The sequence below is a fragment of the Pipistrellus kuhlii genome, unplaced genomic scaffold (genome assembly GCF_014108245.1).
Source record: "Pipistrellus kuhlii isolate mPipKuh1 unplaced genomic scaffold, mPipKuh1.p scaffold_m20_p_81, whole genome shotgun sequence".
In the NCBI taxonomy this organism is placed as follows: Eukaryota; Metazoa; Chordata; class Mammalia; order Chiroptera; family Vespertilionidae; genus Pipistrellus; species Pipistrellus kuhlii.
The window spans coordinates 14855-153344 of NW_023425586.1; the positions used below are offsets into that span (position 1 = coordinate 14855).

The 138490-nt window shown below is 49.4% G+C and overlaps 6 protein-coding genes and 1 pseudogene across 24 annotated transcripts in view; 5 read left to right on the top strand and 2 right to left on the bottom strand.

Moving 5' to 3' along the window:
* Positions 1-6095, top strand: part of XRCC6 (X-ray repair cross complementing 6) — a 20819-nt gene extending 14724 nt beyond the window's left edge. For both annotated transcript variants that reach the window (XM_036425476.2, XM_045577069.1), the window contains exons 9-13: positions 90-251; positions 2556-2685; positions 2882-2982; positions 4280-4393; positions 5708-6095. In XM_036425476.2, coding sequence (XP_036281369.1) covers positions 90-251; positions 2556-2685; positions 2882-2982; positions 4280-4393; positions 5708-5904 — 704 coding nt within the window. In that variant the 3' untranslated portion in view covers positions 5905-6095. The remainder of the gene's footprint in view (positions 1-89; positions 252-2555; positions 2686-2881; positions 2983-4279; positions 4394-5707) is intronic.
* A 2216-nt stretch (positions 6096-8311) lies between these two features.
* On the bottom strand, positions 8312-13402 carry SNU13 (small nuclear ribonucleoprotein 13). Its single transcript, XM_036425480.2, has 3 exons — positions 13259-13402; positions 10347-10467; positions 8312-9548 (listed from the first exon to the last, which is right to left on the bottom strand). Exons 1-3 carry the CDS (start codon positions 13259-13261, stop codon positions 9286-9288), a joined length of 387 nt encoding a protein of 128 aa, XP_036281373.1. The 5' UTR covers positions 13262-13402; the 3' UTR covers positions 8312-9285.
* A 2915-nt stretch (positions 13403-16317) lies between these two features.
* On the top strand, positions 16318-22861 carry LOC118712059. The gene is made up of 2 exons (XM_045577039.1): positions 16318-16335; positions 17987-22861. The coding sequence occupies exons 1-2, from the start codon at positions 16318-16320 to the stop codon at positions 22163-22165; spliced, it is 4197 nt and encodes a 1398-aa protein (XP_045432995.1). The 3' UTR covers positions 22166-22861.
* A 2729-nt stretch (positions 22862-25590) lies between these two features.
* MEI1 (meiotic double-stranded break formation protein 1) lies at positions 25591-77047 on the top strand. The gene is made up of 31 exons (XM_036425474.2): positions 25591-25752; positions 29118-29241; positions 30021-30071; positions 31888-31961; positions 33118-33223; positions 33731-33934; positions 34854-34984; positions 36176-36290; positions 37124-37240; positions 38224-38323; positions 38417-38551; positions 41443-41557; positions 44203-44294; positions 45079-45220; positions 47561-47672; positions 49278-49338; positions 51263-51360; positions 51879-52047; positions 52423-52570; positions 55361-55636; positions 62560-62725; positions 63852-63956; positions 65186-65296; positions 65598-65758; positions 67885-67966; positions 68166-68341; positions 73556-73637; positions 74088-74194; positions 75144-75275; positions 75482-75594; positions 76598-77047. Exons 1-31 carry the CDS (start codon positions 25615-25617, stop codon positions 76641-76643), a joined length of 3789 nt encoding a protein of 1262 aa, XP_036281367.1. The 5' UTR covers positions 25591-25614; the 3' UTR covers positions 76644-77047.
* Positions 77048-77844: 797 nt separating this feature from the next.
* CCDC134 (coiled-coil domain containing 134) lies at positions 77845-88941 on the top strand. 9 transcript variants are annotated; one of them, XR_004985955.2, is made up of 8 exons: positions 77848-78062; positions 79459-79578; positions 80602-80723; positions 80925-81009; positions 83312-83493; positions 83775-83846; positions 86114-86221; positions 86564-86701. XR_004985955.2 is itself a non-coding variant. In XM_045577060.1 (8 exons), the coding sequence occupies exons 3-8, from the start codon at positions 79476-79478 to the stop codon at positions 86687-86689; spliced, it is 690 nt and encodes a 229-aa protein (XP_045433016.1). In that variant the 5' UTR covers positions 77849-78063; positions 78301-78392; positions 79466-79475; the 3' UTR covers positions 86690-88941. The 9 variants fall into 9 exon arrangements, 6 of the variants coding, with proteins under 6 accessions (XP_036281371.1, XP_045433016.1, XP_045433018.1 ...); XM_045577060.1 differs by lacking the exon at positions 86114-86221 and adding an exon at positions 78301-78392 and having other exon boundaries at positions 77849-78063; positions 79466-79578; positions 86564-88941; XR_006740754.1 differs by lacking the exon at positions 86114-86221 and adding an exon at positions 87829-88941 and having other exon boundaries at positions 77850-78062; positions 86564-86773.
* Positions 88942-92633: 3692 nt separating this feature from the next.
* Positions 92634-138490, top strand: part of SREBF2 (sterol regulatory element binding transcription factor 2) — a 62782-nt gene continuing 16925 nt past the window's right edge. For 4 of the 10 annotated variants that reach the window (XR_006740753.1, XR_006740752.1, XR_006740751.1 and 1 more), the window contains exons 1-17: positions 92634-92867; positions 115451-115882; positions 116943-117124; positions 117781-117927; positions 119324-119545; positions 120729-120843; positions 121000-121199; positions 122634-122826; positions 123554-123735; positions 125372-125645; positions 127009-127178; positions 131279-131447; positions 132753-132870; positions 133615-133724; positions 136625-136757; positions 137266-137434; positions 138358-138490. The exon at positions 138358-138490 is cut by the window's right edge and continues 53 nt beyond it. Coding sequence is in view for 7 of the 10 variants with exons in the window: in XM_045577047.1 (XP_045433003.1) it covers positions 92780-92867; positions 115451-115882; positions 116943-117124; positions 117781-117927; positions 119324-119545; positions 120729-120843; positions 121000-121199; positions 122634-122826; positions 123554-123735; positions 125372-125645; positions 127009-127178; positions 131279-131447; positions 132753-132870; positions 133615-133724; positions 136625-136757; positions 137266-137434; positions 138358-138490 (3037 nt within the window). In the remaining 3 variants the exon portion in view is untranslated. Of the gene's footprint in view, positions 92868-109448; positions 109455-115450; positions 115883-116942; positions 117125-117780; positions 117928-119323; positions 119546-120728; positions 120844-120999; positions 121200-122633; positions 122827-123553; positions 123736-125371; positions 125646-127008; positions 127179-131278; positions 131448-132752; positions 132871-133614; positions 133725-136624; positions 136758-137265; positions 137435-138357 lie in introns of those variants that run through there. The other 6 variants (XM_045577048.1, XM_045577049.1, XM_045577050.1 and 3 more) reach the window with 6 other exon arrangements.
* On the bottom strand, positions 109071-109406 carry LOC118712051 (annotated as a pseudogene).

Here is a 138490-nt window from a genome sequence, read left to right on the forward strand (position 1 = left end):
GATCCATCACCCCTTACCTACTGAAGGATCATAAACCCTTTGAAGACCGTGGAAGGAAAATTGCCCCTAAAGGGATGTTTGTTTTGCAGGGAGCTCAACCCTGTTCAGTGCTCTGCTCACCAAGTGCCTGGAGAAGGAAGTCGTGGCGGTGTGCAGGTACACCCCCCGCCAGAACATCCCCCCTTACTTTGTGGCCTTGATGCCGCAGGAAGAGGAGCTGGATGACCAGAAAATTCAAGTGACTCCCCCAGGTACGTGGCAGGGAGATTTTCCGGGCTTCCGAACCTTGCCAGGCATTGGAATCCCTCACGGATTCGAGGTACCAGACTCGCCAGGAATGGGCCCTGGGAAGTGTGTGTTTTAAGGTTTCACAGGTGAGCCTGGTGTGTAGCACAGAAAGCAAATGTGGTTGTACAGTGCACAGCACGTACTGGCAAGCAAGGCGGCCTGCAGCCGGCATTGAGGGCCGAATGCACGGAGACTGTTTGCAGGCTGCTGATGCAAGTCCTTGGGGTTTGACTGTTGGCACCATATTCTTTTTTTTTTTTTTTAAACATATTTTATTGATTTTTTACAGAGAGGAAGAGAGAGGGATAGAGAGCTAGAAACACTGATGAGAGAATCATCAATCAGCTGCCTCTTGCGCATTTCCCACCGGGGATGTGCCCACAACCAAGGTACATGCCCTTGACCGGAATCGAACCTGGGACCTTTCAATCCACTGAGCCAAACCGGTTTTGGCTGCTGGCACCATTCTTTACCAAAAGCCATTGCTTGGCATCCGTGTAAAGCGGGCGTCTTCAAACTACGGCCCGCGGGCCACATGCGGCCCGCAGAGGAGTCTGATCCGGCCCGCCAGGTTTTTTGGGCAGTGAGCGCAGCCGAGGTGTTACAGTAGGAATTAGTAGTTCATACAGTCCGGCCCTCCAGCTCTCTGAGGGACCGTGATCTGGCTCCCACTTTAAAAAGTTTGAGGACCCCTGGTAAGGTTTAGTGTCCGGTTTGTCTCCTGTAAACACCAAGGCAGTGAGGTCTAGTGCAAGGACCATGAGTTCTGAAGTCAGACTTGACTTGATCTTATGCTATGTGCCTGAAAGTTTACTTGCTTTTGTTGTAGGCCCCACTCTGCCACTTGTTAGCTGGCCAGATTGGGCAAGTAATGTCACATTTCTGCTTATACTCCTTATCTGCAGAGATGAGACTTCTGGAACACCGTTCTCTCAAGGTTGTCTCACATTTGAAATAAGTTAATAAACATACAAGCGCCTAGTGCAGAGTAGCCTAGAGATGGTCTTCCTTCAACCATGCTAATAAATACCAACTTTATGCATAAACTAACTGAACATATTATATTTCTAACCCTGATCATCACAATGCTCAGAAATAGCTTTGTATGCCAGTTATTAAGCTTCTCTCTCTGCTCCAAATTCACCATTTATTGTTCTGAGGCTAAGAATCTCCAAACACAATTTTTCTTTTTTTCTTTTTTATATTTTTATTGATTTCAGAGAGGAAGAGAGAGGGAGAGAAAGAGAGAGAAACATACATGGTGAGAGAAAATCGGCTGTCTCCTGCACGCCCCTACTGGGTAGCAAGCCCACAACCTGTCATGTGTCCTGACCAGGAATCAAACTGTGACCTCTTGGTTTATGGGTTGATGCATAACCACTGAACTACACTGGCCAGGCAACCTTATTCCTCCTTTTCCAGCTGGCTGTGGGTGAGGCTTTGTCGAGAGCAGGAGCTAAAAGGAGATAACAGGGCAGACAAGAGTGAGGAGACTTGCTCCTCCCTCTTGCCCAGTGCTGTTGGCATTGCCTGCAAGGGCACTTCCCAGAGCAGCAGCTTGGTTCCAGTCTCAGATTTTTCAGTCTTTCTAGAACCAGCCAGTGACTGGAACAAGATCAGCCTGATTGCCCTCGCCTCTTCCCTTTCAGTATGTGATGGAGGGTGAGGAAATAAAGAAGGGCTCAGCTGAAACCGGTTTGGCTCAGTGGATAGATCCTAGGTCTGCAGACTGAAAGATCCCAGGTTCGATTCCGGTCAAGGGCATGTACCTTGGTTGTGGGCACATCCCTGGTGGGGGGTGTGCAGGAGGCAGCTGGTCGATGTTTCTCATCAATGTTTCTAGCTCTCTATCCTGCTCCCTTCCTCTCTGTAAAAAATCAATAAAATATATATTAAAGGGGCTCAAAGGAAGGCCTGATGGAGCTGGGACTTAGTCCTTAGGGAGCGGGCACTGACCAGCTGGCTCTAGGGCAGTGGTTCTCAACCTTCCTAATGCCGTGACCCTTTAATACATTCCTCATGTTGTGGTGACTCCAAACCGTAACATTATTTTCGCTGCTACTTCATAACTAATTTTGCTACTGTTCTGAATTGTAATGTAAATATCTGTGTTTTCTGATGGTCTTAGGCGACCCACAGGTTGAGAACCACTGCTGTAGTGCCTAAGACCATCGGAAAACACAGATATTGGGAGCTGAGAGACAAATGACAACTCAATCACTGAAACCTTCTGTCAGTCAGCTCTGAGAAATCTCTCTCTTCTCCAGGCTTCCATCTTGTCTTCTTGCCTTATGCTGACGATAAACGGAAGGTGCCCTTCCCTGAACAAGCCAAGGCAAACCCGGAGCAGATAGACAAGATGAAGGCTATTGTGCAGAAGCTCCGCTTCAAATACAGGTGAGCAGCGGGTCCTCGCTGGCTGGCTTCCGGAGCTGGCTCCTGAGCTGACAGTCCCCTTTAAAAAATCCTCTCCTGAGGCTGTTTTCTCAGCTGACCTGGGACCTGCACTGAGTTGGGTTCATTTAATTTCATTATTTTTTTAAATGTCTACGTTTTAAACATGTACTTGTTCCCGTTATGATTATTTTAACAGAAGTGACAGCTTTGAGAACCCAGTGCTGCAGCAGCACTTCAGGAACCTGGAGGCCTTGGCTTTGGACTTGACGGAGCCCGAACAAGCAGAAGATCTGACGTGTAAGGAGGTCACGACTGAGGGAGGATTCTTGTCGTGGGAAGCTTTCTCTTTGGTCTCGCTCTGGACAGCAATGTGGGTGGATTTCCTAGCACCCTCTTGAGAGGTAACCTCACTGTCCAGCCCATCTCTGTCTGATGGTCTAGACTAGCTCAGATGGTGCTGTGAGAGGAGTGGAAAGTGCCAGGCTTCTGAGACCTGCCTCTGGACTAGGCCATCCCTTGACTACCTGATAAAAACACACACAAACTATACCATTTATTGAGTGCTTACCGTGTGCCAGGTACTGTCCTATGTGCTCACTCATTCAATCCTCATAGCGGTGAGGTAGGCACTGTTATTTGCCTTGGATGATGCTCCGGGCACCCCAACCACTCCCCGTCTGCCTCCACACCTCACTCCGTTATTGGGTCTTGTCAGTTCTATCCCTTTTCATGTTTATGGTCCAGTCTCAGGCCCTGCCCCACCCCTGCACACACTGCTTCAGCCTTCCGTCTTACCTGCCTTCAGTTCACACTCCACACACTGTCAGGTGATCTTTCTAAAAAGCAGATCTGAGCCTGTTGCCCCCTGCTCAGAGCTCTCCAGTGCTCCCCGCTGTTCTTGAGAGTTTTAGTTCCTGGGCAGGCTTTTGAGGTTTCTCTTACCTCACTATGCCTGCTTTTCCAGCCTCCCTGCTGGTCCTGCCCTCCTCATAGCCTATCTTCAATCTGTGTATTACCTGCTGCTTCTTACCCCACTGCCTTTTGCTGCTTGGAATAGTGGGTCTGCCTGAGGAGGAACAATCAGCTTTCCCGAAAGCCTTTCTAGACCCCCGCCCCCCCAACTCAAGGTTCCAGTGCGCCCTGTACAGGCTCTCCATGGCATTGCCCAGCTGTGTGGCACCTGTTTTTACCACCTCCTTATCCTGGCTCAGCTGTAAGCCTGCTGAGAGCCTAGACTTGTAGACTTGTTTGAATCCCCAGAATCCAGCCCAGGAGCTCTGCCACTCCCCAGCTGTTTGACCTCAGGCCAGTCATTTAACCTCTCTGTTTCCCTCCTCTGTAAAACAGGTAGACAAACTTACCTGGTCCACAGGTTAACAAAGCTTAGAAGGGAGCCCGGCTATAGTACGTGCTCATTGAATGCAGTGGTTAGAGGCGCTCGGTAAATGTCAGACAGAATTTGTGGAATGTTCTCATGGCCAGGGCAGCTGCCCCCTGGACCCTTCCTCCCCCGACCTCCCCAACCCCATCACGTGCTTCCCAGAAGCCAGCGTCTGACTCGCCGGGCCACCTTTCCTCCGCTTTGGTTTCCTAGTGCCGAAGGCGGAAGCGATGGACGAAAGGCTGGGCTCCCTCGTGGATGAGTTTAAGGAGCTTGTCTACCCACCAGACTACAACCCCGAGGGGAAAGTTCCCAAGCGGAAACAAGGTGAGAACTGGGTGACCGGTTTGGCTCAGTGGATAGAGCGTCAGCCTGTGGACTGAAGGGTTCCAGGTTCGATTCCGGTCAAGGGCATGTACGTTGGTTGCGGGCACATCCCCAGTAGGGAGTGTGCAGGAGGCAGCTGATGGATGTTTCTCTCTCATCGATGTTTCTAACTATCCTCTCTGTAAAAACAAAACAAAACAAAAAAACAATATATTAAAAAAAAAATTCAATGAGGGAGCCCAGCCAGTGTAAGTGGTTGAGCATCGTCCTGTGAACCAGTAGGTCATGGTTTGATTCTTGGTCAGGGAACATGCTCGGGTTGTGGGCTCTGTCCCCATTAGAGGGCATGAAGGAAGCAGCTGGTCAATGATTCTCTCTCATCATTGATGATGCTCTCCTACCATCTCCCAAATCAATAAAAATATATTTTAAAAAATCAGTGGGGGGAAAATATAAAATAAATATATAAAAAGTAAAAAACAAAAAAGGCTATAGAGTGCTTCACTGGATAGATGTGCTAGTTTACTCAGCCAGCCCTTTACTGATGGATGTGGTGCAGTGAACATGGACCGCCATCGTGTACGTGTGTGAGCAGATCTGTAGGATAAATTCTTTCCTCTGTATTGCTGGTTCAGGGTGTAAACATTTCAAATATTGATAAGAATTGCCAATTTGCCTCTGAAAAGTGATAGTTTATATTCTGTCCAAGAAGAAATGGGTGTGTTTCCCTACACTCTCACCAATCCTGGACTTTATATACTATTTTTTAAAAATTTCACACAAAAATAAGAGGGGAAATTATATCTAGTTTTGATGTGCAGTTCTCCCATTAGGAGTGAAATGTAGTTTTCTTGGATTTTTTAGGGTAGGTGTGGCAGTGGTGCTTCATAGTGCCGTGGGAATACAGCTCTTCCTGTTCCATGGGAATATGCACTAGTGATTTGTGTACTCGTTTATCCCGCTCAGCCTGCACATTCTTCTCACCTAGCACGGTCCCTTGGTACTTACTTTATGCTCTGGAAAGGCTTTTGGAAGGAGAGGGAAGGAATGAATGACTGCTCATTTAGAGTGAGACTAGTTTTGGGTAAACTGATGGCACTCAGAGAACTCTTAACACCCTCCTAGGTTGATAGTCTTTATTTTATGCATAAACGAAGCTGCCTTGTCAAGACACTATCTCCCCAGTGTTCTAAGTGGGCATCATGGCTTATGGAAAATGCCTGCCTGCAGTCCAGATCATGTGAGGGTCCTGTGTGTGTGGTTGGGATGCCACGGGTAGCATTCCCAATCACCCCCTCCTGACCTTTCCCCCAGGTGATGAAGGTGCTGGAAGCAAAAGGCCCAAGATGGAGCTATCGGAAGAAGAACTGAAGGCCCATGCCAGCAAGGGCACGCTGGGTAAGCTCACGGTGCCCGTGCTGAAGGAAGCCTGCAGGGTGTACGGGCTGAAGGGCGGGCTGAGGAAGCAGGAGCTGCTGGATGCGCTCGCCAAGCACTTTCAGAAGGACTGACCCTCCATCCGCCACCCTTCACCCTGTGCCAGGCTGCCTGCCAGAAGCCAGAACTTGACATTTATGGGACTTTCTGTTGCTAAGGAGGCAAAGTAGTCCTCCTACTTGCTGTGCCTTATTCTGTCTGAATAGAGCCCTAATTTTGTACTGTTTTTTAGTGTGAAAAAAACGTGTGTCTCGGCATCCAAAGATCACTTGCTATTACAATAGCTATTAGTTAATTTTCTCACAGCGTCACAATGGGAACAAAGTGAACACCAGTGAAGGTAGGGACACTGTGATGATTGAGGACAGATGAAGGTTTCAGGAATGACAAGCCCCAGCAAGAACCTGTCCTCGTCTCTTTTCCTTAATTGTGTTATACTAGGACCTAAAGGCCAGATTTCAGAAGCAATAAGAATGGAACGTTTCGATACTGTTACCCTTTGCTTCCTGGATAAATGGCACTCCCCCAGCTCCCATGCTGTATTCCTTTTAATGTGACATTCACGTATATGAACATAGTTTTTGTTGCTCCAAGAATTTGGGTTCCAGTGTAAGTAAATCAGTTCTTATTTTTCAGGGGAGCTGTAGTAAGGTTAAGATGAGAGTATTAGGAGGGGAAAGGTAGAGGGTGTCTTTCTTTCCCTCCCTCACCCCGAATCCCTCCTCCATCCATCCTGCTTTCTATTGCTTTTGAAAGATTAGCTTGAGAGAAGGAAGAAAAACATCTGGAAGAATTTATCCTCTGATGATGGTTTGAGATTCAGTTTGTAGGGCCTGTGTCTTTCATGATTAGAATGAGCCTCGGTGAGTGTAGGAGGGGTCAGATTACTCTCGAGGTTTTGGGTTTTACGTTTTTTGCTCTGAGCTTTATAACATCAATTTGGGATTTAAGGTCATGGGAATGTATGTTTAGTCTTTAGCCATACTACAAATGAATCATCTTTTTCACAAGGTCCTCATTGTAAATGTAAAAAGACTCCTTAATCATAGGTCCTCTTCAGAAATTGGTTTTAGGAAACTTATTCTAAAACAGAATTCCTGACCAGTGTTCATCAGGGCCCCCAAGACCTAGGGAAAGCCATTGGATCCTCTCTCCAGAATAAAATAAACGGTAGAGGCAAAAATGTTCACCTGCTTCCTAGGGGGCTGGATGGGAAGGACAAAAGTCCTTGCTTTCTGTCTGGGCGTTAGGAACTGTTCGCTGTGCACACGGAGCTGCTGCAGGTGCTAAGTTCTGGCTCTGCTGAGGGCAGTAACCAGAAGACAATCTGCTAGTAGTTAAGGACAAATTAAACAGAAGGTGACAGTGCTGAGGAAAGGCCTAAAGAAGTGACATTTGAATGACCAGCACGAGAAGAAAGCCATCAGTGCTGCAAAGGAGCACCAAGTAGAAAGAATTTGAGGAGGCGGCTAGGGAGTGCTCCAGAAATCAAACATGAAGCACTGAGCAGGCAGAACTGGGTGAGGCAGACACAGAGGCCATTAGGAGCAGGAAGGAGCCACGGCTCTTTCAGGTGACCACACATTGACACCCGCCCTTTGAAGGCCTACAGGGAGCTGATACAATGGAGACCAGGCACCAGGAATGAAGATCCCAGGAGCCCCTGCCCCACCCACTTCTTAGGGCTCTAATGGGTAAGCCTTAGTTCCTTGCAGGTGGAGGTTGGATTTCTTAGTTCCCTTTGCCCCCAAATTATTTCAGTCCTTTAGAGTATGACTTTAAAGACACATGACAAAAAAGTATAAGAAAGCAACTAGCTCAAACTTCACCATCCACAAACAGGAAAGTGCTGGGGGCAGTGTGTATATAAACACAAGCAGGCTGGGGAGGAGGGGGAGGGACTGGCCAGCAGGCACACAACAGGTGGTTTCCAGGTTTGCCAGGTATGCCGCTTACTGGAGTGGGTACACTGCCCATGCTGGCCAAGAGGAAACCAAATACAATCTCATTACTCTGACCATTACAGGACTGTTATTTGTACTTTGTAAGAAAATGTCTCAAGCTGAGGTGGCAGGCTCTCAGGACACTTCCCCTCTGAGCAGGCGCCGTGGCAGTGATTTCAGTCACCAATCCCAATCCCCCCTCTCAAGAGCTAGTAGGAGCCCTAATTTTGCAAAAGTGATTCTCAGCCGAGAGTGACTGCCACCAGGGAACATTTGGCAGTGTCTGGAGGGAGGGATTGATTACCATTGACATGTAGTGGGTAAAGGCCAGGGATGCTGCTAAAAATCCTACAACTTACAGGCAGCCTCTATCACAAGGATTATCCAGCACCAAATTTTGAACTACCAGAAATCAGCTGGTAGGTAGTGATGGCTTTTGCCCAGCTTCTTGGTGGGAAGTTTGAGCAGCTAAAACCATACTAATAATCCTAAGCAGTTCTTCATTCAAGCTGGATACCTACCAAGAATGACACTTTCCTTTAAGTTGTATGAATATATTTCTTTACTAGGACTCTCATAAGAATGACATTAGCATTGTCCTTCGGATGTGGTCAGGAACACAGTACTTTGACCCGCATCGTGGCAGGACAGGAAATGGGTAAAGGCTGACACAAGTGTCCACTGAAGAGATCGATTCACCAGAAAGGATGTTTCCTTGGACTCCATCACTTGTTGTGGCTTCCAGGTCTCCACGGCTTGCCCAGAATCCTCCATTCCAGCACCAGTTGACTCTACTTTGTCTTGCCTCTCCAGACTCCTTTCTAGGTCAGCTGCTCCATGTCTCACTAGCCCAGGCCAGTTTTGGAATCCTGCAGCACACAGCTCTTTGGTATGCTGCTGGCCTGCCACCCTCAGGGGCACAATTGGGAGGTTGTTTTTTTGGGGGGAAGGAAATGGACATATATTACCAAAAGCAAAACTGTAGGGGTACATTAACAAATGACACTTGGGCATACAACTAACAACCTCACAAGATACATGCTTCTTCCCCAAACGATGCATAATCCCTTACAGAGCAAAGGAGCCCCTAGATCATGATGGAATGATTCTGTATGCCAGGCACCAGGGAGACCAAGTGGGTGGTGTCTACTTCACCATGCCCTGTACACAAAAGGGAGTTAGCGCCTCAAAGCTGGAACCAGATCTCTACCCTGGCTCTTTCCTGCCTTTGAATGGTGGCACCACTCTGCTTCCACCTGTTCTGGGCTTAGTTCAATTTTCAAAAGGGAGGAAAGATGGGGAAGGAAAAGTAGAAGTGGAGGTTTAGGGCAGGGGTGGGTGGGTATGGGGATGATAATCTATAAGACAAAACAAAAATAATCCAAAAATATAAAAAGATTTACTACAATAATATTTTAAACAATAGAAGGTAGCTGGAATCCTACATGGCACACAGACAATAGGACACACAACCCGAGGGGAGGAGCAAGAGAGGGTGGCAGAGGCCGTGGGTTAGACGAGGAGCCTTTCAATGGACTGCTGAATGGACTGGATCTGCTGCTTCAGCTGGGAGCCCTCTTTGATGGTGACGGAGCAGGCGATGACAGGCCTGGAGACCCCGCAGGCCCGGCCCAGAGCCTGCTTGGAGCGCACAAACACGTAGGGCACGTTCTTGTCCTCGCACAGCAGCGGAAGGTGCAGGATGATCTCCAGGGGCTCTGCGTCCGCCGCCATCACAATGAACTCCGAGATGCCTCTGTTCAGGGTTTTGGTGGCTGTGGAGAGAGGACACGAGGCCAGAGGTGATGTGGGCTTTGGGCGGAAGCCACAACAAAGCAATCTCCAAGGGAAAGAAACACAGATGCAAGAAAACTGGGCAGAACTCTCACGCATAAGCAAGTCTCTGTCCTGTCTATAGTGGCCTTGGTAAGTGATAAGGGATTGAACTGCCAATTGGTTATCCTCAATGCCTTCCTCAAACCCATCAGTTCTGTCACAGCACATCCTGAATCAGTCCACTGCTTTCCTGTCCTCTGGACCACGTGTCCACGTCACCTCCATCTCCTGCCTGGTTGGCTGGAACAGCTTTCACACAAGCCCGCCAGCATGAAGCAGAGTATGCAGCACATCTCAAACTCTGTGATCTGACAGTTTTACCATCTCAGCCTGCCACCATCAGTACTTCTGGCAAGCTCACATGCAACTCACCCAGGAAGCACATCACCAACGGCACCGTTCACATGCTTATTCCTGGTTGTGTATCTCTGTGGCCCAATGCTAGCACGCGGACCACACTGCATTAATGAAGACAAGGCTCTAGGCCACACCACCCAAATTCAAATTCTGGCTCTCATTTCTCAGAAGAAGGTAAATGTGACAAAACATTAACAACCGCTGGGTCTAAAAACAATTCTAAGTCCATTAACCTTTAGTGTCTAATGTAAAAGCGCTGTTCTCAGGTCCTCCCACTGGTCCCAATAGGAGTACCCGCCCTCTTTCCATACTGGAAACGTAGACCAGGACTCCTGACAGAGACAGGTGCCTTCAACACCTCCCGGAACACTCTGCCTCACCCTCATTGGCTCCTTTCCGAAGCTGCTTGTAGTTACAGGACTGCTGGACGAGGTCCAATAGCTTTTTGGTGAGGTGGGCATCGGCGAGAGGGTAGGCCTTCGGATTTACATCAGCCTCGGTCTATGGGGTGAAATCAAAGCATCAGTGAAATGAACCTGAAGTTGTTCCAGACAAGTCACAAAATAACTGACAACAGACACAAAGGTCAGCTTCCACGCTTCCTTACCCCAAACACACTTAATAAATGACACTAGTGCCACACTCCCAACTTAGAAAAACCGAATTAGGATTTAAACAAAAAGTTAACAATTACATAATCCAAAAATGTATACTAAAGGTCACACTTTTTTTTTTTTAAAGTAGAGAAATCCACTTTTAAAAATATATTTTATTGATTTTTTACAGAGAGGAAGATAGAGGGATAGAGAGTTAGAAACATCGATGAGATAATCATCGATCAGCTGCCTCTTGCACACTGGGGATGTGCCCGCAACCAAGGTATATGCCCTTGACAGGAATCGAACCTGGTACCTTTCAGTCCGCAGACCGACACTATCCACTTAGCCAAACCGGTTTTGGCAAGGTCAAATACTTTTAAACTTGCCTCTCTTTAGCTTAATGCTCGGTAATACACAGCAAATAGATTATAAATGGGCTCCCATGGCTCAGTTTCACTGAGTCACATGGGGTAATGTTGAAATTTAGATTTTTGCACTCCATACTATATTAAGTTTTCTGAATCTAAATTAAGGTATAATTGCCCACCCAGTGTGGCTCATTGGATTAAGTGTCATCTCATGCATGCAGAAGTCACTGGTCTGATTCCCAGGTTGAAGGCTTGATCCCTAATAGGGGTGTGCAGAAGGCAGCAGATGGATGATTTTCTCATCACGGATGTTTCCACTGCCCTCTCCCTTCCTCTCTGAAATCAATAAAAAATATATTTTAAAAAAGACTTTGATTCTAATACTAGATACTTAATATTAAGCAATTATTAATTTTTGAAGTGTTACAGTGGCACTGCCATTGTTAAATCTTTCTTTTGTAGATATACACTGTAATACAAATGGGTAAAATGATAGATGCTTGGAACATGCTTCAAAATAACCCCTCCAGGGAACCACCTTGGGTGGGTTCTAACCTACTCCATTCCTCTCACCTCATTCCCACCTGACCAGTTTAACCATTTCCATTGATTTCTCATTTGTTTTCTGTGATTCTCTTTATAAATATATTTACATTATAGATATAATCCAAATGCAGTGCCACATCACTGTCTCAGGCATCCAGCTGCCTGCCATTGGCAGTCTGGTCCAACCCTGGGTCTGGGGACTGAACCTGGCGGTGCCCTCTGGGTGATGGCCTGGTGGGAACACTCACAGCTGCATGTCTTGGTGATCTTTTGATGACCCACCCCTGGAAGGAGCAGGAAGTGATATCAAGGGCCAGATTTTACTAGACCCCCTAGTCCTTAACACATGACCCCTGGGTGATGAGCAATTAGGTGAGGGCTGAAAGCCTTACCTGAAGAAGTGGGTAAGAAAGTCCTAATTATCTGTCTGCTCTTCCCCATACAATTTAAAATTAGCTTTTCAAGGTCCACAAAAAAGCCTGCTGGGACAATCTACTATGTTTGGAGTGATACATCTTTTTTCTTTTGGTGCCTACCTGAGAAAGGATATTTGTCAAAACCTAATTCTCAACAACAAGCATCACCTCTAAACAATAAAGGACCCAAAACATTTTAATTCCAATCTCTCCTCAAACTTACTTTTTAAAATGTCAGGTATTTCCATTGTGATTTCCAACAATCCATTTCTGGAAGTATTCTCAACTCTCAACAAACACCAACGGCAAAAAAGGGGAGCCTGACCACCTATCTATCTAAGAGAAATCATCTTATCTGTCAACAATAACAGCTCAGCTCACCGTTAAAACCAATCTACCTTGTTATCAATAGCAACAGAAATTTCTTAGTGTACTTATACATTTCTCCAAAAAAATAAATAAATAATCCTCACCGGAGCACATGCTTAGAGAGAGGAAAGGGGGTAGAGACACCGATGGGTTGTTTTCTGTCCGTGCACCGACAGGGGGTCGAACCCGAAACCTTTCGGTGCACAGGACGACGCTCAACCAACTGGGCCACTCAGGCCGGACACCGTCTTTTCATTTTTTAAAGGACTAGCTACACAAGTGATGGGATCAGACTACTAGCTGGCTTCTACCCCTAGCTCCACCAGTTTGGCCTCCTGTACACCAGCCAGCCCCAAACCGGAACGCACGTGTGCCTCCGGGACCTCTGACTTGGGCGACCACAGCTTTACTGACTGTTCCCCCAGCCAGGCCCGGGAACCCTCCCCATTCCCCGCCCCGAACGCCACAGGCCCCCTAGGTCCCGGCACGTGGAACTCCGGGGAGCCCGGGGCGCAGACCCTCCCTGGAACATCAGCCCTGGGGGGTGGGGGGAGGGGATCTGAATCCAGGGAGCCCACACCGTCCTCCCTAGAGACCTCTAATCGCCCCAATAAAAACGATGGCGCCAAGTGTTCTCATCCAACTTTCCGCTCTCCCACGTGGGCTGGTCCCTTTCTCCCCGGTCGGACCGTGCCCGCTCCGCTCACCAGAGGCCCGGGCGGCGCGCACACGGCTGCACCCCGATCACAACAGTCGGGGCTCCAGGCTTTCGGGGCTCTGACCTCGGCAGGGCTGTAGGGACCGCACGGCGGCCCGGGTTCAGACTCGGGGCCGGGCGGCCAGGCTGCGCCCCTACCAGCCTCCCGGTCCCTCCCGGCCGGGCGGCCGAAGCCCCGCACGTTCCCAGCCCCGCACGTTCTCAGCCCCGCAGGGTGGTGAGGGAGCCGAGCCCCGGGCCGCGGCCTCCCGGCCCTCCTCCCGCGCACGCACTCACCATGGCTGCGGGCCCGCGCTCCCCTCTTCCTAAGACGCGCAGTCGACGTGCGTCAGAGACGGGGCGCTCCGCTCCGCCGCAAAGCCCCACGGAAGTAGGGGAAATGGCCGCGCGGGCGGCAGGAAGCGGAAGTGATGTCACTGATGTGGGCGGGCCTCGCCCGTTAAAGAGCCAGGGAAAAAGGGTGCGTGGAATGGCCTCAGTCCTGGGCTTGGGGTCTCTTTATTGTGTTTTTTGGGTTGTTGTTGTTTTGTTTTTTTTTAACCATCATTTTACATTACAGGGAAAACCAAGTTAAACCTTAAAAAAAAGGTACAGCAAAACAAAGAGTTTCAATGGTGACATTATTCCATTGCCGGCTTATGTTTCAGCACATTCTTGTGTTTAAAATCACCTTTTTGCCTCATCACTGGAGAAGGAAAGGTACGGGGATAATAATGATCCTATATGTTTTCCTTCATATTCAGATATCCGTGTTAAGATTTCTGAAAGGGCGTGGAATCCACCAGAAATTGAATCAATTGAGTAGGGAATTCGGGAAGGAGCAGGTTTGGGGGTGGGGGTTGAGATTCTGTCAGGTTGAGTTTGGAGATGTCCTGGGACAGCCATTTTCTTCTGCCCAGCATCCTGTTCTTTTCTCTATGCTTCTCCGACTCTCCATTACTTATGGCTAGACTCATGCCTCCCCACTTCCAGTAGGTCCTGTCTGATTCTTATGGCCCTTACTCATCTCTCTCCAACACAATGTCAGGCATATCTTAGGACCAATAAGGACTAGTTCCAGTTAATTCCTTTGGAAACCTAGAAGTAGAGGACTGGCAGGACCCTTAGGAACCATACAGCCCAGCCCCTTCATTTTACAGACACTGAGGCCCAGAGAGGGGGTGCTGCTTACCCACCATCACAGAGCGAGGCAGTGGCAGGGCCAGCACTGGACCCTGGCATATTTAGCTATTAACCTGCGTTAGTTTCACTAAATCTAATTGCCCTGCTTGAGACGAGTTGTGGCATTGGACAACAGATGGGTTTGAACGAGCTCCAGGACTGAGCAATATTACAACAAAAATCTCTCCAGCTAACTTCACCTCATGCAAATCATAAATGACTTGTCTCCAGAATAAGAAATGTCTATTGATGGCTCTTCTTTACCAGCAGAACCTGTGATGTGGACTCTGCTCTTCACCTCTCTTGGGTCCTGTTTCTTGTTATTATATTAATTGGAGCTATCACCCACCACTGCTGGGGGAATGAAACCTTGTTATTCCAGTTTAATAGATGTGTTCTTATCATTTTCCTTTTTATGTCTTTTATAACAATTTCTACTTGTTATTTGGCCTACCTGATATCTTGGGTCATCATATTCCAGATCTGATAGGGACTTGATGTTTTCATGACCAAGAATAATGAGATCGTACATTTTACCTAATTAATCCCAACTATATGATTACTCAATTTCCATGTTCTCTCAGAACTAGCCCACCCTTTTGTATCTTGCTGTTTCCCACACCAGTAAGTTAATAAATGTTGACATATGATTAGGATCAACTTGCCTTAGGGGAATTTGTCTGTTACCACACTTTTGTCCTTAAAAACCTAAGTCCTTGCCATGGCTTATTAGACCCCTCTTCAGTACTCTGCCTCATCTGCATGATATAGCCCCACCCACCTTCATTTTTTTCCTTTATTTTTAAACAATATTTTAAAATTGATTTCAGAGTGGGAAGGAGAGGGAGAGAGAGAGAGAGATAGAGATAGAAACACCAATGAGAGAGAATCATTAATCAGTTGCCTCCTACATGCCCCTCACTGGGGATTGAGCCTGCAACCTGGGCATGTGCCCCGACCAGAAATTGAACAGTGACACCCTGGTTCATAGGTTGATGCTCACTACTGTGCCTCACCTTCATTTTCTACCCTGAGCACAACCCATATCTCCAAGCCCTCTCATCACCCTCTGTTGGGAGTGATGTGCTCCACAGTTCTGAGTAGCTAAGTCCTATTCACCATCTCTTCTTTGTGCTTCACGTCTAGAGCCCTGGAAGGGAGAGTCCATTTGGCCAAAGTTGGGTCACTCCTCCACTCCTTGGCTGTCTTAGCTCTGTGAGAGAGTGCCAGTATAAACTGGGGTGACATCAGCCAGGATACGGTGAGTGGCATATTTGGTTTGTAAAATAGAGAAACTCTTCCCAGATGGTTTGGTAAATAGATGATATCGCTCTCCCCAAGACCCCACAGGCCACTTACAACCCAGGTGTTAAAGAGTTAAGGCCTGGCCTGTTTTGATTGATATCCCTGTCTGCTCTGTTATTTAATATTTTGAATATAATTTTTAGGTGAGAGACAGTAGCATTTATTCACGATAGTACAATATTTATTCTCCCATCAACACTGATCTTGAGATGGGAAAGGTAACTTTGGGTAGTGAAACAAAAATATGTATGTTGAATTCAGTGTTCATTAAGTGTTTGATATCGGATAGACATGGACAAATGTATAAAAGTGTCTAACAGGAAGAAAGAAATAAGCAGACTATAGGTTACATCACCCATTATCCATCATCCTTGGGGGAATTTATCTCCTCACTTCAAAGGACAAGTTCTTCTTCCTCTTCATTCCTGTGGGCAGTTCCCCCATGTTGCCCTTACCTGCACTGAACTCAGTCATGTTGGGCAGCTCGGGTGCCAGGCTCAGCAGCTGGAGCTGAGGCTGGAGCTGACCTGGAGCATCAGGCTCCTTTGTGAGGTGTCCTCAGTGACAGAGGTGCTGTGAGGCAGGGGTCACCCCGCCCCACCCTGGCTGGGATAGCCATACCAGTCCCGCCCTTCAGCTCCCTAATGCCACCTGCCTGACCTAAGCCTTTTCATGTTGTTGCCACTGCTGGGCACCTGTGCGGTGGTGGGGTCAGTCCAGGGCCCCGAGGGAGAGCCAGGGAGGGGCCTGCTCTCCGAGGACCAGAGCCGCAGGGACCCTCGGTGATGCGGCAACCTGCTTGCCCTCTGCCTCTTTGTGATCTAGCAGGTCCGGCACCATTGGCACCAGATCATCAGGACCCCCCCAGCATGAGGAATGTCATCAAGGTGAGGGGCCCCACATCCCTTCTTCCCTCAGCACCATGACTGTTTCAGTCCTTTGTCACCAAGACCCTGTCCTATGGCTTGTGTACAGAGACGGATCACGCTGGCGAACTGGGCCTGGTCAGGGAGCACGTCATCCTGCCACAACCCAGTGAGCTTCCTGGGCTCCTCTCTTCCTCACGCCACATAGTCAGTCCATCCACAGGTCCCACGGGCTCTGCTGCACCCCACATCTCAGATCTGATCACTTCCCCACCACTTCTCTCAGCCACAGGCAGTGCTCCACACAGCCAGCAGAATAGGATGAACTTCTTTCTCTTCTTCAAGAACAATAAATCTAAGGAAAATGAGCACTATAAGTGTATGTAGGTCAATGGGTGTTCACAAACTGAACACATCCATGTGCAGCACCGAGGTTAAGAAATGGCCCTAATGGGTTTGGCTCTGTGGATAGAGCATCAGCCTGTGGACCCAAGGGACCTAGGTTCGATTCCAGTCAAGGGCATGTGCCTTGGTTGCAAGCACATGCCCAGCAGGGAGTGGGCAGGCTGCAGCTGATCGATGTTTCTCTCTCATCGATGTTTCTAGCTCTCTACCTCTCTCTCTTTCTCTCAGTAAAAAATCAACTATATATATATATTAAAGAAATGGACCACTACCAGTAGCCCAGAAGCTTGCAGTCACAAGTGTGCTTATTTCAAATAGCACAGACTGTTAAGGAATCGTACAATAAGTTCTCTTTGGCACCCTGTTTATGCCTAACATTATGCTTAGGTGCCAGAACGAACTTTTTGCAAACAGATCATAGCACTTTGCCGCTCAAAACCCAGTAATGGCTCTTAAGGGTACACTCCCCATCAAAAGCAGGATAAAATCCAAACTCCTCACCCCAACTCTGAGGGCAGCATGATCTGTCCCTCCATTTCCCTCTGACACCATCTCCCAGCCTTGTCCTCGTTACTCATCCCATTCTGGCCACAGGGCTTCCTTGCTGTTCTTGTGTCCATGACCTTGTTCTGTCTTCAGGGCCTTGGCACTAGTATCGCCTGTGCCTGCGATGCTTTTTCTTCAGATGCTACTTGTGTGCTTCTCACTTCACTTAGGTCTCTAGTCAAAGGCCGCCACCTCTGAGAGATCTTCTGTGACCATCTCCCTCTAATGGAGCTAACCCGACTCCCTTGATGCTTTGTTTCCATCAGGACACTTTTCTGTAGCTAACATCACGCCGTACACTTGGCTATTGTCTCTCCATGGCTAGAGGACAGCTCCCAGCGGGGACTTTGCTTCGTTCATGCGGGTACCCCCACCATCTATTCTAGAAGACTGCCTGGCCTTGAGTAAAAGTAATAAAGGGGCCGAAACCGGTTTGGCTCAATGGATGGAGCATCAGCCTGAGGACTGAAAGGTCCCGGGTTCGATTCCGGTCAAGGGCATGTACCTTGGTTGCCGGCACATCCCCAGTGGGGGGTGTGCAAGAGGCAGCTGATCGATGTCTCTCTCTCATCGATGTTTCTAACTCTATCTCTCTTCCTCTCTGTAAAAAATCAATAAAATATTTTTTTAAAAAAGTAATAAAGGGGATTACAATTCTGATCTGTGAGGATTAGACGTGACAATGTGTGCAAGCATTTTGCTTCTCTGTTCTCGCCTACAGGTACCCCCACAGAAGTGGACAGTGCCCTCCATGAGACATGACACTTGTTTTGGGCCGACCCCTAACTTATTCTTCAGTTCTGGCAAGTTCAGGGCCCTGGATGCTCATGTGCAACAATGGGCACAAAAGAAGAGGTGGCAATACTGGAGGAGCCTCCGGGAACCAGGGGCTCAATACCTGCTCTCTTGGCAGCACCCATGTTGGGATTCTCATGCCCCTTCTGAGACCAACTTTTGTAACACCTGTTTTTCAAGCACCCGTATGCTCCCTCAGGACAGTTCTTGGGGATTGTGGCAGGTACCCTGGTGTCTCAGTGATGAGCACCCTCACCTGATTCGCAAGCCACCGCTCCCTGACCTGGACATGTATCATCAGAGGATGGAGCAACCGCTGGTCCACCCCCAGAAAGAGTTAGTGCCATTGGAGCCTATTGTCACCACGGGGTCCCATCCCACCACCATGACTTTAACCTCTGCTCTCCCACCCCTCCCTTCGTCTCAGAGGCTGCAGTTCTGCTCTGGAGAATTCCTGCCTTTTCCTTTCAACCAACAAGTGGGACTTCCCACCTGGAAGTCCTTGGACTGCCCACAAGAGTCCTGGACACCAGGGAGTGAAAACCCAATACTAAGCAGAGCAGATAATAGAGAGACCCAGGCTCCAGAGTGGGCAAAGCAGAGAGAGAGCAGCCTGGAGGATGCCTGGGAAATGGAGGTATCAACAAACTTTGGGCTGAAGAACAATGCAGAGACTAAGGTCCTGGAGGGGAAAGGCCAGAGACTACTGACAAGTGGAACTGGTGGAGAGAACCTGACAGCAGGGTGGGAGCACTGGGACCTCATGAGAGTTGAGAATAGAGCCCAAACGCAGGAACCAGGGAAGGCGAGAGGTGAGATTCTTCCTGAAACCCAAGCACATAAAGTAGAGAACCAGGAAGAGTCAAGATATAAAATTGACGCGGAGACCCAGACCCAGGGATTGGGGAAGCAGGACCAGACTGGAAGTGAGAACCATGACGAGTCCCAGGTGCCACAGAGGGGAACACAAGACCAGATTGGAGGTGATACTGGTGCAGTAATTCAGGCAGAAGGGAGGAGAAACAAGAACCATGTTGGAGTTGAGAATGTTGTGCAAACCCAAACATGTGGGAGGGAGAACCTGGGAGAAGCAAAACAAGAGGATGGTGTAGAGATCCAGGCACTGGGGTGGGGAGAGCAGGAATGTGATGAAAGTGGGAATGTTATAGAAATCCAGACACCAGTGTGGGGAAAGCAGGATCAGGGTCAAAGTGAGAAAGCGAGGGGAGAGATCCAGAAACAACTTAGACATGAATTGCAAGTGGGGGGCAGTGGGCAAGGCCTGAGAAGAGGCGAGGTTGCTGGGGAAACCCAGCCATCTAAAAAGAAGAAGGTCAGGGAGATAAGAGGGGAGGATTGGATCATGATCCAGGTAGTGTGGTGGGAAGACCAGATACCAGTGGCAAGTGAGATTGACAGAGAATTTGAGACACCATATTGGGAGAATCGGGGCCAGATTGGAGCTGAACGTAGGACAGAAATGCAGGCACCAAAGAAGGGAGACCAGAGAAAGGATAGAGAGGAAGATGGCATAAATACCCCAGCGCCTGAGGTAGAGAATCAGGGACAGATACGAGATGAAACTCATGTAGACATCCATCCACCCGTCGGGAGGAACCGAGAGCAATTTGGAGATGAGACTAGTATAGACATTCAGTTGCCAGAGATGGAAAACATGAGAGGGAATAAAGGTGAAGATAACAAAGAGACCCAGGAACTCGGGGAAGAAAACCAAGGTCAGTTTTGCAATGAAATTAATGGAAAATGTCACACACCAAAATGGAAGAATCAGGAACACATTAAAACCAAGGATGCTGCAAATGCCCAGGCATCTGATGCACAGAACTGGGGAGAATTAACAAATAACATTGATGGGGAAACTCATTCAGCAGAATGGAGGAAAGAGGAGCAATCTGGAGGTGAGAATGGCATGGAAACTCAAACCCCAGAGAAGAGAAACCAAAGGGAACCTGGATGTGCAGAGACCCAGGGACCGGAAACAGAGAACTTGGAACAGTTAGGTCATGAAATTGGAGAGAACCCGTCATCAGGCAGGAGGAACTGGGAGCAGAGTGGAGGAAAGAACGATGCAAACAATCAGACATTGGAGAAAAGAAACCAGAGAGAGGTTGCAAGCGAAGATGGTAGGAAGATCCAGAGACTTCGAGGCATGAACCAGAGATGGTTAAAAAGTAAAGCCAGTGGAAAGACCTGTACATCAGAGTGCAAAAACTTGGAGCAGATTGGAGAGGAGAATGGTGCAGAAATGCAAATACAAGGAAAGAGAAGCCCTGGAGGGACCACAGGTGGTGATGGTAGAGGGACCCAGACACAGTCAGGAAGCCACATTGATGGGACGATCCAGACACCAGGGGAAGAGAAACTGAAAAAGGGTGGAGATGAGGATGCTGCGGAAATCTGGGATGCAGGGAGCCAGAGAAAGGGCAGAGCTGAGGATGCTGGAGAACCCAGAGTTCCAAGGGGAGTGATCCAGGACCAGGTCAGAGAACGGGATGCTGCCAAAGGCAATCTCCGAGTTGACTGTTACGGGGACGAGGGGCTCCCAGTCCTCACTGGCTCTGGGTATGGGGCCCTGGACCAGGAGCAAATAGTGGCCTCTGCTACCTGTCCTGAGATGATGTCTCTACCACACCAGGCTGAACTCTTCTTGCTCTCCAGTGGGGAGGGAAAGCATTTGGCCAGCCAGAACATGGACCCTGCCAGGATGCACAGAGTGGGCATCAGTCCAGCCCCCCTGCAGGCCCCTGCCAAACCCCCGAGAAGCCGGCAAAGGGACAAAAGAGTGGATGTGAGTCTGGCGTGGCAGCTCCAGAACCCACAGTCTCTGCCTGTTTCGCTGAACCTGCCTTCTTCCTGCCCCCCTGACTCCTGTGGCCAAGCCCCCCAAGACGCCACAGCTCTGGTGGGCGTTCCTACTGCCCTCACCGTCCTGCCCAAGGGGCCAGTCCTCACGAAGAGCCAGGAACTGCTCCTGGAGGCCCTCCTGCTGCGGAGGATCGAACACCTGAAGTGGGGCTTCCCCCAGCGGGTCCTGGAGTCCTATTTGCTCTTTAACTTGACAGATCCCTGTCCACTGCCCCTTCCTGGGGTGCAGCTCCCTGGACTGCACACGGCCTGGGAGCTCCAACAGCAGCAGGAAAGGCTTTGTGAGGCTCCGGGCTCCAGGCCAGGCCTTAGGTTCCCTGAGCAGTCCCAGAGGGTCCAGCCCCCAGCAAGAAAAAGCTCAAAGCCTTCTCCACAGGCCAGAGCTCTGGAGAGCTGTGAGCCCCCGGGATCAGAGCCCAAGGGCATTGCCATCCATCTCGCCAAGCCTTGGAGCGTCAGTCCACCAGAGGGCTCTCGAGAAAGACAGGCTGTCCGGGAGGAGGCTCCTCCTAGGGCCGAGCTTCCTGCTCCCAGGAGCCCTAGGCCCGCAGCAGACCAGCCTGGGAGCGGGACCAGCCAGGAAAGCGTTGGAGGTCCTTCCAGTGAGAATAGCAGGAACAGGAAAACGCTCGGGCCAGGAGTCTCCCGGATGCCAGAGAGGGCTCCCAGCAGAGTGAGAACCTCATGCTCCAGGGCAGGCCGTGAGCACTGGGGGAAGCAGAGCACGTGCCAGGAGGCCTCCCAGCACCCCAGACTCCAGTGTCAGCCGCCCACACCCCCGAGGGGAGAAAGCCTGGAGGGCACAGGGCCCGAGCCGCAGTCTTCCCCCTGCTCCAAAGACACCTCCAGCCTCCCCTCTGCCACCAGGAGCCTGAGCATAAACTGTCTCAGTGAGACACCATGGGCCCCACACCTGGCCAAGCCCCAGCTCTCAGCCCCCAACCTGAACCGGAGGGGTGCTGATCCTGCCCCGCTTCCCAAAGTGGGGGACCCCCATGGGAGGGAGAACAGCCTCGGGGGCCACGCTTCTCCAAAGACGGACCTTCAGTCCCCAGGTCGCTGCTGTGCTGGCGCCGCTCTTCCCAAGACAGAAAGCCTCCAGGGTCAAGGGGAACCTGGAAACCCTAACAGGGCGCTACGGAACCCAGCAGCCTCCAAAAAGCTTGACTTCGTAAGGCATGTGCGGTGTTTTCTTTCCCTGCATCGTTTTAGAAAATAGGCTGCAGGCCCAGCGCCCTCAGAACACATCGGAGAAGGCACAAGAGCAGCCTGTTTGCCCCAGAGCCTCTAATAAAATTGGTAACTGGGAACCTGTCGGGCTCCGATTTTGTGGGCACCTGTTTTCCAAGTGCCCGCTTTTGGGGTTTGGGATACTTGGTGGGTGGGGTGCAAGCCACTTCTACTCTGTGGTTTTGAAGGTTAGGGGAATGTGGGTCAGCCCCTTGTCATCTCCCAACCGTTCCCCTCCCCAGCTCCGCACAGTAGGGTTTCCTGAGGTTTCTGCCATGGCTGTCTTGCCCTATTCCACGCAATTGTGGTCGAGATAAAATGCTCAGACAGCCTCAGCTGCTTGCGGGGAGGGTTAGTGCTCTGCAGTGGAGAGGATTAGTCATGTCCTTTTGGTCCCAAGGAAGGGGGCTGATCCCTGGGCATCTCCCGGCTGGGATTCTGCTGCCTGGGAGCGGACTCCTCAGAAAAACCATCCCCACCGCTCCAGTTCTTAAACACTGCCGACCATAATTACTCGTTGCGTTGCCTGGCCCACCTGTGGGACATCCTGGAGCTATTTGTTTTCATCAAGAGCAAAACTTCTGGCCGAAATCGGTTTGGCTCAGTGGATAGAGCGTTGGCTTGAGGACTCAAGGGTCCCAGGTTCGATTCCAGTCAAGGGCATGTACCTTGGTTTCGGGCATATACCCAGTGGGGGTGGGGTGTAAGAGGCAGCTGATTGATGATTCTCTCTCATAAATGTTTCTAACTCTCTATCCCTCTCTCTTCCTCTCTGTAAAAAATCAATTAAAAAATATATTTAAAAAAGAGTAAAACTTCTGAGCCAAAGGTTCTGGTTGATTTAGTTTCTAGTGAGAGCTTTCTTCCTGGCTTGTAAATGGTCACCTTCCCACTATGTTCTCTCACATCCGCACATGCACTTTCCTTGGTGCATGCACATGGAGAAGTTGAGAGATCTGTTTCTCCTCCTCCTCCTCCTCCTCCTCCTTCTTCTTCTGTGATATCCTATATAATAAAAAGCTAATATGCAAATTGTCCCCTCTGGAGTTTGACCCACTGGGAGTTCGACTGTTCAGTATGACGTGTGCTGACCACCAGGGGGAGGTGCAGAATTAAGGAAGACCCTGGTTGGCAGCTGGAAGCCTAGGGGAGGAAGGCCCCAATCGACCCTGATCGTCAGCCAGGCCTAGGGTCCCTACCCATGCATGAGTTTCATGAACTGGGCCTCTAGTATATATATATATTTTATTGATTTCAGAGAGGAAGGGAGAGGGAGAGAGAGAGAGGAAAAAAACATCAATGATGAGAGAAAATCATCGATTGGCTGCCTCCTGCGTGGGATCAAGCCTGCAACTCGGGCATGTGCCTTGACCAGAATTGAACCCAGGACCCTTCAGTCTGCAGGCCGATGCTCTACCCACTGAGACAAACCCTATAGGGCTCTTTTTCTCATTTTATAGGGCTACTAATCCTCTTGGATTTGGGCCCCATCCTTATTATCTCCTAAACTCACATTAGATGTTAATGCTTCAACATCTGAATTTGGGGTGCACAAGTCATCCATGTGGACATGGGGATATCTTTTTGAGGCTCACCATTCAACCCATTACTTGGGACAGTTTGTTATGCATCGATGGATATGCTCTATTGTAATAATTTACTTGTGTTTCTTTAACTGGACTTCCAGTTCCTTGAGGACAAGGACTGTCTCTTATTCACTTAAAAAAAAAATTCTCACCCGAGGATATGTTTATTGATTTTATTGAGAGGAAGGGAGGGGGGAGGGAGGGAGAGAAAGAGAGAGAGAGAAACACTGATAGGTTGCTTCTCATATAGGTCTCAAAACCTAGGTATGTGTCCTGACCAGGAATGGAACCTGAAACCTTTTGGTGTACAGGATGATGCTTCAATCAATTGAGCCTCCTGGCTGGGACATCTCTTGTTCATTTAAAAAAAAAATTAATTGATTTTTAGAGAGAGTGTAAAGGAGAGGGATAGAAAGATAGAAACATTGATGAGTTACTTCCTGCACGTCCCCTACTGGGGATCAAGCCCGAATCCCGAGCAAGTGCCCTGACTGGAAATCAAACCAGTGACCTCTTGGTTCACGGGCTCACCCACTGAGCAAACCAGCCAGGCTCTTGTTCACTTTTGAGTCCTCTAAATCCTACCACAGTTCCTGGCTCAAATTTTTGTCAAAAATAATATACACTTTGGCGACATGTTAAATATATATAAGTAATATATATATTTATGGAAGATGTACGTGATAGATTTTGCTCTGAGAAAGCAGTTTATAACCTTTGTATGTTGTAAAAATGTATAGAAGAAAACTGAAAATATGTCAAAATTTTTTTTATTTTCTTCATTGAACATATATTACTACTATATATGTATTGAGATGTGTTGAATGTTTTTTGTTTGCTTATTTTACATACATGAATACTATATAATTATGCACCTTTTGTACACTTAACATTTTAATGGTGATTTTCCATATTAATATCTACTTTTCTCAAACATTACTTCATAATATTCCATGGAATAAGAAACCATTGTTTCCCAAACTATTTTGCCATGGAAAACTTCCACTTGGCCACACTGCTTCTGAATGTAGAAAACACCTCTTGAACTTACCTTCTTCAACATTAAACAATTTCTGACTTTTTAAAAAAAGTTTTGAACCACTCTTGGTTTAAATATATTTCTCTATTGATTTCAGAGAGGAAGGGAGAGGAAGAGATAGAAACCTCATGATCGGCTGCCTCCTATACGCCCCCAACCGGGGGTGGAGCCCACAACCCGGGCATGTGCCCTTGACCAGCATGGAACCAGGGACCCTTCAGTCCGAAGGCAGAGGCTCTATCCACTGAGCCAAACTGGCTAGGGCTGCTGAGCATTTTGTTGCTAAATAAATCCTTCTGGATTGATGGGTTAATTTATTTAGCATAATACATTTTTCTTCTTCAGTGTGCCTGGTGAGCTCACAAAGTCTCCAGTGTGGTGGAGCCCTCTGTGAGAGGATATTTTGAGGGGAACATCTTGAATTTTAAAGCAAGAAGTCACGTAAATTTAAAATAATCTTACTAATAGTGTTTATATAAAAATACCTGAGATCGTTCCTTTAATTTTTTAATAGACATAGATTGCTTCTTTTCCCAGGTAATGACAGCTTCTTTATTTCTTTATACCTGCTTTTCCACCTTCAGTGTGATGAAGCTTGCAGACCACGGGAGGGAGTGCTGGGCTCAGTGGCGCACGAGCTAGTCCTTACGCAGGCGCATTACACTCTCCACGCCGCGCGCCGTGCCGGCCCCGCCCCGGCCCCGCCCCGGCCCCGCCCCCGGTGCCCCGGCCCCGCCCAGCTGGGCTCTCTCCTGTGCGCTTGCGCGCAAGTTGGGCGGGAAAACGTGGCGGCCGCAGCGTGAGCGCGGAGAGATGGCTGTGAGGGACGAAGAGGCGGTGCTGCTCTTCAAGAGGGCGCACTACCGGCACGACCCGCGCTGGCTGCTGCCCGCGTCCCCTCGCCTCTGCCTGGCCTGCGTGCTGGAGCTGCTGCCGGAGCCCGGGGTGTCGGTGCGCGCCCCCACCCCACCCCGCTCCCCTTGGCCGCCAGAGCCGCCTCCTTCCCTGCAGCCCCTCAGCCCAGTGCCCTCAGGCCCGTCCAGCCTCTGTGCCCCAGGGGCCTGCCCCGTGCGTGGTAAACCTGGGCCCCGGGGCGCCAGCGAGACTCCCAGGCGCACCTCCCGCCCGCCCTCCCCTCCTCTCCGGCTGCCCTGCCTAGACTGGCCTCTCCGTTCCGCCGGCTTCGGCCTGGGCTCAGGCTTCCCCCTCTGCTGCCGCCCGCCCCCCTGGGCCAGGGGCGCGCGCTGGGGCCTTCATTTCCTTCTGAAATGTGCAGGAGAGGCCTGCCTGGGGCTCTGGGTGGCAGTGACGGCCGGGCAGAAGGGGAAGACTGCTAAGAGCTGGCTGAAGCGTGGATGCTGCTCCTCGGTGCTTACCCACCTTTGCCCTGAGTTGTGGGGTCTAGGGAGGCACCCCAGGAGAGTTTGGGAGGTCACTTCTGCTTAGTCAGTGGGGAGGATGAGGGGGGACAGGGAATTCATGTCTTGGGTGTGGGGGAGGGGCTATAACAGTGGTCCTCAAAATTTTCATCTCAAAGTGCTTTTACACTTTTAAAAAGTGTTGAGGACCCCAAAGAGCTTTGTTTATGTGGGTTATAGCCACTGATATATATCCTATATAATAAAAGGCTAAAATGCAAAGCAACTGAACGGAACGCCTGCTTGCTATGACATGCACTGACCACTAGGGGGCATATACTCAATGCAGGAGCTGTCCCCTGGTGGTCAGTGCGCTCCCACAGGGGGAGGGCCCCTCAGCCAGAAGCCCGGCTCATGACTGGCTAGTGCAGTGGCGATGGTGGGAGCATCTCCCGCCTCCACTGTACCTCTCGAAGTAACTGCAAGAGGGTGCAGTCCACGCTGAGGAACCCCCCCTCCGAGTGCACAAATTTCGTGCACTGGGCCTCTAGAGAGTGAGTTTGTGTGTGTGTGTGTGTGTGTGTGTGTGTGTTAGTATATACATATATACCGTATTTTCTGGCGTATAAGACGACCTCCTAATTTTACAATTAAAATATAGGTTTAGGCCTATATTCGCTGTATAAGACTACCCCCCACTTCAAAGAAAAGACTTTGCCGTCAAGATCTGCAGGTAATTTTTGGGCAATTTTGGTCTTTTGCCCCCATTTTTGGTTGACTTTTTTTCGTTTCAAAAGCTATATATATATATATATATATATATATATATATATATATATATATATATATATTATTGATTTTAGAGAGGAAGGGAGAGAGAAGAACATCAATGAGGAAAAAGAATCATTGAATGCCTGCCTCCCGTGTACCCCACACTGGGGATTGAGTCTGAAACCCAGACATGTGCCCTGTCTAGGGATGGAACGGTGACCTCCTGGTTCATAGGTTGACGCTCAACCACAGCCACACCAGATGGCGCCACTGATATTTATTGGACTAGAAATCAAAGCAAAAATTTAAAATGTTAATTTACTTAAAAACAATAGTAAATCTATTTCATATTAACATAATCCTTTTTATTCTGGCAAAAATACATAACCTGAAATTTATCATTTTGCCATTTTAAGTGTATAATGTATAAGTACTATAATTTAAAAAGTGGAAAATAACTACGTTTTCCAAAACAAAAAAGATAGTGAAGAGTACTGGCTTTGTTTTACATTTTTTGCAAGTATCTTTAATAGCTGGCTTATTTGGAGACAGCTGGATTTTCATATATGCATTTAATCTGTTACCACAGGTTGTGTAATGTTTGAAAAGTTTCACCATAGCCTTGTGAGAGAATAAGAGTGAAAAAGGCAAATACAAATTTAGTGTTATATGAAGTAATTTTGATCTCATGAGTCCCCTGGAAAGGTTTTGGGCATCCTCAGGGTCCCCGGACTACAGTGAGAACTGCTGAGCTCACTGATCACATCTGAGATACCAGTGAGGCCAGAAGTTCTGAGGTTGTCATTCTTGGGCAGTGAGTGAATCAGAGATACAGAGATGAATAAGACTGTGGTAGGGGAGAAAATAAGAGCACATTATTGGGAATTCCAAAGATGGACATAGCTGGTCAAGTGCTGTATGGGATAAGGAGGGGAATTAGGGAAGGTTTTTTTTTTTAGAGGAGGAAGCATTTGAGTTAGGCTTGAGGAGATGGGTAAGATTTGGACCAGAGGAGATGGGGAGGTAGGTGTTAATTAGCAAGAATGAGTTTGGGAAGTAGAATGTTTGAGGAAAAGTTGAGGTTGCATAACCAGGATAAACTCCATTCCTTGAAGTGTTTGAATCCAAGTTAAGGCACTTTGACTAAATCAGATTGTGAGGTGAAGGGGAGTCACTGAGCTTTTTTGGGAGTGACTCATTTAGAGCGCTAACTTAATGTATTATGTAGGAGTTATTGGTGAAGGAAAACAGATTTACAGTAACATAGGTTAGAGGCAATAAGAGATGCAACTTCACCTTTTCTAAAAAAACATTTTTATTAATTTCAGAGAGGGAGAGATAGATAGGAACATCAGTAATGAGAGGGAATCATTGATTGGCTGCCTCCTGCATGCAACCTGGGCATGTGCCCTTGGCTGGAATCGAACCCAGGACCCTTCAGTCCACACACAGGCTGACACTCTATCCACTGAGCCAAACCTCCAGGGCCAGCTTCACCTTTAATGAACACACTTTTCTTAGCTTCACCTCTCACCAGTTGAAAGGGTGATGTAGTCAGTTGTACCCATGTTCCTGTTCTATCCCCTTTTTGACCCAACTTTTGTTACAATATTGAGCATTTTGCACAGCTACTAGGCGAATTGAGTGTGAAGATTTATGTCTATGTTGAATGGAAGGATGCATTTTCTCTACCTACCTCTGAAAGTTTCATGAAGAATCCCCCCCAACCCCATCACTCTGTTGGGCCGTTGAAGTGGAAAGAGCTCCGACCTTTGACAAGATCTGGTTGGAGACTTAGATTTGAGGCCTTGGGAAAGTCTCGGAGCTTCAGTTAACTCCAAAATGGCTATAATGACATCTGCTTCTGCTTGCTTTGCTAACTAACTTGTTAGGCTTAAATGAGCAAGTAGGAAAAAGAGTGATTTGTGAACAGTCAAGTGCTGTGTAAACACAGGGTATGAGGCACCTTGACTCATGTACAATACTCTGTATGAACACATGGATTTCTGTGTGTAAATGATATCCTTTCCCATTCTCCCTTCAGGGAATTTGATCTTGCCATAAATTAGATGACCCCTCCAGCATCATCTTGTAATGATGTTTGTATAGTTGTGTACTGTGTATATAATTTCAGTTTTGGGAGTTCAGAATATTGGCTACTGAATGTTTTCCTTCATATGCCCCAAGTTGGTGCGCAAGAAGCATGTGCTGTCCTGTCTCAGAGATGTCCTCATGAGGCACACCTCCCTGGCCACGCAGCTGCTGGCTCAGGACCAGAGAGTCTGTATCCACTTCATCAGAATGCTTTTTGGTGAGATTAAAAGGGGAACTTGGCATGAATATTGCACATATAGCATCTATATTTGTTTTTGGGGTCTTGAGATAATTTAGACTTTTTTTTTCGAAGTAACACTAACGTATTAGCAAATTGTTTTGTCAGAATGATGAAGAAATGGTCACCTTTCTAAGATGCATGATGCATTATGTGGGAATGACATCCAAGAAGTTAGTGAAAATGTGAAGATGAATATGGGAAATGTGTGATCTTTCAGAAAGTCTAGTCTCTTATGGTTTTTGAACAGGACCCAAAGGCCCAGACTGGAGTCTGCTGACCTGGCTGTGACCCTACCCGAGTTACTTCCCCTTTCTTGTGCTTTAGTGTCTTCATTTCTAAAATGAGATGTAGTAAGATGTCCCTTCTCCTCATGCAATTATAATATTCTTTGGGATAAGCCCTTTTAGGGAGGAGGGGAGCTAGCTCCTACTGAGTACTTTTCTCTGCCAGAGGCTTTTCTGGCTTTTAACTGCTGAAGCAGTATTTTAAGGGAGAGGCGACGACCCCTAAGGCTCAGGAGGTTACAGCTAATAATGGGCAGAACTGGAACTTTACCCCAGGTCTGTTACAGACTCCACGCTGAGCCACACTGACTTTTAATCCCCTTAAAGCCAGAGTGGGCATTGAAAGTCTAGGTGCTAGGAGAGCTGGGACATTGCTTAAAGCTGCCATTAGTCTTAGACTCAGAGTGCCTTTGTGGTTCTATTTTTCTTTTTACTATTAACTTTCCCCCTCGTACCTCCTTCTCCTCCAAGGACTGTTGTGCAGTGTGGAAGAGGGCAGTATGGCAGACCTCTGTATTGAAGGTAAGGTGAGACTGTGTACTTAGCATGTGAAGCTGGGGATATCAGCCTGCATTGGAGCTGTGGTTATTTGAGATCTTGATGAAATGTTCCATTTAGATACAGATAAAGAAAGCTCAATGAGTTGTTAGTCATTACTTCTGCATTTCTTTCTTGGGCACCTACTCTGTGCCAAGTACTGCATTAGACACTTGGAATACACAGATGAATAAGACATGGTCCTGCCACCCTGGCCAGTGTGTTAAGTGGTTAGAACATTGGCCCACAAACCAAAGGGTCTCGAGTTCAATTCCAGGTTAAGGGCTCATACCAGGATTGCAGGTTTGATCTCTAGCCCCGGAGGCAACTGATCCATGTGTCTCTCTTGATTAAATATTTCTCTCTCTCTCTCTCTCCCTCTCTCTCCCTCTCTCTCCCTCTCTCTCCTTCTCCCCCAACCCTAACCCTAAAAGTCTATTCTTGGGTGCCCTGACCAGTTTGGCTCAGTGGATAGAGTGTTGGCCTGTGGACTGAAGGGTCCCAGGTTCGATTCTGGTCAAAGGCATGTACCTTGGTTGCAGGCACATCCCCATAGGGGTGTGCAGGAGGCAGTTGGTCGATGTTTCTCTCTCATAGATGTTTCTAGCTCTCTGTCCCTCTCTCTTCTTCTCTGTAAAAATCAATAAAATATATATTTTTTAAAAAGAGGTAGCAGTTTTAGAAAGTAGCTCCCATTTCTAGGCTGGGAAAACAAAGGAAAGTTTGAAATTATTAAAACTACAAGTTTGGAGGAAGGACCGCATATATGAAATCCAGATCTCTGAAGAGAGGATACTGCTCCTGGGTCCATGACCATCCAGCCACACAGTTAGCAGCTGTAACTAGGAGCAGCTATAACAAACAGATCATTCGTTAACACGATCTGTATGTACTTCTGACCATTTTTCAATCTAGAGGATGTGGATAAACAAATGTATCACTTTTGTTCTGACTACTGGCAGGGGAGGGGAGATTTCACTATTCTCCTCAAGGCCACTCTCGAATGGGGCTATAATCCTGAAGCCATTCACTCCTGATTGGTGCCAGTATAGCTTGCAAAACCCTCAGCAGAACCCAAGAACTTCACTGAGGTGGTGGGCCCTAGATGGAGATTATAAAACCAGAGGAAGAAAGACTTGCTTCTTCCTCACTGTCCCTGCTTGCTCCCTGCTTTCTTCCTGTTTTTGTATTATCCTTTACCCTGGAAGTGACAGAGCCTGCCCACAGCAGCAGCTGAAGTTCATTTGAAGCTTATTCCACACTTGGTAGAGCCAGCCTCTTCTCTACCCCTCTCCAAACAGCATTGGAAGCATCACACATATTGCATAGAAGGGTGGGTTTGGGGTTGAGATGTAATATTGTTGGCCATTACTGGCAAGGGAACTCAATCATAATTCTGTTTTCTAGTATATGAAGGAGCACGTTCTGAGGAAGGAAAAAAGTAGAACTAATATAAATAGTAGTTTGCAACCTCGGCTTCACAATAGACTTACCTGGGGAACTTTAAAAATATCTACACGCTTAGTTTCTTTCTCTAGAGATTCTGATTTAAATTGGTCTTGGGCATTAGTATTTTTTTTTTAAAGCCTCCTAGGTGATTCTAATGTGCAGCCTAATTGTGAACTATTGATGTAAAACAGCGAAGAAAGAAATTCTTTGGTTTGGATGTGCACACATGGTTAATGAGGGAGACGGAAAAGACTAATACCAATTAGCACAAGCTAATGACTTGGAATAGAAGGGCTATCAACGGGGAACTCCGGGTTGTCTTCCGATTGGTAACGCTGTTGTGTCTGCTCAGTCCTTATCCAGCTTACGACTCAGCTGAAATTAGAGCAGACCATTCCTTGCCTGCTGGATGAGTGCCACAAAGAGGTCAGTCGATGGCTGTGAGTACCTCTCAGCTATCAGAGCTGGGCCACCCCTTCTGGGACTAGATGGGAGGTGGAAATCCAGGGAGGAAAAGGGGCGTGCCTGTGGTCACCGAGGCAGTGGCAGAGCCAGAGCTAGGGCCTGGGTCTTTGATCCTGCTTCAGTGCTCTTTGCAGCTTCCTACCTTCCCCTTCAATCTCCCAAATGCTACCTCCATGTGGTGAAGTCCCATTTTTCTAGCATAATCATCCATGGCCATTCTCTATAATACAGATTTCCTTGACGAATTTATCAAGGAAATATGTTCACTATGTCCTGGCTAGTATTTTTATTTGGTCTGAATTGGATATAGTATTTTGTTCTGAAGGCATTTGCTTTCATAAGCATTTAAGGTAAGCACTAAGTGGGTATGTTTAACCTGCTTTCTCCAGGATAGTAAAAAATATCAATTAAACAAGCAGCTTTTGTATTGTGTTTTAAGATTTTGGAGTGATCAGAATCACTTTTTTTTTTTTTCTGCAAAGGAAGACACATGTTTATCTTAGCATCATCAAGAGCAACCTGTAATTATAAATGATATTAAATTATCATATCACTATAATTACTCTGTATGTGATTAATATATTAGATTGGATTGGATTTATAAGTATATATATATTAGTACTTATGATGATGATGATGCCATTTAACCCTATGGGTACTTTCTACATGCTAATCATTGTTTTACATGCTTTCCATGCAGTATCTCATTCAGTCTTCCCAACAACCCTATGAAGTTAACATTATTATCATTTCCCACAAGTGGAGTTAAGGGTCTTACTTAAGGTGCTACAATTAGTCAATAGAAAAGGTGAAATATATACTATTGACTCTCCCTATAAAGTACCAAGCATATAGAGTGTTCCATAATAGTAGCTGTAGCAATGATAATAGCAATATTTCCCCCCCCCACTGAGCCAGAATTCTGCCTTTATGATGCTGCCAGCTGAAAGAAATCTTTCCCGTTGAGCTTCCCAGTCCAATAGGGGAGACAGACACTTAGCTAAAGAGGCTGAGACACGCACATTATGGGCTTTGGTGTGGATAGGGCAGGGTAAGTTTTGGTGGGAGCTTTGTCCTCACCCTAATCTATGGAGTGGAATATGTTCACTTTCTGTAGCTCTGTAACATGCCCTCCATGAGAGGCAGCCTGGCCACCCTGACCCTTCTCGGCAAGTTGGTGGATGCCATCCCTGCTTTGGCAGACAAGCTTGTAATGGAGCATCGTGAGTGACCTCTGAGGAAGCACTGCTGCTCCCCATTCACCTGCTTCTATCACTTCCACCTGGATGGTCCATTCATTGTCTACAACTTCATCACTTCCCTTTTCTAGGCTTTGGTTTCCTGCTGCAAAATGTACTCTATGTTGGCCAATTTGAAAAAGTGCTTCTCAGCTCTGGTCTTGGGCTATTTATATTGACTATTTTAAAACAACTAATTAAGAACCTAGTATGAGTCTTCCTTTTGGGTGGAAGGAGGAATTAATTCTGAAATCTAGAAGCACTGTTTTCTATCAGTAAAATGCAATAAGTATCTCACAGAGGACTTACCCAAACATCAATCACTTCACTTTTCCAAACCTTGGTTTCCCCCTTTGATTAAGCACCCAGAAATAATTTATTGTGGTAGACTATTGGAAATTATCATTACTCCCCCATTGAGGGCAATATTTATAGTTTCATGTAGCAACTGACATTGTGCGGTTCCCGGCCCCTTGGTTGTTTTCTGGACAGGTAACCTGCTGGAGCATCTGTTAAGAGGTTTAGTGTACCCCAGCGAGGGGGTGCAAGCTTCGGTCTGTTACCTCTACGGGAAGCTGTACTCCTCACCAATGGCAGCTGAGGTACTTTCAGGCCATTTCCGGGAGAAGCTGTGCCCTCTCTTCCTTTCCACGCTGGATGGTGCCCAGACGAAGGAGCTACAGATCAATTGCTTGGGTAAAACGGAAGGCTGCAGAGAAGACAAAGTGTTTGAGGTTTTGCTTCAGGACTTGGGATACAGGCTCTCTAGAGGTGGGGAAGCTTGCTGCTTTGCAAAGCCACATGTTTGGAGATAAGATGTGCAGACTGAGAAAGATGCATAGAGTTGGTGTGGCATCTTAAGAATGTTGCCTTTGGAAGGAGAAGAGGAAAGAAAGTGGACAGCCATTTTTCTGCCTACAACCTTCACTGCCTATCCTGGTGCATCCTGTACTTGCTGCCAGGTTCATCTTCACCCTACACAGCTTGCACCCTGTCAGGTTTTCCGATTTGGAAAATCACCTATAGCTTCCTCTAGCCTCCAGGGTGATGTCTAGGTTTCTTTGGATGTCATTTGAGGCTCCTTAGGCAGGAGGTACAGGGAAAAGCATAGTCTGTGGGTGACTATCATTTCTTTTCCCAGTTTGGGCCAAGAATTCTGTTGTGAACAGTCCAGGGACACACAGCAAGCATCATTCTGAGCCAGGCTCTGCGCTGGGCTCTGGATAATAAAGATAATCAAACCCATGCTCTGTTCTGAGAGAGCTCATAGTCCAGATGGGGACAGTTAGAGTCTAGTGAGATAAGTGCTATTATGGAGGTTGCACAGAAAAGGGTAGGATTCTATTTAGAATAGTACTATAATTCTTATATATAGAAAACCCTAGTAAACGAATTCAGTGAAGTTGCAGGATACAAAATCAGTTGTGCTTCCACATACTAACAGCAAACAATCTGAAAAATAAATTAAGACAACAATACCCTTTACAATGGCATTATACAAAATAAAATACTTGGGAATATCTTCGGAGACATGAAGATGTTGCTAGGGGCAGTCTGAGGTGTCCTCTGGCGACTCTGCTCCTCTTGCCTGACTTCCCAACCCTTTGTTTTCCAGGTCTGCTGAGGCAGCTGCTGAAGTATGACCTCTTTGTGTCCATGATCATGAACAAGTCAGCCCTGGCGGAAAGTGCGGACGGTGTTGAGGGGCCACCAGGACAGACCACACTGCCTTTGGTGCTCAAAAAGGTCCTTGTCTTGTGATTCCCTGACTCCAGGTTCAGTGACAAGGGAACCCGAATGCCCCCCGAGCCTTGTCCTCATCCACCACTGCTTCTGTCGGATTTACAAAGTGTTTCCTTATTAGATAAACACCATGCTGTTAGAAGATTTAAAGTACAATGTTTTTCAGTTGTGAATCGTTTGTTTATTGCATCTTCCCCTTCACACGGGCTGCCTGGGAATGAAGACTACATGCCACAACAGTAACAAAGCTACCTCAGCTGTTTTAGGGATAAAACTCAAGCTTCTCAGCGTGGAACCTAGAGCCCTCTTTCTCTGGATCCTGTTTATCCTTTCAGCCTTACTTACCTGCTTCTTCTATTCCACTCCCCAGTGCTCCAGCCATGTACAACTTCTCCCTGGTCCTGTCTGCCCTAAGACATCCTGTCTAGCTGTGCAGATGCTCTTCCCTTTGCCTTTCCAGCCTCTCCCCCTCCATTGTATGTTGATCTCTGATTCAGCTTTCAAGGCCTAGAGGGCTCCCTGACACCCTTGTTTTTTTGTTTTGTTTTTTTAGGTAGCAGGTGCCTGTAAGTCACAGGGCTTACTTACCTCACCATATTGTGGTTGATCAACTGGGGCCTTCTTTATGGTGGGACCTCAGTTTGGCTATCTGTCTCTGAAGTGATTGGCACAGGGCTTGGCAGAGCTACAAGCGCCACCTGCTGGCAGGAGTATCATTGATTGCCCAGACTGTGGGTCTCCTGCAGGAAAGAGGAGGCACTCTGGTCAGAAGTGGGGAAGGACAGTTGGGGATAGGTGACTTAGGGGTTAAAAATATAGAGCAAACTGCTTCTCTTTGTCCTCCTAGGATGGTCCACACAAGGCCTGTGAAATCTAAAGATCAAGTCCTGTGCCTGTGAACAACAACAACAAAAAAAGTCTCTTTTCTGTGTTTATTTTGCTGTTGCCATCCTGGTGGTGAGACATCACTGCTAGGTTTTCATGTTTTTTCAGTGCCACTGTGCTCTTGTTCCATTTCTCACCTGCTGCTGTGCATAGAGGCTTCTTTCCGTCATCTCATCCATACTGCCCTCCCCAGCACCGTCCTCATGCCTGGTGACTGGCAGAGCAGGAGGGATCAGAGACATTCAGGTTCCTGCGTCCCTCTGGTCCCATCAGGGTGTAACCAGCACTTTCTGCTTCCTGTTTCTCCAGCTCCTCCTTTCCAGAGACGAGGTGCTGCAGGTGGCCAGTGCCCACTGTATCACAGCGGTACTGGTCCACTCGCCAGCGAAGCATGCCCCGGCCTTCATTCATGCTGACATCCCAGGTAGGGGTCCCTCCTAACCTTTCCTCCAAGGACCATAGAGTTCTGACTTGGTGACTTTGCGTCAGCAGCAGCAGCAGTCTTGCTGGGGTTCATGATGAGCATACTGGAGGGACGGGTTGGTGGCAGGTTCAGTTTTACAGGACAGACTCTAGGAAGTAGGTCTCATAATGTCTGAATTCTCTGGCTACAGATTTTTTATATGACCCTGAGCAGTTTGTTACTGATCTTCATCATTTGTTTGACCATTTGGAATAAACACCCAGTGTGGGTGGTGACAAGACTCATGCACCAGGGAGGCAAAGGGAATTAATGTTTCTCCAGGGCTTGTTATGAGCCAGGAAATATTCCCTATGGTGCTTGTAAATGTTGCCACATTTAGGCCCTCATATTTCCTTTTTATGGATAACGGAACTGAGGATCAGAGAAGGGAAATAACTGCTTTAAATTAACAAGGCTATTTAATCCCTGCAGAAAAGGGATGTAAAATCAAGCCTTTTTGGTTTTAAAAACTCTTCTCTCTGCATCATGCTGCTTGCCCATCTGAGAATCAGAGGAGCTGAACTCTAGTCCCATTTTTACCACTAATAATACCTCTTGGTGTGTCTCAGTTTCTCCATCTGTTAAAAAAAAAGAAAAAAAGAAAAAGGTTAGACCGTAACCCTGAGGGCATTTTTCAGATTTATCTGAATTAATGATCATGTTTCACGGAGAAGGTGTGTGAACTGATAAAGTAACAGGTGTGAGATGCTGAAGAAATGTAAGGCCCTCGCATTGGTTGAGGGATCATGATTACATAGCTGTCAGTTATTGTTTTCTTTACCTCTTGTCGCCAGAGTTCCTCTTTGAGCACCTTTCTGCTTCCAGCGAAGTGCTTATCTGGTCCAGTTACAACTGCCTGATACTCCTGGCAGAGGAGCCTCTCTTCTTTTCCAAGTGCCACACGGTGTACGGTGGGTAGTGGCCTGCACTCCTCTGGTTGGGAGCACAGCACTTTGCGGTTGGGAAGCCATAGCAGTGATGAGGGACTAACCTGCATCCTGGAGGCGCATGCTGCTTCTGATCATTTTCACCAGCCCAAACTCAGTACCAGATCCACATTCAAGCGGAACTATCCCAACAGTCCTTCAGTCCTCTCCTGTGCTCCACATATTGCTCTTCAAGTTAGTCCATACGTTTTGCTGATTCATCCTTTTTTTAAAAATACATTTTTATTGATTTCAGAGAGGAAGGGAGAAGGTAAGAGAGATAGAAACATCAATGATGAGAGAGTATGATTGATTGGCTGCCTCCTGCAAGACAGGGCCCCCACTGGGGATGGAGTCCGCAACCCGGGCCTATGCCCTGACCGGGAATTGAACCATGACCTTCTGGTTCATAGTTCAATGTCAACCACTGGGCCATGCTGGCCAGGCTCTGTGTTCCTATTCTAAGCCAGGCATTAGGCTTGAACCTGGATATTTAAAGATACATCTAACGTGGTCCCTGTCCTCTGGAAAGGGAGAGAAATATAAAAAAGCTGACTAGGACTGGTTAGAGGAAAGCACAGCAGGTGTGGGAGCTCAGGAAAGACCCACAGCTCTGCCTGAGTGGGTCAGAGAAGGCTTCCTGGAGGAGTGGAGACCCAATGTGACTCTTTGAGGAGCAATAGGAGTGCCTAGTGGGGAAGGCCAGCTCAGTCCGTAGGTACTCACTAAATATTTTGAGGGCTGGGGCCTGTACTTTGGCTTGTGTAGGGCTTCAGGGAGACAGATAAATCCGATAAGGGCTGCCCTCAAAATCTCACTGTCTTGCTCCATCGGCTCAACCTTGTCAGGGTGCCTCCTCGAGGGGCTGCTAACAGCATGTGCTGTGCAGAGCCCCTCACCTCTCCTGGGCAGTCAGTGAAGGCACTACCCTGCACTGATCCCTGCCTCTGCCATGTATTTTGAGGTAGGCATCGAGTCGGTGGTGAGGAGCCTGCAGGGAAGCCTGAGGATGAACAACACGGAGCTGCACAAGCAGGGCATGCTGCTGTTTGCAGAGATCCTGACTCGGTGAGCAAAGCAGTGGAGGAAAGAAGTGACGTATTTCTTTCTGAGGGGGTCAGTGATAGTTCACCCACTGGTTCCTCATTTATTACTTCCCAGACAGCCAGAGGAGATCAAGCTGTTCACAAGCTCAGCCATGTGCAGAGATGCTGGCCGTGCCCTCCAACAGGCAGTGAGCAGCCCCGTGCTGGAGGTGGCTGCGGAGGCGGTGAAGGCTATTTCTGCCTTTCTGAGGTGAGAGACCCAGGCAGACTGAACTCTCTACCTCTGCATGGACCTGAGGGTCAGGTCAAGGTCAGGGCGGCTTCCAGGGCGGCTTACTTGTCACGGAAATTTTCTTGTATTCTTCTCTTCTCTTCTCTTCTCTTCTCTTCTCTTCTCTTCTCTTCTCTTCTCTTCTCTTCTCTTCTCTTCTTTTTTCTTTTCTTTTCTCTTCTCTTCTCTCCTTTTTTCTTTTCTCTTCTCTCCTCTTTTAGTTCTGGTGATTAATAACCTACATGTAAATAATATTCTTATAATGTTTCTTTTTTATGTTTTTATTGATTTTAGAGGAAGAGGGAGAAAGTGATAGAAACATCTATGATGAGAATCATCTATTGGTTGCCTCCTGCACACCCCCTACTGGGGATTGACCCCACAACCTGGGCATGTGCCTTGACTGGGAATCGAACTGGGACCTCCTGGTTCATGAGTTGGGTCAACGCTCAACCACTGAGCCACACCAGTCAGGTTACGGTATCTTCTTTCACCTAGCTAAGTCTTTGTGAGTTGATTCTAAGTTGGTTCTAAAAATTGACAAAAATAGCCGGGACCAGTTTGGCTCAATGGCTAGAGCGTCGGCTTGGGGACTGAAGGGTCCCGGGTTCGATTCCGGTCAAGGGCATGTACCTTGGTTGCGGGCAGATCCCCAGTAGAGGGTGTGCAAGAGGCAGCTGATCGATGACTCTGTCTCATCGATGTTTCTAACTCTCTATCTCTCTCCCTTCCTCTCTGTACAAAGTCAATAAAATATATTTTAAAAAAATAAAAATAAAAATTGACAAAAATAGCATTTACATTACAATGACTTCTGTTTCTTTTCTCCCTTTGTCCTTTCCTAGATTTGAATCTCTAAATCTGGGGCATGAATCCCAGTGAGGGTAGGATGAGGAAGTCAACAGGGTAGCAAAGCACAGAGCAAGAGCAGTGTCAATCAGAGGTGCCCATGCAGAGCTGCAGTTCTCCCAGGAGGTCGGTGTTATGGGACTGGTAGCACCTTTCAAGCAAGAGGTAGTAGTTGAGCTGAGCTCTTAGGGATGAGGTAGATTTAGACTTGGAAGGACCAGGTTTAGCTAGAACATGTTGGCAGGTAAGTGTAGGGGTTACTGAGAGTATAGTAGCCAGTGTGGCCAGCAGTTGTGTGAAGGGGATTAGACAAGAAGAAGCCAGAATGCTGGTTTGGTCAAAATTGTAGAGAGTGATGGGTAAGGGCTGTTTATGAATCTTTAGATTATTTTAATTCTGACTTTAATTTCCCAGAATGTTTACTGAGATGGTTCCTCTGAAGTGGAATAGAAATGGAACAAGAAAAAAGGAGTGAGAACTGCTGAAAAGAATTTCCAGTCCATAGGACAATGCTCTGTCTACTGAGCCAAACTGACTAGGGCTAGCTAAAAAGAACTTAAAGATGGGGATTCAGTGCTTGACAGTCAGTGTAGGATTGAAACTTAGAGCTTCCAGAAATGAAGAAGGAAGGAGGAAATCAAGCCTTAACTATAGACTGAGTGCCTGTTAGAAGGCTCACAGATTACTCTCAATGTTCAAGAAAGGCCAAGTGATGAGGGTTAGCATAGATTTCTCCTTAGTTACTGCACTGGGTTGAATAGTGTGGGCTCCTAACTCTAATGACTTAGTGACCTTATGAGGAGAGGAGGCTTGGGACAGACTCAGACAGAGGGAAATGACTGTGTGAAGACATAGGCAGAAGTTGGAATGATGCAGCTGCAAACCAATAACCAGGATTGCTAGCAACCACCAGCATCTGAGGCAAGGCAGGATTCTTCCTACAGCCTTTAGAGGGAGCCAACACCTTGATTTCAAAACTTAGAGCCTCCAGGACTATGGGAGAATAAATGTCTGTTGTTTTAAGCCAAGCAGTTATTGATAATTTATTGCAGCATAAATTATCAGTAACTGGTAATTGGTATCATTGGAAACCAATTGGTATCCCTAGGAAACCAATACTGCTACCTTATAACCTGCCAAGTAGTCATTCACTCATTTAACATATTTTTTTATTTAGCATCAATTTATAATGCATCTAGCTCTGTTTAGGTAAAGTGAAAAGATGAAACTGGTCCTTGGCTTCTTGGAGCTCTCAATTAGACTAGTCAATGACCCTTGTCTTTGAGTCTATAGAATATGAAGGTTTAAATGGACCTACATGTGTTACTTTTCACATTTAACCAGCACTCCCAATGATGGCATCTCTAAAAGTAGTTTCAGTCTCTGCTTACAATCTCCAAGAACAGGGAACTCACTTCTTAGATACTCCCCTCTTTCTCTATTTGACTCTTAGGAAGGTCTTCTGTATACTGAAATAAAAACCTAGGTCCTGATAACATTTACTTATTGACCCAGTTTTTCCTCATCGAAGTAATAGAAAGCAAATTTGACCCTTCTTCCCCAAGAAGAGCTTATCACTTATCTGAGAACAATGACAGATGCATCTCTTGATGCACCTTCAGTTCTAGACAGTACTTCTTCCACCAGGAGTTCCTACTCAGTGAGAAAACCCACTGAATCCATAATGACAATAATAATAGTCATAACTGTCATTTATAAAGACTTAGTATCTATTGAGCATACTGCTAAGTGCTTGGCAAACATCATCTGATTTGATCTCAGAATAATTCTATGAGGAGAGTACTGTTAACTCTCATTTAATAGATAAGGAAACAGTATTAGAGAGAATGAGGAATGTGTACCAAGTCATGCATCTAACAAGTGCTGGAGCAAGACTTTTTATCAGAGTAGATCTTGGCCTGTGTTCTGGCCAACCACATTGCTCCCCATTGCCCTAGGGCCTGGGTGTCTTGGAGTACCCTGACCTATCCCCAAGCCTGCCTTTGTCTCTCTGGATGCAGGAAGGACCATCAGAGTGCTCTGCCTGTGCAGTATCGGGAACTGCGGTCCTTGCTTGAAGCCATGCTGAGCCGCTGTGCCGATTTCTCCCAGACCCCATTGAGCAGGAGGTCCCTGGTCAGTGAACTGCAGACTGGAGAGCATGCTATAATGTGTTTTTACTATAACTGCCTTTGTGTGCCATTGTACCTACAATGAGATGTTATGTTTTCCCCCAACTACAGAGCTACGAGGCTTAATAATTGCTATTCTTACAGATTATGAAACTAAAGTCATAAGGGTTAAATAATTTTCTATGAAGTTCAAAACTAGCCAAGTACCTAATTTTGGATAGCAAATCACAAGGTATCTGTACCCAAGCCTACTACACTCTCTGTCTTTTATATTATTCCAGCAGGTATGCTAAACATGCTCACAAAATTATTTAAGGCTGGATTTACTAGAATCTTAGAAAGAATTTGACTGATATGCAATGTATTGAATTGTTAGTTTTTAATGGCACATGGCCTTAAAATATCAGAAAAGATACTGTTAATATGAATACTAATTATGTCTTTCAAGATTAATTTTGGAAATCAAGGTCTTCACACCTAATGGGGTGCAGATTGTCATTGTTTTGAAGCAGCTAATGTGGGCATTACAACCAGTTAGGCCAGTGTCCACCAGCCTGTGACTGCTTTATGAACAAGAGCCAGTCCTATGGTTCACAGGCAAACAGATGCTTAAGGTTCCTCCGTTCCACCATTTTTTAACCTGTTAACCGGGGAGTTCCCTTTTTAATTACGCAACGTCCAACGGGCGCATACTCTTTCACTAGGACGTGTCAGTACGTCACGCCCAGTGGACGTAATTTTATATTATTATTATTTTTATTTATACTTAATTAAAATAAATGAAATATATATTTTTTCATTTATTTATATATAAAGCACAAAGGAAAATACAAAATTACAAACAAATAGAAAAGAATACATACAAAAAAATGGGAACATCGAATTACAAAATTATAAATTTTATAAACAATTATAGATTCCAAAAAATATATATCTTTTATTTCTATACACAATAAAAATATAAAAAAGTTAACAATTACAGAACAATAAACAAAAGCACACAAATAAAATAGAAATATTGAGTTTAAAAAATTGAAATATAGATGTAAAAATTCAAAACTCAACTTCCATGTGATATATTTTAAAACAATTGTTGATACATAGTGCTACCTTACAATCCGGACACCAGTATGTAGATTCTTTTCTAACACCTTTTTTGTAGCAAACTCGGCATTTCCTGCATTTAGTTTTTCCTATATCGCTTTTCATTTGTTCTGGAAAATGCCTTTCAACTAAGCGTGATGGTTTAGATGTAGAGCTGCTTGTTGATGTCTTTGGGTGGGTTTTCTTTTCTTTTCTTTTTTTTTTTTTTTTTTGGTGGGTTTTCACTATGGCGTTATCTACCAATTTCTCTACACACTCTATCAAAAAGTGTAATCGATCCAAATGACCTTTATCTTTTTTTTGTATATAATATATGCATTGAAGCAGCACATATCAATTAATCGTAGAAAAATTTTTTTATAAAATTTTTTTACCCTATTACTGGCAGCCCTGTAGGCCACCATAACTCCATCTCCCAAATCTACGCCGCCCATATTCTTGTTATAATCCAGGACAACATTCGGTTTTTCTTGCCTTCTTCCTCTCTTTTCAATCATTGTCTTTTCGACATTATGAATAGAACTGAGCATCAATATGTCTTTTTTATCCTTCCATTTTAAAACCATAAGTTTGTCTTTGATTCTTACATATGTTCATTTTTCTGCAACTTTTTTGTTTTTATTTCACTGGGGATTCCGAGTCTCTTTATCCTCATTGTTCCAACAATGTCTGTATTGCTTTGACACAAGAGTTCAGCCAAATGAATTGACGTATAGAAATTATCTAAGTAAATCCTATACCCTTTATTCAGTAAGTCATGTGTTAACTACAAAACAATTCTTGTTGATTGTTTTTCTTGTGGGTAGTTCGAACCATAATTTGTGTCCTTGCCTGTGTATAAAATTATATTTTGTACGTATCCAGATTGGCTTTCACTCAAAATAAACAACTTCATTCCAAATCTAGCTCTTTTTGTAGATATATATTGTTTCCAAGATAAATTCCCTTTCCGTAATAAAAGAGATTCATCTACACATATTTCTCGTTCACATACATAAAAACTTAAACTTTTCTGACAAATTAATTGATGATTGGATCAATTTTATATGTTTTTTTTATTATATAAAGCTTGGAGATATAAAAAATATAAGTAAATAATATATAATACGAAAATAGGTAGGTAAGTGTAAGTACGTACCCATCACTGCTCACCCAGAACACGTCCACCACTCTCAATAGCAAAATTATACTGATTCCCTCCGTGTCTTAAATTCATGTGGAGACATGTATGGATGACTAATACCTTTGTTGTTCGGAAATATACGTTTTGCCCGTTTCAACGCGTAACATATATTTCAAGGACGTATTCATACGTCCTACCCGTACCCGATATTGTTTACGTTTGACGTATTTATACGTCCCGCTCGGTTAACAGGTTAAAGGAGCAGTAAGATGGCTCGATTTGTGAGGATATAACACTAGAAAGTGTTGGGTGGATGAGAATGCCAGACTTCAGGTGAGAGGAGGGGGTCTGTAATCTCTGCGCACCGACTGGGACCCAGCGTAGGTACCTGACCCAGGTTCCCTGCTCTCCTTCTCCCTCAGGGCCATGCCTCTAGCAGAGATTTGGAGAAGGCCATCCTTCGAAGGGGAAAGTTTCTCCTGAGCACCCTGGAGGGATTTAGGAATGCCTGCAGGTGAGGGGCCTTCTATCATCTAAAATAGTATGGGGGATGGGCTTGGAAAGGTATAAAGGATGGAGTTCTTGATTTCTGATGCTTTGCTGCACAGTGAGAGGACTTTGGCTGGGTGTGGGTTGGGGATGCGTGCGGGTGTGAAGAGTGTGTGTGAAGGAGGTTTGAAGACATGTAGTTAGAGTGGGAGGTTTCTAGAAATTGCCTTCCGGTGAAGTTGGTGTTACTGTATAATGTTCTCTGTGTGTGTCCTATGTTTGTGTTCTGGTGAAGGTCGTGTCTTATTCAACTTTGTTCCTCTGCCCAAATTACCGAGCTAAATGCTTGTTGGATTAATTCAGTTCACATTCAAGGTGTTTTTAAAAAAATATCTACTGTGTCCCAGGCCTGGTGCTAGGTAGTGGAAGTAGAGAGACAAGGAGCTCATGGAGATTGTTTTGTCTACATGTGTGGAATTCGTTAGGTTGTCACAGATCCGAGGAAGGTGTTTTAGGTGGAGAGCAGCATAAGTAAAGGCAAAGAGATGTGAAACAGCAAACGGGGTGGTAGGCTCAGGCAAGTATCTGTACGAGGGTGGGAGAGTCATTTATTATGAGAGGGGGTGGGAGCACGAAGCTGGGGAGGTAGCCAAGGACCAGGCCCTCCCTCTGAGGCCTCTTGAATTTTCTCCAGATCTGCTGATAGGGATACTTCCTCTAGATCCTGAGCTCAGGCATTCCTAGGAGGAAGCTTCTAAGCTCTGTGTTACAGAGGTCGTAGGGGATATACTCACACAGAGATTTCTCAGGTTGGCTGTGGAATTCCAGAGCGAGCCTTCGGCCCAGGAGAATCCATTCACAGCTCCCAGCGCCGAGAAGGAAGACACCTTGGAGGCCTTCTCAGAATTTCTTCTCAGTGCCTGTGACTCCGTCTGTATCCCCATGGTGATGGTGGGTTCCCTGAGCCAGGGTCAGAATGAAGCTGGGGGAGGAGGAGAATGTGAGCATGAGCCTGGCCTAGAGATGCAAGGCAGTGACTACTCAGCTGGACCTCCTGAGGCAGCGATCGCCACTGGTGGTCCGCAGACCGTTGGTGGTCCGTGAGGCCCGAAAGGTTGGCGACCGCTGTTCTGAGGTTCTCAGTAAGGTTGTTTTGCAGCCACTTTTCCTTTGGTTTTAAAAACCAAGTGTAGTATTTCATTGTAAGACCAATAGATGCCTCTTGAGAAAAAGTAGAAAGCAGTAATAATAAAATAAATAGGTAGTGTTTATGGATGACAAATGCCTTGTATTCATTACCTAATTCGATCATCCCAATGACCCTGGCAGATGGGAGCTATAGTTTCCCCCAGTTTAAAAATGATATTGTCATATTCCTATGGTTATAAAGCAAGTGCATGCCGGTACTGAGGTTTGAACCCATGTGTCCTGCATAGTAAAGAGTAGTGGGGAATGTCTGTGATCCAGACCAAGGAACACAAATGTGTTCTGTGTAGTGAGAGATGGTCACTCCGGCGAGAGACCTGGTCTGGAAGAGCTTCATTTTGAGCTGACTTGAGCTGGAGATGGTGGGAAGATCTGGGTGCAGAGCTGTTGGCTGCCCAGCTGACATTGAGTGAATCCTGTCCTGTTTAAGGTTTGGACATCTGTGAGCCTTTGAAGAGTCCCTACTAGCCAGGATGGCCACCTGGGAACAGTAAGCAGCAGCAGGGAGGCATTCTCTGGTTTGGTTCTCCCCACTCCCCCCACTCCCCATTAATTTTTAGAGAGAGTGGAAGGGAGGGAGTGAGGGCGGGGGAGAGGGGGAGAGAAACATCAATGTGAGAGAGACACATCAAATTGGTTGTCTTGTGCTCATGCCCTGACCAGGGTTGGGGATCGAACCTGCAACCCAGGTACAGCCCTTGACTAGGAATCAAACCCAAGACCCTTGGTTGTGTGAGCTGATGCTCTAAACACTGAGCACATAGCCAGGGCCATCCTCTGGGTCTGACAGGATAGAACTGCTTTTCCTTGAAGAGGACCTGTGGGCCAGCGTGCCAGGGTCTTCAGATTGGTACCTGTCAGGTGCCAGGCGTTGTAGCCCTGGTTGGCACACACAAACATAACACTTGGGCAGTTCACATTGATGTCCTCATCTGCTCTACCTTCCTCTTAGAGTTATAAAATGTTAGAGCTAGATCTAGATCTAGACCATAGAATTTTATTCTTGCTTTCTACTTTTCTGTATTTCACACTTTGTGTAGTTTCTATTTAAAAAAAAAAAAAAACTTGGTTAAAAACCAAAGGAACAGTATCTTAAGAGTCATGTCTCTGAGGTCCCAGATCTTCTTTACAGATAGGGAACTGAGACACTGAGAAGGAAGGGAGGGGCAGGAGGAGGGGAATGCCCCAAGGACACATAGTGATCTAGTACAGAGCTTGAACTAGAACCCAACTTTCTCTACTCTTGTTTTAAAAATATATTTTTTTATTGATTTCAGAGAGGAAGAGAGGAGGGAAACATCAATGATAAGAGAGAATCATTGATTGGCTGCCTCCTGCATGCCCCATAATGGGGATCGAGCCCATAGCCTGGGTTTGTGCCCTGATTAGGAATTGAACCGTGACCTCCTGGTTCAATCATGGAGCCACACCAGCTGGGCCATGTTTTTCTACTCTTAATTCAGAGCTCTGTCTACTACATCAGGCTGCCTCATGACTCTGTTCAAAGATCACATAAAAAATAAATGTGCCCTAGCTAGTTTGGCTTGGTGGATAGAGCGATGGCCTGTGGACTGAAAGGTCCCAGGTTCGATTCCAGTCAAGGACACATGCCCAGGTTGCGGGCTTGATCCCCAGTGGGGGGCGTGCAGGAGGCAGCTAATCAATGATTCTCTCTCATCGTTGATGTTTCTATGTCTCCCTCTCCCTTCCTCTCTGAAATCAATCAAAAATTTTTTTTAAATGAAGGCAGTTTGTAAACTGTATTATTATTACTATGGCTATAGTAATAGAAAATGGGTGTCTCTCTGCATTGTCATTTAGAAAGTACCTCTCACATATCAGATCTCATTTGTTTCTGGGTAGTAGGACTTGTTACTCCTGTTTTACCCTTTTTGATACAGAGGCCCAGAGAGGAACAGTGCCTTACGCTATTAAGTGATGGATGATAAGCTTGTGATTTCAGGTTTCCTTCCACTGAAAGGGTTTAGTCCACTGTTTCAGATTTGAAGCCCATTTTGCTAATGATTTTTCTTCTTCGGAGGCTCATCCCTGGTGGGCTGTGTTCTCCCTCCTGGTTCTTCTCAGAGGCACCTGGAGCAGGTCACTCATCCAGCCTTGATGGAAGTTTTCCTCTCAATTCTACACAGCCTCTTTGTCATCGTCCCCCACATGAAGGACAAGTTCTCCAAGAAGCTCGGTAGGGAGAAAGCAAGTGTGGATGTTGGGAGGGAGGCAGGCACCTCAGGCAGCTGCTCAGATGCTCCAGAGCGTGACCTGTGGATGGGAAGTTCATGTATTTTTTCAGAATCAAATCCACTCTGCCAGTGGGGATATCGTTTAGGAAGCAAAGCCCTTAGAAGCAGTTCTCAAGTTTATTGGTACTTCGCTCAGCGTGTCCAGGAGGCTCCAGTTCAAAGCCCTCAACACACCTCTTCCCATATCACTGCCATACTCCATATTCCCTGAGACCTCACCGTATGTTCAGCATCTCTTACGCCTGAGCACCCCCGGTCTGAATGCCTGAAGTACCCCCGGTCTGTCGTTGTGAGAAACTTCCCCAAGTGCTTTCAGATGCCTTTAGGGGAGGGGCAGCTCTGTGGGAAAGCTGCTGTCTAGCTCTACACTGAAGTGCCTTCCTGAAATGGAATCCAAGTGGCTCCTGATGCCAGCCTTCTCCAGGCCTTCTTGCATCTGTTTATTTTAGTCTCTTAGTCATTTTTGGTGTTGTTAACCTTCTCCCGAGGATGTTTTTCCCATTGATTTTTAGAGAGAGTGAAGGGAGGAAGAGAGAGAGAGAGAGAGAGAGAGAGAGAGGAGAGAGATGAGAGATATATCAATCTTTTACCCCCTGCACAATTAATTCTAGGAGAGGGTGGGAGGCTGTGTGGATGAGAGAGAAAAGCAGGACCTTTGTTGTTAGCACATGTGGGTTGGGATTCTTACTTCATCCCTTACTTGTTTACTGACATTGGGCAAACCAGTTTTCTTATCTCCAATGTCCTCAGTTAGAACATGGTGATGATCATAAGAAGTAAGTGAGGTAACATGTTGATTTCCTGAATAACTGTACCCCTTAGTCATTGTGACAGCCAGCACACACTTCTGTCCTTCCTTTCATCCACTCTTCTTGCCTACCATACTTCAAGAGCCAAGAGGATCCAGTTGTGGTGTGCTAGAGGAGTAGAGCTTCAGATGTGCTAATCTCTGGGGGGCAGTGGTGGGGAGCAAGAGATGTAGAGAAAGGCTGTGTATGGGGAGGTATATGCAGCATGAAGCCAGCTAGAACAGGCTCAGGGGCCCAACCTGCAGGAGAGAAGAGGGAAGCTGCCAGCAGGAGTTGGGCAGAGTCCTGGAGAAGGGGGGGTAGAGAAACTTTGGGTCCCTAAGAGACCGGGCCAGCAGGAGCCCTTCAAGCAGAACCTTGGGGAGTCATGGGTTAAACTGCTATTCCATAAAGTTGCTGTGAAACTCAGCAGGATGAAGTGCTTGCCATATGCTTTAGCCCCAGGACAGAACACAGATTCTCCCCAGCACTGGAGTGGTGCAGTGGGAGCTCTTGATGTTCTTGTTTAGAATCCTGCTTTTATCTCTGTTTCACAAACACCTATGAGGTATAGATGTTGAATCAGAGGAGGTAAATAAGTGCTCCAGAGTCATAGGCCTAAACAGGGATGGAAGGTCATTTGAGCCCTGCTCTGCATGACTTTAACACTAGTTCTCCTCGGTGCCCCCCCCTCAAACTTGGGAATCTCTAATGCATCTGGTTTAAACAGCTTTCTGCTTTCCTCCCACTTTCCCCAAGCTGCCTCATCCTTCATCCGACTGACCCTGGAACTGAAGGCCAGGTTCTGCAGTGGCCTGAGGTATGTATGGCCCCAGGCAAAATTAATGGTCAGGGAGCCAGTGTCCTTGACTGGACACGTGGAAACTTCTGACTGGTGTGGTTTAGTCATAGGACTTGTCGGGGGATTGACGCAGGATCAGAATTACTCAGTAACTAGTCATATGAGCTAGACTTGCTTGTATTTAATCTGGTTCTGGTAAGGTCCTCCATCCATGTGATAACTGGATGGGCACCTATCACATGAAAACTGGAAGGGTTCTTAGCGACCATTTGTGTAACCCCTCGTTTTATAAATGGAGAAGCAGAGGCCCTCCGAGGGTAAGCGATGCAGTGAGCACCAAGAAAGAGTCATGTTCTAGTTGCCACCAGCCCAGCAATTCCAGAGGAGAAACTCTCTTATTCAAAATAGTCTGTCTTCTTAGGTTCCTGTTTTGTTTTTTGTTTAATTGATTTTTAGAAGAGGAGGGGAGAAAGAGAGAAATACAATACAATATGAGAGAAGCATTGATCTGTTGCCTCTGGCACATGCCCTGACGGGATTGAACTCACAATCCTGGCATGTGCCACGACTGGAATTGAACCTGCCACCTTTTTGTGTACTGGACAACGCTCCAGCCACTGAGCCACATCAGCCATGGCTAGAGCAGCCCTGTTTACCTTCCCATTTATGATTTGTCACCTGTCTCTGCATGTACTTGGCAGGTCCCATTTGTTACTGTCTACAGTGCAGTCACCACCTCTCCTTTCATGCCTGGGAATAGAACACCCTGTATTCAGGAAAAAATATGGGGATCCATCTGGATTCAAAGTCATTGTTTTGGATGTTTTGTAGTTCTTCTTGAGTACTCATTTGGGGTTAACAGCTTCCTTTTTTTCTAGTATTCCTCAGCCCTTTCCTGACCCAGGAACACATTTTTGTTTGTATGTTTTGTGAAACTTGGACTTAGCAGCCTCCTTGATTTATTTTTTTCGGCAAATTTTTAGTTAATAACTGTGTGGACCAAGTGCCTAACTTGCAGCTCTGGACAGCAGGTTCCATATTTACTTTTTTTAAAAATTGTCACCCCCAAGTACATAACATGCTTAGAGTAAGGGAGGGAGAGAGGGAGAGAAAGAGAGAGAGAGAGAGTTATTATCTTCCATAGTCCCTGATTGGGGATCAAATTCGCAACCTAAATATGTGCCCTGCCCAGGAATGGAACTGACAACCTTTTGGCGCATAGGACTACACTCAATCAACTGTGCTACACTACCCAGGCTCCATATATATATGTGTGTGTGTGTGGGTCTGTGTATGTATATATATATATATATTTTTTTTTTTTTTAATTTAAAAAATATATTTTATTGATTTTTACAGAGAGGAAGGGAGAGAGACAGAGAACTAGAAACATCGATGAGAGAGAAACATCGACCAGCTGCCTCTTGCACACCCCCTACTGGGGATGTGCCCGCAACTAACGTACATGCCCCTGACCAGAATCAAACCCAGGACCTTTCAGTCCGCAGACTGACGCTCTACTACTGAGCCAAACTGGTTTCGGCCATATATATTTTTTAATCCTCACCCAAGAATATTTTCCCATTGACTTTTAGAGAGAGTGGACGAGAGAAGGAAAGAGAGAGAAAGATCCATGTGAGAGAAACACATGGATTGGTTGCCTCCTGCACGCGCCCAACCAGGGTCTGGGTCAGGGAGGAGCTGCAACCGAGGAATGCACCCGTGACTGGAGTTGAACCTGGGACCCTTTGGTCCACAGGCTGATGCTCTATCCACTGAGCCAAACTGGCTAGGACCATATTTACTTTCTTACAGCCACCTTCAGACCTCCACTACCTCCTCACTGGGCTCTGGCACAAAGCAGTGGCACCCCAATAATGTAGGGATAATGCTGTCCCAGCCAACGTAGCAATGTCTTCTCTCTTTGTGTTCTCCCCCTAAGTCACTCAGCCCTAAACCAGGTGTGTTCCAGTTTCCTCTACTACTTGTGCATCAACCTCCTCTCAGCTCCAGAGAATACAGGGCCACCTTCCCAAGAAGGTAAGATGCTGCTAGCTGACTGACTGCTATGAGGTCTGTGGTGGTCTTTTAGAGTCTTTTGTTGCTGTTGTTAATCCTCACCCAATATTTTTTAGAGAGACTGGAAGGGAGGGAGGGAAGAGAGAGGAGGGAAGCGGGGAGAGAGAGAGAGAGAGAGAGAGAGAGAGAGAGAGGGAGAGAGAAATGATCACATGTCCTGCAGTTATTTGTCTCATCTGTTTTCCCCACCAGCTGCCTGGAGGTACTGGAGATAGGGCCTGTGTCTCACAGCCTGGCCTAGAGTAGCCACTCAGTGAACATCTGTCAAATGAATGAATGAAGGAATGTATCCATGTAACCTTTCGTCTCTCCTGGTTGGCTGAAAGCTGCATAAAGGAAGAGAGAATTCTGATTTGCCTTTATCCTGCATGTACCCTTCTACCTTGGGCAGTACTCTTCGTGTAGCAGATACTTAGGTGCTCATCACCTACTCTCATGTGTTCTCTGAGTGGCTTTCTTCCAGCTTTTTTTCTCCCCAGAACTCGCTGCAGCGTCTGAGGTCCTGCAGCACGGGCTGCCCCAGATAAGCAGCAGGAGCCGCGAAAGCCTCGCCCTCCTTTCGGATTGCCAGTATGTGGAGGGAGCTGCTCGCCAGAGGCAGTTCTGCCTCCTGCTCCTCTTCTACCTGGCCTACGTCCACGAAGACAGGTCTGCCTCCCCCAGGAACGAGCCCATTAAACACACAGTGCTTAGTGACAAGTGCCAGAGGAAGGGGGTGGACTGGCTGCCAGAGCGGGACCTCCCGACTTCCAGAAGCAGCATCCTTCTTTTTAACAATGTCCGTTCAGCTGGCTCTGTCGCCGTCTGGTGTGAGTGAGGAGTCTCTGGTCCCTAACAGCCTTGCACAAAGCACAGAACCATGCCTTGTGAGTGTGATAATGCTCTTAAGTATACATGGCACGCTCTTTGTGCAAGGTGTCATTAGGCTGTGGACGTGCTGGGCAGAATGACAGTGGCTAAGGGGGATGTGGCAGGGCTGGACAGCTACCTCTGCCTCTCTCACTCGGGCTCTTTGGTTGACAGGTTTGTCTCAAAGGCAGACTTATCTGTGGCTGTGCAGAGCTTCCTCCTGTCTCTGCAGGCCCAGGGCGCGTGCCCTCCCCTTGTGGTTCTCAGGGCATCCATCTATCTGCTTGCAGTCTGCCAGGACAAAGACGATGCACTAGATGAGGTATGGGCCACGCTCCCGGCACTCCTCCTCCGGCACCTCTGTACGTGTGGCTCCTTGGGAGGCTCTGATGTTGTGTGTACAGAGAAGAGAGAGAGAGAGTTGGGGTAGGGAGAGGGGGAGGGTGCTGAAGTGCTCATTCTCTACCCTCAGGGAGCCCTGGTTTGCCAGGAGAGACAAAGCATTTCCTATAAGGCAGGCAGCAACAGCAGTGAGTGCCCTCCTGGAGCCTGAAGGGCTGGCCAGGAGCTCCGACAGCACATGGGAGATGGTTGCATTAGGAGAGGCTTCCTGGAGGAGACAGGCGAAGGGAGAATTTTCAGGCTGAGCGTAGAACAAGATTTAAGATACAGAACTGGGAAGTTGCCCAGTCTATACACTAGAGTAAGGGAGACTAGTTTAGTGTGCCTTTGCTAAGACACAGGAGACAGTGGAGAGAAGCTGGACTTATATCTTTAATGACATGCTTGAAAATGAAATGAAGAAATCAGTCCCATTTACAATAGCATCAATAAATGATATACATAGGAAAAATACTTACCACAAGGACTTGTACACTGAAAACTACAAAACATCATTGACATATGATGATAAGAGATTTGAGTTGGGCAGTGGGCCCACAGTGCAATTTACAGATCTTGTAGCAAAGAAGCCCACACCTGAAATCTATATGTTCACGTTGACCAATGTCACCCCAATAAATTTAACAAAAAAGTCATTGAAATAAATTAAAGGAGACCTAAATAAATAGACATTCTTCTGTGTTCATGAATCAGAAGACTTCATAGCCAATTATAAGATAACTAACTTCTATGGATACAATATACAACACAATGACTATAGCTAGAATAATACTACTTTGTATATTTAAAAGTTGATAAGAGATTAAATCTGAAAAGCTCTCATCACAAGAAAAACATTTTGTAAGTATATGAGCTGGTGAATATTAACTAAACTTATAATAATAATTTCACAATGTATACATTTATCAAATCCTTATATTTAATATAATAAATTTATACAATGTTATATGTCAATTATATCTCAACAAAACTGGAAAGAAAAGGAGACTTAATAGTGTTCAGATGGCAGTACTCCCCAAATTGATCTATAGATTCAATACAATTCCGATCAAAATTTCAATTGCCTTTTTTTCAGAGGACTCACACATTTACTTATTTATTTATTTATTTATTTTTAAAATACTTATCTTTTATTGATTTCAGAGAGGAAGAGAGAGGGAGAGAGAGAGAGATACATCAATGATGAGAGAGAATTATTGATCAGATGCCTCCTGCACACCCCATACTGGGATTTGAGCCCACAACGTGGGCATGTGCCCTTGACCAGAATTGGACTTGGGACCCTTCAGTTTGTGGGCTGACTCTGTAACCACTGAGCCAAACTAGCTAGGGCTGGAGTACTCACACTTTAAAAATCTGTTTTGATTGATGTTTGAGAGAAAGGGAGGAAAGGAGAGAGAGGAAGAGAGGAAAGTAATTTTTGTTGTTCCATCTCTTCATGCATACCCCGCTGTTTCCTGCGCGCACCCTGACGGGTGATTGAAGCTGCAACCTTGGCGGCTTTGGCCAATAGGGATGACACTCCATTCAACTGAGCCACCTGGCCAGGCAGGACACCCATTTTTATTTTTTATTTTAAAGCTACAGTAATCAAGGTAGTGTGGTTTTGGCATTAGAATAGATATCTGGATCAATGGAATAGAAACAAGACTCCAAAAATAAACCCATAAATAAAAGTACAAAAAATTAAAACAAAAACAAGCCCATATATTTACGGTCAGTTGATTTTTTTTTTTATAAGGATGCCAAGACAATTCAATAAGCAAAGAATAGTCTTTTAAACAAAATAGTGCTGCAACCACTGGATGTCCACATGCGAAAAATGAAGTTGGCCCCTAGCTGGTTTGGCTCAGCGGAGAGAGCATCGGACTGTGGACTCGGGTTCGATTCCAGTCAAGGGCACATGCTCGGGTTGCAGGTTTGATCCCCAGTAGGGAACGTGCAGGAGGCAGATAATCAATGATTCTATCTCATTTTTGATGCTTCTATTTCTTTCTCCCTCTCTCTGCCTCCCTGAAATCAATAAAAATACATTTTAAAAATAACCCATACCTCATACTATACATAAAAATTAACTAAAAAATGGATCAAAGGGCTAAATGAAAGGGCCACAAATATAAACTATAAAACTCTTAAAATATCATATTAAGGAATATGAACCTTGTTAGATGTGCAATCGGAAGAGAGCATGTTGAGAGTTAACAAATGATTCCACACATCTTTTGCTGCGTCTGTGCCATGCCCTATACCAGGTGTTCATAGATTAACCTGCCACAGTCACTGCTCTCAAGCAGCTCAAGTCTAGTGTGAGAGGTAGACACATATACTGACAGTTACAACACACTGTGGTAAGTATATTTATAGAGCCGTATTAACATAGTGCAGTTCTTTCCTGTGGGAGGTTGCCCTGTGTTTTATAGGCTATTTAGTGGTATCCCTGCTCTCGCCCACTAGATGTCAGCAGCACTCCCCCTATCAAAACCATCAAAAAATGCCTAAACATATCTGTCCCTTGGGGAGCAAAATCAGCTCCAAGAACCACTGTCATAGGTAAGCACAGCGGAGTTTCTTCTCCCAGGAGTGAGTCAGTGAAGTGTCCTAGAGCACTGAGATGCCAGTACATTTTCCCCAGTCACGCCTCGGCTATATTTGTGAGGGTCTCTGAGTCTTCTGTAAAATGTATTCAGCCTATTTCTTCCCTTGCTTACAGGCTGTGGTCACTGCCATCAGGAAGTTTCTAGAGGGCATCACGGACTTGCACCTCGTCTACACCCACCACCCCCTCCTGCTCAGGTTCTTCCTGTTGTATCCAGAGCTGATGAGTAGGTTTGGGCATCGTGTCCTGGAACTTTGGTTCTCCTGGGAAGAGAGCAGCTACGAGGAACTGGACGATGTCCCCTCTGCTGGGCAGCCCACCCTTCCTGCCAGCTTAGCGGCCTTGTTCCACATACTCAGAAGCAGCCCCAGCATCCTGCTTATTTTGCTAGTAGGTGACCATGCTCATTTCTACATTCAGAGATTGTGGTCTCTCTCTCTCTCTCTCTCAGCTGGTTTACTGAGGTCAGGAGGTACCAGCAACTGCTTCTGCCCACCTCTGGATTAATACTGTTCCCATGTGAGTAGGAAGTCCTTTGGCTGGCAGGTGCCTGGTTCCTGTGTCTGTACCCTGTCCTAAGTCTGATGGCAGTCTGCTCACTGAGAGATATGTACCCCTCAGCCCCATTCCCTCTCACCTCCCTGTCTTCTCTAAAGCAGATTCTGTTAGGAAGGGCTTCATATCAGAGGAGACCCCTGGGCCATGGAGATGGAAATGTCTGATTGCAGGGGGACTGTGCTTTTTTCTGCCATGACTAAACATGATAAACGGTACACGTGCAACACACTTCCCTGAGTGTACCCAGGAGAGTCAGAAAACCCAGTGCTTTTTTATGAAGTAAGAAATCCCTGTAATTCCTGTCAGGTATAGCAGATAAGTAGGTTGCCTGTTGTCTGCAGTTTGTAAAACACTGACTTTACCTTCACCTTTTTTCTTTCATTCAAGAAAGCACATTGAAAACAAATTAATGAGAGTGATAAAGAGATAACTGTTATAATTTACATATTTAAAATTTATTTGTATGTCCTCGCCAGTATGCGAAGTGGTTAGAGCATTGGCCTGAGCACCAAAGAGTCATGGGTTTGATTCGCATTTAAAGGTGAATACCTGGTTTGCAGGCTTGATCCCCCGGTCCCAGTCAGAGCACATGCGGGAGGCAACCAATTAATGTGTCTCTCTTACATTGATGTTTCTCTACCCATCCCCTCCCCTCTCCTTCCCTCCCCCGCCGCCTCCTTTTTCCTTTCTTCCCTCTCCCCTCCACTCTTTAAAAATCAGTGGAGACTGTCTGGTGTTGCTCAGTAGTTGAGCATCAACCCAGGAACCAAGAGGCCACTGGTTCGATTCCTGGTCAGGGTATTTGCCCAGGTTGCAGGCTCCATCTCCTATTGGGGGCATGCAGGAGGCAGCTGATTGATGATGTTTCTCTTTCTTTTTTTTTTAATGTATTTTATTGATATTTTACAGAGAGGAAGGGAGAGAGACAGACAGCTAGGAACGTCGATGAGAGAGAAGCATCGACCAGCTGCCTCCTGCACACCCCCCACTGGGGATATGCCCGAAACCAAGATACATGCCCTTGACCGGAATCGAACCTGGGACTCTTCAGTCCCCAAGCCGACGCTCTATCCATTGAGCCAAACCGGTTTTGGCGATGTTTCTCTTTCATCAGTGTTTTTAATCTCTCTATCCCACTCCCTTTGTCTCGAAAAAAAAAAAAAAATCCACTCAGTAAACACATTTAAAAATCAAGGGAAAGAATATCCTCGGGTAAGGATTAACAAAAATAAAAATCAAATAAATTATTTGATACTTTGTATTTAGTGAGCAATTACTAGCGACAGGTCCTAAACTGGCGGCAGCACACCAGCAGAGAAGACACTTGGTTTAGAGCTACTGCCTTCAGTGCTAGTTCACCTGCATGGCGCCTCCTTAGTCCAGGAAGAGTGCACAGCCTATCAGAGACAATGAGATGCCTTTGATGTTCTTGTCAACAGCAAACACCATTCCCTGACTTTATTGAGTGATGTGGTGCAAATAAGACATGAATGTTATATATCACACATCCTTAGCGATCTCTGTCAGCATTTACCCGGGGCACATACTTCCCGCTCAGACTTTCATCTTGTGAAGTCGCACATGTGTTGGCTTGGTAAGAACCACATTCACGCTTTGGTTTTCTCAGAGAGAGAAGACCGGAGAAGGAATGGGTTAAAAATAAAGCATTTAGTGCATAGTGGGGGGAAGGCAAGATGGGACACCAGGAGAGTAGCAATGAACAGAGCTAAGATACTGGATTTTCTTCATTAGATGAAGTGTTCTTCACGCATAGTAGGTACTTTATTTGCTGACCCATTGAATTTGGGTTTTGGACAGATCCAAGTCTCTCAAAAAAGGGGATGGCTGGAGAATTTGCATCTCCTGAGAGACATACTAATGATGGCATCTCTCTCTCTCTCTCTCTCTCTCTCTCTCTTTTCTTTTCTTTTAAAAGGATGAAGAAATAGTTTGAGAGAGATTTGCTCAAGGTCACAGGAGTTGACATTAAAACCCAGATTTGAACTCTGTGTCCAATATTCTTTTCAGTGAACTGAGCTAACTCAGAACAAGAGAGAAATCAATCTTGATTAATGTCTGTCCCATCTAATGGAAGAGCTGTTTGTTTGAGTACTGCGAATTGTTAACCTAAAAATAAAAGGCCAGGGTGAAAGGCAATAAGAATGTATTAAGATCCTATCAGGAAGCACTGCTTCAGGCAGAAGCCCAAAGAGTGCTCCAATTAGGAAGTGAAGGCCAATTAGTGAGAAAGGGAAGGGGAACAATTACTTGACTAGAAGGAAGGAATTTTTATGGGTGTTAATAAGCTAAGAGAGGATTTTTCTAAAGGTGTAAATAAGCTAACATGGCTGAGCTGATTCTAAAGAATGCCTTTAATTTTCAGTTCTAGTCTTACGGTCTGCTTTCCTGTCATCTTTGCAAACTTGGTTGGAATACAGTGTTGCTTTAGGCTCAGTGCAAAGGCTGTTTGTCCTGTTTTAACGTCCCAAGGGTTCAAGGAGTAAGATGTGCAAGGCAGTTCTGGGATGGCAGCTCCCACTCGTTTTTTTTGTTGTTGTTAATCCTCGCCTGAGGATAGATTTCCGCTGTTTTTTAGAGAGCATGGAAGGGAGGGGGAGAGACTCAGAGAGAGAGAAACATCGATGTGAGAGACACATTACTGGTTGTCTCCTGACCAGGACTGGCTGGGGGACTGAGTCAGCAACTGAGGTACTTGCCCTTGCCTGGAATCAACCAGGACCCTTCAGTCCTTGGGCCAACGCTCTTTCCACTCCATTTTAAATGGCTTTGTTTACATTATTTTCCCACAGGCTGATGGGGGAATCAGAGGCAACAAACCACTAACAACTGTACTAACAGTGTGACAATAAAGGTAGGCGAGTACTTGGGTGGCAGGAAGGGCACAAAGGTGACATAAACGCTGGTCTTCAAAGAATGTGACAAGTGAAAGGGTTGCCAGGCCAGTACAGCAACATGGAAGTGTTTATTGTAATTCAGGGACAGTGAGAAGTTGGGGTGGTTCTTGAGCTTGTAGGCTGCATCACAGGGAATGAGGTGGGAGCAGGTTTTTAGAGGCCTTGAATTCAGTCATTCACTTTCTCATTTATCATACTATCATATTATCATTTATAATATCTGTTTGGTATGTACTAGGCACGAGGCATTCGGATACAAAGATAATTCAGTTACGATTGCTCAGTCCTTGCCCTCGTCCATCACAAATGCTTGTTTCATCTCTGTCACTTTGTATAGACTTATAAAGATGAAGGCTTCTCTGAGCTTCGGTTTTCTCAATGTGTAAAATGGAGATAACGGGAGGATAATGAAAGGACACATAGGAACACTCTTGGCATGCTGCACACAGTCCCCTGGGCTGTGGGAGTGGCTGGAGAGCCTAAGACCCTCTAGGCTTAGTTCTGGTTGCTCTAGGTTCCTTCCACCTGGATCCAGACTGAGCCACCGAATGAGAAGGCTAAAAAGGGCTAATTCCAATGTAACCCTGATATTTGGGGCTAGTGATCTGAATTCATCCCAGCAAACTCAGTGTACATTCTTGATAACCTATAATTAAGTCACTACCTCCTTCCCAGATACTGGTCCTGCAGAGCCTGTTACTGTGTACAGTGCACTGCTCCAGAGGGAGGGTTATTAACTCTGACGCCAGGCCAGACCATCAGATATGGCTTGGAGACCCCAACACCTGGGGGCCTTCTTGCAAGGCCCACGAAAAGGACCGGAAGCATAATCCATGTTTGTGGGAGGGAGATAGAAGGGAGGGCCCCATGCGTGTTCCGTCACTCAGATTTGAAAAGCTGTTCCCAGAGTCCGCCGGTGGATTAAACAGGGTCCCTCCTCTTCTTTGAAGCTTCGCTTGGTTTTCCTTTGGTCTTCAACAACAGAATGTGAATCTCTGAGGAGCTTATTGAATTGCCCAAGGTCCTATCGCTAATGAAGGTCATGACCATGATTGGAACCTAAAGTTAGCTTTGCACTAACTCAGATCCTAGAAACACCAGTGGTAAAACAACAACAAAACAGTGAGGAACAACTTTGTTGTCTGTTTTATATATATAATTCCTACCATTTCCCCCCAATCTCTAGCCGCAGGAGGGAGAAGAGTCTAAAAATATGTGTTGGTACCAATTTCTGTTTTCGATAAGGGTAATTAACAACTGAAAACAAAGCTGTTAATTGCCACTCTTATCAATGGGTGGTCTTTCATGTAGGTGGTTTAGATGTGAAAAGACAGTGATGTCACAGAAGCTCTGTTTGTTCCCTGCTAGGCCATGGCAGCCTGGCTGGTCCAGTCCCAGAGAGTTCTTTGACAGCTCTGAGCAGGAGCAATTACAGAGCAGGCTGTGTTCTGCCCAGAGCCTTCCCACTGGCCCATGTGCGGGCGCACACATTCCCCTGGCATTCACCGTGGCCACCAAAGGCTGAGCAGCCCCCCTTTCTCTTGGGCCTTTAAAATGTACTCACTCAGGTTTCTGAGGGACCAGATCTGGCAATCAGGCAGACGCCTGCAGTTGCTGGAGGAGGACCGGGAAACTGGTTTGGCCTTGGGCCCTGTGCCCTTGGGAAAATCACACCCCTCTGGGCTTCAGCCTCATATCCTGGGAAGTACAAGGGTTGATGGAAATGCACTGAGATTCCCTTCGGCCTTCCCATCCTGTGATCCTGTCCTTCTGGAGAGGTTCTCACCCTGCCAGGTGACAAAGACGCAGGTGGTCTCACCCTGCCCTTCACCAGCTCCTGGTGACTGAGCCACTGCTTTCTTGCTAGGCAGACTACTTAGTTTGCCCCAGAAAAGTTGGGGTGACACCTACCTGGCAGAGTTACTATGAAGACAGATAAACAAACATTCAGCTGCCATTTAAATACAGCGCAGTACCTGACATTGTTAGGCCTTCACTGAGTAGCTGCTATTGGGATGACGGTTGTTTCTCTGGCAGCGGTGGTTTGTGAGGCCAAGGCCGGACACTGCCATCCAGTGATCAGCACACTTGGAGCTGTTTGTCTAGAGCCCTGTCGTCAGGTTTTGCGCGGCAGGAGCTGATCTTCCGGGACAGGGAGTCTGTGTGTGACCTTGGGCTCACAGCACGCAGCCCTCACTGACGCGAGTTAGCCTGTCCAAAGGAATTGGCTCGTTGGAGCTAGTGGGTACCAGGAGCTGTCAGTGGGAGAGCCTGTGGTGCAGCTTCTGACCGGCTGCGCCTTTAACATACACTTGTTAAAGTAACCTGAAAGCGAATAAACTGAAGAAACCGCCATGTCCTTTCCCACCTTCTGAACCCAAGCCATTTCAGCTTGGAGCAGACATAGCCGGACTGCCATGACTAGCCAGACATAGCCAGAGAAAAGGCCCGACCTGGTCCTCGGAGTCTGCCCTCACCCATCAAGGGGCACCTTTCTCCCGTCTCCTCTTTTCCCTAAGGCACACTCAGGCCTGCTGTCCCGAAATAACCTTTCCTTGACCCGGATGCTTCCATTTGCATGAGAGAGGCGTCCTAGAAAGTAGAAAGAGCTTTGGGCTTGGAGTTAGGTAACTACGCCTTCAAATCTTCACTGAGCCACGTACTGGTTTATGTGACCTTTGACATATCATTGGCCATGTAGGAAATGTCCAAACCGGTAGATAATTTTTCTGAGTTTATTGAGCCAAACGGATGACAATTAGCAGAATCTCCATGTGCTGAGAAAGTGCTCCGGGGAACGGTGATGGTGATGTCCGATCAGATGTGCTGATCACTGGGAGGCGCAGTGTCTGGCCTTAGCTCCTCACAAACCCCCACAGCTGCCAGAGAAACAGCTCTCATCTCTATAGCAACCACTCGCTTAGGGCCTAATAGTCCTGCAGCTCACCTTACACATTAGAGTAGGGGTGTCGAACTCAATCAGAGAAGGGGCCAAAATCTAAAATCCAGCCTAAATCGCGGGCCGAATGGTTTACTGAACAGTCATAAACTGTCATTGTGATGGAAACGCAGCGGAGTGCAGTGATGACAGCGCGGTTCGAGCCACATTGCAAGGCCTGGTGGGACGGATTTGGCCCTCGGGCCTTGTGTTTGACACATGTGCATTAGAGTCAAAGAAGCCATAGGAGGGTTACATGAAATCCACTGGTGGTGGAGTAGAGGGGAGGGAGAAAACAAATGGGGTGGGGGTGGAGTGAAGGGGGCATCTCTGGGATTGGATAAAAAGTGAAACGGAAAGAGAAATACTTCTTTTCCATGGTTGGGTATGAGATAGTTACAGCACATAGAGATGGCATGTGTGCCTGAGGGGTCTGGAGAAGGAGATTACTCTGACATTGCCAAGGTGTGCCATTTTAGTTGTAAAAAGACAATAGAGGGGGCTCACTTTTAAGGTAAAGAATGACCTTTGTCAAGGAAGCTGCAGGCTAGGATGTGACTGCCCGCCAGGACTCACGTTTAGTTAGGAATTTTTAAGTTCAGACCATCCTATGTGGTTAGTAGGGCCTTCCGTGCTGGCCTTCCCTGAGCGTGTCAGATTTTGTATGTGGCCCCTTTTTATCTACAGCATGCAATCTCTCTCAGCCTCTGAGTCCTCTGCTTAGAACGGACCTATAGGAGGTCAGGCTGGTACATAATGGGTGCTGACTCGGTGAGCACTTCCTTCCCCAGGTTCTGTGGGACCATCATCTCGAGCCCTTTCCCAGCCCCTCTCTTCTCGACTGTCTACCAGTCTCTAACCAGGATGCCCTTTGAGCTCTGACCTTCTTCTTTCCTGCTCAGGATCTCATCTCTTCCAGCCCTGCGGGTATAGCCCGCAAGGTACTGATTGTCCTGAGGACCTTTTTGAAAACGAATGAGGATGTCCACGTGGGTGGTCTCATCCGAGGTCACTTCCTGATGATCCTACAGCATCTGCTGGTGGAGTATGGGGAGGCCCCATTAGAAGGTCAGTCTGCAGAGCTGGGGGCATGTTTTGACCTGAAAGGTCAGTAAGACATGGGCCTCTCTGAAGAGGTAGGTCTGCTCCAGGAGAGAGAATCAGTTTTCTCTGTAAGTCAGGCGAGTGTGGCATCAAACTTAAACTTCACCTCCTCCCTCTCACTGGAGGGGGGGTGCTCAGCATATTTGGTTTAGGGTGTGTGTGTGTGTGTGTGTGTGTGTGTGTGTGGTTTTATGTTTAATGGCTGTGTGTTTAGCATGGGTGGGTATGTTTAAAGAATGTGTGCATGTCCCCACCCTGCACGGCTGTGCTGAGAGCTATTTGTCACAAGAATGGCAGCCTCCAGTTGGTGAGAAGGCTGGAGATGTAGTGGAGGTCAGGGAGGCAGTAGCAGCCAGCAGGAGCCGGGGAGGGGGAGGATCAGTGTGTATTAGAAGCTTCCAGGGAGATCCAGGATGGTTTCCAAATCTGGAATGGGACTCCCTGAAGCCAAGGAAGCTTGATGTTCGGTACAGTATGAAGATACTGCAAAGGCTGAGATTGGTTTGTCTTTTCCTATTTTTAGGAAGTTGAATTTTTAAATTAAATTTCCAAGCCATTTAGTGCTTGGAAATTGGAGGAGAGCTGTGGCACTTGCACCTGGCCCAGTCCTGATTTGGGGTGGGGGTGGGGGTGGGGTGGAAATAGATTTGAGGTGTCTGGAGGAGCTGAGTCCCTCCTTTGCAGGGAAGGGTGAGCCCCCTCTGACAACAGTGCTTAAGAGCCATGAGATTCTGTGGAAACAGGTAGTGGGAACACTGTGGGCATTGGGTTCAGATTCGGGTTCAAGTCCTGGCCCTGCCATTTATTAGCTGTGGGACCCTGAAGAAGTCACTCAGCCTCTCGAGGCCTCAATTTTCTTTACTGCAAAATAGGAATAGAAATCTCTGTTCCACAGGGTTTTAATGAAATAGTGGGTTTCTGGCACATGGTTGGCCCTCAGGATGTCAGTTTCCCCTGTGCCCAAAGAAGGAGGAAGAAGGAGGAAGTAGGAATAAATCCCAACAAACCTTTCACAGCCCCACGGGAATCTGTCTGACCTGGAGGTGACCGGAGCATCAGACCCCTGACCAGCCCTTCTCGTTCTTCGCAGCCCTGGGGAACCTGCCGCTGCTGCTGAGCCTCCTCTCGGTCCTGCAGCTGAGGAACGAGTCAGAGCAGGAACTGGACAGCATGGCCCTGAAGCTCCTTCACCAAGGTGCCAGCCTGAGGGCCCGGCTGGGTGTGCCAGCTCCTTCTTCCCTCCTTGCATCCCTGCGGGGTTCTGGCTAAGGGACCTTTCAATCTTTTTTTAAAAAAAATATTTTTATTGATTTTTTACAGAGAGGAAGAGAGAGAGAGAGAGTTAGAAACATCGATGAGAGAGAATCATCAATCAGCTGCCTCTTGCACGCCCCCTACTGGGGATGTGCCCGCAACCAAGGTACATGCCCTTGACCGGAATACCGACACTCTACCACTGAGCCAAACCGGTTTCGGCAGGACCTTTCAATCTTTTTCTGTTTGTTCCCTGTATTTGGGAGACACTGCCCAAAATGGATTATATAAAATTATGCAGTGGAGTTGGGAAGGCCTGGGCTTGTTCTTAGGTTAATCACTAGCTACATGACCTTGGACAGTCACCTCGCCTCTGTGAGCCTTATGTTCCTCACAGGTAAAATGATAATACTCCCTGATTTAGGGTTAAGATAAGGACTAACTGTAGGTGTATAATCCACACAGTGGCACACAGCAGGTTTTATATTGGGGTCATGGGGGCAAGAGAGCAAGGAGTGGCAATTCCCCGGAGGAAAGGGATTGCTTTACAGCGGTAACTGCTCTAATGAGGCCTGGGGGAGCACTGAGAGGCATCTCATCTGGCCTTGACAGGTTAAGGAAGGCTTCATGGGGGAGGTGAACTGTGAGCTGAATCTTGATTGCTAACTAGGAGTTAAGGAGTTGGTCAGATGGGGGTGATGTGAGAGAGAGAAGACGGCCAGGTCAGGGCATTGCACACGATGGTTAAGAGCTCCCCTGGGAAGGTGGTCAGTGCCCATTGCTGGGAGAATTCAGAGGCTGCATCTCCTTCCTGCTGAGAGTAGAGGTTGGCCTGGATGACCTCTGCACACCCTCCCACCTGGAGTCTGTGCTGGCATGAGCTCCATAGGATGCCCCTGGACCCCCTAAACCAGTGCAGTCTGCTCGAAGGCGCAGCTGGGGGCTGCTTTCTGGGTGTTTGTTCAGATGGAAGGTGTGCTGATGCCTTCGGGCTTCCTTCATTGGCTGTAATACCGACTGATACCGAGGCTACTCAGCTTGGGTGTGGTCCCCAAGACTGAAATGGTCAGTGGGGGGCCACTGTCTGGGGCAAGGGTGAGGGCCAATGTGCATAAAGCCAGTGTGCTGCGCGATGGGTGCCTGGGGACTGAGGACTCGCATCTTTTGCAGTGAGCAAGCTGTGTGGCAAGTGCAGCCCCACAGACATGGACATCCTGCAGCCTTCCTTCAACTTCCTGTATTGGAGCCTTCATCAGACCACCCCGGGCAGTCAGAAAAGAGGTGCTGGGGCCCAGGCTGTGACAGTGAAGAGGAGGGGTGCTGGGCAGTGTCGGTGGCTCTTGTTGCCCTCGGTTTTTCCATCTTAAAAAATAAATGGGGATGTGGCTGGACCAGATGGTCCTAGGTCCTTTCTGCTTCTGATAACCTGTGGTTCTGGAATGAAGCTGGGGCCCTTAGGAGCTCCAACTGCTCCCTGGGTCCATTCACTGTGTGGTGAAGCCCCCTTTGGGTGCTGCCTATGCATCCTGAGCTGGGCTCGTGTAACTAACCCGTGTGGCCCTGCCTTGTGGACCCTCTGCAGCCGCCGCGGTGCTCCTGAGCAGCTCAGCTTTGATCAGGCTCCTGGAGAAGACGCTGGCGCTCACCTGGGCCGGGGAGGGCTCGCCCAGGCCCACGCTGCTCTGCTCGGCCTGGCTGCTCGCTGCCTCCTGCTCTGCCCAGCAGCACGATGGCAGTCTCCAGGTTAGTCTCTAACCCCGGGGGCTTTGGTGGCCTGCAGCCACCTGCTGGGTGGCATAAAGGTCCTGAGGTCTGGTCCCAGATCTGCGGCTTATCAGCTGTGTAACCTCGGCAAGATATTGAACTTTCTGAGCTTCCGTTTTCTTGCCTACAAAATGGGGGGAAATACATCCACAAAGTTGTTGTCAGGAGGTTTATACTAATCCATTTAGCACACCTGGCTCACCTACATGCCAGGCTGCATTCTAGACACAGAGGAATAATTAATGAATAAAGCACGCCCCTCCCCTTACCTTGGGGAACATGTATTGGTAGGTAAAGAGAACAGTATGGGCAAAGGCAGGCAGCTGCACAAATGTCGGACAGGGTGTGCATACATGGAGAGTGGAGAGGTGTTCTGTAGCCAGAACATACGGAGTGGACTCTCAGGCTAGGTGGGAAGGCAGAAGCCCACCTGTGACCTTACGTGCTGGGTGGCAAGCTGTCACTGTGGGTGTCTGGGAAGGTGATGCAGGGAACCAGGGAGCAGTGGGCATGCCCACAGAGCCCCTACTCTCCACTCACCCTCCGCCTGCAGGACTTGTCAGCCAGGGCCTCGCAGAGCTCTTCTGGGGGCTGCTGTCTCCTCAAGGCTGGTGCTGGCTTCAACTCACACCTAGCCAATTACCTGCAGACAGAAACCATCTGCTAGTCTTCGAGGTATCCTCACACTGTGCCCAGCCCGGTGCCAATCTAGGGGCAGGCACACACTCAGTAGTGTAGAAGTGAAATCACTTTTAAAGTTTGGCCTATAGGGCGGCAGCAGTCTGTGGTGGATCTATGCTACAGCTTTGCTGTGTGAAGCTGTTGGACCTCCCGTATGCCTGCAGTCATCTGCTGGCTGGAAGCCTGTCCTTGGCTCTGCTCCTCAGCTCACCCCTAGCCAGTTACCTAATACCCTCGCTCTGATCCTCCCCACTGCCCGAGAGCCCAGGCCTGAGTGTTCATCCTCACCGCTAACGTGGCCTGTTCATCATCTCCGCGCCCCCAGCCTCTCCCTCCTCCACATCTGTCCCCACAGCCAATCTGTCCACACGTCCCCTCTGCCTACACCCCTGTGGCTTTTGGTTCTGCACCTGGCTGCTGAGACCCTTCTTACATCGCCCCTCTGCTGCCTTACTTTCTGCCTTCCTCCTGCCCTGGTCTCCTACCACGTGTTTTTTCCTGTTCTTAGTCAACTGTGCTCTTTCACATCTCCAGACCTTTGTTTGTTTTTGATTGTTTTTTGAGAGAGAGATTTTGATTGTTTTTTAATAGCCTTAATTTTAAAGACAGTTTTAGATTTGCAGAAAAATTGAGCAGACAGCACAAAGAGTGCCCATATAACCTTTACAAACTTTCCTCTATTAACATCTGACGTTAGTATGGAATCTGCATACCTGTATACACACCTTCTGCCTAGGACCTGCCGACTCCACCAGCCAACAAGCATTTCTGAGGAACTGCTCTGTGTCAGAGCGTGGTAGATCTGAGCACAGAAATAGTTCCTGCCTTCAGGCGGCTCGTGTTCTGGATGAGGAATGCAGAGCAGGCTCACGGCTTTGAACCTGCCACCCTCCCAACCCCTGCTTGGTCATTGCTTCGATGTTAAGGAGCACATTCACCAGTGCTGCCCCTCATCTGCTCACAGTAGCTCTGGAGGAAGTGAAAGTAGGAGGCATTGTCCCCATTTCATTGATGAAGGAAGACAGGCAGGCAAGTAAGGGCAGTGACTTGCCCACATCCACACAGCTGGCTAGTGACAGAGCCAGGATTTTGATTTCGGCCTTCTGACTCCAGATCTAAGTTAGTTAGATGGTGGACTGAGGTGGAGACTGAACCACAGATGAGGCCAGGGGAGGTGCCTGGTGGAGGAGGTCCTTGAGGATGGGGGAGATTTGGGAGAAATGGCATTCTCCAGGGAAGGTTTGATTTCCTTCCTCGCGTTCCTGAATCCAGGGCTGGCGAGGCTCACGGGATTCTGTGTGGCCTCCCCTGTCCTGCTGGATGCAGCTGGTATGTGTGCGTGGGTAGAACTGATATTGGGGTAGGTTTTTTTTAGTCCAAGCTCCAGAATGTGGGAGCTATCCCTTTCCCCCCTGCCCTGCCAGGTTCACCAGACGCTGTCCGTGGAACTGGACCAAGTGCTGAAGGCCCTCAGCTTCCCGAAGAAAAAGGCCGCACTGCTCTCAGGTGTGGGCCCAGGGCCTGTGGCCGGAACAGAAAAGCTCTTCCCCTGATTCTGAGATGGAGCACCCTCCCCTGGCCAGCTTCCGGCCACCCATTATCCTCTCCATTGTTTCCCTCTTCGAACAGAGCTGGGTGGCGGACAGAGCTGGGTGGCGGTGGGGCAGAAGGCGGGGACTGGGTGTAAGGGGTCTCTTGCTTTTAGCTGCCATCTTGCGCTTCCTGCGGACAGCCCTGCAGCAAAGCTTCTCCTCTGCCCTGGTGACCCTGGTGCCCTCAGGAGCCCGGCCACCGCAAGCCCCTGAGGACACTGTCCTGGCTCCCCTGGGAACATCACAAGTGCTGTCCCTGGTCATTGGCCTGCAGAACCTCTTGGTGCAGGTAAGGCCCTTGCTGAGTGAGCCCCGCACTGGGGCCTGTTCACCAGGACAGCAGCAAGAAGGAGTGGCTGCCTCTCAGCTGGGATTGGTTTGGAACTTTTAAAGTTACAGTGAGCTGGTCACGTAAAGTTTCGTTATGAAACTGTGTCAGTTTAGAAATGAAACTCAGAACGGCTCATAACTGAGAAGTTCAGGGTCAGTACTGGCTTCAGGCACAGCTGGGTCCCAGAGGCTCAGACAATGTCATTAGACAGTGGCATCAGAACAATGTCAGTCACTTGGCTTTATTGTCATGGGATGCCAGGGTGACCCGCAGCTGCTCCTGGCTGATAGCCTTCCAGCAAAAAGGAGGTTTTTCTCTCTCCCTAGAATTGAGCTCATTAGCCTGGCTTGGGTGAAGTGCCAATCACTCTGGCTGAGGCCTGGGATGCTCTGATAGGCCTGACTTGGGTCAGTGCTCATAACCCACGTGGACTGAACATGAGACAGGCATGGTTGCAAAAAACACACAAAAAACACACTGTACCGAGAAGAAGGAAAAATAGAACCTGGACGAGCAAAAACAGTACATGTCCACCTGGAGTGGGAGCTCCTTGCTGAAACTGCCACCTCTTTTTGTCTGCAGTTACCCGGTTAATAATGCTTTATATTAGGGTGTGTTTTTTCTGTTCAAAAATAACTAGACCCTAACTGATATAATTCTTGCTCATTCTGCAATAAATCTCTTATCTCAATGCTCTTATCTTCCTTCTCATTGAGCTTTTTATAGGTAAACCCAGTGGTTAGCGAACTCATTAGTCCACAGAGCCAAATATCAAAAGTACAATTGAAATTTCTTTTGAGAGCCAAATTTTTAAACTTAAACTTCTTCTAATGCCACTTCTTCAAAATAGACTCGCCCAGGCCGTTGTATTTTGTGGAAGAGCCATGCTCAAGGGGCCAAAGAGCTACATGTGGCTCAAGAGCCGCAGTTTGCCGATCACTGGTCTAGTCATTCCTTTTCAATGCGGAGGAGTTAGTCACGGGCAGAGGAAATGTGAGAATTCTCTGAAGTAAGAGCAAGCGGTTTGTATTTCTTGAGGAGGGTAGGATTGCAGGGTTTTTGACCGGCTGAGTGGAATGTCCTGAGTGAGGGGAGATAGGTGCTTCCAAAGGTTGCTTCCTCCACCCGCTGCCCGGGTGCTCAGACACACGTGTAAGTATGACTAAACAGGCGTTGTCTAGTGTCAGTTTGAAGGGGTACAGAGGCTTAGCCTGCTCAGAGCAGCCACGTGTCCTGATCTGGCCCTGCACCTGGAGGTTCAGAATGAGGCTCTCCGGACTGGTGGGTTTTGCTTTCTATATGTTTCTAACCAGGGCCAGAAGCTCTTTCAGGCTTACTCCTCGATTCCTGCGCAGATGCTACATCCCTGGGGAGTCTTGGGGGAGGGCAAGAGGGGCCTGAGACATATCCTTTGTGCTCAGACTTTGCTCTCTGATTGAGGTGGGAGTAGAATGTGTTATCAGATTGGAAATCAGGGAACTAGTTGGTTTGAGGCTTTTTTTTTTTTAATTTAAAAATATATTTTATTGATTTTTTACAGAGAGGAAGGGAGAGAGATAGAGAGCTAGAAACATCTTGCACACTCCCTACTGGGGATGTGCCCGCAACCAAGGTACATGCCCTTGACCGGAATCGAACCTGGGACCTTTCAGTCCCCAAGGCGACGCTCTATACTAGGGGTGTCTAACTCAATCAGAGAAGGGGCCAAAATCTAAAATCCAGCCTAAATCGCAGGCTGAATGGTTTACTGAACAGTCATAAACTGTCATTGTGATGGAAATGCAGCGGAGTGCAGTGATGACAGCGCGGTGAGGGCCACATTGCAAGGCCTGGCAGGACGGATTTGGCCCGAGGGCCTTGTGTTTGACACATGTGCTCTATACATTGAGCCAAACCGGTTTCGGCTGGTTTGAGGCTTTGAGTGCAAGGGTCAGTCCTACAAGAAGAGATGTTGATGTCAAGTTAAGGGTCTAGGAGAGTAGGAGGTGGGAGGTTGGGGAGGTAACCTCTCCTGAGTGCCTGTTCTGTGAAAGCACTTGGCCTGTTATTCATTCATGACAACTCTGTAAGGAATAAATTACCTTCTCAGTTTTATAGACAAAGAAACAGCGTGCCAGAGATACTAAGTAACTGCCTAAGGTCACACGTTTTAGGTCAGGATTCAAACCTGTCTTTCGGCTACAAGACCCGTGTTCTCTCAGTGTCCCGAGACGTGTGTCGTGTGCACAGGAGCCATTGTTGCCTGAATATTGATCCCTGGTTTTCTTAATACCCAGTGGCCCTACCTCTTCGCCCACCGCCCAGGGGGCCTGGCTGGTTGAATGGGCTGATAGGACACACGGTCTGAGAGTGGCACTGTGCCCACCACTCCTCACCAGGTGGGGAAGATGGGGCATGCTGGCCCACGGCTGTGTGGTCTTGCGTACCTGGCAAGAGGCTGGCAGTGCCTACTGGTTAAGAGTTAATTTTAGACTAGAGAAGGAGAAGGGGCACAAAGCTCTTAACCTAAAAGGAAAAGACCTTTCACAGTGAAAGCCAACAAGCATCTATTTGAGATTAAAAAAAGAATAGCTTTTTGGGAAGCACCGATTCAGGCAGAAATCCAAACAGGGTTCTGATTAGGAGGCAAAGGGTGTTTATGAGAAAGGGAAGGGGCAATCACACCCACAGAGGGAAGGCATTTCTATTGGTGCAATAAGCTAACATAATTCTAGAGAGTGTTTTAAATTTTCAGTCTGTAGCCATCCGTCTGCTCCCTCCACCCAGGGCCTGGGCGCTCAGACATAGTATCTGCTTGCTTGTCACCTTTACAAACAGCTTTTTGCTTTGTGCCCAGTCAAAAGGTTATCCTGCCCTGTTGTAACATTCCAAAAGTTCAAAGCGTAAAGCCTGCAAGGCAGTTCCTCTGGGATGGCAGCTTCCACTGCATTTTAAAGTGGCTCCATTTATTTTACTGTTATTATTATTATTCTTTTTACAAGGCCTAGGGTTTGTTTCCGGACTGGCCACCTACTCTCCAAGTATCCTCAGGTCACGTGTTTTCTCGGGGGGGGGGGGGGCGCCTCATTTCCTGGGCTGTAAAATGAGCTGTAAAATGAGGTGAGTGGGTTCAACCACTTCCACCTGAGTGCCTTGGAGGCGTTAGGGCAGCAGTTCTCAGCCTTTCTAATGCTTCGGCCCTTTAATCCAGTTCCTCACGTTGTGGTGACCCCCAACCATAACATTATTTTCGTTGCTACTTCATAACTGTAATTTTGCTATTGTTACCCTGTTTCCCCAAAAATAAGACAGTGTCTTAATTTTCTCTCTCAAAGTTGCACTAGGTCTTATTTTCAGGGGATGTCTTATCTTTCCATGCGCTAGGTCTTATTTTCTGAGGATGTCTATTTTCAGGGAAACACGGTATGAATCATAATGTAAATATATGTGTTTTCCGATGGTCTTAGGCGGCCCTGCTAGCAGTTCTCAACCTGTGGGTCAAGACTGTAGAGCCTAAGACCATTGGAAAACACAGATATTCACATTACAACTCATAACAGTAGCAAAATTACAATTATGAAGTAGCAGCGAAAATAATGTTATGGTTGGGGGTCACCACAATATGAGGAGCTGTATTGAAGGGCCGCAGCATTAGGAAGGTTGAGAACCACTGTTAGGGGTTCTGTGAAAGAGACGCAGGACTTGTTAAAGTGGGGGCATGTTCCCCCTTATGCATTTCACTAAGATATTCACCATTTATTGAGTATTTACTCTGTGCCAAGCACTGGTTAAACACTGTCCATTTCTCATCTAATCTCTCAGACACATAGGCAATCTTTTTATTCCTACTCAGCAAGGCTGAGTCACCTTGGCCAGGACCACACAGATGGTGACTAAGCAAGGATTCAGATCTGGGTCTGCTCCATACCTTCATCATCAGGTTGCTGCCTTCCAAAGAACAGCATGAGGAGAGCATAGGATTTTTTTTTTTTTTTTTGCTAGTTTTAGTTTTTACATTAAAAAAAATCTGTTTTATTGAGCTATAACTTACATGCAATAAAACCCATTAGTTTTTAAGTGTAGAATTAAGTGGATGCTAATTCTCATGCTATGAAACATTTCCATCACCCCAAAAAGTTTCCTTTTGCCTTTTTTTTTTTTTTTTTTTTTACATTTTTATTGATTTCAGAGAGGAGGGGAGAGGGAGATAGAAACATCAATGATGAGAGAGAATCATTGATGGGCTGCCTCCTGCAGGCTTCCTTCTGGGGATCGAGCCCACAACCCAAGCATGTGCCCTTGACTGCAACTGAACCTGGGACCTTTCAGTCCGCAGGCTCACGCTCTATCCACTGAGCCAAACCGGCTAGGACTCCATTTGCCCTTTTGAAGTCAGCTCCCTTCCCCCATCCCTGAACCTCACAAATACCAATCTGCTTTCTGCCACTATAGTGGCACTATATATCTATTACCATTTTTAGATATATATATATTTTTAATCCTCACCTGAAGCTATTTTTACATTGATTTTTAGAGAGAGTAGAAGAGAGAGGGAAGGACAGAAATATTGATGTGAGAGAAACACATTGATTGGTTGTCTTCTATAATACATGCACCCTGACCAGGGCCCAGGCCAGGGAGGAGCCTGCAACCCAACTGAAGCCCCGTGCCCTTGACCCACAATCGAACCTGGGACTCTTTGGTCCACAGATTGACTATCCACTGAGCCAAACCAACTAGGGCCCATTTCTAGAATTTCATATGAATGAAATCATATAGTATGTAGTCTTGTGTCCAGCTTCTTTCACTTAAGTAACACTTGAGATTCATCCATATTGTTTTATCATCACTTCATTTTTTATGGATGAGCAGTAGCCCATTATATGGCTATGTCACAGTTTGTTTAACCATTGATCTATTGATAGGTATTTGGGATGTCCATATTTTTTGCTGTTATGAATTAAGTTGCTCATAATACTGAAGACAAGTCTTGCTGTGGATATATGTTTTCATTTCTCTTGAGTAAACACCTAGGAGTGGGATTTCTAGGTCACATGATGTATTAGTTTTCTATTACATCTGAAGTTATGAAATTCGAATTGTTCTGAAAACCAATTTTTTTCCTTGGTTGGCACCAAAACCCATGGGTAACAAAACCTGACATACACATTTGTGTTTTCTGATTTCTTGCAGAAGGACCCTCTGTTGTCCCACGCCTGCGTCGGCTGCCTGGAGTCCTTGCTTGACTACCTGCATGCCAGGAGCCCAGACATGGGTAGAAGCCCTCCCCTTCTCTGATGTTCCGGAGGGAGATGGGAGGAGGCCAGCCCTGCCACTTCCTGCTCCAAACTGCGTCCCCTGTTCCGTGAATCACACTCGTTTTGTGTAATTCTCTTACCAACACTGCATGGCACCGTTATGCCCAGTTTATAGATGAGGACACTGAGGTTCAGGAGGTCAGGCCACATACCCAGCCACGATCACAAAGCTCTTAACTGGCAGAGCTCTCCTGGTGCTTCCCTCCCACATGGTGGGAGATATAGTCTCCGGAGCCAGGCAGCACAGAAGCCCAGGAGGAAAGAAACTCCCCGGGGTCAGCCTGGCCACACCCTGCCTCTAGCTGAGTAGCCCTTTCTGAGCCAATAGGAGGGAGTCCTCCTTAGTCATGTCCCCCGGCCTTTGGAAAAGCAGCGCTGACACTCCGGGTGACTGGTGTTTCCCACAGCACAGCATGTGGCCTCCCAGCCCTGGAACCGGTTTTTACTGTTCACCCTCCTGGATGCTGGAGAGAATTCCTTCCTCAGACCTGAGATCTTGAGGCTCCTGACTCTGGTAAGTGCAGGAAGGATGGTCTTTGGTCTGAACAATGTCGTGAGCTGAGTGGTCCCGAGGAGGCCAGGGACACCTTACCTTAGGTAACCCTGATCCTCAAAGAAGGTAGAGGGGGCTGGCAGGCCTTCATCCTACAAGAGGCCCGCCCAGAGAATTCCTATCGACGTCCGCATCTCCTCACCCCGGGAGAGCCAGAGCATCCTTCTCCATTCACTCACTCAAACATTGATCAGAGCCCGCCACACGCCAGGTCCTCTGATAGGTGCCAAGGATGCCGGTGAGCCACACGCTCTGCCTTTAAGGACCTCTCAGTGTAGGGAGACAGACAAGTTCAAGTGTGATGTTATTGGTGGTAGAGCAGAAGATAGGCTACGTGCCTGATGGGCAGTAAGTGTCCACTGGATAAACAGCAGTGACCTGTGAGTGAGTGAAGTGGGTCATGAGGAATCAGTGCGAGGCCTGGGAAGAGAGTAAGTGACTAAAGAAGAGAGCAAGAACGCTGCCAGAGCTGGGAGGGGGAGGTGAATAAAAGAACAACGAAAGAACATTCATTCGTGAATGTTTTAGCTGAGGCTTGAAGGATTAGTGAGTGAGGAGGAGGAGATGTAATCCAGGTAGTGAAGCGGGAGCAGCAGGACATGAACCCACGGTGGTGTGTCTGGGTTACCACACACACAGTCCCTCTTGGCCAGGAGTGGGAGGTGCAAGGCAGAGGGGTGGGGGTGGTGAAGGGTTCCGCAGGGCCAACTTGGAGGTGTCACAGTCTGCCTCACTGACCCCTCTCCCATGACATAACCCCACCCGTGCTCACCAACTCTGAGCTCCTTGACGGGTGCTGGGGCACAGAGCTGTGTTCTCAGCCAGTGCTGAGCACAGCGGGAGTACAGGGGGGCACCTGGATGGAGGCGATGCGGCATCACGCCTGTGTGGGGCTTCTCTCCGGGGCCAGTTTGTGCGGTTCCGGGGCAGCAGCGTCTTCTCTCTGGAAGAGGTGGGTCTGGTTCTGCAAGGCGCAGCTTCGGCCGACCTCTCCGCCCTCTCCACCACCACGCTCCAGGCTCTGTGTGGCTTCCTCCTGCAGGTGTGTGGGAAGGGGTGCATGTAGCCGCCATGATGCTACACTCCATACCATCTTCTCGGTGGAGGGTGGGAGTGCTTGGTGGAGGGCGGGAGGAGCCAGTGGGGAGCTGGAGCCCAGGGTGGGGGGCCAGGGAGGTAGAGGATAGAGAGGCCTGTGTGGCATAGGCTCTGAAAAGGGCTGTTTCCCTCGCCCTTTCCTTCCCTTAGGTTCAGAGCACGGGCCTCCTGACGGATCATGACATGGCCCAGACCCTGCAGGCCTCCTTGGAGGGCCTTTCCCCCAGGGCCTCCTCGGCCCAGCCTCCCCGGCAAGACATGCTGTATCCTTTCTTGTCTCCGGAAGCTTTGGCCAGTGCAAGGTCACTTAGGCTGTGGGATGATGTGGCATCCTGCTGCAGGACAGAGGTGCACTGCCTTACAGCCCTAAAGCAGGCAGCGGGCAGTGAAAATAATGAATAGTGAGAGCAGCGACAATGACTTGTTCTGTGTACGAAGCTAGGGCAGTCCCATTACAGGCACTGTACTAATCCTCACAGCATCTAGGAGTGTTACTGTTGTTAACTTAGACCAGAGAGGTTAAGTGACTTGCCCAGGTTCACGTCCAGGTTTGATCCCAGGTTTGCCTGTTTCCAAAGCCACATCGCCAAACTCAGGGAGGAGCTAGTCCTTCCTCAAGGGTTTTGGAGAAAATCACCAGCCCAGTTGGCACAGGTGCTTCCCTCGGCCCCACCTGGATGGCCGCATGTCTCTGAGAAAGCCTGGGGCTGCGGGCAGTGGGCACAGCCCTCTGGGGGCTGCGGTGGTGCTCCAGAGACACTTTGATCAGGAGGTTGTGTATGTGTATGGAGGTGCTTCCTCCAGCTCTTACTCACTCCCTTTATTCTTTTTAAAAATATATTTATTGATTTTTTTACAGAGAGGAAGAGAGAGGGATAAAGAGAATCATCGACGAGAGAGAAACATTGACCAGCTGCCTCCTGCACCCCCCCCCACCCCCCGCACTGGGGATGTGCCAGCAACCAAGGTACACGCTTGAACGGAATCGAACCCGGGACCCCTCAGTCCACAGCTCTATCCACTAAGCCGATTTGGTCAGGACTTGGTCCCTTTCTGGCCCCCTCTTTCCTTTTTCCACAGAATAGTTCCCTGTGGTAGGCAACCACCTCACCCAGGTGTTCAGGCTCCAATTTTAGAATCTAGTCCCACTCTTCTTAGGAGAGGGAACCTCTGTTTGTCCCGCCATTTTACCCTTGGGGCTCTGGAAGTGTGTTCTCCCACGGTTGGCCCTACCTCTGCTGTTCTCCTCTCATGTGTCGCTGCCAGCTGCCTGGGAGGTGTGGCTGTCTCCCTGTCCCACATCAGAGACTGACCCTCAACCACTGCAGGCCCAGAATGGAGGACTGAGACCTGGAGCAGACCTGGGCACAGTGGTTTGGGGAATGGATGACAACTGCAGCCATTCACCTGGAGCCTGTTCCTCCACTGTTGAATCAGGAAATAAAATGATTCACTCACATGCCTGGTGAGCACTCCAAAAACATTTTACTCTCAACTTACCCTGGCCTCTTCCAGCTGGTTCCTCAGCCAGGATGGGTGGCCTCCTCGGGAGAAGGGAGTAGGATTGGTCCTCCTAACAAGTCCTACCCGCTTTAGGAGCACCAGTGCTAGCTGGCTGCCTCAGTTGTACTAGCCGGGCCATCCATCCTCAGGGCTGGAGAAGCAGAGGAAGGCCATAGTTCCCGGCTGTTATCCAAGTGCAGAGAGGCACTTTACCGCCGCCTCACCGCCCGCCAAGGCGGAGGGCAAGGAAGCGTAGCAGGTCAAATCCTTCTCAGCCTTCCTCGCCGAGCGGAGCTGTCACAGCTCGGCCCTCCCCTGGCTACAGTAGGTCCCTGTGTTCCTTTCTTTAACTTGGAGCTTGTACTTGAATACCCACATGTGTGGTTCTTTTAAATCTGCGCTCCGCAACTGCTTCTCCTGTTCCCAGTTCAATCCACTGGGCTTCTAGCTCCTTTCCCGCCCGCCCACCTGTGTGTGAGGACCCCGTGCCCCGAACTGGCCCGCTCATCCTTCCTTCTCGGGTACTGACCCGGCACAAAAGTGGTCTGAACTCCGTCCTAAGGAATCGACGGGGAAGTTCCCGATGAACTGGGTTTAGAACTTGGTGCACCAAAGGGGCGAGCAGGGGGTGTGCTAACTCCGCATAGCTGGTTACTTAACACACACACACACACACACACACACACACACACACGTGCTAGTCATGACCCACTACCGATCTTGCCAAAACCGATGACGAAACAACCCGGGGCGGGCGCCCGGCTGGTCAGGGCCCGAGTGCTGACGCGCCCTTTAAGTTGGGCGCCGACCTGACTTCCTTCAAGCTCCTCCGGACCCAGCACCACACGCCGGAGCCGACGCAGGTGGCAGGAACGATTCTCCTGCGGACCTCGCGCGCGTAGTCTCAGGGCCCGGCGGGCGGACCCGGAAGGAGGTCACCGGCGCGACGGCGCGGCCCGCGCTCATTGGCCGGCAGCGGCGCGGCCCGCGCTCATTGGCCGGCAGCGGCGCGGGGGCGGGGCGGCGCCGGCAGTCCCAGCGCTGCGGCTCCCGGGTGCGGTGGAGGTCTGCGCCTTTGCTGGTCTCAGGACGGACCTGCGAGCCGCACGCCGAGGGCCTGCCAGCTGCCCCTTGCTCCCCGGGCCTGGTGGTGAAAGTGGGAACTCCGGGCGGGTAGGCTCCTGGTGGGGGCGTGGAGACCGAGGTTGAACCGGCTGCCAGAGTGGGAGGTAAGAGACGCCTCTTCTCTTTGGAAAGACTCCTCTCCTCCCGGAGCCCCAAAGACTGGGGACAGAAATCGGGGTCCGCCAGCCCGGGGCCCTGGCCCAGGGACCGCCCCACACGCCTCTTGCAGGATGCGCTCAGGTAGCTGGAAAGAGCTCCAGGGCGGTGAGCGGGAGTCACAGTGGAGAAGGCAGAATCCTCCCCACGCAATGGCTTTCTTTTCCCTTCTTCCCCTGCTTCAGTCATTACCTGCTGTCTGCTACCCGCCTGGCCCCGAGTTCTGCTCTAGTTTGTGTCCGGTTCCCTTGAGTCTGGAACGTGACATTGGAAGTAGGTGAGTCGTGGTGAACAACTTGCACTGCTTTTCCTTCTCTGGGTTTCCGTTATATCCTCTGTGTGGGGTGGGGCTGGTTCTCAGGTGACCTGTCAGTCGCTGACCATCTCTCCCTTGGGCGTGGCCTGCTCTGAAATAGACTGCTCATTGAGACTCGGTTTAGCCTGGGAATAGCTGAGTAACTGGGCAGTTAGCTCACTTTTCTGTTTCCACGCCAGTAAAATTGGGCCCCTGTCATCTGAGTCTGAGGCCTTCTTTGGCCACTGTAATATTGCACCCCACCAACGCCCTCATTCTTCTGTGTTGGTTTTACAAGTTTATTGGTTATCTCTTACTCCTACTAGGAAAATAACTACGTTGAGTGCAGGGAGTTTTGTCTTATTCAATGCTGTATTCCCTGCTCCAAAACAGGGCCTGGAACATGGGAGGTACTCAGAACGTTGCCTGAATAGGAATAGATGTTGCTTATGGTGCCTATGGTACCAGAGTGAGAGAGTAGCATCTCTTTTACCCCAAGACCGCCCTGCCTTCCTTCCTGCCCTGTGTCCCTTCCTTTCTGATGACAGAAGTCAGGGAAGGAGGGAAACACATCCCCTCCGACTGATGGACCCCCTTAACCAGTTACTCTCCTGGGAGCCAAAATGAAGTAAGGGGGGGGGGGGGTTGAAAAGGAATGACACTGACCAGCCCCACCTTCCCCAGGTACAGTGCCTCACCCAGTCCTCCCTCTCAGAAGCAGGGTGTGACCTCCTTATTGTTATTTTATAGTGAGGAAGCTGAGACTTAGAGAGGCTGAGCAATTTGCCTGACATTCCAGACTCTGACCCCTGTGCTCTAAGCACCCCTACACTGCTGACATTTATCTTGCTTCCTCCACCTTCTGTCCCACAGTCTTTATTGTGTGTGCTGGTCACGGGCCCTGGGCTAGGCACTGGGGCTCCAGACTTTCCAAAGCTGGGTTCTTGGTATTTGGAAACTGTCATGTCAGGAGGAGTTCAGCTCACCTCACTCTGTTCATATAACACCATGCTCGGGTCTCACCTCCTTTCTCTGGATTACTCTCCTCGCTCCAGGGTCGTGGATATGGACCTTTTGCAGTTCTTAGTCTTCCTGTTTGTCCTGCTCGTGTGTGGGACAAGAGTCACAGACACCCAGAGGACCTCCGTGGACCCAAGCCTGGAGATCTGTATCCTTCGTGGTTGGAGGTGCAGTTAATGGCTATGGCTGGGGGACTTTCTGGGGATGGATGAGGCTCAACTGGTGGGAATAGGAGAGAAAAGGTAAGGTGCCCTCATCAAACCTTGATCGAGTCCACTGCCTTCTGAGCCTCAGTTTCTCTATTTCGTTAAACAGAGAAGGCAATTTACACCTCTCAGAGCCACAAGGACTCTGAGAATAGTACATATGTGCCTAGTACACTGTGGCGAGACCCTGGTCAGGGGCTCAGGCCCTGGGATTCTGGGCCACCTACTCTGGTGCGGGACCTGGGGACACAAAGATGAGTCAGTCCCTGGCTCTGAGGCCTTCACAGCCTCACATTGTACTTTGTGATCACTGCTCTGAGGAGGGAACATGAGAGAAACACGGTGCTGGCTTTTGAACTAGGTCTTGAAAGAACAAAAGCTCATAGACCCCTAGCCGTGTGTCTCAGTTGTAGTCACCTGTATACCAAGAGTTTGCAGGTTCGGTTCCCAGTCAGGGCACATACCTAGTTGTGGGCTCGATCCCTGGGTGTGTATAGGAAACAACCGATAGATGTTTCTCTCACACATGGATGCTTTCTCTCCCTTCCTCTCTCCAAAATCGATAAAAACATATACTTCGGTAAGGACAAAACCCCCACAAAACTCATAGAGAAGGGTTGGGGGCATCCCAGGCAGAGTGTGCAGTGTGAGCAGAGCAGCGGAGACCTGGGGATCGGGCAGAGTTGCGGGAGATGGTGGGAAGATTATGGGGAAGGAGTACGGGAGCGAGGCCTGAAGGGTTGTGTTCAGGCTCTTGGGTATGGAATCCTCTGTCCACTGGACACACGAAACATGGCAGGAGGCAAGCTTCTCCGTTTGTTACTCTCCGGGAGGGAGCGCCTCAGACCTGGGCGCTGGTGGCCTTTGCAGACATCTGCTGGTCAGGAGTGGGCCTTCTGGGCTGGCACCGCGGGATCGTCCAGGCAGAAGGATCAGTGCCAGCTCCTTCACTCCATGCTGCCCAGACAAGAAGCTGTTTGAGGTGAAGCGGCGGGAGCAGCTGTTGGCATTGAAGAACCTGGTGCAGCTGAACGATGTCCACCAGCAGTACAAGATCCTGGACGTCATGCTCCAGGGGCTCTTTAAGGTGCACGCAGGCGCCGGGCAGCTCGTGGCGGGCCTGGTCTCTGACCTGGGCACTGAAGGATGAGTAGCAGTTCGTTAACGGGATGGTGTTCACTCAGAGGGCACTGCGTGCACAGAAGATTTGAAGTGGGGTTTAAGGAAACGGCTGTGGCTGGGCTGTGAAGGCCTCTGCAAAGCCGCTCAGCCGGTGGGGTTCCCTCAGGTGCTGGAGGACTCCCGGACAGTGCTCACTGCTGCGGACGTGCTCCCAGAAGGGCCCCTCCCCCAGGACGAGAAACTGAAGGACGGTAGGTCTTCCTGATCGCTCCCTCTCCTCCCCACCACCTCAGTCTTCTCTAGTTGTTTCTTCCCTCCTGTTTTTGTCACTCTTTTCTCTCTCGGGAAACACCCTCTTGTGGCCCCTCCCAAGTGTCCCCTTCGGTGGATAAGCACTTAGTATTCGGTTCTCTAAGAGTTCCTGGCTTCAGAGCCAATGTCTGTGACCCTGCACGATGTATTCCTTTGTGCTGCCCTGTGCTTGGAGCACAGGAACCAGGGAGGAAGCTCTGTCCGCTACCCCGCTGGGGGTCCTTGCCTTCTCTACCCCTGATCCTTCTGGTAGGGAAGGCCAGGCTTGTTTGCATTTCCAGGAGAAAAACCAGGCCTACTGAAGTGACTGGACAGTGGGGGCAGTTCCCACACTCCTTACTACTGTTCTAAAGGCCTCAACCTCCTTAAATCCTTTTTGAGACTAGTGGGACAAACATCCTATATAATAAAGAGCTAATCTGCTAATTAGATCCGACAGCGGAACCACCAGTGGGAGGGGGTTGGGGGAACCAAGGCAGCCGGGGCTGTGAGGGCCGAGCCCCTTGCACGATCTTTGTGCACCGGGCCTCTAGGAGATAAATAAGGTAAAAGACTATTCTGGGTTCCTTTATTCCCTCTTCCAAGAATTTCCCTCCGGTAGTAATTTTCTGATGAACTGATGGTATTTTAATAATAAAACTTCTTTTATTATACTGAGAGAGGATGGCAGTGGCCTTGACATACTGAATGGTGGGCACTTTTACAAATAGCATCTCTAATCTCCTCTGTAACTGAGGAAGTTATACATGTAACTTGGCTCTTAACCTGTAAGTCAAGCTTACTCCTGAGTGCAAGATGGTTCGAAGCCCAGGGGTCTGGTCCCACATGGCTCAGACCCCGCGGGGCATAGCTTTGGAGGAGTCTGCTTCTCTCTGTGCGTGGCCTGGCCTGTGCTGCTGAGGCTGCCTGGGCCTTGCCTGCGGGCACTGGAACAGGAGCTGCCACCAGGGCTGGGTCTACACTTACTCTTCATGTGACCTGGGTCGGGGGACCTGCCACCATGGTGGACACTAAATTCAGTCTAGACTGACCTGTTGACAAGAGGAAGGATATTGTCCTAACCAGTTTGGCTCAGTGGTAGAGCGTCAGCCAGTGGACTGAAGGGTCCCAGGTTCGATTCCGGTCAAGGGCATGTGCCTTGGTTGCGGGCACATCCCCGGTAGGGGGTGTGCATGAGGCAGCTGGTCTGTGTTTCTCTCTCATCGACGTTTCTGACTCTCTATTCTTCTCTCTTCCACTCTGTAAAAAAAATAAAAAAATTGTGTGTGTATATATATATATATATATATATATATATATTTTTTTTTTTTAATATATTTTATTGATTTCTTACAGAGAGGAAGGGAGAGAGAGAGAGCTAGAAACGTCGATGAGAGAGAAACACAGACCAGCTGCCTCCTGCACACCCCCTCCCGGGGATGTGCCCGCAACCAAGGCACATGCCCTTGACCGGAATCGAACCTGGGACCCTTCAGTCCGCAGACTGACGCTCTACCACTGAGCCAAACCGGTTTCAGCAATAAAATATATTTTTTAAAAAGAGGAAGGATATTAGTGGAGAAATTGATGAAATTCAAATAAGGCCTGTGGATGTATTGTATCGATGTGAACTTCCTGGTGTAGATAGTTGTACAGTGGTTATGTAAGATAACAATAGAGGAAGCCCAGGGAAGGGATTTTGTGGTGTATTGTGTAAGTCTAAAATTATTTCAAAATAAGTACTTACGAAGTATTTAAAATTAAATAAAATTGGAAGGATATTTTTTAAAAACAAAGCCTGTCATGTTCCCTGGCCATGCTAACAGCCCTGACCCCTCGCAGACACTGTGGTTGTGCTAACACCAGGCTCTTGACATTTGGATACTAAGTTGGGGAGCGTAAGCCCCAACAAAGCCTCATGTGATGCATCTGCCTCCTGGTGCAGAATGACACCCACCACTCTGGTCCCCACAGCAAATGAGCCTTCTGAGCCGTGAGATGCGGGGGGAAGAGCAGGGCCTTTGCAGTCAGTCCGAGCTGGGTTCTCAGCCCAGATCTGCCACTCACTTTCTCCCGGGTGAAAGGGGAACGCCACCATATCTCCCTCTAAAGGTGGTTTGGTGGACACAAAGCCCTTGGCACAACTGTCCGTTCTCTGCTTCCTGGGCCTGGCAGGCTTGCCTCCATCGTCGGAGAGTGCTGGGGCTGGCCAGGAGGGCAGTGGGGCATCTGCCCTGGCACTCACCCCGCTCCTCTCACCAGCTTTCTCCCAGGTGCTGGAGAACACGGCCTTCTTCGGCGACGTGGTGCTGCGCTTCCCGCGGATCGTGCACCACTACTTCGACCACAACTCCAACTGGAACCTCCTCATCCGCTGGGGCATCAGCTTCTGCAACCAGTCGGGCGTCTTTGACCAGGGGCCCCACTCGCCCATCCTCAGCCTGGTGAGGCCTGGGGCGGGGACGGTCCGGAGTCCTGTCTCCCAGTGTCCTGTGAGCCTCGCAGCCGCCTGCAGCTGGGCCTGAGTGTCAGCTCTCGGTTGCGTTTTCTGTGACAAGCCTTAAGGCACCTTGAGGTGCCATCTCAAGGGGTTCTGCTGACCCGGGTCCCTGTGGGCCATCGCCTGGCCCGCAGTCCTGGGCCCTGGGCTCCAAGCGGAGGGAGTGGCTCGGGTGAGCAAGAGGCAGGAGAAGGCAGAGGATGACTCACTCTTCCTCGTCTGCAGATGGCCCAGGAGCTGGGGATCAGCGAGAAAGACTCTGACTTCCAGAACCCATTTAAAGTGGACCACACAGAGGTGAGCTCTGGGGCTTGTGCCGTGTCTCTCCTGCTGCTGCTGGGCCCCGGGAAGCCAGGCCCTGCAGGGGCTGGGGTGCCTGTGGGGGAGTGTGAGGGCTTTGGACTTGGGGCCAGACGTGCCTGGGTCTGGATCCAGGAACCATTACTCACTTACTAGTGCCTTTGGGCAAGCCACTGCCCTTGTCTTAGCCTCAGGCCACCTGTCTGTTCATGGGATGTGCACCCCAGCTGTGGGGGCAGCAGAGGCTGTGAACAGTAGGCACCCACATCAGGTGGATGTGAGGGAAGCCAGGGGAGGTCAAGTCATGCTCTTCTCTGTCCTGGAGCCACTAACCACCCAGCCGGGCTTCCATCCTACATTCCTGCACATGTGGTCATTCCAGGGGGCTGAGGGCTCTCAGGCTGAGGCTGTGGGTAGGATAACAGACGGGGACACATACAGTAGAGGAGAGGAGGAGATCAGAGGGGCCAGAGGGATAGGAAAGAAGGGCTGGAGGACTGGACTCCTCAAATCACAGGCTGGCCCCTGCTCTGAGGAGGGGAAAGGGGTCAGGATCGGTGAGGGCTGTCAGATTATATACCCTGCTTGCACGGATACTGACAGGTCAGAGGCATCAGAGTTTACTACAGCGAAAGCCGTGGCTAGACTGTTGGACTGGTCATGTTAGTTCCCCTTATTCTGAGTCCCACATGAGTGACACAGAGGGGCTCGGTGGATGCCAGACAGACAGCGTCATAGCTGAAAACTACTAAGCCTGGGAAGCTTACCAATTTATAGCAAACAGAAGTAAACCTGCTCTTTGTTTGGGGAGAGATATCTCCTCATCCTTCAAGATTCCTGCAGGCACAATCCTGAGAAATGGCCGAGGTGCAGAGTGGGCAGGGCTTTGCGTTCTTGGTGTATCCAGCAAGAGCAGGGATGCTCAGCCCATGTCGATTGCCTCCTCCACAGGCCATTCCTCCGCCCTGCGTGTCTTGGCTTAACTCCGATTCCATGAATGTACTATTCAGTCTGTCAATCTGACTGACAGGGGCTAGAATCTTGTTCGTTCCATTTGTCTCATTCTGCATCTAATTAAGGCCGCCATCCACAGGACAAGCCGCAGGGTGAGGCCAGCCTGCAGGGTTGATCTCAGCTGTGTGCTCCAGGATCCTGGACTCAGCCGGCTGTGGTCAGTATTGGGGAGACCAGTAGGTCTTATTTTAGACAATTGGGTGTGGTCTAAGGCCAATCTATTATTCATTACCACCCACACAGAGTTTAGACTGACCTGCTGATCTTTGATGTTACTGCTAGTAATGACAAGGGCAGGAGATAGACCCACAGCTACCCTCATCCCTAGTGGAGAGATACTCCGTGGCCACTGTCTCCCACATTACACTGGATTTGGGTCCCCATTACATTCTTTGGCTGAATCCTAAGTGTCACTGTGGAGTTGCAGCCTCATTTACCCTACATGATAGAACCTCAGACCACTCGGGCATCAGAAGAAGATGGGTTTGTATCTGTCAGATTGAAAGAAGATCGCACTGGCATGGGTGTCTTCCCAGGGTCACTTCAGGAGCTGCTTTGATGGCCTCGGGCACACCGAATGGTTCAGTCATCACGTGGTCAAGAATGACACATCCAGCAGTCGGTCAGATGGTCATCTGCAGCTGCCACTTGGCTTGGGCAGACCCTAGGATTGTTTTGCCAAGTGGCAGTGCTGGATATCAGGCCAAAGAGGATTAATTATTCCCCATGTCTCTTGGGATCTAAGGCGTTTTCTCACTAGGCGCTGGGATTATTGCTACAAGATCAGCATGTCATATCCCAGGACCTGTAATGTCACTTTTTCACTGATCACCCCTTACTTTCACCAGATCTTTGTCCAGAAGGGTCAGATGTGAATGGGACAAGGGCATTTTTACAACATTTTCAGAGGCATATCATATTTCCTATCTTGGTCCACGCTAGAAGGGGCTGGGTTTTGAGGAGATGGAGCCATGCCAAGTTGGGGGCACATTTGAGACATCCCAGGGGACGTGCCAAGCAGGCACTTGGATATGGAGGTGCACATATGAGGGGTAACTGGCCATATAGACATAAATGAAGCCATGGGTTTGGAGCGAGCAGAGGGAGAAGAGTACCCCCAGTCAAAGTCCTCCTCCTCCTCCCATCCCTGTTCACCCTGTGTTCCCGTTTCCTCACCGGCCCCGCCATCCACCCTCTGTGGAGCCATGAACCTGGCACTATTGTCTTCTCTTTCTCCCGCCCCCTTCCAGGGTCTGTCAGTGTGACCTCTGATCCACCTGCTTCCTGGGCACTCCCTTGCCGAGACAGGATGCCTGCTGTCTCTTATTCCCGCTGGCTGCTCCCCCTCCTCCGCAGGGGTATGGCAGCCAGGGCGTGGGGGGTGGTCTGCGGTTGTCGGGCACTCGGCCCTCGCTCGGGAAGGATTCTGTTTATCATTCCTCTGGTACCCGTGCTTGTTCACACCTTGGTACTTGTCCCTGTGCCCGAATGTCCTCCTGCCCTCACCCTCTACTGTCAGCCTCTCGCTTATCTTTCAGAACCCACTTAGCCTTGTCCCCAAGCCCGTTTAGCCACCTCCACATCTGTTGGCTCCCTGAGGGCAGGGCCTGCGTCTAAGCAACCCTCCTGTCCCTGCAGTGCGCTAGCTCGGAGTGAACTGCTGCCAGTGGACTAAGTCAGACCACTCTCTCTTCCCCCAGATCATTTCTAGCACCGACCCTTTCCAGAAGGCCCTGAGAGAAGAGGAGAAACGGCGGAAAAAAGAGGAGAAGCGGAAAGAGATCCGAAAAGGCCCGCGGATCTCGCGATCCCAATCCGAGCTATAGCCCCGTGGCAGCCCGAGGTTCAAGGGGCCAGGAGGAAGAGGAGGAGGAGCGTGGCCAAGGTGAAGCGGTGCTGTCTGGCCGGTGGTGAGAGCCGGCACCTGTGCGAAGGGAGGCCATGTTTGCTTGGCCCCCGGGAGCTGCGTGGAGGAGCCCAGCTGCAGGGACGGCCACAGAAGGCTGGTTTCCTCCCAGGCCTCCCTGTGCTGCAAACAACTCTGGGGAGATGCTGGGGAGGCCGGAGGGGTGCAGGGCTGGACCCTCCTACTGGGTTAATACTGATGCTTGCTGGCTGCTGCTGCTCATGGGGAGGCAGCAGAACCAGGGTCTGAGCCGCGTGTGGAGGTGCCACACCACTGCTGGCTGCACCGTGTCACTGAGCCACACGGCACAAGTCCCAGCCCCTGCAGACACAATAAAAGTCAGCAAACTCTCTGGGCAAATCAAGGCTGGTTTTGGCCCTAGGGAGCTGTGAGGCCTTTGCCAGGCAGGCGGCGAGGGCCTGGGTTGGGGAACCAGAGGCCCACAGAGGGGTAGAGAGCACCGTGGAGGATGTTCTGCTTCAGGGAGCCCAGGCTCTGGCCGGGCAGCAAAGCAGGGGCTTGGCTTGTGCCTCCTAATCCACTCTCTGCTCTGTCCTTGCTGAAGGTCAGTGTTGGAAAGGGACTGGGTGTGTCCTGGGTGGGTGTTTATCCAAGTTGACCTTGGAGCCACATGATCTCTATCCTCAGCTAACGGGACAGTCTTAGAACAGGCGCAGGAAAGAGCCAGCTGTCCCTTCTGGCAATGCCGGAGACCCTCAGCCCGGGGGCTGCAGGAGATTGCACTGTAATGGCAGGGCTGCCCCACGCTGGATCAGTCACCGTGAGCTCTCCGGCTCAGGAGGGATCCGTGGTCATAAGGCAGGGAAGCTGCAGGGGCCTGAGTGAGCAGCTGCCTTCAGTTGTGCTCTGCCCAACTGGTGGGATTCCCCGCTCTGTCTCTTTGACCTTCCAAAGCCAGGGTCTGCTTCTTAAAAGGGGAGACATAACCACCCCAGAACCTACCACCACCACCACCACCACAGCCAAGGGAGACCCGAGTCTTGTCTCAGCCCATCAGGCTTGCTGAGTGACCCTGGTCCACCCTTCTCTGTTCCGTAGCTTCACTGGCAAAGGGAACATGATAACATAGGGACTGCTTCTCCAAGGCTGGTCCTGGCTTCTCAATGACAGGTGTCCCTCTCTGATGGTTCTTCATTCATCCCATAGGTTTGCTGAGCACCCACTGTAAGCCCAGCCAAAGAGAGGGGTCCAGTCTTACCCATCTTCACCTCTGCCCCATCTGGTACCTTCATCCTCCTGGGCTCTTCCTTTGACACCTTTAGCTTCTCTCCATCTTGGTTGATCTCTTCCTCTCCATCTTCAAATGGTTCCATATTTTCCCATCTGACACCTTCAGACAAACAAACAGAACTACCCTGCTTCCCCCCGTCTCTTTCCCTTTGCTGCACTGTTGATTGTGTGGCCACTTGTTTCTGAAGCTCCACCTTGAGTCACGCTGTAGGCAGAGCCTGTCCACTCCCCTGCTGGGAGCCGCAGACGTCCTAGGGTATTCCGTTTGTCCAGCCTCCTTGCAGCAAGCATTCAGTTCTGTGACTGAAGTGCCACTAACCAGATGCACCATGTGAGTGTGGTGGTGGAAACAGTGGCCCCCAGGGGCCAGGGGGATTCCTAGTGGCCAGACCAGCCCCAAGGGTGCCTGCTGGTGCCAACAGTGATGTCTTCATTGGTGCGTTCAGCATGGTCTTGGACGTTGTTCCTGTCTGTCGAGCTTCCAGACACGATCTGAGACATCGTGGAAAATCTGGGCGCTCCCAGTATCCCCTAAGGCAGGGCTCTGCTCACATTTGGGACAGATAATTCTCTGTTGTGAGGAGGTCTGTGTATGTGAGATGCTTAGTGGCATTCTTGGCTCAGTAGATGTCTGTTGTCATCTCCCAGTTATGACAACCAAACCTGTCTCCAGACAGTGCTGGATGTCCCCTGGGGGCAAAACCTTCCCGGCCACAACCCTTCTTCCTCCTTATCTCAGCCTCACGTCTTCCTGGGCTGTCCGTCACTGCCCAGAAATGCTGTGACAGTTCCTGAGGATCCTCCCAGGCCTCGGGGCCACTGTGCTGTCCTTGTTCTCTGCCCTTGGTCTAAGTCTGCTCTGTCTCTTCCCGGTTTCTCTTTCCTTACCTGCGCCCTAAATAAAGAGTTTACTGGCTTAGTTTCTCCTTCCTTCTTCTTGACAGCTGCATCCTCTAAGACTGGGATAGGGAATCTTTTTTCTGCCAAGGATATTTATTTATTTTTATTTTTTTTAATTAGGTGTTTTATTTATTTATTTTTTCTACCAAAGGGTATTTTATTTTTTAAAATATATTTTATTGATTTTTTTTTGCCCCCTTCCCTCCCTCCCACACATCCCCTCCCTCCCCAGAGTTTTGTGTCCATTGGTTGTACTTATATGCATGTATAAAAGTCCTTCGGTTGATCTATTATCTCCCCCAGATCTTCCTCCCCTCCCCGCTATAATTTGACAGTCTACTTGTTGATATACTGTCTCTATATCTATCTTTTGGTTCATCAGAAGATGAACCAAAAGATAGATATAGAGACAGTATAATGTTCTTTATCATCCACAAATGAGTGAGGTCATGTGGTGTTTCTCTTTCATTGATTGGCTTATTTCACTCAGCATGATGTTCTCCAATTCCATCCAGGTTGCTGCAAATGATGATGCCAAGGATATTTATAAGGTCATTCTCCAGCCATACAAAATTATCAACTTAAAAATTAGCCTGCTGCCCTAGCCGGTTTTACTCAGTTGTTAGAGCATCGGCCCTCAGACTGAAGGGTGCTGGGTTCAATTCCAGTCAGGGGCACGTACCTCGGTTTCTGGCTCGACCCCTGGCCCTGCTTGGGATGCGTGGGAGGCAACCAATCAATGTGTCTCTCATATCTATGTTTCTCTCTCTGTCTCTCCCTCTTCCTTCCACTCCCTCTAAAAATCAATGGAGAAAATATTCTTGGGCGAGGATTAACAACAACAAAAAATTAGCCTGGTATATTTGGTCAAACATTTAATTAACTCACCCCAATGCCTTGGCAGGGCCAGACCAAATGATTAGACCCACAAGCTGGATGTCCCCCACTCCTGCTCTAAGACCACAAAGCTGATGGCACTTGCCCTGTTGTCACCTGATAAGCCTCAATCCTTGTTTCAACTTAAACCAAAACCAAAGGTTACTTTCCACCCTGAAGTCTACCCTGCGTTAAACCACGGGGTACATATTTTGGCTTAATCCTAGAGGAAACAATATCTGAACTGAATCCCGAAAGATGGGGGAGGAGGGAGGAGATAGACACTGGGCAGAGGCCTACAAGGGGAGGCATCAAAAGCAGTCAATGAAAAACACGCCAAGCTCTCTTCTGTGGCCTGTAGTAAGTGCCAGTCTGTGGTGGGTGTCGGGACACAAGGGTCATCTGGTCCAGCCCTCCCTCTTCATACAAAAAATCCAGGTCCTGAGGAGGGACTTGTCCGAGGCTGCTCTATCCCTGGGAGCCAGCCTCAGTTCTCCCCGCCAAGGCAGGGTGCCCACGGGAAGAGCTGTTAAGTTGGGTGAGAAGCCAGGGCCAGGGGAGAAGGTCAGTGATTTGCTAAGGCTGGGTCCAGTGCCACCACCTTCCCTTTTGCACTTTTCACCGAGGTTTCATTTGTGCTTCCTCAGGCTACTTCGCTAGGAGCCCAGGCCTCTGGGCAGGTCCAGCTGGGAGCTGTGGCAACAGTTGTGTCCACCCACCTAACCTGATGCTTCTACAGCAAGCATGTCAAATTCATGGTTCATTGGCAGCGAGTTTGACATGCTTATCTACAGCCTCCTGTGGGGGGTTACTGAGACTGGAATGAGAGGGTACTGGACCAGTGAGTCATAGGGTAGGCCAGCGGATGGTCTCCCTCCCCATCCCCCGCCCCCAGTAGAGGGAGCCCTGTGAGCCACAGTTGAAGGTCACATTGTCCAGCTTAGTGCCTTGCGTTCAGTTTCCTGTTTCAGAGTGAGACCAGTATAATCAATACCAATCTATTCTGTAAACAATGAGAACAGTCCTATCTTTCCCACCCCAAAATAAGACTATTTATGTTATACAATTCATTATAAAAAGTATACTGAAATATCAAGAAGAAAGTAAAATTTGTCCTAAACCCACCATTCCCATAACCATGACTGACAGTCAGCTGTTGTGCCTTGCGTCCATTTGCCTTTCATGTGAGCATGTACATCCCCGTTCTTTTCAATCACAGTAGCTGCTTTGTGTGGGCACTTACTGCATGCCAGGCCTTACTAACTGCTGGCTGGCAGCAGCGTCTGCTGCCTCCGGGTCCTTGTCCATGTTGTCTGTTGCCCCAGCTACACCAACACCATATGCAGTTCTCTCCTCATGACGTCAGGGTTCATCTTACTAGTAAATGTGGAAGGATTTCCTGACATCCCAAGTCAGATCCCTTGTTAGTTTCATCACACCCCATTACTTTTTTCTGATCACTTGTACTATTTATTGTCTAGGTTTTTTGTTTGTTTGTTTGTTTAACGGTTGTTCACTAGACTGGAAGCTCTCAGAAGACAGGAACTATTTCTATCGATAGTTGCCTGCCACAGAGGTGTTCAATAAATATTATCAAAGAATGTGCAGATGATCCCATTTAATCTTCACAACTATGAGTGGACACTATTCCCATTTTAGAGATGGCAAAACTAAGGCTTAGAACAGCTAAACTGCCCAAGGTCACACTGCATAAGTGGGTCCACATGTCTGCCTCCTCACGGCCTGTGTGCTTGTAAGGTTTGAGCAACAGCTGCCTCTCGTTTAAAGGGAACATACTTTTCCCTTTTAACAATATATTGCCAAAGGCTGTCAGTAGTTATACAATTATTTATGTAATGTTAAATGATGCATGGCATTCCATTGTGTGGATGCAATTATTCATCCAGTTCCTCAATTGGCTTCCCAATTTCCCAGTTAGACTTTGGGATGAGAGTCTTTACACACACACACTGGCGTTCTTTGAGCACTGAGCACTGGTACTCAGGATAAACGAAGTCTGCACATTTGCTTACGTCGTAACCAGCTGCAAGATGGAGCAGTGGGTACCTGAAGGAGTGGGAATCTGTGGGTGGCTGCGCGTCAGAATTCCTGCGGAATTTTGTCAAAATGCTCACGCCGCCCCACCTCGCGAGGCTCGGGGTGGCCCGAGCACTGGCGTTGTTTTAAAGGTCTGCAGGCGGCGGGGTGCTTGTGTGTCGGTGGGTGGAGGGGATAACCAGAGGAAGAAGGCGGTGTTCGAGGCAGGTGCGAAGACGCAGAGGTTTTGGATAATTTACGGTCCACGTCGAGCCTCCGTTTCCGCCTTTGTAAGGGAGTGGGAGAAACGCGATTTGAATGGTCTCCATACTCCTCAGGGACCCAGGTTCGATTCCACCGGCTCTCCCCCAGGCGGGCAGGGCGAGGTGGGAGGCAGGGGCAGCTGGGAAGATGACGTAATGTACTTACAGCTGGCTGGGAGTGGGGGTCCGACCCGCGGGCCCGGGGGGAGCGTGTTAACCCTTCAATTACTGGCGGATGGATGGAATAGCTGGCGGAGCAGACCCAGCGGAAAAGAGAGCGGCTCCTTTAATCTAGGGGAAGGCGGTTGGGCCGAGGACCGGGAGACTTCCCTTCGCCGGTCCTACCAGACCGCGGGGGGCGTGGCCTCTCTATGCAAATCGGAGCTGCTGATCGCTGACGCGCCATCACCCCACGCGCCGCTCGCCGCGCTGATTGGCTGCGCCGCGCCTGGCCCCATTGACAATAAATAGGAGTGCGTGCGGCCCGGGGGCGGGGCCGCGGCGGGGGCGGGGGAATCCCGCCCCGCCCCTCCTGCGCGGCGCAGACATGGCGGAGGGTGGCTCCGGCCGGTGAGGCGGTACCGGGCGGAGGCTGTGGGGTGTCATGGGTGGTGGCGGCGGCGGCACCACCCTCGCGAGTCCCTGAACAGGCCGGCAGGGAGGCCTCCGCGCCGAGCCTGACGATGGACGAGAGCGGCGAGCTGGGCGGTCTGGAGATCATGGAGACGCTCACGGAGCTGGGCGACGAGCTGACCCTGGGGGACATCCACGGTGAGTGAGGGGCGGGGGGCCCGGGCTGCGGGGCGCGCGGGGAGGAAGGGGTTACGGCGGCGCGTGCGGGTGCGCTTGCGTCCCCCGCCCGGAGCCCCGGTTCGCGCGGGAAGGGCCGGCACACGCGGCCGCCCCGAGGCGTCTCAGGCTTCCCAGGCGCCGCGGGTTTGAACCCGGGCCCGGGCCCGGGCGTCGCGCGGCCTTGAGCGGAGCGAGGGTCGTGAGGCCGGGAGCGCGGCGGCGGCGGCCTGAGGGGAGCGCGGCCGCCGCCTCCCCCGCGCGCCCACACGCCCCCTCCCCCCGGGTCCCCCGCGCCCGCCGCGTGCACCTGTCACTCCCCGCCCCGCCGCGGGGGCGCCTGCGGATTCCCGGGGCCGGGCCTCGGCTCGGCGCCCCCAGCCCCGGTCTTCCGAGCTTGGCCCACGAGGGGTCTCCGGATCGCGGGAAACCGTGGGCAGCGAGCGGCTGCCCATGCGAGTTGCTGATGGAGCCAGCGGCGGCGGCGGGTATGGAAGCATCTCTGCGGAAGGAAGACGCGGGCTCTCCTGCCGCCGCGCCGCGAAGGGAGCGGAGCAGCAGGGATTCTGAGTCGCGGGCCCTCGGGGCGGGCAGGGGAGCGGGCGGCCGGTGGTCCGGCGGCCTTAGCGGTGGAGCGGAAGAGCTGGTGGGAGCCTGGGGGTCCTCTCTTGCGGTGCCCTCATTTGTTACCGCGGGAACCCAAAGTTTGGGAAGAATCAGCGACCTGCCCAAGGTCACCCAGCTGTTTACAGAGCCCAGTTCCCGGGCCGGTGTTGCTGTCTCTGCATTGGGCTTCCACCTTGACCCTTGAGGGTGAGAAGTCCAATGAATAGGTTAGTAATTATGACTCTCAATAGTTGGACTCTTCTGATGATCTAGGCCCCAAATACCATTTCCAATTTAGCTTATTCCTCACTACAGTCCTACAAGATAGATATTCTTATTCCTTTTATTCTACAGAAAACTGAGTTCAGGAGATGTTAACTTGGCTGAGATCAAGCCTGAAATGCTCCAGAACCCGTGCTCTTTAACAGTAACTCAGGTGCAAAGTGCTTTCACGCCCAGGATCTCAGTACAGCCTTGCAGGCAGGAATGATGCTTCCATCCCCATTGTACAGATGAAGAAACCGAGGTAGCAGATGATCTTCAAGGGGAAGAGATCATTGGCAGCAGCTAAATTGGAAAGGATCAGTTTCCCATTTTGCTTCTATAACGTTCTATTCTTGGCCTGTCCTTGCTTTCCCTTTTTGGTCATCTGGGCAGCATGGTAAGACCTTTAATTGAATTACCAAGTCTAGCCACAGTCTTTTCCACCAAGTGCTCCTATAACAGAGATGGACTAACAAATGGGGGAGGGCAGTATTTGGAACTTGGCAAAGGCAGCTAACATGTGTTGAGCACTTCCATGCCAGGTATTCTGTTAAAAACCATAAACATTAATGCTCTCAATTCTTAACAGGTCCAGACTACCATTATACTACTCTCACCCCCTCTCATAGATCCTGAAACTTAGGCCCAAGGCAGTTCATTAATTTACCCAAGGCCACACAGCCAGTAAAAAGTGTGCCTGAAGCTGCCTACCAGGAGGCTCACATAGAAATTTATGTCCATTTTGCATTCCATTCCATAATCGATCCCTCTTTGTCTTAATTTATAATGTGCTAAATTACCTAGTGGTTAAGTATTGACTCTATCTCTGTAGATTTCTGAGTAAATCATACATTCTGGAAACTACCACAGCGGGTCAGTGGTTTTGTAGGTCTCCATACCAGATTTGGGAAAAAGTGGCTCCCTGTCTTTAATTGGTCAACAAGTATTAAGATGCCTGCTATGGCTTCTGAGCTCTTAGGGAACATGGAAGACAGGAAAGGCAATTTTATGGTCTCATGGAACCTGAGATGAATAACAATAAAACTGCTGTGCTGAGTGTAGATCAGCTCACAGTTGCACAGAGCAGTAAGTGAAAGCTAGCACTGGGGAGCTGGAGGAAGACTGGCTTACCAGGAAAACCACACCAAGGAAGTGCCCTTCACCAGGGCCTTGGAGGGCCAGAGGTGTTGGGCAGGCTGAAGGCCAGCAGGTACAAACATCCCTGAACTTACCCAGTTCCACCTCCAGAACCTCAGCACGGCAAGGGCAAGGGCCTTTGTTTTGTTCACGCTGTATTTCTTGCACCTAGAACTAAATATCTGTGGATTGCCTGAATGAATCCAGGCCCTTGGACTGGGCAGGATTCTAAGTTGTAACAGACACAGTCCTTGAGGTTGGGTCAAATCGGGAGCCGCCAGGTGAGGAGGAAGAGGCTGGGTGTAGATTCTGTTGTATGTGTGTGGGGGGGGAGGGAATACTTGCAACCTCGAGAGCTCATACCTGCCTCTGAGAAGGCAGGCGTGTGAGCAGAACCCTTTGCCATTGCTGGCCCTGCTACAGTTCACAGCGAATGGGCCCAAGGAGGCCATGTCCACTCACTCACTAAGCACACCCCTTGAGTGGCTTCTAAGTACTCCTGTGATGGATCAAGTGCTGAGAACAGCTGAATAACTTTGAACAAGACATTCAAGGTCTCTTCTCTTTCCGGAAACTTTAGTTCTTGAGGGAGGAAACAAGCTGAACAAATAAAATAAAGGACGCTGCTGTGTCATGGCTCTGAAAATAAAGTGGGTCCGTGTTACAGAGTAATTGGTAACCAAATTTGAACTGAGTAGGCAAGCGAGGAGTCTCAGGAGAGATGCCCGGGTCTGGGTGTTTATGTGTAATACCCAGATTTTTAAACATTGGCCCAGAGCATGTGTGTTGGTTGATCTCCAGGTGCTTGTTCCACTGTTGACTGTTCTGTGGTCACCGGCCACCGGGCCTCACCGGCCACCGGGCCTCTTATGATAAGGTATCTAGAGCACTGCCTTTTGTAGGTGTGGGTATTGAGACCCAGCCTCAGGCTTCCTGATAAGCCAGGTCTTCTGGAAGGACGAAGGCGGGATCATCTTCCCCTGGGATAAGGAAAGGCACAACTGTACAGGTTTTATTCTGCTTGACCCAAACCGATGGGTGGCGGAAGCAGCAGGACAAAAATGTGGAAGGAGAAGGATAAACAATTACAAGTAATTTATTGGCACCAATGGCATGTGTAAGAAAACAGTAGAGGGTATGTTCTGAAAGGTGAGTTGGAGCCAAATTGTGGGAGTCCTCATACCAGACATAGATGGTTTGTGGAACGTAGGGAGGGTTTGCAAGTGGGGTGATGACACGCTAATCATGGATTTTAAGGAAATTCAACCGTGGTGATGGGCAAGGAAGATTGGAGTCAGGGAAGCCAATTAGGAGGGAGCTGCAGCCTTTTAGGTGTGAGGTGATCCTGAGATGCTGATGGCACATGGATAGGACGTGGCTATTTTGCAAGTTGCTAGATGTGACAGGACTTGCCCTCAGAAGGCGTGGCCCTGAAGACAGCAGAGGTGGAATTCTAAGGTCCCCAACAAGGCTTTGGTCCGGGCATTGTGAGAGTTCAGAAGCCAGTAGGAAGAGCTGGTTCGGGGAGATGAAAATTTGTCTTAAAGGGGCTGAAGTTAAGGTACTTGGGGGGGTCATCAGAGGCAGGTACTCAGGAGAAGGTCAAACCTGAGGATGGAGAGGGAGGAGTAGTGGCTAGTGAGTTGAGGATGGAAGTGGGAGGAGATGTTAAGTGGGAGGGAAGTGTCATAACTGATGGGAGGTGAGCTTTTTGAAGACTGGTTAATGGTTGATGGAGACAGTGCTGCAGAGGACAGCAAGGATGACAGGCCATGAAAGGGGTACGAGATCTGGCAATTAGGAGGTTGATCGCTGACAGCAGTCGGGTAAGTGAGTGTAAGGCTATATAAACCAGAAAGGCATCAGGAGTGAGCAGTTGATAAACAAGTAGAGGCAGCTGTTCTCTTCAGAGAAGGTTAAAGAAACTTCAGCGACCTAATCTACTTACATTAAACACTTGATTATGTGGACTTTGAGTTAACGGACTTCAGATTTAAAGCACAAGATTTTCGTCCATATGTCATATGTGAAAATTGACACCCAGTCACTTGGCTGGAGTGGCCCATGGTTGAGTGTCGACCCATGAAACAGGAGGTTACACGGTTAGATTCCTAGTCAGGGTACATGCCCAGGTTGTGGGCTTGATCCCCAGTGTGGTACAGAAGGCAGCCAATCAATGATTTTCTCTCATTGTTGATGTTTCTATACCTCTCTCCCTCTCCCTACCTCTCTCTAAAATCAATTAAAAAAAATTTTTTTAATTAACACCCTGTTAATTTTAAAATGGATGCTTTTAACCAAGATTTATTTATAATTACATTAACAGAATATTTTTTTAACATATTTTATTGATTTTTCACAGAGAGGAAGGAAGAGGGATAGAGAGCTAGAAATGTCAATGAGAGAGAAACATCGACTAGCTGCCTCCTGCATATCCCCTACTGGGGATGTGCCCGCAACCAAGGTACATGCCCTTGACCGGAATCGAACCTGGGACCTTTCAGTCCGCAGACCGACGCTCTATCCACTGAGCCAATAACAGAATATTGTTTGTTATTAATTCACAAATTTTAGCAAATAGGTCATATGTTAGAAAAACAATTTTCCCCCAACATAATTAAATGCTACATACTAGGGGCCCGGTGCACAAAATTCGTGCATGGGGGGAAGTCCCTAGGCCTGGCCAGCGATTGAAGTGCGAGTGTCTGGTGTGGAAGGGCAGGTCCCAGCTGACCTCTGGGCCCTGGGCAGCACCTGGGCCCCCGGGCCTCCTCACCTCCCTCCACCTGAGTCACAGCGCCGAGTTCCCATGTGGAGATGCTCCCATGCGGAGATGCACAGTGAGTGGGGCAGATGCTGCGGGCTGGGGTGCAGCGTGGGCCTCTGGACCACTTGGCAGCACCGCACAGAAGCCAGTCGGGCAGCGCACTCTCTCCCGGGCAGCCTCGCAGATCGGCTCATACGCAAACCTACAGGGAGCTCGACTGGCCCCTGCTGTCCTGGCAGCTGCAGCACCCAGAAGAGGCCATGCAGATGCAGGGGTGGCTACAGCGAGATGGTGGAGTAGGTGAGAGGGCAGTGCCAGGCCAAGGCGGGTGCTCACCTGCTCCACCATCTCGCTGTAGTCCCACTCGCTCTCACTGGGGCCCATCAGGCGGGCAGCGCCTCCACTGCTGCCCACTGCTCTACCATGGTCCATACAGCTCCCTGGTGGTCAGTGCACGACAAAGTGAGTGGTTGAGCTCCTGGTTGAGGAGACAATTTGCATATTAGGCTTTTATTACATAGGATTGGCAACTATGGTCTACATATTTAAGTCCAAGAGTCACCGCTTCTTAACAATGTCAGCAAATGATTAGTACGGGATCACACACATTATGCTGGGTAATTTGTCCCGTGGTCGTGTGACGTGACTTTCTGCAGCAGTTTTAATGCGTGATGTCACTAAGTCATGCCCCAGCCATGTGCATTGGTTTACTTGCAGTGATTGGTGAATGCAGGCATTTACTAGATCTCAGTATAAATTTAAAATTACAGTTACGCATATAGAAAACTTTTCTGTGAAGCTAAGCTTTTCATACATACTTAATTTTAATTACATAAATGAATCTACTAAAGTAAAAACAGGTAAACTACTTTGTCAATTTTTTAACATACTAATTTGGAAAAACCTACTTTATTATGTAACAGAATTTTGGCTTAAACGGATACCTCCTTGCCTGAATTAGTCTGTTGAGATTTTACTGGATTTGCCTATTCTGGACAATTCATACAAGTGGAATCAACAATATGTGGCAAAATGTTGTTCAGGTCTATTTGTGTTGCTAGTGTTCCCTTGTATGGGTATGCCACGTTTTATTTATCATTCATCAGTTGATACACAGTTAGGTTGTCTCCACCTTTTGGCCATTATAAATGAAGCTGTTATGGATATTTGTGTACATGTTTTTGTGTAGACGTGTTTTCGTTTCTCTTGGGTAGATCCTCTACAATTATTATTGCTGTTGGTATTTTCATAGGGCTTTATAATTGCCTCATTTATTCACTTGATTATTTCCCCTGTTCCCATAACTAATTCAACTCTGAATCTTAGGACAGAAACTCTCAGTATGGTAGGCAATTCTTTTATCTCCCCCTGTTGATGTCTTTCTTGGAGCCTTCCCTCTTTCCCCCATCTGATGATGGCTGTCAGGTCTGCATCCTGCACTTACCCTGACCCCCCTTAATCATCCCCTTGGGGGCAACGCTGAAGCCCGTTCCCTAGTTCGTTTTTTCACTCCCTGGTTTTCTGATGGAACGCAACCTCCAGTAGCTTCCTGAACAAGAGTACACTGGAAATAAATTTTGGGGGGCCTCGCCTGTCTAAAAATAACTTTATTCTACCCTCACTCCAATCTGATAGTTTGGCTGAGTTTAGAATTTTAAGATTAAACATAATTTTATATCAGAATTTTGAAGGCCTTGCCTAATTGTCTTCTAGCTTCTAGTAGTCCAGAAATCTGATCCCACTTGATTCCTGATCCTTTATGTGTGACCTGTTTTCTCCTGGAAGCTTGGAGGATCTCGTCTTGTTGTTCTGACGTCCAGGACGCGGTACGCTGATGTGACTGAGCTGTCAGTCACTGTCCCTGCCTGATGGGCTCGGAGGGCTCACTGTCAGGTAACTGCATTCATGCGGTCCTGCTGGTAGCACACCCAGCACCAGCCTCTGGGAACTTCCAGGCTCTGAGCCTCTCAGTGGCGCTGTCTTGGGTCTCTGCTGGCTTCTCCCCGCAGTCACTGCCATCTTTGGCAGCGTCCCTGGACAGCACCTGGCACGGGCTCTGTAAAGAGGTGTCTAATGAAAAGGAAGTGCTTGAAGTGCAGGGTGTTGGGTGGGTCCCCAGCCTGCGTGTCCACATCGCTGGGAAGGTTGGCTTGGCCAACCCAGTGAGCCCCGGTGAGAGTTGGGAGGGTGTGGCTGGGGCACCCCTGGGAGGCGGAGGTGAGAAGGGTTAGAAACTGGACTTCCCCTTTTCCAGTGAGTCATCACTGGAAAAACTCAGAGAGGTGAAGCACAGATCTGCTTTTTAGCTTTTTTCAAGACATCAGCTTTGTTTTGACACTTGAATATAGCTCACTGTTGCTAATGTTTGTTTGGGTTGAAAGCTGCTGTTACAGCTTATTTATTTTCCACCCATTTTTAGCTCTTGATCTCACCCAGGTCCCTTTTCTGGGATGGCTCAGACCACCAAACCAGTTTCTTCTTCCTGGTCAGCCTGGCCTCGCCCTTGACAAACATTCTTCACATTCACACCCAGGCCTTTGGCCTAATGTTCCTCAGTGCTGCCTGTCTCTCAGTGAAAAGGCTTTTGTTGTTCTCAGACTCAGTTCAAGTCTGCACCTCTAAAAAATACGTGTTTTTTTTGGGGGGGGGGGGTTAATCCTCATCTGAGGATATTTTTCCATTGATCTTGTAGAGAGAGTGGAAGAGAGAGGGAAAGTCAGAGAGAAACATCAGTGTGAGAGAAACACACCGATAGGTTGCCTCCTGCACAAACCCTGACCAGGGCCTGGGACAGGGAGGAGTCTGCAACCAAGGTATGTGCCTCTGACCAGAATCAACCGAGAACCCTTCGGTCCACAGGCCGATGCTCTATCCCACATGTGTCAAACACAAGGCTCGCAGGCCAAATCCATCCCGCCAGGCCTTGCAATGTGGCCCGCACCTCGCTGTCATCACTGCACTCCGCTGCGTTTCCATCACAATGACAGTTTATGACTGTTCAGTAAACCATTCGGCCCGGGATTTAGGCTGGATTTTAGATTTTGGCCCCTTCTCTGATTGAGTTCGACACCCCTACTCTATCCACTGAGCCAAACAGGCTAGGGCGGTGGTCGGCAAACGCGTTAGTCAACAGAGCCAAATATCAACAGTACAATGATTGAAATTTCTTTGGAGAGCCAAATTTTTTAAACTTCTTCTAACGCCACTTCTTCAAAATAGACTCCCCCAGGCTGTGGTGTTTTGTGGAAGAGCCACACTCAAGGGGCCAAAGAGCCGCAGTTTGCCGACAGCAGGGCTAGGGCTAAAAAATATGTACATTTTTACTTCTCATCCAGCTAGATCTTTTCTCTCCTCAATTTTGTAATAAAATATAAAGCGGTTCTTAAGCAACTTGATTCAAATAGCACTGAATATCAAACTGTATCCTTCTGGATTCTGTCTGACCTTTGCGAATGTGCACACAAATTGCTACAGTTTCACTTACAGGTTGCTGAATGTTGAAAGAGTTGAGGTGTAATGGCCATATAATCTAACATGATCCATGTGAAAGGCAAGCACTTGCATATCCATGTCTCTGTGGGACACTAGTGTCATCTGGAGGTTTCCATCGGCATAAGGACTCTCGCCCTGAACACGGATGAGCCAAGTCACCTTGGAGTTGGTTCATCGGTGTGTGTTTCCCAAAGGGAACTCTTCAAACCAAGAGCTGGGTTTCAGCTCTTTCACACGGCAGCTGTTCTCCTTCATTTTTAATGCCTTCCAGTGCTATCAGTTACCGTGCTGGGCGGGACTTATGCCTTGGAAAATATTTAAATTTTTTTGAAAAGGTAATACATTCATGTAGCAAAATGAAAAGCATTAGAGGTACTGGGGAGAGTTGCTACCAGCCCTGTCCACCATCGGTTTAGGGCTCACAGCCCTCACCTCCCCACAAGAATTAACTTTTTATTTTTCCTCCTTCCAAACTTAATGTAAATACAAGCAAAGGATGAGTATGGGTTTTCATGTTTTGCTCCTGCCCTTTCTTTTACACATATAGGTAGCATTCTCTAAGCTTTGTTCTCCTGTACCTGGCCCCCTTTTTCACATAGACTATATCTTAGAGATCTTTCCAGTTCTTTTCACTGCTGCATGGTTTTGCATCAGTCCCTTTATGGTGGACATTTGAGGGTGTTTCCAGTCTGACTGCTAACAGCAATGCAGTGGCGAGTAGCTTTGTACACTGAGCGGCCAGATTATTATGACTCCCCTTCAGTTCTTCGATGGGCCACCTTTTGTGCCTTCAGTACTGCGGTGCTTCTTCTTGGCATTGACGCCACGAGATATTGAAAGGTGATGGGACGAATCTGACACCATGCCTGATGGATAGCACTGTCCAGTCTGTGAGATTTGATGGTTGTGGAACCAGCTGCCCGATGGCTTTTAACTTCATCCCACAAATGCTCAATTGGATTGAGATCTGGTGATGGTGGGGCCACCTAAGCAAGGTAAAGTCCTCATGTTCTTTTTTTTATTTTTTAAAAAAAATATATTTTATTGATTTTTTTACAGAGAGGAAGAGAGAGGGATAGAGAGTTACAATAGAAACATCGATGAGAGAGAATCATCGATCAGCCGCCTCTTGCACACCCCCTACTGGGGATGTGCCCGCATCCAAGGTACATGCCCTTGACCGGAATCGAACCCAGGACCTTTTAGTCCGCAGGCCAACGCTCTATCCACTGAGCCAAACCGGTCCCGGCCCTCCTCATGTTCTTGAAACCACTCCTGCACAGTACGGGCACCGAGGCATAGCGCATTGTCTTGTTGGAAGAAGCCATCTCCACTGGGATCTGCCATCAGTATGAGAGGATGAACTTGATCAGCAGTGATACTTAGGTGACATTGTTCTGCACGAATTAAAGGGCCCAGATCATTGCCAGGAAAACTTGCCCCAAAACTGCCCCCACCAGCTTGACAGGTTGTACTCACGCATGTAGGGTGCATGCTTTCATGCTGTTTCCGTGAAATTCTCACTCTGCCATCTGCATGATGCAACTGGAAACATGATTCATCAGACCACATGAGTTTTTTCCAATGCTCGACTGCCCAATCCTGTGTTCCTGTGTGGATTGGAGATGTTTTATCTCGGTAAATGCAGACAGCAAAGGTGTTTGAACAGGCCTTCAGCTTCCATATCCCATAGGATGCAGTGTACGGCTCTTTTGCCTACTGATGTCAGGTGGTCACAATAATCTGGCCGCTCGGTGTAAATTCATTTGGCGCGTGCAGGTGTAAGTGCAGGATAAGTGGCTGGCAGTGGGATTGCTGCATGGGTGTGTTTGATGATGAATGTGGGACCACTTCATCTGGATCCTGTGCAGACATATGTCCTTTATCCTAGGTGCATCGCTGTTCTCTAGGTGAATGAGACATCTTCCCTTAGTTTCTGACTGACTTGTCTCTGCAGGCACCTCTTCTTTCCCACCCTTCATCAGGTTTTGAAATCATAGTGTGGGCAGCACCCGCCACGTGCCCAGCACCATGTCTGGTCAGACCCACAGTTCATAGCCCCCTTCCCCCCAGGCCTGTTTAGTGCTGGGCTCTGCAGGGTAAGGTCCCCAACCTCACACTGTGTGTGGCCTGTCACCTACATGGTCTCCTACGTTTTGCTTTTAATCCTTTCTCCAAGTGAACGGTACGCTACAGATGAAGAAACAGGCCTAAGTCACACAACTACCCAGGTCTGCCCAACTCCAAAACACATACTTTTCCTCAACCCCATGCCACAGCCCTGTCTGCTGTAAGCGCTTCTAACGGGTGAACACAAGGTGGTGTGGTGGGCTGAGGGGCCTGGGAGGGTCTGCTCCGTGTGGTCCCTTCCCCTGCCTCCCGTCGAACTTCTGAGCCTCCGTGTCCGCCGTGAGTAAGGTGGGGCTGGGATGTCCACTTGCAGGCGCTGCAGGACCCCGGAGGCTGAAACGGAGAGGAGGGAGGACCTCGCCTCTCTGGCTCTGTCTGAGAAGCAGTGAGGAGCTTCAGTGCAGGCGGACTCTAGGCCCAGGGCCTTTTTTAGAAGACAGTTGGGATATATCTCTTCTTTCCTTAGGAAGGCCGTTGGTAGGCGGGGGTGAGATGCAGAGGAGCAGTCACAAAGTGCTCCGTGTGGGCCACAAGATTCAAGGGTTAAACTTTGCTGACACGATGGAAGTTTTTAAAGAGTAGCAAGGTCCCAGAGGCTGGGACTCCAGGTAAGGCGCCTGGGAAACCTCTAGAAACGAATCTTAAACCACTGAAGGGCGGGGAAACAGCTCTTTCTACACCTCTTAGGCCTTGGGAATCTAATGAATATTGTCTGGATGTCTAATGATCTGGCTCCCGCGTCTGGCCCTGTGGAACTGGTCTGTGGGGTTAGGTCTGGTTTGGAGCAGTGATGAAATTCTGGCTGCAGGACCCACTGCGGAACTGCCTTGTTAAGGGATGTCTGCTCAGCTCAGGTGCTCACCACCCCACAGCCACAGGAGTCCTGATGCACTTGTCTTCCTCATGTGCTGTGAGGCAGGTGCTTGATTGTATCCCCCTTTCGCAGATGAGGCAGAGACAGATAAAACGATTTGCCTGAGGTTTCCTATGCTAACAAAGTGGCGTCAGGCATTGAACTTGGGCATCCTGACATGGGATCCCCTACTCATTCCTGCCCGTGTCTAGGAGCCTTTGGTCAGCAGTTGTTTTAAAATTTTAAAATTTAATTTAAAAAGTTAACTCATCCCAGTTCAGCTTGAGTGTATCTTCTGTATTCCCAGCACAGCGCTAGAGACTCTTTGGGGTATAGAGATGAATGAAGCAGTTCTGCCTTTCATGGTACAAAGCAAAGCACAACAGAGGCCATGACAGAGGTACAGGCTCCAAGGTTTTGGAGCATAAGGAAGAGAATTAGGAAAATCTTCACGGGGACTTTGGATGGAGCTGAGTCGTGATGGGTGAGTGAACAGAATTTTCAAAACAAGAGGGGTAAAATATTCATTTTGACAGAATTGGACCAACATTTGGAATAATTTGGCATGTTTGGGATATGTGATTCGGCGTGGCCAGAATATAGTATAGGTAGAAGTTTTCAAACGTTTAAGTGCCTAAGAAGCCATCAGGGTACCCCCCAAAGCTCTGGATCTGGAAGGTCTGGGTCAGTGTCTGGATGGGCTCCTAGCTAGTGGGAGGCAGGGGCAGAGAAGGCCTTTGTGGAGGAGGCACCTCGTAAGCTGAGGGCTGAAGGGTAAAGGGGGTAGGAGAGAGGAGCGAGCGGCCCTTCCAAAAGGACTGGCCCCGCTGGGCTGTGGGGTGCACCCTCCATCACTGCTCTTTCTCGGACAGTTTGGGTCAGGCCCTCTTCCGCCTCAGTGTGCTGTGCCGGAAGACTTGGTGATCAAAGCAGCAGACACTGCCGGGGCTGCCCGAACAGAAAAGGAGTCACCGCAGCGATTTTCAGCGCTGTGCGCAGAATGTTTAAAACATGCAATACCTGACTGTGTAGTCAGGGGCACTGACCTCTTTCCCCTGAGATTGTCAAATTAAAAAATGGCAACAGCCAACACAATAACCTCCAATGTGGATTAATCAAAATTATACCTTTTTTTTTGTCAGATTGTCAAAAAAGTAAAATACATAATGTATATATCTGGTGCGCCACAGAATTCTAGCAATTAGTTCACATGTGCCATGAGATGAAAAAGGTTGAAAATCGCTGGTTTATGGGAAGGATGGTGCAGGAACTGAACAAAAATGCAGGAGAGCTGAACCTGGAAAATAGGGTGGAACCAAGGGAGGCTCAGCAGCTGAGGGTAACCCAGGGCAGCTGGGTTAGGACCCGCCACCTGAGTGATTTCTGCCACATCCCTGCCTTCCTGGGGCACTCCTAAAGAGGGGTGCTCCTGGGGAGCATGAGGCAATCCCTTACTGACAGGAACCAGCGGGTTTCCCCAAAAGGAAGCTCAGGGTGCTGAGGAGGGGACGGAAGGGTGGGTGATGGACCTACAGAATAAAAGTGGCCGATGGCCACTCCATTTGGTGCCTCTCTGCCTCTGAAATAGTCAGATGCCGTATGTACTACTGAGCCTTTCACCATTCAGCATCTCTCCCTCTGCTCCACTCTCCCCTTCAGCACCTTGCAGGGCGTTTCCCAGTGCTGTGGGCTTGCTCAGACTTGCCTTTGCCTGCAATACACCTCTCTCTCTGCCTCCCAAGACTCCTCATCCTTCTCTGCCCACCTTCCCCTGCCTGCAGGGTGGACAAGTCCTTTCTCTGTGCTCTCAGCCCTTTTGGTTGGGTTTGTCCGTGTTTTCTGAAATTGGGAGCTGGGAGGGAACCTGACACTTGGAGTCCTTGCTCTGTGCTGGGTCCCACGCCTTGTCCTCAGGATCCTCCAGCTCGCAGCCTTAGTACCCAGGGCTGGGTGGATGTTTGCAGCATGATTTAATAACCTGCATTGCAAGTTTTATTTCTGTCCTTAGTCTTAGGGAGGTTTGGGTGTGGTAATGAATGGAAGGACGGGATGATGAGTTGCTGAAAGACTGTCCCCAGGAATTCAGTTCCAGGCTTCTGCCTGAAGGCTGACTGCTGAGCTGGTTATGCGGGCATTGTGAAATGCGAGGTCTTACAGAACGGGGGCTGTGCAGGATGGGTTCCTTGAAGTCTTACTTGCCACTCTTGCTCAACTTTCAGCCTCTGTTCTGGGAGATTAGAGAAAGAACAGTGCGGTGAGGGGGGAGCAGGTAAAGAGTCAGAAAATACTGGAAGGAAGTGCTGGGATGATGTTCCTTCTATGGACGGAAGGGGCCACATGCTGACCTGACAGCTCAGGGGCGGCCTGCATGCGGTCTTGCAAACTGAGACACCTGAAGTCCCCACAAAGGATGGTCTGAAATTCAACTTTAACTAAACGCAGTGATGGTGGGTAGTCACCTCCTAGGCCGGTATCAACCTTTGCCTTAGCTGAGCCTGTCTATCTTTTTGCATCTGTGATGACACACCCTTGAAATGTCTGGGTAACTTGTAACTTCCCTTTTTTCTGGTCCCCTGGGTTCCTTCGTTGTTACTGTTAACATGTTAGTTGTTGACTGTGACTATCCTGCACCCACCTAAGCATGCGTCTATCATTTTACTTTTTATCCAATCCCAGGGGTATCCCCCCCTCCTTTGCTTTCTCCGGCCTCTCTCTTCTGTCACCAATGGATTTCATGTAACCCAACTATATCCCCTCCTTTGATTGCAGTGTATAAAAATAGAGGAAAACCAGCCATTCTCTGGAGCACTAACCTGGCAATTGTTGACAGTTTGGCTCAAATAAACTCACAAAAACTCTTTACAGGTTTCAGTGTTTTTACGTTAACATTTCTCTTCCTGAGCTTGGGGTGTTCGTGTTCATTCGTGAACAAGGCGCTTAACTGGGCACCTGCCTCATGCCAGACTCCATTCAATAACATCCATGCAATGGTAGAACCAAAGCCTGTCATGTGGTGACTGAGAGTGTGACTTTAAATCATGCTGCCTGCATGACGCTGGCCACGTTGCTATGAAATGGAAATGATAATAGCACCCCTCTCAATGTTGTGAAGGTTACATGAGGAAGTCTATGCAAAGCACGAACATAAATCAGGCCTTCAGTGATGTTCTCTCATCACTGATGTTTCTCTCTCTCCATCCCTCTTCCTTCCTCTCTCTGAAATAAACAAAAAATCATTAGCCCTAGCTGGTTTGGCTCAGTGGACAGAGCCTGGGCCCAGGACTGAAGGGTCCCAGGTTCGATTCTGGTCAAGGGCACAAACCTCAGTAGCAGGCTCGATCCCTGGCCTCAGTCAGGATGCGTGTGGGAGGCAACCAATCTATGTGTCTCTCTCCCATGGATGTTTCTCTCTGTGTCTCTCCCTCTCCCTCCACTCTCTATAAATCAAAGGAGAAATATTCTTGGGTGAGGATTAAAAAATAAACATATATTTAAATAATTGGATGTATGTAATGTAGCAAAATTAAATTTCTGAAATATTAAAAACACACTCATACTAATATTTTAAAGATTTATTAACTTTGTAAACAAGAATAACAATCAGGATGACAAAGTTGGATCTAAGGAAAATGCAAAAAACTTTGATTTACATACTAGGAAGAATAAAATTCAAATTTAGATGTAAAACTAGTTAATGTCCCACAGGACAATAGAAACAAAGCCTTCAAGGCTATCTTTTTCTTCTTCTTTTTCTTTTTTTGCCAGACAGAAGTCATGTGCAGTTTATGAGTGGAAAGGTAAATATCTAACTTTACAGAATGTGGACCTAATCAGCAGTATATGGAAAGTTAAACAAGTTTATGTTCCCATAGAGCGTCAGGTGACTTTTTGCTGGGCAAGTTAGACGTGCCTATCTCTAGTATGACTTTAAAGAGATACTTTTTTTTTCTTTTCAAGTTTTAGATAATTTTTCTTAAGTCACAATTGGGGTTAAGATGGCTGGATCTGAAGTGGAAGAGAGTCCTTGGTGAAAGTAATTGTAAGAATTTGTTAAATGGAACTGTGAGATCCAGACAGAAGAAGATGGCAGGGAGCAGACAGGGAGGCACGGTGCTTCCATTCAGGTGCGGCAAAGGGAGTGGGTGTTTTCCCCCGATGCGTGATGAGATGGCTGAGTGGGAAGTGAAGTCCCTTGGAGCAATTGGTGAGAAGCTTTGTTTAAGAAATTTGATTTGGTCTGAAAGACTGTTGGACCAGCAGGATATTAGAGAAGAAGATTGTCACTGGGTAGGAGGCTGCCGTGGAGATGAGGCAGAGGATGGAAGTGGAGCAGAGATAACTCTGATGCCACGGAAGGAGAACTGCCAGAATTTCAAAGCAAACTTGCTGCGAGGAAGGGAGAAAGAACAACTGAGGGTGGTGCTGAAGATCACTCTCCTGGTTGAAACTCAGGTGTCCTGCTATGTTGGACCAGAGTAGCCAGGACTGGCCAGCAGAGCTGGAACCCTCTGAGGCTGCCCTGAGAGAGAGCCAAGCAGAGCAGACTAGAAAACCAGTTGAGAGTGACTTTGGCTACCTTGGTGCTTTCTTTTTCTCTTTTCAAATGTTTGATTTTGTGATAGGTGATATATGCAAAGGCATATATGACACGTTTGTGTGTATTGTTAAACACAAGTATTTGAGAAACTCCACCTCCCCACTCAATATTTCCCTTTGTGGTTTCTTTGCCAGTAAAGAGTTCTCTTATCCAGCTGGTGTTGCTCAGTGGTTGGACATCGACCCATGAACCAGGAGATCACAGTTCGATTCTCCATCAGGATCGATCCCTAGTGGGGGATGTGTAAGAGGCAACCAATTAATGATTCTCTCATCATTGGTGTTTCTATCCCTCTCTTCCTCTCTGAAGTTTATTTTATTTTAAGATTTTTTTTTTTTTAACAAATCCATTGTATTTATTTACTTTTCAATAAATTTAAGTCCTCGAGGGGAACAGCATTACACAGATTCTGTGTCCAGTGGCCTTAGGGGGAAAGTTGCTTCAGAATTGAGCACGAACATGCCTGCCGCTGTTTCCAAGCGTGTGAGTTCCCTTTTCCCAGATTACTCCATGCCACCAGGAGTCACTGCAGGGTTCCCTGCTTTGTACACATAAGCACATGCTTTGTCTAGATAAAATTCCGTTTCATCTCGAGCATAAGCACCTTCCATTTTAAGAAGAGCCCGCTTATAACTGGCAGAAGGCCTTGGACCACAGCCTCCCAGACATTTCCATTGTTACAGAAGTCCTGTTCTCAGCGGGCCCCAAAGTCCAGCAGCAGGAGTTCCACTACTAGTAAGGTTTTTTAATTATTAGAAATAAAGCCTCTTAGGAGGGGAGATGACATCATCGGGCTGAAAGCAGGACACTCGAGAAGGACGCTCCTTGGGAACTCGGTTTGTGTTTACCTCTCTCTGCCCGCTGGCTGTGGTCGGTCTCCTTCCCATTGACCCACACACATCACACACCATGTTTACTTTTGTGTTCTTATGTTTGTCGGGCTGAGCTAATGTGAAAGATAAAATGAACCAAACTAAGTCAAGAAAGTTTAGGTGAATATCCTTATGAACTTAGAGATGAGGGACTTTTAAAATGTAACACAAAACCATGTAATTTTACTACATAATATTAACATTTGTAAGTGGTCAATTCTGTTATAATGCAACATATAAATTCCTAAAAATCACCATACTATGTAAAATCATGCAGTAAAAACCACAGGGCTTATGTGGGGGTGTCATAATATTAAACACTAGAGGATAAATAAATAGAAATAGGAACCTAGTAACACCGCAGTTTTGCAGATGCTAGTGGCTAAGCAGTGTATGAATACCGCAATGAAAATAGAGCCTTACCTTGGAAAGAGAGAAGGTTTGCTTGTGCAGGTAGGCACTGGAGGGTACTGCTGCAGCTCATTGTGATGGAGGAGGAGGGTTACCTGAAGCCACAGGGAAAGTTGTGGCCTTTGTGACAGAAAGTAGATGGTTGTGGTTAAGAACGCATGCGGTGACCCCCAGGCTGGTGCCTGTGTGCATTTTGTGTATTCCCATGTGGCCCATTTCAGCTGGGTATGGTGTTCTGCATTTTCTAGTGTTTCTCTCTTGCATAAGTAAACACAAATTCAGGTTATGCTCAGATTACTTCCTTAATATATTCAATGCATTGGGACAAATTTGCATTTTCAAAATAAGAGTCTAAGCAAAACTGACAGTCAAAAAAATCACTATGAATAAATTGTACTACCTAATACTAAGTGCTGGGTACCAAGCTGTGGATTCTATGTGAATGCTCTCTCAACAACCCCATGCGTTAGGGATAATTGTCAGCCATATTTTATAGATGAGAAAGCTGGTTCAGAGAGGAAAAACTTGCCCCAAGTTGCCAGGTTAAGACATGGTAACTCTTAGTGATTATTTAATTGTTTTTCCTGAACAAATTAAAAGTAACAAAGTGTGGCAACTATAGTAAGAAAGAGTAAATATCCATAATATATTATCAATAATTTTTTTTTCAAATCAATAAATAGAGACAATTCAATAAAAATAAAAAAAAATGGCCCCAACTGGTTTGGCTCAGTGGATAGAGCGTCAGCCTGCGGACTCAGGGTCCCAGGTTTGATTCTGGTCAAGGGCATGTACCTTGGTTTCTGGCACATCCCCAGTAAGGAGTGTGCAAAAGGCAGCTGATTGGTGTTTCTCTCTCATCGATGTTTCTGACTATCCCTCTCCCTCTCTATAAAAAAGTAATAAGATATATATATTTTTAAAAACGGACAAAGGTCTGGATCAGGCAATTTACAAAGGAAGATATATTATACAAATGGCCAATAAAATTGGTAGGAGGGACATTCAGCCTCATTGGTACTCTCATACACATCAGAACAATTAGATGTCCTTTCCCCCACTGTCTGATGGACAGCAGTAGATGTGGGTGGGAAATGCTGGCAGGAGCAGGGACTGCTGTAACCTTGCCAAAGCACACATACTGTCCTTTGATTCAGCCATCTAATGCTAGACATTTATCCCATGAAATAATCAGATAAGTGGGAAAAGATTTTTGTTCAAAACCCATCCATCATTACATAAGTGGTTAAATCTAGAGCGTCAGTACAATAAATACAAAGCAATGCAATTCTTTGAAATTCTCAAAATGGATGATACAACCAATATCCATAATGGTTGACCATGAATATACTTCATGCTTCATATACCAAATAGATCTTCAGTGTGATCCTGTTTCACAAAACCATTCACATACATGTTCATGGTGTGTGGGAAAACAAGCCCTTATAGGAAAAAGTCTGACGGACACAGTTTGGAGACAGTGTTGCCCCACTTGGGACCTTCAGACTCGTCGTTCCTGACCAGCATTAATCTGACCATAAGTCAGGTGACCTCATTTTCAGGTAGATGCCACTCGGCTGAGCAGGGCAAAGTGACTTCTGTTACTTCAGATTACAAGTTCCATAAAGTGCAGTTGAACTGGGGGTCTCTTTGGTTGACTGGTTTCAGTGCACAGGTGACAGCTGGAGTCTCTAATTTTGGTTACCAGCTTTTAAGGAGCCCATAACCCAGGTCTAGTTTCTTGGGCCTAGTCCACTTTATTAGCAACTTCACCCTTAGTTTAAGAAGCAGCTGAAGCCTAGCAGGTGGGGCTCAGTGCGTGAGAGGTCATGGTTTGATTCCTGGTCAGGGCACATGCCCGGGTCACAGGCTCTAGCCACTAGGGAGCATGCAGGAGGCAGCCGATCAATGATTCTTCTCTTTCATCATTGATGTTTCTATCCTTCTCTCCCTCTTCCTTCCTCTCTCTGAAATAAAAACCTATAAAAGAAAGAGCCCTGGCCGGTTTGGCTCAGTGGATAAAGTGTCCACCTGAAGGGTCCTGGGTTCAATTTCAGTCAAGGCTTGAGGGCTCAATCCCCAACAGGAGGGTATGTGCAGGAGGCAGCTGGTCAATAATTCTTGCTCAGCATTGTTTCCATCTCTCTCCCTTCCCCTCTGAAATCAATAAAAACAGATGTTTTTAAAAGAAAAGGGAAAAAAAAGCAGCCGAAAACAGGAATGTGGCTGGGGGGAAGGAGGAGGGGTGGTGGCTGCCAGGGGTGGCCCACCCAGCTTCAAGCCCTGGGGGCCCAGCTCATCAGGCAGAAACAGGAACCTATTTTCAAAGCTCCATAAAACCTGAGCCTCTCCCAGGCCTGCCTTTTCTGGGCTTCATGGCTCTCTGTGGAAATGAGAGCCGGTGTCATCGGAGCAGGGACCAGCACGGAGACGCTAGGATGCTCCCACGGGGTGGGGAGCTCGCATTCCACAGCAAAGCTAAGCTCAGGGCGGGCCTCCTGCGCCCATTTCTCCAGGCCTCATTCTGTTTGGCGGGACCCCTCCCCCCTTCTCTCACTGCAGACCAGATGGGGGTCCCCGGGAGGCCTGTGCACCCCGCAGGAGCAGTGGCTCAAGAGCTTCTTCCTGTTCCTTCTTCCCTCAGATGCTGGGTCTTAACGGGCCCTCTGCGCCAATAAGCCCAGTGCCCATCTGCCTGGCTGGAGAGAACGCCATTGGAGCTTGTCAAGTGTGGGCTGAAAGGATTTATTTTTTTAATTTAAGTGTTCCATCTGCCTGCACATTCTCACCCTGCTCTGTGCACTAAGCTGGGTCTCTGTGAGTTGCCTCATGTCTGCCCACGGCAGGCTTTGGAGAGCGCTCAGGGGAGTGGTGTAAGTGGAGCCAAGGGCCTGTGTAGTGGGTGCTCCAGAAGCACACTAAGAGGGACCTCTGCAAAGGTCTGACCCTCGCCAAGCACTTTGTATAACTTACCTTACTGATCCTCCCAACAAGCCAAGTGAGGACCCTTATTTTTCCCAGCAAGTATTTATTGAACACCTACTATGTGCTAGATACCATTTTAGGCACTGGGAAACAGAATTGAACTAAACAGGAAAAAAACCTGCTTCATACACAAATAAGTTACAAATATAAATTACCAACAGAAAGACATAACACGTGTTCATCAAAACACATGTAATAGTCCCAACTTCAAACTACCCATGTCACCAGTGGCATGGTATATTCACCCAGTGAAATGCTTTATGGCAATGAAAATGAAGTCTGTAACTACATGTAACAATATGGAGGAATCTTACAGATATAAAGTGCAGAAATAGAGAAAATGAATCTAAGCTGTTAAATAAGTCAGGATAGCATTCTTAAGGTGAGCATTCTTTTTAAAAAATATATATTTTTATTGATTTCAGAGAGGAAAGAAGAGGGGGAGAGAGAGAAAAACATCATTGATGAGAGAGAATCATTGACTGGCTGCCTCCTGCACGCCCCCTACTGGGCGGGGGTTGAGCCCGCAACCCGGATATCTGCCTTGACTGGAATTGAACCCAGGACCTTTCAGTCCGTAGGCCAAGGCTCTGTCCACTGAACCAAACCGGCTAGGGCAAGGTGAGTAGTCTTAAGGTGGCCTATTGTGGTGAGGGAATCGAGAGAAGTGACTTGCCCAGGTTCACACAGCAGTTTAGGTACGGAGCCTGTGCCCCTCTACCTGGCGTCTGGCCCCTTTTGCCTTCGCCCTCCTTAGGGTTCCATGGATTAAAGTAAGATTCCTAGTCCTGCAGGTGGCCTCACAGGTCAGCCAGAGAGTGACGCTCCCTTGGCACAAAGCAGGCTTCTGTGTCAGTTCCCCAGACTCCGAGTTTTATGGGATTCCAGAAAGCTCAACAATTACCAGGTTTCTCTTAACGATTTTCTTAAAGCTTTTTATGATCTTGTGGTGTATTGTATTTGAAATGTCAGTACCAATTGCATTTTGTTTAAAGTTTGTGCTGAGTCTGAGGACATTTCTTAGTTTAATTGTATATTAAGGAATTGAAATTGGTTGATACAAGTGACAGTATGGGTGGCGATCTCTCCCTCACAACAGGCGGCGTGGAGGCAGAGCAGGGTCGAGGTGTTGGTAAATAACCACTCTGCCGCCTTTAACCTGGTTAGGTGCTGTTCAGCCAGCAGTTTGAATTAACTAGACACTTAAAGTGCTAACCTGCTAAGTTCCAGTTGTCCGATGTGGAAACCCCCATTAGCATTTTGCTTGCCGGATGTGAGATTTTTCATAGTCCAGGCTCAGCGACCGCGGGTTCTGGTAGAGCCTGGGAGGGACTTGCTGTGGAGGTGTGGGGAAATGAGGGAAGTGTTTGGGGGGCTGTTTGTTTTTGTTTTGTTTCTTATTTTGGTGACCAACTCACAACATCCTGTGGCCTTGAGGGTGTGGAGAGGGGGTACCACAATTCAGGAACAAGCAGTAACTCTTTGGGAATGTATTGGCGAGGATGGGGGGCAGGCAGTATGTGGACAGCGTAGAGAACTGTAGATCTGAAAAGTACCTGGGACAAAGCTGAGACTCTAGACTCCTACCAGGGACCGCCCTGTGAGGAGAAAGGAAGGAGCCATGAGATGAGCCATGGATTAGGCCGGTAAACTGGCGGGAGGGTGAACCAGGGGAAGAGGCCCTGGACGCAGACGTGCAGCCTCCTGGGCCAGGAATTCAGTGGTCCCAGGGACTTGGAGCATGGTCTCCAGGTGGACACATCCTGTTGGTCCCACAGACTCCCTGCCCAGGGGGAGGGCACAGCCAGAAGAGGGCCAGAGTGGGCCCGATAAAGCATGGCGTCCAAGGCACAGGTTGCTCTACCCTGAGCCTCTGGCAGGAAATGCACTGAGGGCAGAAACCTGGCGTGTCCTGATGAGCTTTGTGACCTTGGCCAAGTAATTTCCCTGTTCTGGACTTTATGGATGATTTTTCACTCATCCCACCCCTAAATATTCATGACATGGGGCCCTTCAACTTCATTGTCCCTGAGGTTCTTGGGGGTACCAAGTGCTCAGGGCTATGCCCATCGTGGAGAGAAAGCCCAGAGCCTGCCTGGGTCTGCAGCCAACTCTCCCTCGTGGGAGCAGAGCTAAGTTCTGCGCCCCAGAGCCTTAGGACAGGGACTACCCACTTTCTGTCCCGGCTCTAAAATGGAATCAGCAATGCCCTCCCAAAATAACCCTCCCCCAGCACAGGGGCAGTTCCTGCCAGCCTGGTGCGGTCAGGAAGGAGGGGGGAAAGGGCCTGGAGGTGGGGTGGGGTCCCTGAGAGAGAGGTGGGGTTCCTGACCCCTTTCTGCTCTGATCTTGGGAATGCCATTGGGTTGTCATACCTGTTTCTTAAGCACATTTGAAAATTATTAAATATTTTGGATTCCCATAAAATGGCTCCTTCTTATCTGTTCACAGAGATGCTGCAGTTAGTCAGCAATCAAGCGGGAGAGTTTCCTGACTTGTTCTCGGAGCAGCTGTGTGGCTCCTTTCCCAGCGGCGGTGGAAGTGGCAGCGGTGGCGGCGGCAGCAGTAATGGCGGGGGCAGCGGTGGTGGAGCCGGGGAGCCCTCTATGCAGCGCTCCTTCAGCCAGGTCCCATTACCTTCCTTCTCTCCCTCAGCCACCTCCCCGCAGGCTGCGGGGCTGCAGGTCAAGGTTTCCCCCTCCTCGGCTCCTAACCCGCCAAGGGCGACTCCCGTTCTTCAGCCCCGCCCCCAGCCCCAGCCCCAGCCCCAGCCTCAGCTGCAGCAGCAGACGGTGATGATCACCCCGACATTCAGCACTGCTCCCCAGACGAGGATCATCCAGCAGCCTCTGATATACCAGAATGCGGCTACCAGCTTCCAAGGTGACTCAGCAGTCGGATGTGGCAGTGACGGTGGTTGAAAAGTTTGTGTGTCAGTTTGCTTTGAGGCAGATTGTAAATGGCTCTGTCCTCTGGGGATGGCAGACTCTACAGATTTGGTCCTGTCTCAGTGAGGTTTTGGTAACTGGCAGTCAGAACTGTGGTCCAGGAGCAGTTCATATGCTGCCTCTTCAAACACCGTAATAGCTGTTGTGCCTGCCAGCAAGCAAGTAGACACAGGGCTGTCCTGGTAACGAGAGACGGAGGCCTGAGTAAAATTAGTCGGGAAACTTATGCAGGCAGCAGCCAGACCGTGGCACCTGTAGGCTGAGAGTCCTTCCTTCAGCAAACATCTCCTGAGCATCCATCGCAGAGGCTGACTCCAGCGGAGATGCCGAGTCTCCGAGGAGCAGGCCCTCAGTGTGCGGAGTGAAGGAGTGACTTTCCCTGATGTGCCGTGCCCCGGCGCCTTTTCATCAGAGCCCTCTGCCCTGGGGAGCCGGGACATTAGCATTGCCCGGACAGTCCTTCAGGGGGCTTCAAGGGTTTAGGGCGGGTGGGCACATCCGCCCTGCCGAGGCATTAGGGGCGAGTTAATTCAATGTTGGACCAAATGTAGCAAGCTGCCTCTTAAGTTGGTAATTTTGTATGGCCCTCCAATGATGTCATAAATATCCACATGGCCCTGGGCAGAAAGAAGGTTCCCCAGCCTGGTCTAGGGGATGGGGAGAGGCTGAGTTAGTCATCCCGAAGTGCACTTTCTGTTCAGTCTGTTAGCTCCCTTGCTGGGCACAGTCATTCGCTGACTAGCTTCCCTCGCCTCCACCCCAGCACCCAGAATAATAAAATAACTGGCACTCGTTCCCTCAGAAATGGATGCAGCCCCTCTGGGATGCTCTTGTTATGAGACCAGCTTGTAAATGGCTGTGCACGTCTTTCAGCAGCAGGTGGGGAGTCGGGATCGTTATGAGGCACTCCATCCTCGGTTATTGCTGCAGCTGCGGTTTCTTAAGCACAGAATGCACTCCTCGTCCATGTGACTCTTTTCTCCTCTTCTCCCAAGTCCTTCAGCCTCAAGTCCAAAGCCTCGTGACCTCCTCCCAGGTGCAGCCGGTCACCATCCAGCAGCAGGTGCAGACCGTGCAGGCGCAGCGCGTGCTGACGCAGACGGCCAATGGCACGCTGCAGACCCTCGCCCCGGCCACGGTGCAGACAGTGGCCGCGCCCCAGGTGCAGCAGGTCCCGGTAGGTGGCTGACCAGGATTCAGGGCGGCACTGCTGGGGTTGTTGGCTGGTCTTTGGTTGAAGATGTGATCTACGAACAAAGAAGGACCATTGGAGCGTGAGGAACAGCTCACAGGGTGGGTGGGGAGGCCTGGGCCCTGTAAGGCACCAGTGAGCTTGGGATAGAGATCTGGCTGAGGTGGCATCTGAGGATGTACACTGGCACTCACATAGAGCCAGTGAATGCAGGGGTATTATTTACATAGATAATGGGCATAAAACTGGGAAGAAAATGTGCTAAAACCTTATTAAGTCATGTATCATAGTGGAACTGTATTTTCTTACTAGCAAAGTAATTTACCTTTAAAATATTTTTTCTTGGTTTATCATTTCTGCTTCTCAGCCAGGTTCCTGGCTTTCCTGGGTATATCCAAAAGCAGACCTCTCCCCGCCACCTCAGCGAGCCGTGCTGTTCTTCCCCTGCAAGGCCACTGGCACTCTCTCCTCTAAGCCTTTCGACCTGACACTCAGGGCTCTCTTTCTCCTCCTAGTTTTCAAGCTGTATTCGTAGTTTCATGAAAATTTTATTTTCTCTTTCTTTCCTGGAGGCACTGTGCAGTTAGAAGCTAATGCAAAATAGGAAAGTAATACACCTCCCTCTGTCCTTCTCCACCCAGGTCCTGGTACAGCCTCAGATCATCAAGACAGATTCCCTTGTTCTGACCACACTGAAGACAGATGGCAGCCCTGTCATGGCCACAGTCCAGAACCCAGCCCTCACCGCCCTCACCACCCCCATTCAGACAGCCGCCCTGCAAGTACCAGTAAGAGCCACCTCCACACCCCACACCCCCCTCGCCCTCCGCCCTCCCCCTTCTGCCTCCTTTCTGGGAGGTGTTGGGCCTCAGAGAGGGAAACAAAGCCTCTGTGTGAATGAGGGCAGGAGCTTTGTGCCATGTGTCACCTTCTCAGCTGCTCAGGAACAGCAGAGGAGCCCCAGTTCCTGGACAATATCTTCGCGAAAGACCATTCCCCTCTCAGGTCCTGCTGAGGGAGGTTTAGCTTTTGAAGGATCCTAGACCCACTAGGCAGGGAGGGCTCCAAGGTAAGAGACATGGAAGGCATCTGTCCTTCAATGTGGGGTTTCAGCCACTTTGAGCATCTTAGCAAGACAGTCTGACAGAGGAAAAGGTGGTCAGAATTTGAAAGCAAGCTTTACTCATATAGCAGCCAAGCACTGGAAGCAACCCAAATGTCCATCCAAAGGAACTATGATACTACGAGTTCATGATTGAACCTCAGATGCGTATGATGAGCAAAAGATGCCTGTCAAGAAAGAGCTCGTGCTAACGACCCCTACGTGAAGCTCAGAAGAGCAGAAACGAGCCGTGGTGGGAGCGCAGAGCAGGTCACACAGGAGGAAGGGCGGGCGTTCCTGGGAAGAGGCATGAGGGGACTTTAGGGGCGGAAACGCTGTTTTGATCTGGGTTATCTTAGTTACACCCGTTGTATACCTACATAACAATGGAAGCTGTACACTTAAAATGTTTATTTCTTATGTGCAAATTATTTCTTGGTAACTAATGAAGTTGAGCAGCTTTTTATTTGTATTGGTCATTTGGATATTTGAGGCAATTTATTGGACAAAATAAAACCAAAATTAGTAAAAATAGAAACAGAGAAAGCAGATTTGAGGGGGTAAGCAGGGAGAGCCCCTATGGTTGGCCTATTGATTTAATCAGTTGGCTCTGATGAGAGTGTCAGTCCTAGCCTTGAGCTCTTTGATAGCCAAATTGTATAAGGAAAGGCAGTAAGTTGCTTAACTGTCATGTGACGGGACATGTGTCATACACTGGGGGAAAGTTTCCCCGGGGCCAGAGCCATGTGGTCCTGTATATGAGCTCAGCTCAGGGATGGTTCATGGCTTGACAGCAAAGCAGAAATCATATGACTTGTTCCTGGACCCACTAGACCCAAGGATAGGACACGTTTATCCACTTTAGTCCTGTTGGAGTGTTATTTGTGGACAGTGATTCTGAAAGAGGTGGGTTCTGAGGTACCAGGCTCCTCAGGCTGCTTGGGCCTGACAACCAGGAAGTCTTAGGCCACAGAAAGCATTGCTGAGTGATGGACATGGACAAGCTACTAGTTTGTCTTGTGAGGTTGCCTGACTTAGACTAACCGAGGGGTAATTCTGCCCTGTGTCTGTGCCTATTCTAGACCCTGGTGGGCAGCAGTGGGACCATTCTGACCACAATGCCTGTGATGATGGGACAAGAGAAAGTGCCCATTAAGCAGGTACCCGGGGGAGTCAAGCAGCTTGAACCCCCCAAAGAAGGAGAAAGACGGACGACACACAACATCATTGAGAAGCGGTATCGCTCCTCCATCAATGACAAAATCATTGAGTTGAAGGACCTGGTCATGGGGACAGATGCCAAGGTAGGTGCCAAGCAAGATGGTGTTTCGTGCCCAACCATCTTCCTCTACCTGTCTCGGAAATTTAGGAATCTCCAGGCCTGGGATGAGTGAATGCAAATTAGGTGCTTTTTTATTAAAGCACTTGGGATTTTTCCAGATGACAGACTGTCCCCCAGCATACAGGGACTGTTGGGGTTGGTAAGCAGTGGCCTTCCTGGACCTTTGACTTTGCTCTGCTGTGATCATGGGCCCCAGAGTCACAGGCGGAGAAGTACCTGCCACTCACTGGGGCCAGGCACACAACTGTGCCCTGATGCCAGCTGATGGCATTGCCAGCCTGTTTCATTGTGCTCAGGGCGGCTAGCAGTGTTTTTCCCTGCTAGGGAAGAGAGAAACTGGAATTGGCTCTGGGATCAACAGTAAATAGAAGAAATTGATTTTTTATATAATTCTAATGTTTTAATGAATGTATCTCTGGCACTAGAGTTTTTTAAAAAACTTGTTTATTTTCACCTCTTTTTTTTTTGTTTGTTTGTTTTTTTTTTTTAAGAAAAGTTGAGCCCTAGCCAGTTTGGCTCAGTAAATAGCTCGTCAGCCTGCAGACTGAAGAGTCCCAGGTTCAATCCCAGTCAAGGGCACATGCCCAGGTTGCAGGCTCGATCCCCAGTGGGGGGCATGTAGGAGGCAGCCAATCAATGTTTCTCCCTCATCATTGATGTTTCTATCTCTCTCTCCCTCTCCTTTCCTCTCTGAAATCAATAAAAAAAATACGTTAAAAAGAAAATCTGACTTTCCTTTGTAACCTACAAATCTGAAAGGTATCTAATATTACCTTTACCCAAAATAACCATCCAACAGTGTTTTGTTTTTTGTCATTTGTTTTCCTTTAAGTTTGTTTGATGCTGGTATTATTATAGGAAGTTGTCATACAGCTAAATGTATTTATCAAGTGTCTATGTGCCAGGCTGGGAGCTAAGCTCTTTCTGGGTATTACCACATTTAGCCCTCACTGCATGCCTATGATTTATATCATTATCATTATCCCCTTTATAAGGAGGGGGAAAGTGCTTTCTTATTAAGATGACAGCAGAGCTGATCAGTTGGGGAGCCAGCATCTGAACTCAGCCCCACCAGCCCGGGGCCTCTGCCCTCCTAGCTGTGCAGCCTGCACTGTGCCACTGTTTTTCGCCCTTCCCCTTGCCAGATGCACAAGTCTGGCGTTTTGAGGAAGGCCATCGACTACATCAAATACCTGCAGCAGGTTAACCACAAACTGCGCCAGGAGAACATGGTGCTGAAGCTGGCGAGCCAGAAGAACAGTGAGTGCTCGTTGAGAGAATGGTGTCAGCACGGTGCCCGGCACCAGGGGCCCATTGATGCAGAGGAGGTGCCTCCGGGGGTGGAGCAGGTGCAGGGCCATCGCCCCTCATCTAGCCCAGCCCACGGGGACTCTGTGGAAACAGACCGTTTGCCAGTTAGGGTTCTCTTTGCAGAGCTCCTGAAGGGCATCGACCTGGGCAGCCTCGTGGACAGTGATGCGGACCTGAAGATGGATGACTTCAATCAGAATGTGCTTCTGATGTCCCCGCCGGCCTCTGACTCGGGGTCCCAGGCCGGCTTCTCCCCCTACTCCATCGACTCTGAGCCCGGAAGCCCTCTGTTAGAGGAGGCAAAGGTAGGAGCTTCCGAAACCTCCATCTCCCCTCTGGATCTCTCCCATCTCCGAGTTAATGTGGGTGGAGGGGCGGGGGAGACAGGTGCCTGGGCTGGGAAGGAGCAGGAATTCTGTGACTATTAGCCCGCTTTGGAGAATACAGAAAGAAAACTTTATTCTCCGGGGGGGGGGATGACACAGTCGGGGTCTTTAAGTGGTTCAGTGTAGTCTGCTTGAGCGGGTCTTTGCTGGAACGGCTCATCAGACAGGAATGCGGGCCAGATCCAGAGCGGAAACAGCAGCTGTCAGGCGGGCGCGAGGCTTTGTGGAGGCGCCTCATTACCTCCCCCGCCGGAATGGGCCCGGCAAGCCCACTTTGCGAGGCTCGTCAGCTGGTGTGGGATGAGGCTGCCTCTGGGCCCTCTTCCGGGAATGATTACAGTTGTTGCAATCTCACAAATAACTTCAAACCAGGGGCCTTTAATAGACCGAGAAAGCCCCCGGCAGTGGCTGGCTAATGGGATTGGTTAAAAGAGGCTCGAGCCTAGTGTTCTTCCGGGACCGGGGTGGCCTCTGGGTCTGCACTGTGTTGACATTGGTGCTTTCTGACTCGGAAAGCACAAAGTTCCCTTCCAAGGTATGTTTCCAACTTTCCACATATCACTCACTGCGTTTTATTAAGGAAGCTCTATTTTCTAAATGGGATTCTGTTTGATAACAAAAGGCCATGTGATGTATACATGAAGTTGGTAGGTATCTCAACAGAAGACATTTTCAAATGATTTAAAAGCATTGAAATGCGTGGCATGGCACATGCACATCGGGAGTCGAGAGATTCGAGCCCGGCCTCCCCCCACGCCCCCCTGGGGGCTGCGGAGTGGCAGGGCCTCTGCCTCCAGTTCTCCCTCTGTAAGTGGGAGGGGAAAAGGCAACCTGTGGTTTTAAAACAGCAAGCTCCTGTTCAGAGATCCATGCGGAAGTCTGATCTTTAGCCAATCTATTGCAGGATAATTTATGTGATAAAGCACACCTATTCCACAGTATTGTACAGTATTCCCAGATACATACACTTACGTCACCATAATCAAGATGCAGAACATTTTCATCACGCACGAAGCTCTGTGTGAAAGCTGTGCAGGGAGTTCACCCCTCCTGCTCGGACCGCTGCTCCGGGCTCTGTCATGTGATTAGTCTGCCTGCTGTGGACCGCACAGAAATGGCCGTGCGGTGCTCTGCTGAGCGGCTCTGAGAAGCGCAGCTCGTCTGCCCTCTGCCTTTAGGACGCGCTGTTTTGAGGGTGGCAGAGGGAGAGTGCCGGAGGGTTGAGTGGCAGCTTCCTCCCGGCGTTACTCCTGGCTCAGTGCTCTTGAATGTAAACCTCACTACTGATTCTGAGCCACGTAAAAGGAAATGCTGCGAACTCATTCACTCTCACCTTGTGGCCCTGTGTTGAAGGTCAAAGATGAGCCGGACTCTCCTCCCATGGCGCTGGGCATGGTGGACCGCTCTCGGATCCTGCTGTGTTTCCTCACCTTCCTGTGCGTGTCCTTCAACCCCCTGACCGCCCTGCTGCGGTGGGGAGGGGCCCACGACCCGGACCAGCACCCGTCCTCGGGCTCCGGCCGCAGCGTGCTGTCACTGGAGTCAGGTGGGTGGAGGCCCTGTGCCACCGCATGAGTGGGCTGTCGGTGAGGAGAGGGCCTGTGGGCAGACTGCTCAGCCTGCTCCCCAGATCCCAGAGGGCGTTGGCAGTGACCCTCGCCTAGTTGCTTCTGGTAGGGTAGGGGCTGGCATAAGTTGCAGTTTGCAAGTAACAGAGCAAACCTGAGTTCAGTCAGAAAGAGCAAAATAAACTGGGAATCCACACTGCTATGATTCCCTGAAGACAGAATTTCAGATAGGGAGGGAGAGCAAGAGAAACATCAGCGACGAGAGAGAATCATCGATCAGCTGCCTCCTGCATGCCCCCTCCTTGGGATCAAGCCCACACCTCGGGCATATTTGGGAAATCGAACCACGACCTCCTGGTTCATAGGTTAATGTTCAACCATGGAGCCACATTGGCCAGACCCGGGGAGGCGAAGTGGGGTGTGGGGGGGTGACTTGAACGAGGTGTGATCTTTTTGCCTAAGTCATGAAACCAGTGGCCTAACCCCCTTGACTCACAAAGGTTTTTGTGGCACTCAGCTCCACAGTGACAGGGATTACAGGGTTCCTATTTGGGCTCCAGAATTGTCTCATTTTCCTGTCGTGTGGGGTGCTGCTGTCCTAAGCACTGAGACGCTGTTATTGAAGCGGTCCCGTTAGCTGCCCAGAGACAATGCTAGGGCCCGCAGGCGCCTTCCTCGCAGGCTGACGGAGGCGCTGCTCTGTAGGTTCTGGCAGCTGGTTCGATTGGATGATGCCAACGCTTCTCTTGTGGCTGGTCAATGGCGTGATTGTCCTGAGCGTCTTTGTGAAGCTGCTGGTCCACGGAGAGCCAGTGATCCGGCCACATTCGCGCTCCTCCGTCACCTTCTGGAGGCACCGGAAGCAGGCAGACCTGGACCTGGCCAAGGTGAGTCCTGCCCTCACCTCTCCCCCCCCAGGCTGAGCGATAACTTAGCGGGTTGTGTTATATGAAACGTCCTGTGGCAGGTGCTCGCAGGGGAAGGTGGCCGGAGTGCCAAGAGGACGAAGGGACCCTGCCCCTGACTGTCCCAGGCAGTGGGGCAGAGGCCCCTGTGCACAAAGACTCCATGGACACGATGACAGAAGACCAAGTGCTGCGGAGTTTGGGGCAGAGGCATTCGGCTGAGGGATCTGGGCTCGAGCAGAGCAGTCAGGTGCAGGAAGGACCTGCTAACCAGAGAGGAAGGCAAGACTATGTGGGAAATTGGGGGGCCGGCGAGGAGATGGCTGTGCCTGGAGCGTAGGGAATGTCAGGAGGGAGGCTGTTTGGGGCTTTTTCCCCAGTTTTGTGGAAAGCCAGGAAGATTTTGCAGGAAAATTAGCTGAAAGTTTTGTTTTGAAACCAGCAGAAGAGTTGGTAGGTAGGATTCTGGGGAACCCGGCCCTGAAGGCAGGGAAGCCCAAGAACCAGAACACCTTCAGCAGCAGCAAACCTCGGCCTGCGCCTCCTCCTGCGGCTCCTGGGTGCAGAGCAGGCAGGGAGAGTGGCCAGGACCTGGAAGTGAAAAGAGAGGGTGGCGAGGCATTTCATGTGACCCGGGAAGGAAGTGACCGGGACTGACTCGGAGAGGGGGGCTGGGAGAGGGGCTCCAGGCCGCGGTGCTGGGAAGTGCTGTGAGGGCCCTGTGGCAGGGCTGAAGCGGGCGGACAGAGTGGATAGGAAGCTCTGCGCCTGCGGGAGGGTGCCAGGGAGAGGGGAAGAGGCCAGAGCCCAAGGCTGAGCCCTGAGAACAGCCAGCGTCCCTGGAGAAGTCAGGAAGAGGAGCCAGGGGCACGAGGAAAGGCGCCTCCTGTGGAATCTGTAAATACAGGTGCTTCTGGGCCCCCTCAGACTGTCCTCGCGGAGCATTGTCACCCCCTTTCCCTGTAACCATTCTGGTCGTGCAGTGAGGCGGGAAGACAAGCCTGGGCTTCAGACTCACTGTATGATGTGGGGAAGGACAGGAGAGGTAACCTGTTTCTCAAGACGGTGGCCTGAGTCTTGTACCGCCAGTGATGAGAGAAACAGCGAGGAGGCAGGCTTCAGCTCAGGACCATAGATGCTCTGAGGCTGGCAGAGAGTTCATTCACATCCTTGGTTAGAGTGGTTCGGCCGGGGATTGGCTAGAACCGTGGATCTCAAACCTTAGCAGGCAGCCCTCGGGGGCTCTGGTTCAGTAGGTCCCGGAAGGTGGGGTAGGACAGCCAGGATTTGCCTTTCTAACAAGATCCCAGGGGCTGATGGTGCTGGTCTCCAGGGACCACACTTTGAGAACCTAAAAGATCACATAAGTCATCATCTAAATCTTACGCGTTAAAGTACTATGGGGAACGCTGAAATTATTTGCTCAAATATAGAACACAGCTCAGTCTCAATTTAGTAAAAATATCAGTAGTCATTCTTTCTATCGGATAATGATTTCCTATTTTTCTTTTCTTTTTAGCTTTCTGAAGTTTTCCAGATTTTTTTCAGTGAAAATGTTGATTAAAGCCAGAGGCCACAGTAAGACCTGTGACCATTCTCCCTTTTTGCTGCTTTCTAGGGGGATTTTGCGGCGGCTGCTGCCAACCTGCAAACCTGCCTGTCGGTGCTGGGCCGGGCGCTGCCCACCTCCCGCCTGGACCTGGCCTGCAGCCTCTCCTGGAACGTGATCCGCTACAGCCTGCAGAAGCTGCGCCTGGTGCGCTGGCTGCTCAGGAAGGTGTTCCAGGGCCGGCGCACCACCCCGGCGGCCGCAGGCCTGGTGGACGAGGCCAAGGCCAGCGCCCGGGACGCCGCCCTGGCCTATCACAGGCTGCACCAGCTGCACATCACAGGTGAGCGAGCGCGGTGCCCTGAGCCAGCTCCACCCTGGCTTGGATGCCAGTTTCCCGCCTCAGTCACCTCCCCTTGTACACTGCCCTGTTAGATGGTTGGGCAGACTTCCGCCCGCATCCACAGCTGTGAGGATGCGCATTACTATAGTTATTACATCATCAGTGTAAGGCACACACATCTTTTCTCATTTTCATCTCCAATTTGGGCTGTCTCCTCTACACATTGGCATGCCGTGGTTGTGTTGGCAGTTTTTCCCTTAGTGGTACTTAAATTAATCGGGAAACTTAAAAGTGATGGCACCTTAGATTCAATGGAACGTGGTCATTTATTTCACTTAACAAACTCCTGTTCTAATAGAGAGGCAGGTAGGCAGGTCAGCAAGCGGATGGCAGCTCAGTGTGTGGAGGAAGCAGGCGAATCGGGTGTCCATGGAGGTGGGTACTTGTTGGGTTTTGGAAAAGGCTTTCTGTGAAGTCTTGGCTTTGCCTAGTACTGGCTTTGCCTTTACCAGTTCTGCAGTGCTGGGGGCCAGGCGCTGTGCCGGGCTCTGACTGAGGAGACAGGTCAGTGAAACATGGATCCCACACTCCCAGTGCCCTCCCTTCCTCAAAGGAGAAAACCCAGTGGGACCTCCTGGGGGAGACAGGCTCCTAACACCTGTGCAGAATGAGGTATGGAGGCTGAGGCCTCCCCATTCCGGTACAAAGAGCGGTCCAGTGGGAAGAATGCAGGGCTGGGTGAGGCTGGGAGATCTGCTTGGCAACTGTCTGGACCTTTGATAGGGCCCACCTGAGGCTCAGCTTCCCCCTACTGCCTGCCCTGGCCACCTCCTGAACCTGTGAAAGCCTCCGAGCCTGGATGGACCCTCATGCCTTTGACCTCAGGGTCCCCACAGCTGAGCTGTCAGCCCTCACGCAGGAGGTGTATCACCTTTCCTGGCCGTCCAGCTGCTAACCTAAGATGTGTCTGCCGTCACTGCTCAATTTTGTGTTACTTTCTCAAAAGGGTGCATGGTTATATGCCATGGGGTCTGTTTTAAGGGAAAATAAGTTCAAATCAGGTGACTTCAAGCTTTTCCTCGCCTCTCACAGGCTGGGAGACACAGGCTGCGCTGTTGCGGTTTGGAAGAGGTTACATGTTCCCGTCTGAGTCCCTGCAGGCCCCGCTTACACAGAACCATGGGCATGACAGGCGTTTCCATGTCCCCTCTGAGGCGGGAAGAAACCTGCAGCTGCTAAGTGGCCGGGCCCAGCCCCCATCAGGACTGTCCAGGCAGAGTTATGTGCTTTGCCGTGTGTCTGCGGTGCCTCTGTGCTGGGGAAGCAGGAAAAGCTCGGTTTGGGTCTGTTTCCTCCTCCACAGGGAAGCTCCCCGCAGGATCCGCCTGCTCAGACGTCCACATGGCTCTGTGCGCCGTGAACCTGGCGGAATGTGCAGAGGAGAAAATTCCGCCGAGCACGCTGGTGGAGATCCACCTGACGGCGGCCTTGGGGCTCAAGACCCGGTGCGGAGGCAAGCTGGGCTTCCTGGCGGTGAGTCCTCCGGTTCCCTCCTGCGAACCTTCCACCTTCACTGGGCCTCCTCCCCAGCCTGGAGCTAAGATGCAAAAATAGCCATGGGCCCTGCTCTTGGGTGCTGACAGGTGCTTAGAGCAGTGAACAAAGCAGACCAAGATGCCCCCTTCGTGGCCCTTACCAGCGTGAGCAGGACATTTTGGTGCCATGAGACAAGATTGACTCAGTGTATAGTGACCCAGATTGGGAGTAATATGGACTCTTCTGCTCTTCAAGTGGGGATAAAAATTCTTGCAATCTTCTGGTCGTGTCTTCTGGTTCATTTATTTGCTCAAAAGGTATTCGTTGGGTACCCGTGTTCGTCAGGGCGCTGTGGATCCAGAAATGGAAGCTGGTGCACGTCTGCAGGGAGCCCAGGCCAGGCCGGGTGGGAGCTGTGGTCATCAGGCGTCTCCGGTGTCTGGGGTGGATCCAGCCTTGGGCGCTCCAGAGGGAATTCGCAGGCCCTCCCTGTTATCAGCTGGTTCCCAGGCCTCCTCTTACTCCAGCAGACAGGCGTGCTTCCCCCAGTGCCCACTTGGGGTAGGCTGCGGAATGGTCAGGTGGGCTTTGAGTTGTTTCCTGGTTTTGGTTATTTGAATAGTGTGTGCTGCTGTGAATGTCCCCGCTCCGCTCTCAGGGGCACGTGACTGCATCACTAGGAACGGCGCTCTGGGTCAGAGGCGAAGCTTTAGGACACGTGTCAAACACAAGGCCCGCGGGCCAAATCCGTCCCGCCAGGCCTTGCAATGTGGCCTGCACCGCGCTGTCATCACTGCACTCCGCTGCGTTTCCATCACAATGACAGTTTATGACTGTTCAGTAAACCATTTGGCCCGCGATTTAGGCTGGATTTTAGATTTTGGCACCTTCTCTGATTGAGTTCGACACCCCTACTTTAGGAGGTGCTGCCGAGCTGTTTTCCTGGTCGTGGTGCCGACTTCCACTCCACCAGCAGCGCACAGTTGTCCTGCACCCTCGCCGGAAACATGGCTGTCAGTTTGGGTTTTGTAGCCCTTTACTGGTATCTTATTGTGGTTTTCATTTGCATTTCCCAGCTGATTAGTGATGAGCACCTTCTCATTGGCCAGTTGGATGGTTTGTTGACTATCTGGGTAGCCTCTTTTGAGAAAACCCTAATCAATTCTTTCCCCCTTTTTTGAACATGTTTAGCTAGCAAATGAGAGGCCTCTGAAAATGGTGTAGGCCTGAGGTTCCCTATCTTTCTCAGTTCACAGCACCCTTTGTGTCTCTGTAGTTTTTTCGTGTTTGGCCTGGGCTGACGGAAATGCCTAATAATGCTGTGGATGGTTAGGTACAAATATCTTATCAGGCGTCTTCAAACTACGGCCCGAGGGCCACATGCGGCCCGCAGAGGAGTCTGATCCGGCCCGCCAGTGAGCGCAGCCGAGGTGTTATAGTAGGAATTAGTAGTTCATATAGTCCGGCCCTCCAGCTCTCTGAGGGACCGTGATCTGGCCCCCACTTTAAAAAGTTTGAAGACGCCTGAATAGATATTTATGTTTTAATTTGGTAGCTATTAAAAATAACACACAAAATTGAAAGGAGAAATTTTTTGTTAACCATATTACTTACCAGTGGGCTGTGTGAGTCCGTGGGCAACACACACCTTCTCAGACTTCAGTCAGATTGGGCACCACCACCTTCATTTCTTGTTCTACGTCGACTTTCACACAGCACTTGCTTTCTATTGCAACTTCCAGGACCTTGGCTTCCCAAAGACGTGACGTCACCAAAGGAAAGCCGTGCGATCTCGCGTTGAGATTGAACTACCTCCATCTCATGTTGAGCATTGCTGTATTTACCTCAAAAATATAACATCCAGTTCCACATACACTTCAAATTCTGTGTATTATTTTTCAAGCAGGCTTTCTTTTCACTCATGTCCGACCAGTGCAATTCTAGCCAGCAGCTGGAAAGTGAAGAGTGTAAATGTGGACAGGGAGAAAGTGAGAAGCAGGAGAAAACAAAGGCTAGCAATAAACTGTGCCAGCCATTTCTATGAACCCATTAACATTAACTCATTTCACCGGCGCAGCCATGCCATGGCTTACTGTGGTGCTTTAGGGTGCCCTTGGCACACTACTTGAGAACCATTAGGTCACAGCCTGGAGTTGGGACTGGCCCCCAGGATGTAAACAGTTCTGGGTGTCCTGCCTCCGCTGCTGGATCTGGCAATTAGCAGATGAGTTATAGGCTTGGGTGTGCACTGGTGTCTATAAAATTTAGGGAACTTGTCATAGTGTGATAATGCTAAGAAAATTAAAAGAGCAATAGAAATTATTTTCTCAATGTTCTTCTAGAAGCCGTCCTATGGATGACTATTACCTAGGATTTATATTTCTTATTAATTCAAACCACTAAACTGGAACTTCTCCCCCACCCCAACTGAGATTTGGTATAATTAAGGTTTCCTTTTCTTTTTAGGGAATTCAGCTTAAAAGTGTATTTCAGTGTAATGATTTCTAAACGGTTCTCTGGGTTCCTCTGTCAGTGCAGCCCAAACAGGCTGTTCTGCTTCTGCTGGAGGGCAATGTTGGGCAGTGTCCTCAGTTTCCCCTGAGCAGCCATCAGGCAGGTGCGCTCGGGAGATGTGGGAGAATCGGAGAGTTTCCAGCTGTTAGAAATAGCATCGCCAGTGCACCGACTTCAGGGCCCTGGCATTGTCGCTGGCACAGCCCAGCCTCCCTGGGCGCCTCGGCGGCTGCTCCAAGCACCGCCCTTCCAAGCTCAGTCCAAGCTCAGTCCAGGCTCAGGCTCAGCACGCACGCTCCTGAGCATCGGGAAAAGATCTCCAGACCCCTTTGCATTTGCTCCTCGGGACCCTGTTCAGGCCGGGGGTCCGTGAAGAGAGACTGAAGCAAAATGCCCACCCCCCAGCACCGGGATAATAGCGCATGTCTGTGGAGCAGTGGGGCCCGGCCATTTTCTCTGGACCCAAGCAGCTGTCTCCAGACTCCACGGAGAGGAGCCGCATTGGCATTCAGGTCTTCGAAACCGTTACATTAGCTGATGGCTGCTTAGAGCCCAGCAAAGGTCAGAACCATCAGACTGAACCAGACAGAGACAGCTGCTCCCCTCGTGGTAGGGGCAAGGGCAGAAGTGTGGCATGCGGCTCTGTGGGCTGGCCCGTGCCCTCTGCTGGGCTCTGAGCACCCTGTGCCTGTGCCCCCCCTCCCGCCCCTCCCCTGCCTGTCTTCTCTGCTCATTCAGGTCAACCCGTGTCTGGTGGCTTTATGGGTTAGACATCGTGGTTTTAGACTGAAGATATCCTCACTTACAAGACAACCTTGGCCAGTACGGTTCAGTGTCATCCTGTGCACCAAAAGGTCACAGGTTCGATTCCCAGTCAGGGCACATGCCCAGGGTTGCAGGCTCCATCCCCCGGGTGGGGGGGGGGGGGAGTGCAGGAGACAGTTGATCAATGTTTTGCTTTCCACATCATTGTTTCTCTCCCTCTCCCTTTCCCTCTTTCTCTTCCTTTCCTTTTCTCTCTCCCCTTTCCCTTCCTTTCTCCCTCTCCCTCCCCTCTCTCTAAAAGTCAATAAAAAATATTTTTTAAAAAAAATACATAAATGACAGCCCTAACCAGTTTAGCTCAGTGGATAGAGCGTCAGCCTACAGACTTAAGGGCATGCACCTTGGTTGCGGGCACATCCCAGGAGGCGGGGGGTGTGCAGGAGGCAGCTGATCTATGCTTCTAACTGTCTCTCTCTCTCCCTTCCTCTCTGTAAAAAATCAATAAAATATATTTAAAAAACACACATAAATGACAGAACTTCTGAAACCAAGGATGGACAGCATTATCCCTGCGGTCTTGTTCCTGGGGCTGTGACGTCATTACCTGCAGGCAGAGGAGAGGCCCAAGGGTCTGGGCCGCTGGCTTTTTGAACTGCCCAGCAAAGAGGCTTCCAGCGCCTTCCGTGGTCTTTCCTGGAAGGCTGGACACGGCCACTGGTTTCAGGGTGGCATTTGCTTTCAGGTCTTAGCCTCCAGTTGCCCTTTCCCCCGCCCGCCGCCACCCCGGTCTCCTCACACGTGGTCCTTGTCCTTCACAGAGCTACTTCCTCAGCCGAGCCCAGAGCCTGTGTGGCCCTGAGCGCAATGCCGTCCCCGACTCGCTGCGCTGGCTCTGCCACCCCCTGGGCCAGAAGTTTTTCATGGAGCGGAGCTGGTCCGTGACGTCAGCTGCCAAGGACAGTCTGTACTGTGCCCAGAGGAACCCAGGTGAGAACCCTGCAGCCATGGGAATGGAGAAAGACCAGACCCCCCGGGCGGTGAGGCGGCTGTGCCTGACACTGGGGATGCAGGATGCCCCAGGCTTGTCTCCCCCGAAGCTCAGAGAGGGGATGAGCCTGGTCATCAGCTAAGCTGGGCTGGCAGCTCTGACAGTCCAAGCCCGTGCTCCGTACATCAGTCAGACTGCCACTGCCCTTGTCGCTTTGGCAACACGGGTGTGTGAGCGCTGTTCGCTGGCCCAGGTCCCACTGGGAAGCAGACAGGCGTCAGGAAGCCATTAGGGAACAATAGGCGACAGGCGTCATCACGAGCTCTGCGGGAGCAGGGACAGGGCTCCAGGCGTCGGGAGATGCCCGCTCACTGTCCCTGGTGTTTGACATGATTGGAGTCGGCCTGCCAGTTGCAGGGGGGCATGGGTTGACTCAGACGTGAGTGGCCAGTGGCTTTCTGCTCTCTGTGCTGGTCCCCTCCCTACACCAGTTGTGGGGAAAGAGGCATTTCCACAGGGACAGGGTGTGTGTGTCAAACATTTTGGAGAGAAGGAGCGTCCACTATCTGTTTACTGCTCAATATGAGGATGGTACACAGCACCAAAAAGGACGCAAGCAGAAGCCACCTACATCTCAGCCCTCCCCCCTGCTGCTCTGTCCACACCCAGACTCCCACTGGCTTGCTTACCTCTCACAGGCTTCGGGCCTAGGCCTTGTCACCCGGAATGTGTTCATAAGTGCCCTGCCCCCGGCTCTTGTCAGGTTAGGCTCACACGTGTGAGGGGAGTGGAGGGGCTGCGTGGGGACGCCAGCTGTCAGGGCCCCTGCAGGGTTGCAGGGCCCCTGGTTGGTGAATTGGCGCCGCCAAAGCATCGCTGGCCCAGATCTGAGGACAAGGCTGTGCAAGCAAGAGCAGGCCTTCCTGGTCGGGTCAGGGCAGCGGCTGCCTCTTCCTCCTCGGCGGCTGTCCTCCTGAGACTTGGGCAGCTGTCTGCCTTCCCATTTTCTGTTTTCTGACAAGGCTTGCAGCCACCACTTTACACCCTCTGACCTTGAACAGAAGTACTGTGCTCATTGCCAAGGCAACACACACATGCACATGCACACACAACCCATCCACAACCATGCATGGTCTCAGGCTCTGCATCTGTGGCTGACACTGCCCCTGCCCTCCCCCGACCAGCTTCCATGGGTGGGATAGCTATATCCTGGTTCCCCTCCCAACCCTGCTTTCTGTGTAAAGACAAAATGGACTCCTGGATAAAAGTCCACTTAACCCTCCTCCTGGGCTTACTTTTCCCAGCCGACCCCGTGGCCCAGGTCCACCAGGCCTTCTGCAAGAACCTGCTGGAGCGAGCCGTGGAGTCCTTGGTGAAGCCTCCGGCCAAGAAGAAGGCTGGAGACCAGGAGGAAGAGAGCTGGTAATGTCCGCACGCCGCCCTGCCTGGACTGTCTGTCCGGAAGCCCCGGGCGGCTGTGAGGCCCGCGCTCCTAGAGGGACGCTCTCACGTGGGGTCCGTGGGAAAGGACTTACTCCTTTGCATTTATTCCTCCACCTCGGCCTCTTCCCCAGACTCAGTGTCACTTTCCCCTTTCCTTTCCCCATCCCTCCATCCCATCCCAGTCAGTTCTCGAGCAGGCTGGGGGTTCGGTTTCCTTCGGGTGGGAGGGCTGCCCGGTTAGGGGAGAGGAATGGAATGCGGAGCGCGCAGCAGAGGCAGCCACCTCTGGCCTGATATCTGGGACCCAGGCCTTCACCGGAAGTCCTTATGCTTCCATAGTTAGTAAGCACAGTCTCCTCTTCACGGGTAAGCTCATTCTCATACCCAGCCCAGGTCCTGACTGGAATGCCCCTGAGCGGGAAGGGGAGGGCACTTCTGCCCCAGAGATGAGAACAGTTCTGGGAGGCGGTGCCATTTGAACTGGGCCTTGAGGGGAGGAGTCAGGTTTGGGGGCCAGAAGTGAAAGGGAAAGCCGGCTGCCTGGCAGGAGAGGGAAGCCTGTGGAGAGTGGGCAGCGTGGGCACAGAGCTCAGGCTTGTCTGGCGTGGAGGAGGAGGGGCCAGAAACGGTCATTGGGTCTCAGCTGGAGGCCTGGCCAGCCAGGCTGCTGGTGTGGTTCCTGTGTTCATTGTGATGGACACGAGACTCTTCCTTTCGTTCCAGTGAGTTCTCCAGTGCTCTCGAGTACCTGAAATTGCTCAGTTCTTTTGTGGACTCCGTGGGGGTCGTGACCCCGCCTTTCTCCTGCAGCTCCGTGCTCAAGTCCGCCCTTGGTAAGCATCCCGCAGGGTGACGGGGCCAGGGTGCTGAGCCGCCCCGCCTCCCCAGTAGCTGTGAGTACACACCGAATCCTTAGGATCTGAGGTTCGTGTCTACACCTCCCAACACCCTCCCCACAGTCCCTGCTGGGCAGCATTCTGGGGTCAGGAATAGTGATTCTCCTAGGAGCGGGCACAGGAATGTCTCCCTGGGTCCCGACTGGCAGGGCAGGTCAGCCCCCTTCCCCATCCCCCAGAACAGGAACACGCAGCCAGTGGTCCAGGCCCCGGGGCTGGTGGGGACTCACCTTTCAGACACCTCGTACCCCCCTCACCCCAGGCTGCCCTTAGGTCTGACACTGATAAAGAGACCTTTCTGTGCCGCTCCAGCTCCCATGGCCTTGGGGACGCAGAGCAGTCGCTGGCTGAGTTGGCACCAGGACATACTTTGCTTCTGTCTCTAAAATGCCAGCAGGATGATGGCACGTCAGCTGCCGCCTCACGGGCTCCTGAGGCTGCGGAGAGAAAGGGGCGTCGTGCTGCCTGTGGTCACTCTCCCTGGGGAAGGAAGGTCCCAGAAAACTGGCTGCCCCGTGGCGACCACTGGCCTGTAGCCCGTCTATCTCAAGTTCAGGACACGCTCTTAGGCCTCTTATTTCACATGTCTGTTCGTTCCCCTGGCATCTTGAAATCACTGGCATCGTCGGTTTGCAACTGAGAAAACTAAGCCTCAGAGGAAACGACTTAAAAGGTTCTAACGTGTGCCCAGCCAGTGTTGCTCAGTGGTTAAGTGTCAACCTATGAACCAGGAAGTCACGGTTCAATTCCCAGTCAGAGCACATGCCCGGGTTGGGGGCTTGATCCCCAGTAGGGGGCGTGCAGGAGGCAGCCAATCCATGATTTTCTCTTATCATTGATGTTTCTCTCTCTCCCTCTCCCTCTCCCTCTCTCTCTCCCTCTCCCTCTCCCTCTCCCTCTCCCTCTCCCTCTCCCTCTCCCTCTCCCTCTCCCTCTCTTTCTCTCTCTCTCCCTCCCTCCCTCCCTTCCTCTCTCTCCCTCTCCCTCTCCCTTTCCCTCTCTCTTTCTCTCTCCCTCTCCTTCTCCCTTCTTCTCTGAAATTAATAAAAATATTTTTATATTTTTTAAAAAGGCTCTAACATGAGCCTGTTCCAACAGGTATTTTGGAAACACCATTTGTCAAGGCTGGACATCCAGGTGTTTCCAGCTCTTTATAAATAACGTCATGTCTTTGTTAAACTCTTTTTCTCAATTTTAGGCCAATTTCTTTGTGATAAATTGCCTAAATTGGGATTATCAGATTAATAGGAGTGAACATTTTTAAGGCTCTTGATACTTATTGCCAAAAGGTGCTGGTGATGCTTCCACCAGGATGTGTGAGGGCAGCCGAGCTGGTCTGGCTCAGTTGGCTGAGTGTCATTCCATGCCTGGGTTGTGCAGGAGATAGTTGATCGATGTTTCTATCCCTCTCTCTCCATCTCCTTCCTCTCTCTCTCAAACCAATAAAAACCTATTTTAAAAAAGAAAAGAAATGTGAGAGTGTAACAGAGGCCCCGGCCCATCACCGGAAAGTAAAGGTGGCATGTGTCAGCCCTGGCTGGCGTTGCTCAGTGGTTAGAGGTCAGCCGGACCTCCAAAGGGTTTCCTGGTCAAGGGCAGGTATCTGGGTTGCAGTTTCGATTCCCAGTCCCAGTAAGGGCACGGCTGGGAGGAAACCAATTGCTGTGTCTCTCTTGCATCGATGATTCTCTCTCCCTTTCATTCTCTCTAAAATTCAATAGGAAAAATATACTTGGGTGAGAATTTAAAAAACAAACAAAAAAGAAAGGCCTGCCAGTCCTGGCATGGCTTGCAGTCAGCGGTGACACCCCCCGGGTGCTGGGTTCCTGAGTGGGTGGGTCCTGTGGGGCGGGATGATAGGCGTGGACTAACCTGCTGTGAGGAGGGCATCTCCTCATGGAAGGAAGGAGGAAATGTACTGGATCATTCTCAGAGTGGAAATATCACTGATTTGGAAGGTTTTGTATTTGTTTGTTTAATGCAGGACTTCTTTGATTAAACACAGAATGTATAGGTTGATCAGTCTTCACATTTTTAATCATGTGTACACTTTGTGATTTCAATTGAAGCTCTTAATGATCTGCATGCTTGGCTTTTTCTTTTGTGAGCTCATTTTAATGTGGGGTCATTGAACTTTCTAGAATGCCCCTCACAACTTCCCCCAAATCTTGGAAATATTATGAGGATGGGGTGTGTGTGTGTGCTTGTGTCCAGAGGGGCGCACAGAGAGTGGGTGCCCCCTTCGGTCTCTCTCCTTTTACTTCTTCAGAGCAGTCCTGTGGTGTGGAAAGGACTGGTGGTGGTACCGTTTTGTACTGAAAATACCTAAAGTCTATATCATTTATTTTTTTTGGAATAAAGGAACTTTAGACTGTTCAGTTATTTTGAACCACAGTGATAAATCTTTGTGATGTGTATGTGGTGTAGGCGGGGGCCTTTGAAATTTTTTAGGCTGGCAGACTCAGTAAATCTGATAGTAAATTTTAATTTACCATAGACTGGTCAAAAGAAAATTATGATAAAGTCATGAACAGAGAAAACAGGAAATGTGAAAAGTTTTTAAAATCAAGACCTCGCTTCTAAGAATATAATGACTAGCTTTACATTTATTTCATTCGTGTATTAAAAATGTCTTGGTTATATAAAGTACTTTTTGAGTCTGTAGGCTTCTCATTTTGCTGTTGCAGATTGGTATTTAATATATGGATTAAAAACATAGTCTGTACTTTAAAAAAAAGAAAAGAATGACACATGCCACATGGGGACTAGGTGCCTCCAGCAAGCCGAGGTCACAGGCCTCTGGGTGATGGAGGGACATCTGGTTCCATCCCCCTCAGGTCCAGACGTCGTCTGTCGTTGGTGGACGTCTGCCATCACCATGGTCATCAGCTGGCTCCAGGGAGACGACGCGGCTGTGCGTGCTCACTTCACCGACGCAGAGCGGGTCCCCAAGGCCCTGGAAGTGGCCGAGTGAGTAAGCCTCTGGCCACTTACTTCCCAGCTCGCTGGTCTGGGTTAGCGGGTTGCCATCGGGGTAAAGGGTCAGGCCTCTGGGGAACAAATGACAGAAGGAGAGCTAGTGAGAGGGAGGATGATGCTGCTTCTCTATGTGGAACCTTCTCCCTAGAGATCCACCCCGTTCACTCAGGTCTCTGCTGGAATGTCACCTTCTCAGGGAGCCATCCTTGACCGCTCTTCATCAGCGCCATCCCCTTCCCCCGTGCCTTCCTCCGGGCCCTGCAGCACCCCCGCTGTGCTTCCCGTGTTTGCTTCCCCTGCTTAGTGTCCGCTCCCTCACTGGAAGAGCGTGCTGGAAGGAGGGGCTATGGGTGGGAGCCACCCCCGCTCAGGGCTGGAACCTCCGTGGCAGCATTTGAGTCAACACACCTACATGTCATGGCAGTTTGGGGTGCGGTAGTCACCTGTTCAGGCTCCCCTCACACTCCCTCCTTCCTCTCACCTGCCTCTCCCCGCCCAGGAGCCCCCTGGTGAAGGCCGTCCTCCACGCCTGCAGAGCCATGCACGCCTCCCTCCCCGGGAAGGCGGACGGGCAGCAGAGTTCCCTCTGCCACTGTGAGAGGGCCAGCGGTCACCTGTGGAGCAGCCTCAATGTCAGTGGGGCCACCTGCGACCCCACCCTCAATCACGTGAGTGGCTGCTCTGGAGGTGCCCCACGGTGCGGGAGCTGCTGGAGAGCCAGAGGCTAGGCAAGCAACCTCCTGCACCTTTCCTAGACTCCCAAGTCCCAGGTCCTACCGGCCAGGACTCTGCATTTACTGCAGGCAGCTCGCACAACCCCCCTGTCCCTGCAGGCCAGCGTGGGAGCGGGCCCCACCCTCACGTGCACCGCGGCATCCTCGCGGGCGGCTGTGGTGCATTGTAGTTGCATTGCATGTTCTGGTGGTACCATGCAATGTTTCCGCAGTGCATCACAGAGGCCCGTTCGGCCCTCGAGAGGCTTCCCCGCAGGGCCATGGGGGGCGGGAGGGAGGCGTGCATGCAGCTGGGAGTGCAGCATCGTGGGAGGAGCGGGGTGTCCCTCCAGAGAGGGCGGGACGGGGTATGTCCTGGAGAGTCAGACTCTGAGCCCCTCGTTGGAGTTTGGTCCGCGGCAAGCAGGCTGACACTTCTGGCCAGAGGTTGCCAGTGGCCAGGACAGCATGCCAGCCCTATGGGACAGAATGGGTCCAAGACCAAAGGCCTGTGGGGGCCACACCCCATTTGTGCCTTTTGTCTGCTGGTCTTCAGGAGAGAACCAGTCTCTGCTGAGTTTGGGGAGAGAGAGGCTGCCAGCACCCTCGGGGCTCTTTCTGGGTGGCAGCTCTGGGTGGGAGAACAGGCCCAGAGGAGGGGTCGCCATCCAGGTCACAGCTCTCAGAACCAGTCCCAGGCGACTGCGCCACCCAAAGGTGCTCCCCTCACTGAGCTCTTAAAGGTGCCAGGTTTTGTTTGACGTGGTGGCCTCGTCCTGGAGCTGCCAGGGGCTGGGCTGGGAAGGGCCTGGTAAGTGCTGGGACCTCTACCCCAGCACCAGACCCGTCACCTGTCTCCCCCCCTGGCCCGCCCACAGGTGATCCAGCTGCTGATCGCTGACCTGCTGCTGTCGCTGCGGACAGCACTCTGGCAGAAGCAGGCGGGAGCCAGCCAGGCCCTGGGGGAGACCTACCACGCGTCTGGTGCTGAGCTGGCTGGCTTCCAGCGGG

Excerpts from the sequence above, each read along its gene's own strand:
- CCDC134 (XM_036425478.2), top strand. The coding sequence starts at position 79,476 with ATGGACCTTTTGCAGTTCTTAGTCTTCCTGTTTGTCCTGCTCGTGTGT. Across the intron at positions 83,494-83,774 it reads ACTCGCCCATCCTCAGCCTG|ATGGCCCAGGAGCTGGGGAT; the intron begins GTGAGGCCTGGG and ends CCTCGTCTGCAG. Across the intron at positions 83,847-86,563 it reads TTAAAGTGGACCACACAGAG|ATCATTTCTAGCACCGACCC; the intron begins GTGAGCTCTGGG and ends CTCTTCCCCCAG.
- SNU13 (XM_036425480.2), bottom strand. Across the intron at positions 9,549-10,346 it reads TCGGAAAGGAGCCAATGAGG|CCACCAAAACCCTGAACAGA; the intron begins GTGAGGCAGAGT and ends CTCTCTCCACAG.
- MEI1 (XM_036425474.2), top strand. The coding sequence starts at position 25,615 with ATGGCTGTGAGGGACGAAGAGGCGGTGCTGCTCTTCAAGAGGGCGCAC. Across the intron at positions 33,224-33,730 it reads CAAGCTTGTAATGGAGCATC|GTAACCTGCTGGAGCATCTG; the intron begins GTGAGTGACCTC and ends TTTTCTGGACAG. Across the intron at positions 63,957-65,185 it reads CCTGAAGCTCCTTCACCAAG|TGAGCAAGCTGTGTGGCAAG; the intron begins GTGCCAGCCTGA and ends CATCTTTTGCAG.